We start from the raw sequence: 109,748 nt of genomic DNA, 5'->3' as shown, positions 1-109,748 counted from the left end.
TGTTATTCAATGTCCAATGAGCTGTTCACTTACTTACCATCGGGCATACGGTATCGAAGTATGAAGTCTGATACCTACAAGCCATCAGACTGCTGAACACTTGAACTGGACTGACCACCTGCTCTGATTCTCCTCACCTTAGCACAAGTACACCCACACAGACATACACGTTTGTGTACAAAACATTAAGAAAACACCTGCTCTTTCCATGGCATAGACTGACCAGGTCAATCCAGGTGAAAGCTATGATCCCTTATTGATGTCACTTGTTAAATCCACTTCAATCAGTTTCAATAAGGGGAGGAAACAGGTTCAAGAAAGATATTTTAGCCTTGAGACAATTGAGACCTGGATTGTGTGTGTGTGCCATTCAGAGGGTGAATGGGCAAGACAAAGTGCCTTTCAACAGGCTATGGTTGTAGGTGCCAAAAACTGCAACGCTGCTGGGGTTTTCATGCTCAACAGTTTCCCGTATGTATAAAGAATGGTCCACCACCCAAAGGACATCCAGCCAACTTGACACAACTGTGGGAAGCATTGGAGTCAACATGGATCAGCATCCCTGTCGAACACTTTTGAGACCTTGTGGGTTGGGGTGGAGGAGGGGTGGGGGGCAATTCAATATTACGAAGGTGTTCCTAATGTTTGGTACAGTATATTCAGTGTACATATATCCACACAGACACACACATATACATTCATGCTATACACACATCACAACCGCTGCTACCAGACTCTTACTATGACTGCTGAATACTGCACAATTTAAACACTTTCCCCCAATCCCCCCTTCTCCAAAACACGTGTAAATATTGGACTATACATTGTGCCTTCCTGTATTATACTTATTCAACAACAACAAAATTCTACTAAGCCATTTACTGTATGTATTCTTATATTTTATTATTTCTTGTTGTTGCGTTCGTATCCCGTACATACGACTAATGGCACTTGAAACAACGTCTCTGGTTGGTATAGAAGTGTATCAGAGCCACTAGAATCAGCAGTTGATCCCTGGTCCTCTGATGCTACTGTTTGTTCTGTTGTTGTTGTGTGAAAACACTGTGAATTATTCCGAAAACATACAGGATTGTAAACCGTCAGATGGCTTCTGTCTCACATATTCCCTCAGTACTGTTTGATATTGCCCTGTTGCTTTCCAAAATGGCAGTATTTTACACAGCATATGCCAAATAAGGTTAAATAAAAGATGTGTTCAACTCAGTCAGTAGTATTTATTTCAGGCTGTTTTGGTGTAGGAAAGGATATCACATTCACTGTTATTTGGAGATTCACAATTAATAGGCAAGCCTACTCCTTTTTACCTCCAAGGACTTTATTTGTTATGTACATTTTAGCCCTGTGTTTGGTTGATCATGTCACTTGACCTGGATTTTAACCTTCATTTTAAGCCTTTTCCAGAAATGAAAGTTACACAGAAAATGTAAGCAAATGTCATAGGATGGTGCTGGACCATCTGATCCAGGTCATGTGACATAATCAACCAAAACACAGGGCCCTTGACTTATGTTCAGAGGTAAACTGGCTCCGGCAGCCAAAACAGCCAAATACTACATCTAAATGTGAATTGATTCTCATTGAGATACGGTTATAGAAACATAAAGCCCTTTACTTTCATATCAAATCAAAATAATTTCACAAATGCAAAATATACAGTTACTGTACACGTTTAACACTGTTTTAACAGTATTTTTCAGTTACAAAACTTTTCTGACGTCCTTCCATTACACACAGGTGTTCAGAGATGCTAGATATCTCTTAAGAACAGCGTCTCTGCTTTCGTAAACAAGCGTTGTAACATGGACATATGGCCATGTGGGGACCTAACCATATTAAAGGTGTGCAATAATTTAACATTTTATGTTTTTGGAAATGATTTCTTGTCGATATGAAATTATCAACGTTTAAACGGAGCATTTGGGCAGTGTCAGACCCCTCCCCCTCCAGCATACAGGTACTTGAAACAGCCACATAGGCACGGATGGGCCCGAGCCCACCCACTGGGAGCCAGGCTCACCCAATCAGATTGAGCAAAAAAAAAAAAAAAACATTAAAATATTTTTTTATGCTCTACTTGTCAGTGTTCCAAAATGAGACATTATTTTTCGTTTTACCTAAACATGCAGGTCAGGGTAGGGGACGGGGTTAAGGATAGGGTTTAGGGTAAGGTCGGAAATGGCAGCGTGTCCATAAAACATTACAGAAAAATACCGAATACACACAAAACACAAAGTGTCACAAGTTAAAGATACAATTGAAGATTAGAAACAACTGCAGTTATCACAAACAGTGTTGTCGATCAGAGTCTTAAAAACAGGCAAAGACACTAACTCCTCTAACTTTAAACTTCTGAAGCATGTTCCAGTGCATTGCAGAGCTGGGGCTGGATATGGCTCGACAACGTACCTCAATCCAGGGATGGAAGATGTCGCTGTACTGCTACTTATCCCAGTTGACAAATTTAGATGATTTAAATACTGCTAGTTTTTAATTAAACTGCATTTTCGTCCTCATGCTAAATAGCAGAAGCCACAGCAGCCATTTTGGAATGGCATGTAGAACATTGGACTGACCATCCATGATATCAAAAGGATCGTTTTAAGGTTATATGGTGTTTTGTTTACATTTACAAACATTGGAGTAAAATAAGCTTATAGTTTGGGTTCTGATGGGGTACAATTATTGAACTAAACTCATGAAGCATTTCTAAGTTATATTCTTCAGGAATCAATTGGTACATATATTAATTTATGAGTCCAAAATTAGACGTAGTATAACCGGTGTCAGTGTGCTGGCTTAGCATGTAGCGCTTCCTCCCTGAACCTGAACCAGGGTCCTCTAACTCGCCAACACACATGACCGCCCGCTTGACAACGTACGAGTCGTTTGAGCTATACAAAAGCTAGCTGTGGAGTGATGTTACGATACGCTCTTAACTCTGTTGCAGTAGCGTAACCTTTAAATGAGTAGGGCACAAGCTCTGTGACACCGATCAATGTCTCTTTTAGATAGAAATGAAGCTACAACCATAGGCTTTAGAATCTCATGTGACAGGATTACTTCTCCAACTCACTCCACCTATCATCACTTCATGATTGAGACGGACCAACGCATGCCGTCTCATTTCTAAGAATTCCTCACCATTCGGAGGCTCTATTGAGAAATAAAAGCATACAAATGCCAGAGTCAATGTTTGAATAGAATGTGTCAAGCACAATGAGTCTAGAAGAAGTGTTGCAATTCGTTCTACGTTATGTACAGAGTGTGTAGGCTATATACGTTTGCGAGGCTGTTGGTTATACTGCTTCTAGATGTGTACTGATTGTCTTTAAATATCAATTAAGCCTGTTGTCTGTGTATCGGTCTATCATGTATATCTGAAATAGAATCCTAACTATGGGTAGTAGAATTGGGCTTGTTGCATCTCTACACGAAGCATTGTTAGTTATAAGGGTGTGGGAGAATTCTCCCCCTGGGTTGACCCTAATGAAAAAGGAAAGACAATCAATAAGAATAAGCTCTCACTGGGCACCCCCTTGTGCCAAAGGAAACACAATGCAATTAGGAACAGTCATTTCCCCTGACAAACATAATGACACCTCAATGAAACCTCTGTATATGTTTACCTCTACTTCCACTTGTTCTGTCTCCGACTTAATACTTCATTAGACGGACTGAACTAAATCGTAAATGAATGCGATGAGACTCAGACCGCATGACTATCCACTTTACTGCATGGCACACCATGTGCATCTGTTCCCTAGTCCAAGAATACTATGTATCAAGTAGTGACATCACACATTAAGGATGCCCATTGGTGTCAAACCTAGTACACGACACCACTATTTGTGAGATTTCCTGTATGAGATGTTATACAGTAATTGTATTGTACCTGGATTGTTTTGTTTTGCCCTCTTCAATAGCTGCAGTGAGAGACAGCATGTTATACCTGTAGCTGACACAACAGTGTTTTGTGTTACGACAGCGTCATTTTGTCAGTTGTCACACGTATATGATCGAAATTTACAAAAGCCTTTTCTCTGACTAAAGAAAACATTGTTTCCTCTCCATCACAGTCTAAAACGATCCAAACAGCTCCACGATAACATCCAACAAATGAAGGTCTTCCACAGGCCCCCGTTTATCACTCGCAGACAGAATTAGTGGGTGAGTAAAGCATCTCTGCATCTCCCGCGGGGAACACCAAGCCTTCAACACAAGATCTCAGCTGTGACCTGACCTGCGTCAGTAGCAAACAATATTCTGCTAAAGCCATTTTCTGACTCAGATACATTGTTCTAACCAGGGTAGCCTAGTGGTTAGAGCGTTGGACAAGTAACCAAAATGTTGCAAGATCGAATCCCCAAGCTGAAAAGGTAAAAATCTGTCGTTCTGCCCCCGAACAAGGCACTCTTCCTAGGCTGTCATTGAAAATATTAATTTGTTCTTAACTGACTTGACTAGTTAAATAAAGGAAAAATAAATAAAAAAAATGTGTTTTTCATCACCTTCTTGTGAATTTATAACAGGCAGACATCAATAAGAATGCATAGACACGAATGCTATTTACTGTCATAGTGTCTTCCAAGACTGAAAGCTTCTTCGTCGGAACGCTTGATTCAATCTCTGTTCTATTCTTGTCTTAAACGTCCCCCACTGAATAATACTCCAGGATGAATTCTGAGTAAACGCCTATAGTATGGACAAGAATGGCACAGTGTATTGTAATATACACTATATAAACAAAAATATGTGGACACCCCTTCAAATGAGTGGATCTGGCTATTTCAGGCACACCCATTGCTGACAGGTGTATAAAATCGAGCACACAGCCGTGTAATCTCCATAGACAAACATAGGCAGTAGAATGGCCCTTACTGAAGAGCTCAGTGACTTTTGACGTGGCACCATCATAGGATGCCACCTTTCCAACCAGTCAAATAACTGCCCTGCTAGAGCTGCCCCAGGCAACTGTAAGTGCCATTATTGTGAAGTGCAAATGTCTAGGAGCAACAACGGCTCAGCCGCGAAGTGGTAGGCCACACAAGCTCACAGAATGGGACCTCCGAGTGCTGAAGCGCGTAGCGTGTAAAAATCGTCTGTCCTCGGTTGCAACACTCACTACCGAGTTCCAAACTGCCATTGGAAGCAATGTCAGCACAATAACTGTTCGTCAGGATCTTCATGAAATTAGTTTCCATGGTTGAGCAGCTGCACTAAAGTCTAAGATCACCATGCCCAATGCCAAGCATCGGCTGGTGTGGTGTAAAGCACGCTGCCATTGGACTCTGGAGCAGTGGAAACGCATTCTCTGGAGTAATGAATCACGCTTCACCATCTGGTGAACCACCACTAAACTGGGTTTGGCGGATGCCAGGAGAATGCTACCTGCCTGATTGCATAGTGCCAACTGTAAGGTTTGGCGGAGGAAGATTAATGGTCTAGGGCTTTTTTTCATGTTTCGGGCTAGTCCCATTAGTTCCAGTGAATGGAAAGCTTAATGCTACAGCATACAACGACATTCTAGATGATTCTGTGCTTCCAACTTTGTGGCAACAGTTTGGGGAAAGCCCTTTCCTGTTTCAGCATTACAATGCCCCCGTGCACAAATCAAGGTCCATACAGAAATGGTTTGTCGAGATCAGTGTGGAAGAACTTGACTGGCCTGCACAGAGCCCTGACCTCAACCCCATTGAACACCTTTAGGATGAATTGGAACGCCAACTGTGTACTCCCAACATCAGTGCCCGACCTCACTAATGCTCGTGTGGCTGACTGGAAGCAAGTCCCTGTAACAATGTTCCAACATGAGGTGGAAAGCCTTCCCAGAAGACTGGGCTGTTATAGCAGCAAAGGGGGGACCAACTCCATATTAATGCCCTTGACTTTGGAATGAGATGTTCGACGAGCAGGTGTCCACAAACGTTTGGTCATGTAGTGTTCTGTAGCTTAATCTCCCCTCCATTGCTTCCCTGCTCTCAGCATTAGGAGATGAATTACAGACACTGCATTTTCTTCCTACATCACTGGCTCTGTATGAAGATAACGCTATGCCAGCGTGATATCATCAAAGCACTTGTGTGAGTCTAAGAGTGTTCCGCTCAGTCCACCACCACTAACTCACGTTAGCAGTCAGCTGAAACACACCGTGGCATTCCCCTGTGCAATGCATTTCAGTATCTCTCACCTCTGACATTTCAGTAATTGCAACCTGGACGTAAATACAAGAGGATATGCTGTCTGAAATAGCCGTAACACCTTTCCAGCATCGATAGACATATAGTAAGAAACTAAAACAACGTTTGGGGATATGATATAATTATGGATATCTAATAGATGTGTTCTTTTTCTGGGCTTTTCTTCTTCTACGGCACCAGCCAGCAGATGGACAGAGAAAATTTGATTTTTCTTCTCCCACTGCCATAAAATGTTCTAGTGACTCATGTTATGGTTATAGCCTTGTGCTACCAACTGTCAGCATGGCACTGGAAGGAGTAGTACACATACCACACACACACACACACACACACACACACACACACACACACACACACACACACACACACACACACACACACACACACACACACACACACACACACCCCGATCGGACACATCGATCAGACAACGCTCCACTACCCCATCCCATCCATCTTCAATCTTTCCAAACCATAACGCTGCCTTGTCTTGGCTCTTGTGCCCTGTCTTATACTATAGAATTGAGTGATGGATGGACAGATGGAGAAGTTGAGAGAACATAGAGGCCCATTTGGAACGAGTGATGACATGAGGACAGTGTGGAGGAGGTCTGTGGAGAACAACTGTCAATCCCTTCAAAGTTCATGCTCCCATGCACCTCTCTGTGGGCATATACACAATGAGAGGCCCAACTGTCCAATAGGTAACTATCAAAACAGACCGCCAGCCACTAGGGATTCATATTGTAGTTGCTGGAGTATACTGGGGATGGCACTTATGTAATATGCTATTATTATACACAGCCAGCCAGCCACACAGACTCCAACCACTATACTGTGGCTATATTTAGCACAGAGAGGGAAGAAGCTTTAGGTGGGGTAGTCATTATATGTGTTTGTTGAAATAACATACTTCCTTCCATATGTACTATTTGTGAGACAACAGGCTTTGCCATCCATCAGTGAGGCTAGGTCATAGGATTACTGTACAGATATTGTTAAAGTATCTGTTCAGTGAAAAAAGTTTCAAAGTTAATATTCTGTTAACTCACACCCAGATAATGTTGTTGACTCGTCCTGTACTCGCATTTGTGGCCATAAAACATGATGTCATGTTGGCTCATTGGCTGGGCTGGCCAATCAGCGGTCTACTTACATGAATAAGTCGCTCTGGATAAGAGCGTCTGCTAAATGACTTAAATGTAAAATGTAAATGTAATATGTTTAATGGCCGGTATATGCCCACACCATTCTGTTTGTTAGAGTACGCCTACACCATTACAACAGAGAAAAGCTTATTTTTAACATATTTAAATAAAAATTATTAGAAAGGAAAACTATTTCACTCATATTGCAATTAATTACAGGTCATATTTCATAGAAATCTGGAAACACGGAACAGTTACTTTATATATAACTTATATAATGTGTTTACAGTATACGGCTTATATACAGCTGAAGTCAAAAGTTCAAATACAGCTTAGCCAAATACATTTAAACTCAGTTTTTTCACAATTCCTGACATGTAATCCTAATAAAAATCCCATGGCTTAGGTCAGTTAGGATCACCCCTTTATTTTAAGAATGTGAAATGTCAGAATAATAGTAGCGAATGATGTATTTCAGATTTTATTTCTTTGATCACATTCCCAGTGGGTCAAAAGTTTACATACACTCAATTAGTATTTGGTAGCATTGCATTTAAATTGCCTTTCACAACCTTCCCACAATAAGTTGGGTGAATTTTGGCCCATTCCCCCTGACAGAGCTGGTGTAACTGAGTCAGGTTTGAGGCCTCCTTGCTCGCGCACACTTTTTCAGTTCTGCCCACAAAGTTTCTATAGGATTGATGTCAGGGCTTTGTGATGGCCACTCCATTACCTTGACTTTGTTGTCCTTAAGCCATTTTTCCACAAATTTGGAGGTATGCTTGGGATCATTGTCAATTTGGAAGACACATTTGCGACCAAGTTTTAACTTCCTGACTGATGTCATGAAATGTTGCTTCAATATATACAAATAATTTTCCTGCCTCATGATGCCATCTATTTTGTGAAGAGCAGCAGTCCCTTCTGCAGCAAAGCACCCCCACAACATGATGCTGCCACCCCCATGCTTCACGGTTGGGATAGTGTTCTTCAGCTTGCAAGCCTACCCCTTTTTCCTCCAAACATAACAATGATCATTATGGCCAAACAGTTCTATTATTGTTTCATCCGACCAGAGGACATTTCTCCAAAAAGTACGATCTTTGTCCGCATGTGCAGTTGCAAACTGTAGTCTGGCTTTTTTTATGGCGGTTTTGGAGCAGTGGCTTCTTCCTTGCTGAGCGGCCGTTCAGGTTACGTTGATATAGGAATTGTTTTACTGTGGATATAGATACTTTTGTACCTGTTTCCTCCAGCATCTTCACAAGGTCCTTTGCTGTTGTTCTGGGATTGATTTGCACTATTTGCACCAAAGTATGTTCATCTCTAGGAGACAGAACGCGTCTCCTTCCTGAGCAGTATGACAGCTGCGTGGTCCCATGGTGTTTATACTTGCGCACTATTGTTTGTACAGATGAACGTGGTACCTTCAGGCGTTTGGAAACTGCTCCCAAGGATGAACCAGACTTGTGGAAGTCTACCATTTTTTTTTCTGTAGTCTTGGCTGATTTCTTTTGATTTTCCCATGATGTCAAGCAAAGAGACACTGAGTTTGAAGGTAGGCCTTGAAATACATCCACCTCCAATTGACTCAAATGATGTCAATTAGCCTATCAGAAGCTCGGTTTTGAGCTGAGCCACACGGTCCCGTGTGGCTCAGTTGGTAGAGCATGGTGTTTGGTAGAGTTGGTAGAGCATGGTGTTTGCAACACCAGGGTTGTGGGTTCGTTTCCCACGGGGGACCAGTACGGGAAAGAAATGTATGCATTCACTACTGTAAGTCGCTCTGGATAAGAGCGTCTGCTAAATGACTAAAAAAAAAAAAAAAAAAAAAAAAAAAAAAGAAGCTTCTAAAGCCTTGACATCATTTTCTGGAATTTTCCAAGCTGTTTAAAGGCACAGACAACTTAGTGTATGTAAACTTCTGACCCACTGGAATTGTGATACAGAGAATTATAAGTAAAATAATCTGTCTGTAAACAATTGTTGAAAAAATTACTTGTGTCATGCACAAAGTAGATGTCCTAACCGACTTGCCAAAACTATAGTTTGTTAACAAGAAATGTGTGAAGTGGTTGAAAAACTAGTTTTAATGACTCCAACCTGAGTGTATGTAAACTTCCGACTTCAACTGTATAGTTTATAGCTTTATCATATTGCTCTATATTTGCTAAGTAATAATATTTGATTACTAAGCCCACAGGCTAAAGCCTCATCTGTGTGGTGGATGATCTACGGAAGACAAAAGTCAATTATAGTGATGCTAAGATCAATAACGATTGTGTCAGGAAGTGGAATGACGTAGGTCTAGTCTATGCCCTGGCTCATACTTTGCTTGAGTGACTATTCATCACCACGGCGACTGACTGTTTTCATTCATAGTAGGGATGACGTAAGCACGGCACAACAGGCAGACAATCTGACTTATCTAGCTACTGCATGTTGATCGTATGCATTTCTATTAGCATTTACGTAGTGGGGCTTTCATGTCGTTCAGCCGCCATTGTTTTGGTCTGCGTCACTGGATCCATCCATAGCATAGATGGGTGATGCGTGTGCGTGTATGCTCCCTCCAAAAAGAAGCCAGCCACTACCACCCTACTAAACTCAGCAAAAAAAGAAACATCCCTTTTTCAGGACCCTGTCTTTCAGAAAATAATTCATAAAAATCAAAATAACTTCACAGATCTTCATTGCAAATGGTTTCCCTTGCTTGTTCAATGAACCATAAACAATTAATGAACATGCACCTGTGGAATGGTCGTTAAGACACTAACAGCGTACAGATGGTAGGCAATTAAGGTCACAGTTATGAAAACTTAGGACACTCAATAGGCCTTTCTACTGACTTTGAAAAACACAAAAAAGAAAGATGCCCAGGGTCCCTGCTCATCTGCGTGAACGTGCCTTAGGCATGCTGCAAGGAGGCATGAGGACTGTAGATGTGGCCAGGGAAATAAATTGCAATGTCCGTACTGTGAGACACCTAAGACAGTGCTACAGGGAGACAGGACGGACAGCTGATCGTCCTCACAGTGGCAGGCCAGTGTAACAACACCTGCACCGGATCGGTACATCCGAACATCACACCTGCGGGACAGGTACAGGATGGCAACAACAACTACCCAAGTTACACCAGGAATGCACAATCCCTCCATCAGTGCTCAGACAGTCCGCAATAGGCTGAGAGAGGCTGGACTGAGCGCTTGTAGGCCTGTTGTAAGGCAGGTCCTCACCAGACATCACTGGCAACAACGTCGCCTATGGGCACAAACCCACCATCTGGACCAGACAGGACTGGCAAAAAGTGCTCTTCACTGACAAGTTGCGGTTTTGTCTCACCAGGGGTGATGGTCGGATTCATGTTTATTGTCGAAGGAGTGAGCATTACACCGAGGCCGTACTCTGGAGTGGGATCGATTTGGAGGTGGAGGGTCCGTCATGATCTGGGGTGGTGTGTCAAAGCATCATCGGACTGAGCTTGTTGTCATTGCAGGCAATCTCAACGCTGTGCGTTACAGGGAAGACATCCTCCTCCCTCATGTGGTACCCTTCCTCCAGGCTCATCCTGACATGACCCTCCTGCATGACAATGCCACCAGCCGTACTGCTCGTTCTGTGCGTGATTTCCTGCAAGACAGGAATGTCAGTGTTCTGCCATGGCCAGCGAAGAGCCCGGATCTCAATCCCATTGAGCACGTCTGTGACCTGTTGGATCGGAGGGTGAGGGCTAGGGCCATTCCCCCCAGAAATGTCTGGGAACTTGCAGGTGCCTTGGTGGAAGAGTGGGGTAACATCTCACAGCAAGAACTGGCAAATCTGGTGCAGTCCATGAGGAGGAGATGCACTGCAGTACTTAATGCGGCTGGTGGCCACACCAGATACTGACTGTGACTTTTGATTTTTACCCCCTCTTTGTTTCCTGGACACATTATTCCATTTCTGTTAGTCACATGTCTGTGGAACTTGTTCAGTTTATGTCTCAGTTGTTGAATCTTGTTATGTTCATACAAATATTTACACATGTTAAGTTTGCTGAAAATATATGCTGTTGACAGTGAGAGGACATTTCTTTTTTTGCTGAGTTTATATACACTAATTGCACAGTCATGGGTTAGCACTGACATACCCTGTATAGTAAATCCATATTCAATTTGAAACCTGGAGTGGAATATGACAAGTACATGTTCTTTATTGCTGATAAAATGTGATAAACAACTGCTAGGGAATGGTATGTTATCTACGTCAATGTGATGCGCATTCTCCCAACCCCCGACTGTCACATTGGAGAAAATGTCAATACCTAGATTGGAGCCAGGCCCACTGGCAAACAACACAAATACCCTTGGCCTCGGTCGGCTAAAGACTGAGAGAGAGCCTGTAGGTGTTTCTGAAAACATAAACGGTATTGGCAGATTTGGCACATTGGTCAATGACTTAGCCTCTATTTTCACTCATCGTTTCAGGGATCTGATATTCAATTCAATACACTGAGACCTTAGTGTCAAATGAGAAAGCCATTATTTGGAAGGTTGTGTGAAAGATGTGGGGGCGATAGATAGCTGACTATGCGTAATCCGGGACTGTTAAATGAATTGGTGGGTATTAGCTTTGGTCCAAATAGCAGAGTAGACTGCTGGGAGGCATAGTGTTTTGTCCGACATGTTCTCTCTTTTTGTAAGGCTGCTATATAACAGCAGCAAGTTGTTCATTCTGTATGAGTAGAAATAATGTTGCTACTTTTCAGCAATAGCTATTATTGTATTCATATGATGTGTGCTTCCTTGGTGAACATTTTTCGTCAAACTATAATATATTGTAGCCCTCCAGTCTTTTCCCTTTGCATTTCAGCTACAGCCATGGAATGTACTGTATTTTAAGTATCTAAAATGTCAAGGGCCCAGCCTATCCTTTTTCCTATTGATTCTGAATGTAATTGGCCTTGGGCTGCTGTTTAATAGCCCTCCACAGCTGCAGCACCACAGTGATGAGAGAATATTACTCCTGATTCAAGTCTGTTGAACACGACACCCCCTCCCCTAGACCCTCGGCCCCTGCCCCTTTCACATCCCATCAGTTCAATCAAGAGGTATTCCCACAGGTCGCCGCGGTTACCACCTGCCTGCTGAATGCTAATGGCGACACGCGCCACGGCAACGGGAGAGAGAGAGAGACCGGAAGAAAGAAAGTGAGGGAGAGGGAAAGCGTGAGAGAGCGAGAGAGATAGTGGGAGAGAGAGTGAGGAAGAGAGAGAGGGAGGGAGAGGGAGAGAGAGAGAGAGAGAGCGGGAGAGAGAGGGAGAGAGAGAGCGGGAGCTCAGGACATCAGCCTCACCAGGGAATAGAGGGGGAGCAGAAAGAGGAGGAGAGGAGGGATAAGGGTGACGTAAGCAGTGAGTATGGGAACTGATTATCATTGCAGACAAGCGGTAGATCGTTCTGTGCTTTTTATCACCCTCTCTCTCACACACACACACACACACTCACACACACACTCCCCCTTTTTCTATTGGAGTTTCTATCCTCTAGCACTGACTGCTTCTGAACAAGCACACACTTTCCCACACAAACACACACAAACACACACAGCCACACACGGATACTCTTACACACACAGCAGAGAGGGGGGGTCTAACACACACACACACACACACACACACACACACACACACACACACACACACACACACACACACACACACACACACACACACACACACACACACACACACACACACACACCATCTAATGACAAAGCCTCTAAGCTCTCCTCCAGTACATTCAGCGGGGACATGATGTGAGTGAGTGAGTGTGTGTATTTGTATGTGAGCGTGTGAGAAAGAGCAAGATGCGTGTGTGTGTGAGAGTGTGTAAGCGTCATCTGTAAACATCTGTCTGGAAGACTACTCCCTGCTCCCGGCAGTCTGCCCTGGCTATCCAGCAGGTGAGTATCATGTTGATACTGCATTCTATTGTTTGTTCGTTCATTGACTGTATGTGAGTGTGTATATAGTGTGTGCGTGTATGTAGTGGGTGTATTTGTTAATGTGTAGTGTCAGCTACTCTCTAGTTGTATCGCTGATGTCTCTTGCAGTAGAATCCTCTACCGGGGTTGATATTGTCGATGAATTCATTGATAGATACAGAGATTAAGAGAGAGGAGGACAGCAACAGTGTTTGATAACCTACTGTTGCACCACTGGAAATGAATCAAGCCTATCAGTATCCCAGTGCTGCTACTGTAGGTACTGAACACTGCTCGTGGAATTAGACTCGCAGCATTGAGAAATGTGCTAAAGGGTTGAAATACTGCTGTGCTAATGTCGTTGCAGTTCTATGGACATTTTGATGAGGATATGTGCATTATACTGTATGTACACCAGTGGAGGCTGGTGGGAGGAGCCATAGGAGGACGGGCTCATTGTAATGGAATGGAATGGACTAAATGGAAGGGAGTCAAACGTGGTTTCCATATGTTTTATATGTTTGATACCGTTCCATTCATTCCATTCCAGCCATTACGTTGAGCCCGTCCTCCTATAACTCCTCCCACCAGCCTCCACTGATGTAAACGGATTATAAACAATAGAGAAGGAGAATCATTTTGAGCATTTTTCTTTTCTGTGTATCTAACACTCATAGGGACATTTTTGCACATTTATAAAAAAAAATTAAAAATGAAATATCACATTTACATAAGTATTCAGACCCTTTACTCAGTACTTTGTTGACGCAAAGCTATCATTCGCTATCATCCAGAAGGCGAGGTCAGTACAGGTGCATCAAAGCTGGGACCGAGAGACTGAAAAACAGCTTCTATATCAAGGCCATCAGACTGTTAAACAGCCATCACTAGCACATTAGAGGCTGCTGCCTATAGGCATAGACTAGAAATCACTGGCCACTTTAAGGAATGGAACACTAGGCACTTTAATAATGTTTACCTATCTGGCATTACTCATCTCATATGTATATACGGTATTCTGTACTAGAGGTCGACCGATTATGATTTTTCAATGCCGATACCGATACCAATTATTGGAGGGCCAAAAAAAAGCTGATACCGATTAATCGGCAGATTTTTTCAAATGTATTTGTAATAATGACAATTACAACAATACTGAATGAACACTTTTCTTTTACCTTAATATAATACATCAATAAAATCAATTTAGCCTCAAATAAATAATGAAACATGTTCAATTTGGTTTAAATAAGGCAAAGACGAAGTGTTGGAGAAGAAAGTCAAAGTGCAATATGTGCCATGTAAAAAAGCTAACGTTTAAGTTCCTTGCTCAGAACATGAGAACATATGAAAGCTGGTGGTTCCTTTTAACATGAGTCTTCAATATTCCCAGGTAAGAAGTTTTAGGTTGTAGTTATTATAGGAATTATAGGACTATTTCTCTCTATACCATTTGTATTTCATATACCTTTGACTATTGGATGTTCTTATAGGCACTTTAGTATTGCCAGTGTAACAGTATAGCTTCCGTCCCTCTCCTCGCCCCTACCTGGGCTCGAACCAGGAACACATCGACAACAGCCAACCTCGAAGCATCGTTACCCATCGCTCCACAAAAGCCGCTGCCCTTGCAGAGCAAGGGGAACAACTACTCCAAGTCTCAGAGAGAGTGACATTTGAAACGCTATTAGCGCGCACCCTGCTAACTAGCTAGCCATTTCACATCGGTTACACCAGCCTAATCTTGGGAGTTGAGAGGCTTGAAGTCATAAACAGCTCAATGCTTGAAGCATTGCGAAGAGCTGCTGGCAAACGCACGAAAGTGCTGTTTGAATGAATACTTACGAGCCTGCTGCTGCCTACCATCACTCAGTCAGACTGCTCCATCAAATATCAAATCATAGACTTAATTATAACATAATAACACACAGAAATAAGAGCCTTTGGTCATTGATATGGTCGAATCCGGAAACTATCATTTAGAAAACAAAACGTTTATTCTTTCAGTGAAATACTGAACCGTTCCATATTTTATCTAACGGGTGGCATCCCTAAGTCTAAATATTGCTGTTACATTGCACAACCTTAAATGTTATGTAATAATTATGTACAAATCTGGCAAATTAATTACGGTCTTTGTTAGGAAGAAATGGACTTCACACAGTTCGCAACGAGCCAGGCGGCCCAAACTGCTGCATATACCCTGACTGCTTGCACGGAACGCAAGAGAAGTGACACAATTTCACTAATTATAAGAAATTCATATTAGCAGGCAATATTAACTAAATATGCAGGTTTAAAAATATATACTTGTGTATTGATTTTAAAGAAAGGCATTGATGTTTATGGTTAGGTTTGGTGCAATGACAGTACTAAATTATCACCTGTTTGGCGAAGTAGGCTGTGATTCGTTGAGAAATTAACAGGCACCGCATCAATTATATGCAACGCAGGACAAGCTAGATGAACTAGTAATATCAACCATGTGTAGTTAACTAGTGATTATGTTAAGATTGATTGTTTTTTATAAGATAAGTTTAATGCTAGCTAGCAACTTACCTTGGCTTCTTGCTGCCCTCGCGTAACAGGTAGTCAGCCTGCCATGCAGGCTCCTCGTGGAGTGCAATGTAAGGCAGGTGGTAAGAGCGTTGGACTAGTAACCGGAATGTTGCAAAACGAATCCCCAAGCTGACAAGGTAAAAATCTGTCGTTCTGCCCCTGAACAAGGCAGTTAACCCATCGTTCCTAGACCTTCATTGAAAATAAGAATGTGTTCTTAACTGACTTGCCTAGTTAAATAAAGGTGTACATTTTTTTTAAAATTTATTTTATTTTTATTATCGGCCAAATCGGTGTCCAAAAATACCGATTTCCGATTGTTATGAAAACTTGAAATCGGCCCTAATTAATCGGCCATTACGATTAATCGGTCAACCTCTATTCTGTACTATTCTACGGCATCTTAGTCACTTAATAATGTTTACATATCTTGCATTACTCATCTCATATATATATATATATATACTGTATTCTATTCTATTCACGGTATCTTAGTCACTTAATGTTTACATATCTGGCATCTCTCATCTCATATGTATATACTGTTTTCTATACTATTCTACGGTATCTCATTCACTTAATAATGTTGACATATCTTGCATTACTCATCTCATAAGTATGTACTGTTTTCTATACTATTCTACTGTATCTTAGTCCATTCCGCTCTGACTTCGCTCGTCCATATGTACATAGTCTTAATTCATTCCTACTTGGATTTGTGTGTATTGAGTATATGTTGTGAAATTGTTAGATATTACTTGTTAGATATTACTGCACTGTCGGAGATAGAAGCACAAGCATTTCGCTACACCCGCAATGACATCTGCTAATCGCGTGTATGTGACCAATTCAATTTGATTTGATTTGAAGCACCTAGCCTCAAGTCTTATTGGGTATGACACGACAAGCTTGGCACACCTGTATTTGGGGAGTTTCTCCCATTCTTCTCTGCAGATCCTCTCAAGCCTTGTCAGGTTGGATGGGAAAGCATCGTTGCACAGCTATTTTCAGGTCTCTCCAGAGATGTTAGATCTCGTTCAAATCCGGGCTCTGGCTGGGCCACTCAAGGATATTCAGAGACTTGTCCCGAAGCCACTCCTGCGTTGCCTTGGCTGTGTGCTTAGGGTCGTTGTCCTTTTGGAAGGTGAACCTTCGCCCCAGTCTGAGGTCCTGAGAGCTCTGGAGCAGGTTTTCATCAAGGATCTCTCTTCACTTTGCTCCGTCCATCTTTCCCTCAATGCTGACTAGTCACCCAGTCCCTACCGCTGAAAAACATCCCCACTGCATGATGCTGCCAACACCATGCTTCACTGTAGGGATGGTGCCAGGTTTCCTCCAGACGTGGCGCTTAACATTCAGGCCAAAGATTTCAATCTTGGTTTCATCAGACCAGAGAATCTTGTTTCTCATGGAATGAGAGTCCTTTAGGTGCCTTTTTGCAAACTCCAAGCTGGCTGTCATGTGCCTTTTACTGAGGAGTGGCTTCCGTCTGGCCACTCTACCATAAAGGCCTGATTGGTGGAATGCTGGAGAGATTATTGACCTTCTGGAAGGTACTCCCATCTCCACAGAGAAACTCTGGAGCTCTGTCAAAGTTACCATCGGGTTCTTGGTCACCTCCCTGACCCCTGATTGCTCAGTTTGGCCGGGCGGCCAGCTCTAGGAAGAGTCTTGGTTCCAAACTTCTTCCTTTTAAGAAGTTATGGAGGCCACTGTGTTCTTGGGGACCTTCAATACTGCAGACATGTTTTGGTACCCTTGCCCAGATCTGTGCCTCGACACAATCTTGTCTCTGAGCTCCACGGACAATTCCTTCAACCTCATGGCTTGGTTTTTGCTATGACACGCACTGTCAACTGTGGGACCTTTATATAGACAGGTGTGTGCCTTTCCAAGTCATGTCCAATCCATTGAATATACCACAGGTGGACTCCAATCAAGTTGTGGAAACATCTCAAGGATGATCAATGGAAACAGGATGCAGGATGAGTCTCATAGCAAAAGGTCTGAATACTTATGTAAATATGTTACAAAAAATATATGCCTTATTTATTATATAAACCTGTTTTAATTTTGTCATTATGGGGTATTGCGTATAGATTGATGAGAAAAAGAATAATTGAATCATTTCAGAATAAGGCTGTAACGTAACAAAATGTGGAAAAGGGGAAGGGTTCTGAATACTTTCCGAATGCACCGTATGTGTCCATGCATATTCAAGTGTCTCAGGGGTTCCTTAAGGTTAGAAATGTGCGTTTACTATGGGTATGTTCAAGACATCCACATACTAACTATGCCCGTACACAGATACACATATATGCGCAGACACACACATGCATTAGTACACACACGGATGATTCCATGCCAGCTCTTTCATTAGGAAATAGTTGTGAACTGAGGTGGTAAAATACTGTTACATGCACTTGTTGCTGTGAGGTTTTATAATTGGTCAGAGGGAATTGGGTCAAAAAGGAAGGAAGCTGGCTCTGAGACTAACACAGGTGCATTAAGAGAGCAGGGGGGAGTGGAACATTCAGCTTCAGTAGTCCACAGAACACAATACTCTAGGCTATATACTGTAGCAACCGACTACCCCAAAACACTCATGCACACACACACTCACACATTATTTATTTCTCTTTACATGAATGTGTAATGCTTCTTGAACCCTTCTCAGTAGTTACAGTAGTTACAATGTAGAACGGATTAAGTTTACAGTAAGCATATCTTGTATTTTGTCAACCCATTGAGTGTGTGTGTGTGTCTGTGTGTGTGTGTGTGTGTGTGTTTGTGTGTGTGTTAGACCCCCCCCCTCTGCTGTGTGTAAGAGTGTGTGCTTGTTCAGAAGGGGGGGGGGGGGGGGGGGGCATAAAAGTGGCATAACATCCCCTCTTTTCTGACACTGTCTAATCTTCTGTCACCATGGTATTGTCCATAATCAGTGATGCCAGCTGGCAGCCGGCCCATCATTCTGTTGTTGTCAAACAGCAGCAGCAGTCCTGGTCAATCATGACTTAAACTCTTACATGTCCCTTATACTGTCTGTCATAAATGTTTCTTTACACATAAACTAAATGTTGTCCTAGGTACAGCTGTAGGATCTTAATTTGAGCGAGTTTGCTAAAGCAGGCAACAGGAAATGTGAATTATTATGTGGATTATAATTAATGGACATTTTTGTAGGGGTTGATATATTTCTTGTAAGGGAAAACAAAGTCTGAAATTTCAGCATTTTTAAACCTCAAATACACTACATGTTTTAAATGTCCTGCATTGCAGGAAAGTTCTCCTGCAACAGGGTGATCAAATTAAGATCCTACATCTATAAGTAAGACATATGTAAAATAATGCAGTGAGTTGGTGAGTTCCTGTTGGACATTGACATGCCAGTTAGCAAATTGCTAGCTAGCTATAGCACATAGTCCTGGATAGGACAAGGTAGCATTAGCTTGACTGTCAGTCATACTAAGAGTAATGTACTTGTCTGATGTAATACTTATGATAGCACGAAAAATGCATTCATTAGGGGATTCAGTAAGTATTATGAATCAAACAAGTCCCTAGCCTCAGTCTCTAATTGACTGACAGACTGATATACTTTTTGGTTATAGATGGACATAAGCATTTCTTGGTGTCTCCTAAACTATACTATCCTATACTTTACTATACTGTACTGTAGCAATGTAATGATCAGAGGATCAATATACAATAATTTTATGCCATTTTATGACCAGTGATGATGAAATGAATGTCAGAACCCAAACCAAATCTCGTTCTGTTAACAGTCTGCCACAAGAGACTATAATGAGAGGCCTAACAACTTTTTCTAAGTTCTGTTCCAGAGAGTGGACTGTGGGCTGATAGTTTGGGGATGTGAGGGAGAAGAGGACTCATCACAATGACCAACCAGGACAAGTGGGTCACTCTGACCCCAGCTGAATTCTCCCTTCTGCAGGAGTACGCTCAATGTAAGTCTGTGTCTCTGACAGTGGGTGTGAATGTGTGAGCGTGTCTTTGTGTGTGTGTGTGTGTGTCTGTGTGTGCGCGCGTGTGTGCATGCGTACACCGTCACTTTACGCTCGCAATCAAGTTTAAACTTCATTGAAAATGGAATCTAGTCAGGTATGAAATGTGACACTGGATTAGTAAACTACTGTAGATCCCATCCCAGCAGTATGTCCTGATCCACCTCACACAGAGAGAGATTTTACCTACTGCTTGACTATGGCAGGATAACAGAGCCCAGTTACTGTAATGGTGACTGCCTAAGAGCAGAGCAGAGAATATCTCCATGCACTGCCACTGCATTATGAAACCCAGCCTAATCCAACTTCATTTGGTGTAAAGCTCAAACAGTACAAAACCCCCCCTCTTTCTCTGATGACTTGGAATCATCCATACGTCTGTAATCTGTTATTGGAGCCCCTTGCTGATTTTGCAGAAATACCAGCTCAAGCATTACATCTGTCTGGTGCTCTGGTGCTGTTTATGTTAAAACATGATCAATCATAACACAAAAGCATCCCCTGCAGGCCAAAGAGAGTTATGAACGTCTTTAAGTTATTTTCAAGAACGCTACTGCAAGTATTCAGGTTTTCGTAAATGAAAAATTTGACTGTGCATGTTTTGAGATGGATGAGTTTTCTTGCCTTTAGTGAGATATCCTGAAACCTTTCTTGCGTTGGTTGTTTCCAGGGTAACAATTAGGTTTAGTATTATTATTTATTTTCTATATTATTTTTTATTTTCTATATTTATTATATTTTGGTTTTAAAATGGTTTTCGGAAAAGGAAGGATTCTCAAAAGACTTCCCACATATCCACAACAATAAGAACTTAATCTCAGTGTGTTAGAGAAGACTAAAACAACAGAGCTAATGTGAGCAGCAATAAGGACCCTAAGTCTATATAGCGTCTTGACTGGAGGTTATTTTATTAGATATTCACAGACCTCAGTCCAAATCTAAATAATTAATGCTTTTTGCTTGAGATCTCTTCTGCATGCAAAGGGTTTCACTTGGCCATGACATCTCTCTTGTTAATTGCTCTACGCGTTTTGACAACATTGTTTCGCCGGCTGTAAGCAGCTCTCCAGCCTATCTTTACTGTCTCCGATTGGGATCGATTTTTCTTCTTCTGCAATGTTTACCAGGGGCGCAACTTTGGTTTTAGAAGTGGGGGGGACTTAAGATCAGATTTAATATTGCAGTTAGATTGTGGCTTCCATCAATGTAATTGCCTGCATCATTTCCAATCCTCCATGTATTTTTTGTAAATATTTTCCATAAATGTATATATATATTTACAAAAAAGATATATGGGGATTGGAAATGATGCAGACAATGACATTGATGGAAACTACAATCTATCTGCAATATTAAAACTGATCTACCACCTAAAAAAAATCCAGCTCCACTATAATGTCTGAAAGTCTGAGAAGAAACAGGGTATGGGACCGGGGGGGAAATGAGAAAGAGTGAGGGACAGTGTGTGACAGAGAGATTTGGATAATCGTGTTTCAAATTGGCTCACAGCTAGTCATTATGCTCCCTGTGCAGCGAAAGGTTATAAAATATCCCATTCTCCGAGGTGCAACAATGGACCTTCTGCTGTTTCCACCTCTCCCTCCCTCCTTTTCAGTCCCTCCAGCTCACTTTAGCCCCCTCTCTTCTCATTGAAGTGAAGTGAGCTCTATTGCACACTTTCCTCACTTCACATACTGCATGAGCACCAATACTCTACAGTCTACTTCACTGCAGTTATGATTTCGTAATCAGAGACGATTATTAGAATGGATTTTTTTGCTCAGTGACATTGCGGTGTGTATTTGTCCAGGTGCTGTGTAAAAGAACATTGATGTGACATGCATTTTGGCCTAAAGTAACCTACGCTAAGTAATTTCCTTTTAAGTGTTAGCATTAGGATGACAACGTGATAGTTTTTTGACCATGTAGAGGAGTGATAAAAAAACAATGCATGAGTTAATACTTTTTCATTTATTTTTGGTGGGTTTATCACACAGGCACCCAATCACACGCTTCATAGTTTCACATGGTCATCCTTCCAAATCTAGTGTTGTTGCTCCAGAAGCTACAATGAATGAAATGAATGAATTAATGACATTTTATTTTCGTGTCAAATCGCCAATTGGCAACCCGTCCCTTATGGGATTAATTGACACATAAACAAACATTACAATAATTCACTGTGGTAATTAAATGTTAATTCTTCTTCTGGCGTTCTCTGTATGCGCATCACATAAAGAATGAAAGAAAAATGAAAAAAAGTAAATTAATAAATAATAGTAAATAAGGTAATCCAAACAATAATTATATCCATAGAGCAGTAAAATAATATACAATAATATATACATACATACATACACACTGCATATATGCCTACATACATACATACATACATACATACATACATACATACATACATACATACAGTTGAAGTCGGAAGTTTACATACACCTTAGCCAAATACATTTAAACTCAGTTTTTCACAATTCCTGACATTTAATCCTAGTACAAATTCCCTGTCTTCGGTCAGTTAGGATCACCACTTTATTTTAAGAATGTGAAATGTCAGAATAATAGTAGAGAGAATGATTTATTTCAGCTTTTATTTCTTCCATCACATTCCCAGTGGGTCAGAAGTTTACGTACGCTCAATTAGTATTTGGTAGCATTGCCTTTAAATAGTTTAACTTGGGTCAACCGTTTCAGGTAGCCTTCCATAAGCTTCCCACAATAAGTTGGGTGAATTTTGGCCCATTCCTCCTGACAGAGCTGGTGTAACTGAATCAGGTTTGTAGGCCTCCTTGCTCGCGCACGCTTTTTCAGTTCTGCCCACAAAGTTTCTATGGGGTTGAGGTCAGGGCTTTGTGATGGCCACTCCAATACCTTGACTTTGTTGTCTTTAAGCCATTTTGCCACAACTTTGGAAGTATGCTTGGGGTCATTGTCAATTTGGAAGACCCATTTGCGACCAAGCTTTAACTTCCTGACTGATGTCTTGAGATGTTGCTGCAATATATCCAAATAATTTTTCTGCCTCATGATACCATCTATTTTGTGACGTGCACCAGTCCCTCCTGCAGCAAAGCACCCCCACAACATGATGCTGCGACCCCCGTGCTTCGGTTGGGATGGTGTTCTTCGGCTTGCAAGCCTCCCCCTTTTTCCTCCAAACATAACGATGGTCATTATGGCCAAACAGTTCTATTTTTGTTTCATCCGACCAGAGGACATTTCTCCAAAAAGTACAATCTTTGTCCCAATGTGCAGTTGCAAACCGTAGTCTGGCTTTTTTTATGGCGGTTTTGGAGCAGTGGCTTTTTCCTTGCTGGGCGACCTTTCAGGTTATGTTGATATAGGACTCGTTTTACTGTGGATATAGATACTTTTGTACCTGTTTCCTCCAGCATCTTCACAGGGTCCTTTGCTATTGTTCTGGGATTGATTTGCACTTTTTGCACCAAAGTACGTTCATCTCTAGGAGACAGAACGCGTCTCCTTCCTGAGGTCTTGGCTGATTTCTTTTGATTTTCCCATGATGTCAAGCAAAGAGGCACTGAGTTTGAAGGTAGACCTTGAAATACATCCACAGTTACACCTCCAATTGACTCAAATTATGTCAATTAGTCTATCAGAAACTTCTAAAGCCATGACATAATTTTCTGGAATTTCCCAAGCTGTTTAAAGGCACAGTCAACTTAGTGATGTAAACTTCTGACCCACTGGAATTGTGATACAGTGAGTTATAAGTGAAATAATCTGTCTGTAAACCATTTTTGGAAATATTACTTGTCCTAACCGACTTTCCAAAACTGTAGTTTGTTAACAAGAAATTTGTGGAGTGGTTGAAAAACGAGTTTAAATGATTCCAACCTAAGTGTATGTAAACTTCCGACTTCAACTGTACCATATTCAGACAAATAAATACAGAAAAAAGAAACAGAAGTCACTTGAACCCAGTCTGACACAAAGAGAAGATTCATATGGTAGACAAGCCTATACACAATCTATATACACACACCATTAACCACTACAAATACCATAATGGAAGAGCTAGAATAATATAATAAAACAATGTCTATACCAGGGGCCCAAATGGACCAGTCCTGCCAGGACACTCCTGGGGCTAAACTCCCATAGTTTGAAAATACAGGAAGAGACCTTGACAGGAACCAGACCAAACGGACCAGGCAGAGGAGTCTAAACTGTTACCCGTTCCAGAGTCTGGTGATTCCTCCAGTGGTTTCGATGCGGTCTGTTGGGTGTCAGATCTGATTCCTCCAGAGCTGTAGACTGAACCTTTTCAGAGACAATTAGATGAGATCCCGCAGTGGGATCTCCCTTCATGGACATGATGGTATCAATTGCTATTTAATGGGAAGCCTTTATGGTTAGAACATGTGCTGAATGTTTTTATTTTAGACTCAACCAAGAAGCTGAAAGATGTGCTGCAGGAGTTCCATGGAGATGGAGTGTTGGCGAAATATAACCCAGAGGAGGTAGTCATTCTTTCCATAAGACACTGTTCTGGTAGTGATGTGGCATCATTAGCATTGCATGAACCATTGCAGAACTACTTTGAGGCTTCTTTATAATGTAGAACACTACCATCACTTCAGACTTGCTACCAAGTCTTGGTCATTTTGATATCAACAACATTCATCAATGTTATCGGTCTATATTCACCTCAAACCAATATCTTTGTTAGTTTTGGCATTTCAAATTAAGAGGCACTACTTACTTTGGTTATAGAGGGGATGCTGAAAATGTCACACCAGCTTTTCAGGATATGAGTAACTTACTTTTTTCAAGTTTGATTTATTGAGATGCCCAATGTCTTTATTCAATGCTGCATAGAAGCAAGACATACTCAATCAGGTAATGTAATTCCTTGTTCTTCCAGGCATGATATGGTAATGATATGGTTATTAAATCTTCCCTCGTGGGAATTATACCAACCAGGATCATGTTCTGTGTGTTGTTTCAGGAGATTGACTTTGAAGGCTTCAAGGTCTTCATGCAGACGTTTCTGGAGAGCGAGCTGGCAGAGGAGTTCTGTCAACACCTCTTCTTATCATTCAGTAACAAGGGACCAAAACCCAGCCCCTCTTCCATAGACAAGCCCAGAGTTACTGGTAAGACCCTGCACTTCAGCCATAACCTTCAGATGATGTCCTTAAGGGGCAAAGTAGCTTTTATATTGTCTGTGTGCGCTGTTACTGAATTTTTAAAGCTACTTTGCCCTTAGGACCACCGCACCTTCACTTTAGACACAAACAAAGGAACATATCAAGAAGGCATAGAAACTATGACCTCAGCAGCAGACAAACAATCTCTCTAACATCAAATAAAAGCCTAAAGTTGTTTAGGTCTACTTTAGTGTTTACTCCTACCACAAAGAGCAGTGTCCCTGGGTGATACTGTTGTAATTGGTTCAGTGTTGTTAACTCTGTCGTCAGACCACCCCAGATTGCCTTGTTGTCGTGGACTGTAGCTTACAGGCAAGTCATTGAGTGCAGCGTTTGTAGCATCAGCTTGTACTTTTTCACAAAATGTCCAAAATGTACGTGTCCTGAGGCACTAACTACAATCTTCACAAACTAAAACTGTGCTGTCTAGTCAACATTTACTACCATAATATTGGCAAAAACTACACTTATATAACATCTGCAATCAATTTCACAACATGAATTTCGATTTATTGGTAGACAGTTTGAAAGACAGTTTGAGGTTGACATTAGAGGCATAAGCTCAGCAATGATCATAACCGGCCTACATTTTGACCTTCTTCTCTGGCCTTCTTCTCTCTGCAGGCCTCAAGTTGATCAAAGGGAACTCGACCCCTCTGAAGGTGCCCACTCTACCCAGGACTCTGCCCAGACCTCTAGGCATGGTTCAACTGAAGGACATCGTCTGCTACCTCTCACTGCTGGAGGGTGGCCGACCCGAGGACAAACTGGAGTGTGAGTACTAATGATTGTTGTTCCTCTGAAAGGGGAATATACTGGAGTTCCTTTGGCTATAATGCAGAATTGGGATTTCCAGAACAAGAATGTTATTTTGGGGTTTTACCCATGAGAATAATGACATTTGTGTACCGTAAATACAAACACTCATAGCCAAACAAGTTAGAGCTTCATCACAATACACTGCTATATATTTCCCATTACCTAAGCAGGAGCAGCAGGTTACCCTTTTCACTGTAGTCTACTTGAATCATTATGTTTACTGAAAGCCCTTATTAGCGGTGCCATGGTATCTCTTTATTCTACTTAAACTTTAGATGTGTACTTATTTATTTATGACATTATATTAGATAATTGAACATCAGACTTTTTATGTGCTCTTATAATTCTCATCCAACTGCTGAAGAGCAGAGCCGTTCATTAAAAATGAAGTGTGTTAATAATTTAGCAGGTCTGGCCCAGGGAGCACATCATTGGTTTAGCCTTGGATGCTACAGTATCTCTCCTCGTAGAGAGAATCCCACTCTGCCCACCCTACCCCTCCTTCCGTCTAGCCTCGCTGATGTCTTGGGGTGCTAAACAGGGCCCTCTGCTGGTTCTTCTAAGAATGACTGGTTTCAATATACACTTACAGTACAGTACGTTCACTGTAGTTGCTATATCTGTAGGTCTACATACATTGCGCAAAGTCAGGGAATGCATGGCAAAATGAGAAACATCTAAAAAGTGAGTATTGATCATCATCAGTAGCAAGCTAAATTCCCTTGGTTCTGTATGACTGAGGAAATATAACCTATGTCACTACAGTGGATTCAGTAAAAGTTACTGCAACTAGTACTAATCCAGCTTTGAAGAGCAGGTGAGGACAACGACAAATAACAGTCTTTATACTGTAGGTTCATATGGTTAGACAACTTAGCTCTATCCTTTTTTTGGAGTGACTCGACTGTATGCTATTCCTCCCATCTCTCTACACACCATCACCTTCCTGTGGCCACGTTGGATTGCCACCACAAACACCTTCCCAGCTCCAGCAGAGTTCCCAATCCTCCAGGCATCTACCTCACTTCCCCTTCCTCCTGACCGCACCACAGCAGGAAGCTGTCAATTAGCTCCTAATTAGTGTCTGACAAACAGCAGCTTGACGTCAACCCCATATGAAATTAACAACCCCCCTCTTCGAGTCCTTAGTGAACTCACCGGCTCACCCTCCTCAATCCAGCTGGGTTTGTCACGAGCCGCTCCGCTACTGATATTGGGGGAGGGGGTAGCGTCATGCTGAGACTGGGCTAAAAACACTTTTCCACGTATTGGGAATATCCATTAGTATGTAAATTACTTGGGGCAGAGGAGAGTGTTGTCACGATTATATTACTATAGAACTGGTGTGTGTGTGTATCTCTGTCTGTCTGTCAGTCACACTTGTATTGGATAGCCAATTACTGTTCTGGTGAGGGAGCTGTCTGTTTCCATGGTGATGGTGTTGAGTGGTGGCTGGGGGCTAGTGGAGGAACCAATCAGACTTCAACACTGAGATGCTAAGAAAGAACACTTTTATGTGGGGAAACATTGCTTTGAATTGATGGGAGTGCAATAGCTGATTGTACCCTTAAAAAAACGAAAGGAAGTTTTAGTTCCTCAACATAGTAAAGTGCATTCGTGAAACTAAATTGGTACTAAGAATGTGTCTCAATGACATCTATTGCATCTCAAACACCAATTGAAACGGATAAATGTTTGATCTCTTTCTCCACAGTTATGTTTCGTCTCTATGATACTGATGGGAATGGGTCTCTGGATGGTTCGGTAATCATTTTTCCCTCTTCATACGTATTCAAAATAATATGCCAAACAAATGATTTGAACACAGCCTTACATGAAACATCATCTTTGTTATTTGCTAAAGCCTATACCAGAGCCATGTTTGGTTCTGTCCTATACATGCCATGTTATTTACTGTAATGAAAAATTATTGGTGCTGCAACCTGAACTCAAGGGTAGATTTAACATAGTAAATGTAAATCTGTGACACTCCAATTAGAATGATATGTTACGTATGGTATGGTATGGTACGTATTCATTTGTGGATGTATGTCATCCATTTCGCATGATATGTTACACATTTGCAATACGTATGATATGTTACGAATTCCAATTTGTTGTGGCTAACATTAGCTAGGTGGCTAACGCTAACGTTAGCTAGGTGGCTACCATTAGCTAGGCTAGGGGTTAGGGTAAGGTGACCAGATTTCTGAAATAAAAACAGGGGACATTTCCAGTTCGACAGTCAATATATCATCAAAATATCCAATGTTATTATCTATGAAATTAAAAAGGGGGACAATTCCGGTTTCATGTATTTAGTCTAACAGGCACACTGTGATAGAGAAAACAACTATATTACAGAAACCCTACAGACAAGACAGAACTGTCCAATCTAAACAGCCATTCAGTTGTCCTGGTAGTCTGGGTAGAATAAGAGCAGAAGAGAACATAAGCAAAATTGAAAAAACAGAGATAATAGTATATGTGAAATACTTAACAAAATAACAAAGAGACAAGATGATGATGAGATTGGTAACTACATAATATACTTATACCAACCTAATCTGTATATTTCTCAGAAGAATGTATCTTCTTCAGGATTGCTCTGTCTTTGGCCAGCTTCTCCATGAACTCCTGGCAGGGGAGGTTGAAGTTTGTCTTCACAATAAGCATGGCCTTGACGGTCGGAACAGTGAACCTATTTGTTGCTGCTATCCATATATCATTCATTTGGGAGAACACTCTCTCGACTGGTGCATTACTTCCAGGTTAGCACATGACAACAGACGCTAATCTAGCCAGGTTAGTGTGTGGGATGTCGTTCTCTTTGAAGTGGGTAACCACCATGCTCCATCTCTGACTAAGCAGTGTCTCAGATGTTTTCCATTCTTCAAGCGATCTCCCCTTTATGAGCTTTTGCAGGCCAGTAACCTCATCGCACAATGTATCCTCATTGATGGTCACATTGGGGCATTTTTCCTGCAGTGTGGCTGCTGCCTTCTGGATCTTAAAAAAGCTGAGGTTGCCTTTTTAACAGGAGACAATGTAAATCTTTTAGATTATCTGTGTGCTTTCCCCATGCTTGCAAGTAGTTCACAGCCGTAGTGAAGAATGATTGGGATGTTTTGAGAAAGCTCTCTTTAGACATTGCTTAATTTTCCTCTAGCTCTCTCAGAAGTCCTCTGACCAAAACTGGCATGAAGATGTCATCACGTCTTGCAGTCAATTTTGCCTCAACGTTTCTCACAATTGCAGCTGACTCCACAGCACAGCGGTCCTGGCCTTCAAGCATCTTGATCGTGTCACTGAATATGGTCAGGTTTCCATGGGCAAAGGCCAGGCAAAGTTCAGTCAGTGGATCTTCGAACATTGTTCGCAGGACAACAGGGCATTTGTCTTCAGAAAGAAAAAAGGATTTCAATGGCACATACATTTTCAGCACTCTTTCTAGAGCAGGGAGCATGGACATCCAGCGAACATTGCTGTGTCTTAAAATGTTATGGTACTCCTGGCCAACAAACTCACAAAAGCCCTTCAGTTTTTCTATTCTGACGGTGAAAATATGAAAATATCCAAATATCTTTGTGAGCAGGTACTCAACATCAAGGGGAAACATATCCAAAGCTGTTCTGGCCGTGTTATGAATGATGTGGGCAGGACAACCTAAGCCAATCACCTCCCGCTGCAGAGCATTTTTAACTTTGGTATGGACATTGACCCTCCCCAGCCTATTCAGTCCTCCAAAGTTGGTATTTGTGTTGTCGGCAGAGAATGCCATGACTTTGTTTTCCAGGTCAAATTTTGGGATGACCACCAGGACCTCAGCTGCAATCTCCTCTGCTGTTTCTCCTTTCAATTCAACAAAATCGAGCAGTTTTGTTTCTACAGATGTGCTACCATCATATATCTTACAGTATCTGACTACTATTGGCAGCAGCTTTACATGTCCATGATTGGACGCATCAATGGACAGGGACACAAATTCAACCTGGTCTAGGTCCTGTGTTACCAAAGTAGTTGCCCATGGTGCTAACACGTTACTCACTATGGCATCACATTTTGTCCTAGCACATGGTGCTAACACGTTACTCACTATGGCGTCACATTTTGTCCTAGCACATGGTGCTAACACGTTACTCACTATGGCGTCACATTTTGTCCTAGCACATGGTGCTAACACGTTACTCACTATGGCATCACATTTTGTCCTAGCACATGTAAACTTTGGCTCATAAAGCTTCCGTGTCAGTTGTGCTGGGCAGTCCATAGATCTGTAACTATAATTGTGTCGCATAGTGTGGTATGCAAAGACACCCTCCTGCACAGCTAAACCATATTCTTCTTGGGAAGGTTCTACCTTCTTGAAGAATGTGGTGACAGAGGGCATACCAACACGGGCAATCAGATAGGCTCTATTCTTTTTGTCTGCTGATGTTCTACCACTGCCGTTCTTCCCCCGCTGCCAATTGAAAAAGAGGAATCACAAAGGGTGCAGTGAACCATTCTATCATCTTGACCTGAGCTTATAAATCGGTGATGTCATCTATAAAATAGCCTCCAACACTCTACTCAACAAACTGGATACAGTCTATCACAGTGCCATCCATTTTGTCACCAAAGCCCCATACACTACCCACCATTGCGACCTGTACGCCCTCGTTGGTTGGCCCTCGCTTCATACTCGTCGCCAAACCCACTGGCTACAGGTTATGTACAAGTCTCTGCTAGGTAAAGCCCCGCCTTATCTCAGCTCACTGGTCACCATAGCAGCACCCACTCGTAGCATGCGCTCCAGCAGGTATATCTCACTGGTCACCCCCAAAGCCAATTCCTCCTTTGGTCGTCTTTCCTTCCAGTTCTCTGCTGCCAATGACTGGAACGAACTGCAAAAATCTCTGAAGCTGGAGACTCATATCTCCCTCACTAGCTTTAAGCACCAGATGTCAGAGCAGCTCACAGATCACTGCACCTCTACATAGCCAATCTGTAAACAGCCCATCTATCTACCTACCTCATCCCCATACTGTATTTATTTATTTATCTTGCTCCTTTGCACCCCAGTATCTCTACTTGCACATTCATCTTCTGCACATCTACCATTCCAGTGTTTAATTGGTATATTGTAATTACTTCGCCACCATGGCCTATTTATTGCCTTAACTTACCTAATTTGCACTCACTGTATATAGACTTTTTGACTTGTTCTACTGTATGAACTTTTTCTCAACTAGCCTACCTGGTTAAATAAAGGTGAAATAAAAAAATAAAAATAAATTGAAATTCTCTCATCATGTTGTCATTAAAATGGAATTTCCGTTTCTTGGAAAGAGCCATTGTACCTCCTCTGTCTGCTCTTCTTCACTCTCCTTGTGTCACTCTTTTTACTCTCTTACATTTACATTTACGTCATTTAGCAGACGCTCTTATCCGGAGCGACTTACAAATTGGTGCATTCACCTTATAACTTTTTCTTCTCCTCCAATCTTTCTCCTCCTCTTTTCTTCACTCGTCTTCCTTATCTTTCTTCCTTTCCCTCTCTTTACCTTTCCACCTCACTCTTCTACACACTCCTCGCTTCACTCTTTTTACTCCCTTCATTTTTCATTCTCACTCTCTTCTCCTTCCTCTCCAATCTTTAATAATAAATAGTACACTATTAGATCAAATACTTTGGTTAACAGATTCCCATTGCTTGCCTCATTTTTGTATTTTATCTTAAAAACATGGTTTGGAATAATAAATTGGCAGGCTCTGTAATCATATCTTTACCTTTCCTCCTCTCTCTCTTTCTGTCACGGGCTGGCTCGAAAAAACAACAGGAGAGATAGAGTCAGGCGCAGGAGACAGAGAGTTCTTGACCACACTTCTTTATTCAAAGCAACTGGATGTGGTCGCCAAAAGTATAGGGGCGCAGCCCTTAAATTATTCTGCGGTGGTGTACACAATGAAAACAAACCACAGGCAGAGGGAAAAAACCAGTACACATTCCTATCGCACAAAACCCGGACAAGAAACACAATCACGCACAAACACATACATCCAACGCTAAACTAAATAACCCCCCCCTACTAATGACTAACCCAAAACAGGTGCGTGCCTACCTAGACCTAACCAACAGAAAGTGAAACAAAAAGGGATCGATGGTAGCTAGTAGGCTGGCGACGACGACCGCCGAGCTCCGCCCGGCCGAGGAGGGGCGCCACGGTCCGTCACTGTCGTGCCAGTACTCCCCCCTGACGCGCGGCTCCCGCAGCGCGCCGACGCCGGCCTCGAGGACGCCCCGGAGGGCGAGGCGCAGGGCAATCCGGATGGAGGCTGTGGAACTCCCGGATGAGCGCTGGGTCCAGTATGTCCTCCACCGGTACCCAGCACCTCTCCTCCGGGCCGTACCCCTCCCAGTCCACGAGGTACTGCAGGCCCCTCGCCCGGCGTCTGGAGTCCAAGATGGACCGGACTGTGTACGCCGGGGGCCCCCCGATGTCCAGGGGGGGGTGGAGGGACCTCCCGTACCTCATTTTCCTGCAGCGGACCAGCTACCACCGGCCTGAGGAGAGACACATGAAACGAGGGGTTAATACGATAATAAGAAGGAAGTTGTAATCTGTAACACACCTCGTTTATTCTCCTCAGGACTTTAAATGGCCCCACAAACCGCGGACCCAGCTTCCGGCAGGGCAGGCGGAGGGGCAGGTTCCGGGTCGAGAGCCAGACTCTCTCCCCTGGGGTGAACACGGGGGCCTCGCTGCGGTGCCGGTCAGCGCTCGCTTTTTGTCGCTCCCTGGCTCGTTCCAGGGATTCCTGCACAGCGTCCCAGGTCTCCCTTGAGCGCTGAACCCATTCCTCCACCGCAGGGGCCTCCGTCTGGCTCTGATGCCATGGCCCCAGGACCGGCTGATAACCCAACACACATTGGAATGGTGACATGTTGGTGGAGGAGTGGCGCAAAGAGTTCTGAGCCATTTCGGCCCATGGCACGAACCTTGCCCACTCCCCTGGCCGGTCCTGGCAGTAGGACCGCAGAAACCTGCCCACCTCCTGGTTTACCCTTTCTACCTGCCCATTACTTTTGGGGTGAAACCCCGAGGTCAAACTGACCGAAACCCCCAGTCGCTCCATAAACGCCCGCCACACTCGGGACGTGAACTGGGGGCCTCGATCTGAGACGATATCCTCGGGCACCCCGTAGTGCCGGAAGACGTGGGTGAATAAGGCTTCCGCGGTCTGCAGGGCCATAGGAAGACCGGGTAACGGAAGCAGACGGCAGGACTTAGAAAACCAGTCCACAACGACCAGGATCGTAGTGTTGCCCTGAGACGGCGGGAGATCGGTCAGGAAATCCACCGCCAGGTGGGACCATGGTCGTTGTGGAACCGGGAGGGGTTGTAATTTCCCTCTAGGCAGGTGCCTGGGAGCTTTACTCTGAGCGCACACCGAACAGGAGGAGACATAGTGCCTCACGTCCCTCACCAAGGTGGGCCACCAGTATCTCCCACTAAGACAACACACTGTCCGCTCAACCCCTGGGTGACCCGAGGAGGGAAGCGTGTGAGCCCACCGAATCAGACGATCGCGAACACCGAGCGGAACGTACTTACGACCCACTGGACACTGCGGAGGAGTAGGCTCTGTCCGTAACGCCCGCTCGATGTCCGCGTCCACCTCCCAGACCACCGGTGCCACCAGGCAGGAGGCTGGAAGTATGGGCGTGGGATCGGTGGACCGTTCCTCGGCGTCATGGAGACGAGACAGTGCGTCGGCCTTAGTGTTCCGGGAACCTGGGATATACGAGATGTTAAACCGAAATCTCGTAAAGAACATCGCCCACCTGGCTTGACGCGGGTTCAGTCTCCTCGCCGCCCGGATGTACTCCAGATTGCGGTGGTCAGTCCAGATGAGAAAAGGGTGACGCGCCCCCTCAAGCCAATGTCTCCACACCTTCAGGGCTCTGACCACAGCCAACAGCTCCCTGTCCCCCACATCATAGTTACGCTCCGCCGGACTCAACTTCCTAGAGAAGAAGGCGCAGGGGCGGAGCTTGGGGGGGGGCGCCCGAGCGCTGGGACAGCACGGCTCCTACCCCAGCCTCGGACGCGTCCACCTCCACTATGAAGGGCAAAGAGGGGTCCGGGTGCGCCAGCACCGGAGCGTCGGTGAACAAAACCTTCAGACGACTAAAGGCCCTGTCCGCCTCCGCGGACCACTGCAACCGCACCGGGCCCCCCTTCATCAGTGAGGTAATGGGAGCCGCCACCTGCCCAAAGCCCCGGATAAACCTCCGGTAGTAATTGGCAAATCCCAAAAACCGCTGCACCTCCTTCACCGTGGTGGGAGTCGGCCAATTACGCACGGCTGAGATGCGGTCACATTCCATCACTACCCCTGATGAGGAAATGCGATACCCCAAGAAAGAGACGGCTGGTTTGGAAAACTCACATTTCTCAGCCTTGACGTATAGGTCATGCTCCACCAGTCTCCCAAGCACTTTACGCACCAGAGACACATGCTCGGCGCGTGTAGCGGAGTAGACCAGAATGTCATCGATGTACACCACTACACCCTGACTGAGCAGGTCCCGGAGAATCTCGTCCACAAAGGATTGGAAGACTGCGGGAGCATTCTTTAACCCATACGGCATGACGAGGTACTCATAATGGCCAGATGTGGTACTAAATGCAGTTTTCCACTCGTCTCCTCCTCGGATACGCACCAGATTATATGCACTCCTGAGATCCAATTTCGTGAAGAAGCGCGCCCCGTGAAATGACTCCATCGCCGAGGCGATGAGAGGTAGTGGGTAACTGAAACCCACTGTGATGGCATTTAGACCTCTATAGTCAATGCACGGGCGCAGACCTCCCTCCTTCTTCTTCACGAAAAAGAAGCTCGAGGAGACGGGTGAGTTAGATGGCCGAATGTATCCCTGCCTCAAAGACTCAGTGACGTATGTTTCCATAGCCGCTGTTTCCTCCTGAGACAGGGGATAAACGTGACTACGAGGAAGTGCAGCGCCCACCTGGAGGTTTATCGCACAGTCTCCTCGTCGATGAGGTGGTAATTGGGTCGCCTTCGTTTTACTGTCTCCCCAGCACCGGTCCACAGTGTGCCCTCTGCGACCACATGAGGTGCAGGAGCGAACTCCCCCTCCAGTCTTCCTGGCTGCTGCCCCCCCTATCTCCATAGGCGTGGGAGCAGGAGGGCTGGAGGGTGGAATGAGCAGGGCCCGGGTTGGACGTCCGAGGGCGGCCAGCAGATTGTCCAGTCGGATGGACAGATCCACCAGTTGGTCCAGTGTGTTGGTCGTGTCCCGACAGGCTAATTCCCGGCGGACGTCCTCCCTCAAACTACAACGGTAGTGATCTATAAGGGCCCTCTCATTCCACCCTGCTCCCGCGGCCAGGGTGCGGAACTCGAGAGCAAAATCCTGCGCGCTCCTCGTCTCCTGCCTCAGGTGAAACAGCCGCTCACCCGCCGCTCTCCCCTCCGGGGGATGATCGAATACTGCCCGAAAGCGGCGGGTGAACTCTGGGTAGTTATCCCTGGCTGAGTCCGGACTGTCCCACACGGCGTTTGCCCATTCCAGGGCCTTACCCGTGAGACAGGAGACGAGGACGCTGACGCTCTCCTCCCCCGAGGGAGAGGGACGAACGGTCGCCAGGTATAACTCCAACTGGAGTAAGAAGCCCTTACACCCAGCGGCCGTCCCATCGTACTCCCTGGGGGGAGCGAGTTTCACCCCACTGGTACTGGGTGCTGTGGGTGCTGGTGGGGGCGCAGGCTGTTGACCTTCCGCGTTCAGGGGGCCGAGAGCGCGTTGGTCCCAGCTCTCCATGTGCGCCAACACCTGATCCATGGCGTTCCCCAGACGGTGGAGCAGGGTGGAGTGTTGGTCAACGGTTTCCTCCATGGACAGGGCTGGCGCTGAAGCTCCTGCTGACTCCATCAAGTTGAGGTGCGTGATTTCTGTCACGGGCTGGCTCGAAAAAACAACAGGAGAGGTAGAGTCAGGCGCAGGAGACAGAGAGTTCTTGACCACACTTCTTTATTCAAAGCAACTGGATGTGGTCGCCAAAAGTATAGGGGCGCAGCCCTTAAATTATTCTGCGGTGGTGTACACAATGAAAACAAACCACAGGCAGAGGGAAAAAACCAGTACACGTTCCTATCGCACAAAACCCGGACAAGAAACACAATCACGCACAAACACATACATCCTACGCTAAACTAAATAACCCCCCCTACTAATGACTAACCCAAAACAGGTGCATGCCTACCTAGACCTAACCAACAGAAAGTGAAACAAAAAGGGATCGATGGTAGCTAGTAGGCCGGCGACGACGACCGCCGAGCTCCGCCCGGCCGAGGAGGGGCGCCACCGTCCGTCACTGTCGTGACACTTTCACTCTTCTTCCTATCCAGTCTTCCTCCTCTCCTTCCTCTCCACTCTCTAACAGAAAACATTATGCTAATGTTGTCCATGAAAATGTATAAATATATTTTCACAATACTTATTATAATGCCAAACCATTAAAATTGTAATCTACAAATAAATATTATAATAATTAATTGTCCATTATCTTAATATAATCATATTTTCAAAATGGCCCGTCCACTGCATGCTTACATGTGAAAAATGTTTAACCTAGCTACCAGTAGCTACCTAAACTAACTAGCTAACTTAGTCTACATAGCTAACGTTAGCTAGCATAACCTATTTAAAACCTTATTGGTCAGATCATCTATCTATATAATAAATTGTGACATTATAACATCACTAGGTAGTATCTCAAACGATTGTAACTTACCTGGCTTGAAAAGACGTTTGTGGTGATGTTGTGGATTCATATGACACTTGCTAGTTTCTGGCTGAGTTTTCCACAGCAGTTTTCTCTAAAACTAGCGCTAGCAAGTAGAAGAAGAAGAGTGAATAAAGCTGCTATAGCGAGCAGGGGTTAAGGTTAGAGTTCAGGTTAGGGTTAAGAGTTAGGTTAAGGTTAGGGTTAGGGGAAGGGTTAGCTAACATGCTTGTAGTTGCAAAGTAGCTAAAAAGTAGCAAGTAGTTGTAAAGTTGCTGATTAGCTAAAATGCTAAAGTTGTCTGTGATGAGATTCTAACACGCAATCCTTTTGGGTTGCTAGACGTTCGTGTTATAAGTCTACCCATCCAACCTGACCAACCACCCTGCTTTTGTTTTTTACCTTAAGTAACCTTCTGTCTTATTTAACTACACCAAACATAACATATCATACTCATTTGAGTGTCCCAGATTTATTTTACTATGTTACGTCTAGTCTATGAGACCAGGCTGGGTACAATGGTACATGATAGCTACCTAATGCTACCTAGCAGGTGGATAAATGTCTCCTGTTCATTGCTCTGGTCTGCATGTGATGACTCTCCACTAGACGATAATTGCCCTCCCTTAGGGCAACCATTGTAATTAAGTCATCAAGCCTGTATCAGTTTTCAAGCTGCCTTTGTTGTGCATTGTACAACTCTCCTTTGGAGAGAGAAGATTGTACCAACTGACCATTACATACTGTTCATCAACTGAAGAATGGCTATTGTACCATAGATATATTTTGATGCAAGATTTGTTTTCCACTTCTAGGAACTGGAGCACATCATCTCTCAAATGATGCATGTTGCTGAGTACTTGGAATGGGATGTGACAGAACTGAAGCCGGTAAAATACATATTTTTTCATAAACATTTAATATACTGCAGATCCATAGACATAAAGCTCTAGGGCCCCCTAGTTTCAGTTATATGAATAACAAGAAAATACTGTAACTTTGTATATCTTGAATGAGGGTGTCATATATAATCTGTGCTGACAGATCCCACTGTACTGTCTCTGATTGGTTGTGAGTAGATTCTGCAGGAGATGATGCAGGAGATCGACTATGACCATGACGGCACAGTTTCTCTAGTGGAGTGGATCCAGGGAGGCAGCACGACCATCCCCCTGCTGGTACTACTGGGCCTAGAGACGGTGAGTAGTCACGAATGTGTTACCTAAACATCATCACTGTTTTTACTTTCAATGGCAGATTTTCTAGACCGGAGCCAAAGAGATTGTCTATGTATGGCTCTGAAGTATCCAGTTCTGGTCCTGGATGGCCAGAGTGTGTGCAGGATTTAGTTCAATCCCAGTTAAAGGCCCAATGCAGCCATTTTTATATCAATATCAAATCATATCTGGGTAACAATTAAGTACCTTACTGCAAAAGCTATTTCTCAAGCAAGAATTTTGCTAGGACTGTCTGGTAGTGGTCTGAAGGGAAACTGAAAACCAGCTGTTATTGGCAGGCAGGTTTGGAACTCTCTTTGTTATTGGTCTATTAACTTATTTACTGCCTGGTGATGTCACCAGGGAAGCCGGAACTCCATTCATGCAAAAACTGCTGATTAGAAGATCCTGTGTAGATTGCATTTTCAACCAGCAACTGGGTCATTACACAAAATGGGTGCCTTTTGCATCCACTTGATATCTTAAGTAGGAATTGTGCACCAATATTGAATTTTAAAAGCATGTCATATTAAATGAAGTGCCCTTTAATATAGACCACATGAGGAATTCAATAAATCGTATTTTTAATATGAATAAAGGCTTGCTAATCACTTCTAAGAAGATTTCAATCTACTTCATCCAAAAATCTATCAAAGTATAATTATTGTAAAGCCCTAGTTATTGTTGTTGCTTTGACAAAGGGATCTCTGAAGATGATGATTTTTTTCTTCATGTGATTAGTGATTCATTTACGTATGTCCCTCATTTTCAGGAGAAAGCTGTTGCGTGAACTGAACTCTTGTTTCAATATGGTGAAACTATTCCGTTGAAAATGTTTTTTTTTCTAAAGAAACATTGAACATCAAATAGTCAAATCATAGTGTACAAGCAGGTGAGCTGGTTCTACTCTTTTTGGCCATTTTGGTGTTTTGTGGTAGATAAAGGAGCTGGTCGGGCATAACACATCAACCCAGGCTAGAAATGTTTTAGATGTTACATTTTTTTGTGAAGCTTGCATTCAGTTGCAACTCCCCTGTTACATTCAACTCGGTTACTTTATTTGACACTTAATAGGCACTTACTTTAGTCGTTTTTGTTATTTTACCTCTTGAGATGGGAAAGCATGTGGTCTTTGTTTCAGAATGTTAACATGAGGTGAAAACAAACGTCTTTTTTGACCAAGTTACACTTTTTAAAAGGCACCGGATTGGTGGAACGACCCAACTATCAGGAAACAACACAGAAGAAAAAAAATCTGACCTTTACAGTGTTATTTTCATCAGCTGTTGTATAATATGATGCAAAACACAGAGAAGACAGAATTTTGACTACGCTGGGCCTTTAAACCCTCTATAGCCTGATTCACACTACCAGGCCAAACCAAGCCAAAGCCAGCTGTATTAGGCCAGCCTGCTTCCTCATCCACCGTAGTTGCTGGAACCGTGCTGGAAAGGACAATGTGGGAAAACAATATTTGAGCCAGCAGAGCATGGTTGTGGTGGGCCCTATTGTGTGAATCAGGTACAAGGTCTGGACATTCCCACCACTGCCTAACTAGTCAACAGCTTCGTCAGACGACACCACTGATGTCCCAGCTCTCTTTGTCCACTAGATGGAGTCATCTCTTCAGTTTTTTTGCTGCCTTTATCGTCAATGATCTTGAACAAGTAATCACTTATCAAAGGCTAATGAGACAGTCTCTTACAGTGACGTCAGACTGTCATTTTGCTGTGATTGACATAATAGATGACATGATTAATGACACAGGATTAAAGGGAAGAACCCAGGCAATCCTCCCCACTAAAGTTGATGGCTTTGGAGAACAGTAAAAAATTTGCAAAACCTTTTACATGGCCCACATTCAGTTGCCAAACGTTGTCAAACACTGCAGATCAAAATGCCACGATAGAGCCGATGTGATTCCTTATTGTACATGTCAGAGAGGCATGTTTGTTTTACATGGCCTATTTATATCTGCCATGTAACGAATTACCCAACTATCAACCAGTCAATAATTAACCAATCAATCAAACCAATCAATCATCTTTCCTTTAGAATGTGAAAGACGATGGGCAGCATGTGTGGAGACTGAAGCACTTCAACAAGCCGGCCTACTGTAACTTGTGCCTGAACATGCTTATAGGCCTGGGCAAGCAAGGGCTGTGCTGCTCATGTGAGTATGGTAACAGTAACAGTTGTTTCCTCATGTCTACTCTAATTTATACCATTCATAAAAGGTTTATTCCATGCACTTTTTCATCATTAAGAAGGCATTTTTGTGACCCAAATCCCCCCTTGAAAATGTGGATCTCCAACCTCAATTTAATGTTTGCTATTTTTACTTGTTTTTGTGATTTTTTTGTTGTTGTCAAAATGTGTTCCACCTCTCCCAGTCTGCAAGTACACTGTCCATGAGCGCTGTGTAGCCCGTGCTCCTCCGTCGTGCATCAAAACCTACGTGAAGAGCAAGAAAAACACAGAGGTGCATCCAATTGGAGTGTTTACTAATCGGCACGCTCGGATCAGCGATGCTCCATGGAGCTTAGATCCAGGGCTCCTTCCTCACTAATGGAATTAAACAAGCCATTCTGATATTAAGCATAGCTAATTACAATATTTAGTCTGGTTTAAATACATGCCCAACACACAAACAACATTGTTACATTTTTGTAAAAAAAAAAATCTTTCTTTCTTGATTTCTTTCTTTCTTACTGTTATGGATGTCTCACTTGTTTTCTGTTCTGCTTTTCTCCTCTGTTTCTCTGTTTCTCGCTCCACAGGTGATGCACCATTTCTGGGTGGAGGGAAACTGCCCGACCAAGTGTGACAAGTGTCACAAAACCATTAAGTGTTACCAGGGTTTGACTGGGCTTCACTGTGTGTGGTGCCAAATCACGGTACACCCCCCCCCCCAGGAGAGTCAGCCACCTCCTCATTATTTTCCACTGTTTCTTGCTGTTTATGATTTATTTTTTGCACCTTTTATCCGAGTCCTCTCACTTTACCAATTTACACCAAGTAACAGTTATTTCCAGTATTCTGCTAATGGAAAATAAACCACAGTTAAAATGTGTTTTGATATCAGTCTTTTTTAATTTTGTGTAATTTCCAAAAACACACCTCTTAACATTGGGTTTATATGCTCTTGCTTTTTACTCAACAGCACTTGGTGTTTCGCTAAAAACAATTCTACATAGCTGATACAAACTGAACGTTATATTTTATGGCCCCCATACATTTTAAAGGCACTGAACTCTAATATCAAATTACAAATGACAATCAAATGAAAGGTTACATTGAATAATATGTAATGATCTTGAATGTCACCCTGATACTAATATGGTTGTAATTGATTCCCCTCATCCAGCTTCATAATAAGTGTGCCTCCCATGTGAAACCTGAGTGTGACTGTGGACCACTGAAGGACCATGTCCTGCCCCCCAACACAATCTGTCCTGTCATACTGGTGAATTTAACTTTCAAAATGATACCATATTCTGCTTATATACACATTTACCACAGGATAGCTTTATCATACGTAGATCACAGTTTCCCATATTGTTGATAACGTGTATTAGATTGTTTTCAAGATGCCCATTTCTACTGTCTGTGCACTTTGACCCCCAGGAAAGACAGTCTACGGTGAGGAAAGATTCCAGATCCAGCCAATCAGGAGGCAGAGGGAAGATGCAGAGAGCCAACTCAGTCACAGTGGATGGCCAAGGACTACAGGTGACAATCCAAACCTTTTTCTTTTTCTTCTATAGAAGCATCAGGATAACATTTAGTAGAATTTAGTGAAAAATGTGTACTTTAAATTGATATTTCAAATCTAACCACAATTTAGACTTTGATGGGTGCAGGATAATATAAAATGACTCTGTTCGGATTAATATGAGATTAGTTTCTACTGGTGAACAAAACAAGAATCAGCTCCATCCAAATCCTCCTTAATATCTAACAGACAGACTACTGGTGACAATCAACCTGAATCATCCCCCCGCCACATCCATCTCAGCCCTCTCCGGCTAACCAGCATAATAATCAGGATTATTATTTATAATTAGAGGAAGTAATGGATCACTCCTGGCTGGACAGGGAGCTCATTAATCCACCGCTCGGCCTGCTGGGATAGCAGACAGGGAGAGTTAAGAGCTTCATCTGTGTCAGGGAGCTGCACGGGCGCACTGTCACCGCCGCCCGCCACTGAGTGGCAGGAAGGCCAACTCACAGGCTACAGCCTGCGATTAGGGCTTGTTTTGTTTATGCCTCGCCTCAGCCCTGGCTGCCTCCAGCGTGGTAGAGGCCTACTGCTTCTCTCTAGCCACTGCTCTACCAGATGTAGCGATAGAGAGGCTTGTCTCTAAGGACAGCCCCCGTGTCACTCAAGACTCAAACTGCTTCTCCCAATCAGGAGATGGTGATGGTTATAACTTGAATTAGGAGGGGTATTGTTCAGTTGATTTCCTGGGATTTTGTTGGGTATTGTCTGTTATTCTCGTGAGAAATGTTTAAACTTTTAATTGTCGATACCAGTAACAAGAGGGGCCAGGGTGAAGCAGCCAGGCAATTTTTTAAAATAAATATAAATATTTTTTATTCACAGTTTATAATAATGATTTTACGCTATACTTTAACGTAAGATCAGCCTACTACATTATAAGCATTTGGACTGAAATCGCTTTCTGTTTCGATATATTTTCCATAGATCACAACAATAGAGGGAACTCATCCTCTGCTGGTGTTTGTGAATCCAAAGAGTGGAGGGAAGCAGGGCGACAGGTAAGCACACTCTCTCCCCACACTCTACCTCTCTGTAAAAAAAGGGATTCTCAGAACTGCTCTTCAATCAAAGAGCTGCGTAGCCCGGCTGCACACAGAGTGCTCAAGGCTTAGTTAGTCAAATAGAAACACAATAACATTGACCTACGGACTCCTGCCTGATTCAGCAGAGGTTCTTAGATGGCGCTGTCGTTGACTGTCACATCCCTGGTTGTCAGTGTATAGATTAGACCTCCTTCTTTAACCCAGGGCCTAATTGGGTTATTACTGAACATATTCATTCTACTCCTTATTACTCCAGTCCTCATTTGTTTAAATGATGAGATCAAAATATGACTTGAGCCAGTTGATATAATGAAATGGAAATTAAAATGAATTAGTCTTTCTAATGACTTCTTCCTATAGCCCTCCCAGTTGCTGACAATGACACTGGGATAGGGCATTGGAGCTGTCAATCATACTGTAGCAAAACGGCATACAGACAATGTACAGGGGTTCAGTTAAGTGTTTGCATTTGGACTTTTCTTCACGATCCAGATGTTCTGTGGTAGCTGTAAGGGGGAGATGTTTCATTAGGTTTCTGTGGGTCAACTCAACACTGTATTGCTGGTTGTCACAATTTCATCCTCTTCTTTCTTCCTTTCCTTGTTTCTCCTCTTTTTCCTCTTTCCTCCTCTCCTCTCCTCTCCTTTCCTCTCCTCTCCTCTCCTCTCCTCCAGAATCTACAGAAAATTCCAGTACCTCTTAAACCCTCGGCAGGTATACAACCTGGCCAAGAACGGACCCATGCCTGGGTAAGTTCTGCTCTAATCATCTCACACAGACTCCGCAACATCACCTAAATTGCACAGAACACTCTACAGTCATGATTCAACTATCATTATTATCCTCAAGTTACATGTGGAATCAGAGTGGTGGATGAGCGACTGTTTACAAAGCCCTAATGTATTCCGCTGTTGCCCAGTCATAATATCCAACATCTCATGCAAGGGAGGTCTCTCAATTTGAGCCTCTCACTCAATCAGGATTCATATGCAGACGTGATTGAAAGGTGAGATCAGAGATCCCAAACAGTGAGACAACAACACTGTGCTTGAGTCTAGTATTGGTTACAGTGGGTGGGAATAGCGATATATTGTGAGTGACGCGAGGCATGCTGATGTGTGATCACGCATACCGCTGTAGGCTGCACAGGTATGGGTCTGGGGCCTGGGGTCTGGGGACTATCCGTGTCTATGGTTAAGAAGATGAGCAGATCATTTCAATGCACAAGGTTCCGCCCCTTTTGTTTTAGACACATCACTTTCGGAGCATTCTGAAATGCAGGAACACATCACTTTCGGAGCATTGTGAAATGCAGGAACACACACTCGGCGCACTGTGCGGCCCCTCGGAGCATTCTGAAATGCAGGAACACATCACTTTCGGCGCATTCTGAAATGCAGGAACACCACTTTCGGAGCATTCTGAAATGCAGGAACACATCACTTTCGGAGCATTCTGAAATGCAGGAACACATCACTTTCGGAGCATTCTGAAATGCAGGAACACATCACTGCCGTGCTCTAATGTCGCTGGATTTTGATTATGTTTTGAAAGCAGAATGTAAATGGTTTGCGAAGAGGAAGTCCAATATAAACTTTTGTAGACGGTTTAGTTTGTGCTCATAATTACAGTGGCCCAGAGGGGCAAAATAATGGCTTTACTCCATAGATCTATCTTACACAGTCGTAAGATTTGAAATTGACCTTGTCGGCCATATTGTGCCTTCGCTATTGATTCTCTGTGTTTGGAGCTTTGTTGGCTGGGAAGGCCATGTTTATTGACGAGGCTCTTAGAGACGTGTTGCACTCAGAAGAAGCCCCTCTCTGTCTTTAGCTGGGAACATTCCAGATGACCTTGTCCGGCTGTAACCTTGTTAATATTTGGTGAAGTGTATGTAATGCGGTTGGCATTAACAAGGTGACTGGTGACCGTGGCCACTAGCAGGCTGAGGCAGCCGCACACACTGCTGTCAATTAGCACTAGCACTAACGCAATTAGCCCAAATTAAGTGTTTGTTTCTTGGTATTTAAATATCCCCAAAGTTGCCTTTCATGTTCACGGCCGTCTGTTTTGCACCTAATACGGTTTGCAGTCCCAGTTGGAGAGTAATTGAGCGAATAATTTATCCGCCATATGAGGCTTGGAGGCTCCCTCATTCAGTTAGGGCTTTGTTATTGTGAAGGAACGGAAGAAGTTGGACTGAACATTGGCCATCTTGATCCGATTAGCCTCTGAACAGACTAGCTGGCTGAAGGAATAATTGTCAATGTGATCTGTGTTATTTTGTGAGATTATAGGGGCCTTTGCAAAGCCGCTCCAGTGCAGCAGAGTTACAATATAGATGTGAGATAAAACAGGGATAAGTATGGAGATCAAACACTTCCAGTACCTTTGAATAAGGTAGCCTTGAGTTCAATTTACTATTGGACAAAATAGTACATTTTTTCAGGGTAGAATGTCTAAAGGTTTTTAATGAATTTATAGTAGATAAAGAAAAGAATATGTTTCTCTCTAAAAGGGGATTATTTCATGCATTACTTGATTGGTATTGTATATATGATTTTTTGGTTGTGTTCAAGGTTGAATTTCTTCCGAGAGGTTCCAGATTTCAGAGTGTTAGCTTGTGGTGGGGATGGGACAGTCGGTTGGATTCTGGATTTCATAGGTGAGTGTGCACTTCCACTGCCACACCAGTGTCACACTGGTGAACAGACTGGTGAACACATCCTGGTATATACTAGTGAGTATACTAGTGGGATGAATGGAACTAGGCCTAAGTACGAATTTGGTCCTCACAATTTCATAATAAAAATTGTATTTATATTCTAAATATAACAACTTTTGCATTATAACAGTTTTCCCCTTTCCTTAACATTTCATTGTGCTCTCTTCAAAACCTTGTGCTGTACAGTGAAATCTTTTGTGCGTCTTGATTATTATAATGTTGTATTACTTTGGTGAAATAAACAGTGCTCTCGTTATTTTGCAAGAAATCATCAAATATACTTTTATGATTTGTATATAAATATTTTCATTACGTCCAAGCCTGCGTATTCAAGGGAGTTAAAATAGGATGATTATGTGAGTTGAAAATCGGCATATTAGTCGTCATTTGAGAAACAGCCTGCCTGAAGTCAATTTTTTCTTGAAGACTTATTCCTTGTTCTGCCTTTAAAAATTGCCTCAATTTTTTATCAATCAAAACAAAGAGAAGTAATAACATGGACAGAATGAATGCTACAGTACTCCAGAAATAGCCTGTGAGACTGGACATTCACGTCAAGGTCTATCTGTTGTTGCACAGATTTTAGATTTGAGTGATGGTCAGATAACCGTGCTGCACTGACTGAGATGTATTTATTTTTTTACTCAGAGACCTTGGCAAATCAAAGTTAAATCAAATAAAAAAAATACAGTATATTAAAGTGGATTCGTGTTCAGTTTTGTTGTTGTGGTCAGAATGTGGGTGTGTGGTCCTCTGTAGCTCAGTTGGTAGAGTATGGAGCTTGCAATGCCACGATAGTAGGTTTGATTCCCAGGACCACCCGTACGTAAAATGCTTTATTTAACTAGGCAAGTCAGTTAAGAACAAATTCTTATTTACAATGACGGCCTACACCGGCCAAACCCGGACGACGCTGGGCCAATTGTGCGCCGCCCAATCACGGCCGGTTGTGATACAGCCTGGAATCGAACCAGGGTCTGTAGTGATGACTTTAGCACTGAGATGCAGTGCCATACACTGCTGCGCCACTCAGGAGCCCTGCATGACTGTAAGTTTCTCTGGATAAAAGCGTCTGCTAAATGGCATAGTAGTAATAATAAAGTATGATGTTTTTGTTGTACCTCTTGTGTAGATAAGGCCAACCTGGACAGGAACCCCCCTGTGTGTGTACTTCCCCTTGGAACAGGAAATGACCTGGCAAGGTGTCTGCGATGGGGAGGAGGTATGTTTATTAGCAATTTAATGACCCAAAGTGTACAAAAAATGTTTAATGAATTATATTATTCCTCTTAAATGAAGGAAACATAAATGTGTGGCCTCTATTTTTTGTCCAATTACATGATGCATGATATTGAATTTAGATTTGACTATATTTTATTTTGCCTATGTTTTCATGTAGGAGTAAATCAGTATAAATAAATAGTTAGAATAGCTAACATTCCAGAGAATAATGTTATATTAAAATATTTATGGCCTGTACTATAAGGTGTGTTAGCTTATGTTCTGGGGTATTATCTACAACATGAGCTTTCCTATGTTGTTTGTGTATTAGGTTATGAGGGAGAGAGCATTCTGAACATCCTGAGAGACATAGAGAACAGCTCTGAGGTGATGTTGGACCGCTGGAAGATTGACGTCACACCCACGGACAAAGAAGAGAGGGGAGACCCTGTGCCTTACAGCATCGTCAACAACTACTTCTCTATTGGGGTGGTGAGTTACTTACACTAATATACAGAGCATATGTCACATTAAAGGCATAGTTCAGCGGTTTGAAAAATGTGTTTCCTAATACTAGCAAATCTTGGCAGTGGCTGTTTTAACAAAAACGAAAGTGTGGATTGCAGTCGCTCCATGTCCATAGACGGCTTTCAAGATAAGTAAACACATATTTAAATATCTCAAACTTATCCCTTTAAGCAAGAACAGTGGGTCAACAAACTGGACTAGTCAGTAGGAGAGGGCCATGTTTGATCTAAGGCTCTCACCTAAAACAACAAGACTGACAACGTCATGCTTATCGTGGATCATCCATTTCAATCGAATAATCTCTATAAAGTCCTCAATTGGATAACACTGTATACCGAATTTAAAGCAGCAACGTAATCATATGTTCTTCTGAGTAATCTTACTCATTTTGATCAAATGCTAGTTAATACGCCTTTATTGAGATGTGCTTAAGCTTAAACCACCTCTGATTGAAGTATATGTAGTATTTTGTGCATCTGCGTGATGTGACGCACCTTTAAACTCATCGACAGCAGAGTCAAGCCCATCTCTGTCCATCTTCAACATAATGACACTGATTACACCCAGCCCGTGTGGGTCATTACTGATAAATGTCAGGGGAAATATGGTAATTGACATTTGCAGGTTGGTGTTGTGACATTCGAATATGACGGGGAAATGAATGATGCATGTCCTTACAAATGTTAGTCAAATACATGCCTTGGCTTTGTCCTGTATTGACGAAGGTAGGTCCACTTAACAGACGAAGGGGCTGTAAGCATTGGAGTAAATAAAGATCATTTCTCAATATTCGTCATGGCTTGAGGCAAAACATGTTTTCGGAATGTATGTACAGATATTGCAATACCCTTCTACCAAACAACAGTAGTAGCCTTAGCAGAAGTATTACTTTAAGCCATTGCAACCAATCAACTTCATTGTTATAACACTATTTTCATGGCCTTCTAACAGTGGGATTAATATCTAACGAACGTGCTGAGAAATGAAGTTGTTTGCCCAGGATTAGGAAGATTCGGAGCTCTCGATGGAATTGAGTGTGATATATTTTGTGTCACATTTCACATCATATTTTGCTTTCCGTTGGGAAAAAAAACACTGAATACAATAAAGATTACAAAACAAGTCAAGCTAATAATTACCTCAGAGATTATGCAGATGAAGAAAGATTGTTTCTGTAATGACATTTCTGTAGAGTCAAACTCTGAGGATCAGTCGTGACCAAAAGGTTTCACTATGTCGAGCCACAGATAAGTGTAATCATAAGCATCTTATTCTTGGATTTCAAACATTTTATGTACAGAGTGCACATTTTTTTCATCGTAAAAATTCTAAGCATTGCATCACAGGTTGGCATTCACTGTATTGTCATTATTGCACTGGAGGCAGCTCTGCAGAATGGTTACTGGCTGGCACAGCCACAAAGTCATAAAATCAGATTTTTAAACCTAACCTTAAATTAAGACCAAAAATATCATTCTTGTTGTCCTGAATTTTTACAATGTAGCCAATTTTGACTTTGCAGCTGGCCCATCTAGTGGCAATCGCTAATTTCTGCCTCCAGGGCAAGATTCATGACAATAAGCATCAACCTGCCATTGCATCAGGCGTTGAAGGTGGCTAGGGCATTGCACAAACCGAAAGGCGTCTGTTTGAACTTGTACAAGCCCAGGGGTTGGTGAATGAATGGGTAACAGTGTTGGATGGGGAGAGTATATTTCAAAACGTACCATTCCTGTCAAACTTCACAAAGTACTAGGATCACCTACAACTTCCTCTTCCATTTTTACAAGATTTACACCAAACTCCAAGTCATAAAATCTTCCCAATGGCCCATCATCCGACCACATCGTCAACTATTTTAGCACACCTCCTGTTCCTATCCTTCCAATCTAGCCATTCCATCCAGTTGAATGGAATTAATGGCATCATCCCTTTATGAGGACGTTAAAGTGACGTGAAGTGTAATGATCTCAATCAGGGCTTAGTGTGCTGAGGGACAGACCTAATCACAGAGGAGGTCCTAAGATGATGCAGTCAGTTCGTCTAATGACCCAGGCTCGCATGTCAAAGTCATTACTCTCCCTGTGAAGGAGAGTCATCAGCTGCCTGAGCACCACTCATAATTGGACTAAACTTTGAGCTATGAGGGCATATTACATTACACATGTACTGTATTAATTTGGGTGCCAGAGTTTTACAATGGTAATTATTTGAAGGCGGCCCCAAGATGAGTGAAAGGGAGCGTGAGAGAGAGACTTCATTGTCCTACTGCTGTTTGGGGATTGAGGTTGAAGATGTTTGTATCATCAGTTCAGATGATCTACTGTTAATGGCCTCTTAATGTACATATGAACTTGCTCTACATTACATTGGCCCTAAGTGACAAAGTAGCTTTAGTGGAATGTAGTTGCAGTTGCAGTCCATCTAGTTACAGTTCGAGACTGACGGGAACTTCTACAGGAAGTATAGGAACTTCTACAGGCGCACCATTGAGAGCACTCTGTCGGGCTGTATCACCGGCCTGGAACTGCACCGTCCGGGACTGCAGGGCTTTCCAGAGGGTGCTGGCATCTAGAGCACCTGGTGTCACAGGAAGGCCAAGAAGATCATCGAGGACCCCAGCCACCCGAGCCACGGCCTGTTCACACCGCCACCATCTAGAAGATCATCGAGGACCCCAGCCACCCGAGCCACGGCCTGTTCACACCGCCACCATCTAGAAGATCATCGAGGACCCCAGCCACCCGAGCCACGGCCTGTTCACACCGCCACCATCTAGAAGATCATCGAGGACCCCAGCCACCCGAGCCACGGCCTGTTCACCCCACCACCATCTAGAAGATCATCGAGGACCCCAGCCACCCGAGCCACGGCCTGTTCACCCCGCCACCATCTAGAAGGTGGAGACAGTACAAGTGCATCAAAGCTCCAGCAGTGCAGAACAATACACGCTAACCCAAAAAATACAAATAAAGGAATTAAGAAATATAGAATTATTAGAATGAGCAATGTTAGAGTCCGGTGTGTATAGACATTGGTGTGTACAGACATTAAGGACAGTATATGAATGGAAAATGTGTGTACAGTAGTAGTTATATAGGACGAGCCTTGACTAGAATACAGTATATACATAAGAAGTAGATAAAACAGTATGTAAACATTATTAAAGTGACCAGTGTTCAATGACTATGTACATAGGGCAGTTGTCTTGAGTACCGGGTGTTAGCCAGGTAGTAACAGTGACTAAAGTTCAGGGCAGGGTACTGGGCAGAGGCCAGCTAGTAGTGACTATTTAATAATGTTTAATAATGTTTACATACTGTTTTATCTGATGAATCTCTTTTTATGTATATACTGTATTCTAGTCAAGGCTCGTCCTATATAACTACTACTGTACACACATTTTCCATTCATATACTGTCCATAATGTCTGTACACACCAATGTCTAAACACACCGGACTCAAAAATTGCTCATTCTAATAATTCTATATTTCTTAATTCCTTTATTTGTATTTTTTGGGTTAGCGTGTATTGTTCTGCACTGCTGGAGCTAGGAACATAAGTGTTTCCCTACACCCGCGATAACATCTGCAAAATATGTGTACGCGACCAATACAATTTGCTTTGATTTGATTTAACATGCTGTATACAGGGTTATAGTGTTCCTTCTTCAATTTGGAGGTTACTTGAAGTGGATGCTCCCTGGTTTCTGAGCTACAGTATATTTTCAAACAACTCCTCCTTCCTTTCACTCTCTCGTTTTCAGTTATTGTCCTGTTTGTAAGAAAATCAAGTTACAATCTTTCAGATATATCCATCATCTCACCTTTTCTGGCTCATGTTGAAGATAAATAGAGTCTGCGGGGATCTTGGAAATTCTTTGGTCTTTATTTAACAGCGTCTTGAAAAGACATCAAGAAAACTGCATCGATTTTTTGGGGGGTTTTCTCCTACATGTTGTACTGAGAGCTAGCAGGGGGTCCTCCCTGTGGCTGGCGTTTCAATAGAGCCACTCAACATGGAGCGGGTCAAAACAGATTGCTCGAGTGGGGGGATAGGAACAAACCCTAAAAGTTTCCTGAAGTTTTCCCCCTTTTTGTGGTTGAAGACTATTCGTCAGTTGTTGTTTTTACTTGGCAATCATCGTGACTCACAAAGACCACGGTAAATTCTAGTGAGGTTTCATCTTCAAACGGCCCAAGGCTAGTATACTTTTTTTGGTAGCATTTCATAGAAGACACAGATTTCTCAACAAACAGGCACAGATTTACTGTCCTTAGATTCTCTTGATTAATAGAGTAGCTGTCAATCTCACAGTCTGTCGTTCTCATCACGCATGCCTGCACGCAAACACACACACGCTCACACCCAACACTGCCAGTAAGTCTACCAATGTGGTGCACTTCTAGCCCCGGGTCAGAGAAAGCGAGAGAGAGAGAGAGAGAGAGAGAGCGAGAAAGAGAGAGCGAGAGAGAGAGAGAGAGAGAGAGAGAGAGAGAGAGAGAGGAGAGAGAGAGAGAGAGAGAGAGAGAGAGAACAAGTTGGTTGCCAGGGGAGCCGGCAGCATCCTGTACGTTGGGAGCTGTGATTACTAGCAATGTGTGTTTAATTAATTAGCCTGTGTGGAAAGACGGCGTGCTGTTCGTCAAGCTCTCTGTCAATACCCTCATCCCTGGCTCAAACCTCAACCACCGCCCGCCTTCCAGTTGGCCAGGAATTCAAAAACACCCTGGTTCTGTTTAGACATATCAATATGCATCAGGCATATGTGTCGTTTTTTGGGTGCAATAGAACGTTGGCTGAGATGCTTATCAGCAGAGGGGAAGAAGTTGACTTTAATTGGTGTTAAAAAGCCATTGTATTGATTTTAGTACCAACATCTTGCCTGTATTTTGCGACATCTTTATCTCATCAATTAATTAATTGAAATAACAATATCACACATAGAAATCTAAACAATTTTAGTTGTGTAGCTTATTTCAAAATGAAAATATTTATATAGGTTTATACCCCTAATATACAGTACCAGTCAAAAGTTTGAACACACCTCCTCATTCCAGGGTTTTTCTTTATTTTTACTATTTTCTACATTGTATAATAATAGTGAAGACATCAAACTATGAAACAACACATATGGAATCATGTAGCAACCAAAAAAGTGGAAAAATGGAATGAGTAGGTGTGTCCATTGGTTAATAGGCCTTTTCCACTGTATAAATGAGTATCAAAATAAAAGTCATTGCTGAATCCATGTTATTTTCTCTCCCTTATTTAGGATGCTTCCATTGCACATCGGTTCCACATGATGAGGGAGAGACATCCTGAACGCTTTAACAGCAGGTATGTGTTGTTGGGTTTTAACCAACACTTCACCAACACTGCATGTTAACTCCTCCCCCACTGTTGACTGTCAGCACCTGTGAAGCTGCCACTTCTAACTGGTATATGGTTAGCTCTGGTATTTCCTCCCTCTCTCTCTCCTCATACTTTAGCCCATATCTTACTGAATTTATTTTGTTTACTACAAATATATGTATGAGTCAAGAGGATTTTGCATTGGTACAAGGGGGACTTTTAGATTGTTTGATTGGTCAATGTATACAGTGGGTTCTGTCAAAGTATATAGTTCAAACATACTAGGAATGGTTCTGAAGTTGATCATTCATTTAGCAATATGGTAAAAAAGTGGCATTCAAAACCTCTGGTAGTGTGACATCTATGAACAGAAATACTCACCAAGTCAGAAAGCTCTAAAAACATGGCCGGAACCCTCATTGCAATAGACTCTTCTTCTTCTTTTTTCAGTAGTCACTTGATACAGTAAATGGACTTGCCTCATATTTAGCATCTGTGATTACCTTAAATAGATGTGTTCACCTTTGGAGATGAACAAATGTGGCATCTATGTTGCCATCAATATTTAACACGACCAATACGTCTCCACTAGCAGTAGGGAGTAATGGCGTGGGTAATTGAATTTGCTTGGGTAGTTTGACATCATGCGTCTGTCGGAGTGATGACACACAGTCTCCTAATAATCCCATTTGTACTCATTTATCATGTTTACTCTGACTTTAGTTCAACATTCAGCAAACTATTATCCAAAGGTTCGTTTAGGCTACGTGATCTGCAAGGGTTGCTGCAGTGCAAAGAGGTATATGTGAGAGAACTCACATTTTCCTTACATTGCAGTTTGTGTTTTTTAGGCATATTCCAATGCTACTGTTGCCATACAATTGAAGGTACAGGTTTAGCCACACTGTATATTTTTGAATCATTGGGTTAAATCTCAATTCCCAAACTGTTCAGTAGCACGATATGGCTGTACATATTAATACACAGGACAAAAAGAATGTATACAAAGACATCAAAGACATTGTTTTATACCATTTTAAGCTCATGTGAAAAATGATTGAGATATTTAAAGAAAATTATACCATCTGTTATTTGAATTCAATGAATAATTTACCGGAGGGAATGGGTTTAGTATCTCTATTACACACTATCCTTGCCAATTGAATAATGCATGATTATAGTTTTTCAAGGTAGCGTATATTTTGTTGGATTTGTCCAAGGGGCTCATGTCCATTGCAAGTAGAATGCAACTTATCATGGAGCCATTTCCTTCCGAGTGTATGAACAGTGTTCAATAGCGGGTATAAGGCAGAGAACGCTGTCTGTGCAGGATAGAACATTTGGGCCTGTGTAAAGCCAACACCAAGACACATTAAAAGTTCACAGCAGTCCCAACTCAAAAACACAGCCTGACACACAGTTGAACTACACATAAATGTATGACTCTTCCAAATCAGATATATTCACCATGTCTCAGTTACTGTATTAGAGTCTTTCAGCAGCCATCAAGCCTGGCACCGGAGGCTACTAAGTTACAATGAGTGGAAGAAGCATTCCCCACTCCCTTCCTCCCCCATCGAAATCACAACCGACTCTGCACTACTTTCCTCATTTCTTTCTCTCAGTCTTTCTCTCTTTCTTCAGAGCATATCAATTACATTTGTCATCGGGTTGACCTTAAAGAAGACATACATATTTGATCAGGTTTAATTAGCAACAAAATAATGGCATATTGTTTTTTAAATTATGGAATGAGGGGATTTGGTTGATGAATGTAATGAATGCTGGGGCCGGGGCCGGGTCCGGGGTGACTCCCTCTCTGTATTGGCACCTCTGGGTGATTATGAGGGAGAATGTGTGAAGATTTGACACGTCGGCAGATAGATTCATTTACTGACTGCAGCCTGACCAAGAGGTGATAATGAGGTCGAGGATTAAAAGTAAGACAATCAGTCGACCCGTGACGACGCCGCACACTACCTCCCTCTGCCTAGTTAAAACACACTGCTCCTTTTTCTCTCTCTTTGTTACTGATCTCCCATGTAATTACACGCTAATCTCTGCCTCAGAAAGAGAGAGAGAAAATAAGGGAGGGGGGGAGAAAGAGAGAGATGGAAAGAAAGAAAAATACGTGATTATAGCGAGAGAGATTTTCTCGTCGTCTTTTGCCTTTGTACCCTCAAAAGCAGTTACACTTTCAGCCAATTTCAATAACCTGTTAGCAACAGTTCAATGGCCACCGACACAGGTCTGTGTTCTAAGCCTGAGGTATTGTATATGATGTATGGCAGTCTATTACTATTACTACTACTGTCTTAAGCACTGGTTCTATTACCACTCTCCCTCATGTAGCCTGTGGCTGTTCTGTTGAACCACTCTGGCGTTAACCTTTCCTGGAGGCACAGGGAAGCCCAGGCATGGAGCGCTCTTTAGCATAATGAGTGTGTTCATCAAAGCCTGCCGTGTGCGGAGGGCCCACTGGATCCACTCGCACACTGCCACACACACTCCCAAACCGCTTCCCCGCAGGGCCCCTGTGGACCTGGGCAGGGGCCGCCCTCGGACCTCATTTGAGGATGAAATCGTTTGTCTGACCAGGATGTCATCTATAATTAATGGCCACTTGTGAGTGTAATTTAGAGAGATCTCACCTGTGGCCCTATCCCCAGCCCAGCGTGAATGTACACACAGTTACACACATGCGCATACGCAGGCAAGTGAGCGCATACATATACTGTACACACAAAGATGAACAAACGCACACACTCACTAATGCATGGACATACACACACACACACACACACACACAGCCGTATCCTATATAAACATAGTTTCACACTTGTCTGGACCTCAGAAGTGAGCCACCAGTCTTCTTGAGTAAATTCCATAAACTCTAATTCAAACTGGTTGGTATGTAATATTTCATATGATACTTCTATACAGGCTTAGAAAGATAAGGTGTAGAACACTTTTGGGTTCCAGATATCACCCTTTGGGGTTCCATGTCGAACCGTTTCCACAGAGGGTGATACATGGAACCAAAAAGGGTTCTACCTAGAACCATAAAGGGTTCTCCTATAGGGACAGCCGTAGAACCCTTTTGTTCTAAGATTGTAGATGAAAGCCCTATAGTAGTCTCAATGCCCTCTGATTTCTCACTTTGTAGCAGCAGCTCTTACTGTCCAAGACCCCAGCCACATACTGACTCCCCATCACTCCTCCAAAAGCCTCCTAGTCCCTGTTGTGTCCCCCATCCTCTGTCGAGCCCCCATAGCCCCTGCAGAGCCACCAGCTGGCTACACGGTTCCCTTCTCACACCTTCCCACCAGCAGTATGTTCACGTCTAGGGTGAGAGATAACAGACAGAAAATAATGTACATTAAATAAATAGATCGTTTTTAGATTTTACCTGTCTGATTATTGTAGTCCCTATATTATAACAATTGATAGGACCATATCCCTTACAAGCCATTTTGTTACTTCATTATATTTATTGTGATGAATCTAGGATTATTTGTATTTCAATATTGGACAACAAAAAAACAAGACCCCTCTTTATAAACTCAGCAAAAAAAGAAACATCCCTTTTTCAGGACTGTCTTTCAAAAATAATTTTGTAAAAATCCAAATAACTTCATAGATCATTGTAAAGGGTTTAAACACTGTTTTCCATGCTTGTTCAATGACCCATAAACAATTAATGAACATGCACCTGTGGAAGGGTCGTTAAGACACTAACAGCTTACAGACGGTAGGCAATTAAGGTCACAGTTATGAAAACTTAGGACACTAAAGAGGCCTTTCTACTGACTTGGAAAAACACCAAAAGAAAGATACCCAGGGTCCTGCTCATCTGCGTGAGCGTGCCTTAGGCATGCTGCAAGGAGGCATGAGGACTGCAGATGTGGCCAGGGCAATAAATTGCAATGTCCGTACTATTAGACGCCTAAGACAGCTGATCGTCCTTGCAGTGGCAGACCACATGTAACAACACCTGCACAGGATCGGTACATCCGAACATCACACCTGCGGGACAGGTACAGGAAGGCAACAACAACTGCCCGAGTTACACCAGGAATGCACAATCCCTCCATCAGTGCTCAGACAGTCCGCAATAGGCTGAGAGAGGCTGGACTGTGTGCTTGTAGGCCTGTTGTAAGGCAGGTCCTCACCAGACATCACCGGCAACAACGTCGCCTATGGGCACAAACCCACCGTCGCTGGACCAGACAGGACTGGCAAAAAGTGCTCTTCACTGACGAGTCGCGGTTTTGTCTCACCAGGGGTGATGGTCGGATTCGCGTTTATCGACGAAGGAATGAGCGTTACACCGAGGCCTGAATTCTGGAGCGGGATCGTTTTGGAGGTGGAGCGTCCGTCATGGTCTGGGGTGGTGTCACAGCATCATTGGACTGAGCTTGTTGTCATTGCAGGCAATCTCAACGCTGTGAGTTACAGGGAAGACATCCTCCTCCCTCATGTGGTACCCTTCTTGCAGACTCATCCTGACATGACCCTCCAGCATGACAATGCCACCAGCCATACTGCTCGTTCTGTGCGTGATTTCCTGCAAGACAGTAATGTCAGTGTTCTGTCATGGCCAGCGAAGAGCCCGGATCTCAATCCCATTGAGCACGTCTGGGACCTGTTGGATTGGAGGGTGAGTGCTAAGGCCATTCCCCCCAGAAATGTCCGGGAACTTGCAGGTGCCTTGGTGGAAGAGTGGGGTAACATCTCATAGCAAGTCACTGGCAAATCTGGTGCAGTCCATGATGAGAAGATGCACTGCAGTACTTAATGCAGCTGGTGGCCACACCAGATACTGACTGTTGCTTTTGATTTTGACCCCCCCTTTTGTTCAGGGACATGTTATTCAATTTCTGTGGAACTTGTTCAGTTTATGTCTCAGTTGTTGAATCTTGTTATGTCCATACAAATATTTACACATGTTAAGTTTGCTGAAAATAAACGCAGTTGACAGTGAGAGGACGTTTCTTTTTTTGCTGAGTTTAGTATGAGCTGAGCTTTGTAACAGAAAAGTTCCAATGACAAGGACAATTTTTTATAAACTCAGATAAAATGATTAGAGCTATCCCAGCAAACCGGGAACATTCCCAGAACATTAGTTAAGATTCCCATTAAGTTCTAGTTAGGGTTTTATTAACGTTATGATGATACCATCCCAAAAACATTAAAATAATATTTTTGATAACAACATTTAATTAAATGGATGAAATTAAATGCTGTGTGTCTATATCACTTTGTCGTTGGCCTACAGTACAATCTTCAAATGCAAATTGCCATTAAATCTGTAGGGAAACATAATTGGAATGTGTTCCAATCTGCCTTCTTATGCTTCAAGGAACTAGAAATATGTATGCTGAGAATGTTGTGATATTATTAGGTAAAACTTTAATATAACATTTTCTAAATGTTCTTGAGATGTTCTGAGGGCTTCCAAGACAATGTTAATCTGGAGGCGAAAGAAACTCACAGCTGTTTAGGCGAGGTGCTGGCTAGCGGAGTAGAACAGCTGTTTAGGCGAGGTGCTGGCTAGCGGAGTAGAACAGCTGTTTAGGCGAGGTGCTGGCTAGCGGAGTAGAACACTTGAAAAAGATGAGAGCCACACTCTAGGAGTTCAGATGCAAAAATGTAATAACCAATGTTTTGAAAGACAAGATGTCTTCATCAGGGTACCTCCAAGACAAGGTAAAATATATATTGTGTGAACATCAATGGAATAATATGCTAAACCTAAAACAAATAAAAGTAATAAAAACAGACTCATTTGGAAATTGTGGAACATTTGTCACGTCCTGACCAGCAGAGGGAGTAGTTGTTTAGTATTTTTGGTCAGGACGTGGCAGAAGTACTGTGTTGTATGTGTTTTTCTGGTATTTCTGTTTCTATGTTGGTCTGTGTGGCTCCCGATCAGGGACAGCTGGTTATCGTTGTTCCTGATTGGGAGTCATATATTAGGAGTGTGTTTGTCACCTGGGTTTTGTGGGTTGTTTTATTTCGCACTGCTGTATGTAAGAACATAGCCTGTGAAACTGTCTAGTCGTTCATGTTTATTGTTTTGTCCGTGTCCATCATAATTTAAATAAAATGATGTGGAGCACGCAAGCCGCTGCGTATTGGTCAGATGATGATTTCGAAATATCTTCAGATGAAGGTGAAGATTGTGACAGAACAACCCACCAAACCAAGACCAAGCAGCGGAGAAAGGAGCGGCAGGTTGAGGATATGGACTATCGTGAGAGAGGGAGTTGGGAACAGATTCTGGCCAGAGAGGGCCCGTGGAGGAAGGCTGGTGAGGACTGAGAACGCTACCGGGGTACACGACTGGCGAGGAAGCCGGAGAGGCACCCCCAATATTTTTTTTGGGGGGGGGCACACGGGTAGTTTGGCTAGGCCAAGGAAGAGCCATAAGCCAGCTACCCGTGAGTATGTGGAGGAGCGTATGGAGTGGAGGGCGCCGTGTTTTGCTGAGGTGCGCACAATCTCGCCCATACGCACGCACAGGCTGGTGCGTGCTATTCCAGCCCCTCGCAGATGCCGTGCTAGAGTGGGCATCCAGCCTGGTAGGAGGATGCCTGCGCAGCGCCTCTGGTCGCCGGTACGCCTCCTCGGACCAGGCTACCTTACGCCCGCTCTACGCATGGTAACCATCAAGCCCCTGCACAGCCCAGTTCGCCCTGTACCAGCACCCCGCTCGTGCAGGGCTGCTAGTTCCATCCAGCCAGGAAGGGTTGTGCAGGAGGTGCGGTCAAGGCCACCTGTGCGCCTCCATGGCCCAGTCTTTCCGGTTCCCGCCTCTCGTGCTGACCCGGAAGTGAGTACCTCCAGTCTGGCAAGACCAGTACCAGCACCACGGATCAAGCTTCCCATGGGTCAGCCTAGTCCTAGTCAGCCTGTTCTCGCTCCTCGCACTAGCCATGGGGTGCGTGGTTTAAAACTGGCAGTTCCAGTACCAGCACCACGCATTAGGCTTATAGTGCATAATAGTAGTTCCTCTCGGCCGGTTTCTGCTTCCCGCACTAGCCCTAGGGTGCGTGTCTTCAGCCTGGTACCTCCTCTACCAGCCCCACGCATCAGGCTTCCAGTGCGTCAGCCGAGCCTCGAGAGTTCGGCACCAGTGTGCAGTCCAGAGTATCCGGCACCAGTGTGCAGTCCAGAGTATCCGGCAATAGTGTCCAGTCCGGAACCGAGGGAGTCTGCCTGCGACCCGGAACCGAGGGAGTCTGCCTGCGACCCGGAGCCGGGGGAGTCTGCCTGCGACCCGGAGCCGGGGGAGTCTGCCTGCGACCCGGAGCCGGGGGAGTCTGCCTGCGACCCGGAGCCGGGGGAGTCTGCCTGCGACCCGGAACCGAGGGAGTCTGTCAGCGATCCGGAAGCAAGTGAGTCCGGAACTGAATAAGTGTTTGATTAACTGTGAACTAAATGAGTCTGCCTACAGCATTAAACGGAATGAGTCTGCCTACGATCCGGAACGGAATGTGTCTGCCTGGAACTGAGTGAGTCTGACTACGGTCCGGAGCCAAGCAAGTCTGTCTACAGTCTGGAGGGCAGTAGGCCCGAACCAGAGCCACCTCCAGGATAGGTGGGTTGGGGAGGGGGGGTGTAGCACAAGTGCCGTCGTTGACGGCAGCCACCCTCCCTTCCCTCCCTTTTTTTTGTTTAGGGGGTATTTGGTTTTGGGTTTTGTTGTGGTATTGGGGATTTTTGTGTTTTCTTTTTTTAGGTGCATTCGGGGTATGCACCTTTAGGGGGGGGGGGGGGGGGGTACTGTCACGTCATGACCAGCAGAGGGAGTAGTTGTTTAGTATTTTTGGTCAGGACGTGGCAGAAGTACTGTATGTGTTTTTCTGGTATTTCTGTTTCTATGTTGGTCTGTGTGGCTCCCGATCAGGGACAGCTGGTTATCGTTGTTCCTGATTGGGAGTCATATATTAGGAGTGTGTTTGTCACCTGGTTTTTGTGGGTTGTTTTATTTCGCACTGCTGTATGTGTGTACATAGCCTGTGAAACTGTCTAGTCGTTCATGTTTATTGTTTTGTCCGTGTCCATCATAATTTAAATAAAATGATGTGGAGCACGCAAGCCGCTGCGTATTGGTCAGATGATGATTTCGAAATATCTTCAGATGAAGGTGAAGATTGTGACAACATTGTGCAACATTGTGGCTATGTTTTGTGCAGCCTTATAAGTACAATATGTGAGAATCACAAGAATATTCTTGCAACATCCCAGACAACTCCCATAACTTAATTAAATGTTCTGGGAACCTTTAAAAAAAGTTGACCAGGTGTTTTGTCAACATTCTTAAAACGTGAAGGGAATGTCGTGTGCAACATAACTTAAACATTGTATGAACGTCATCACAACTGATCATATCTTGTACCCACACTGTTCCCATAAGCTAATTAAATGTTCTGGGTACCTTTAAAGAACTCAAACGGTGTTCTGTCAACATTCTTGCAACATCAAAGGAATGTTTTGTGCACCCTGATACAAACATTATCTGAATGTCAGCACAACTGGACAGTTTTAGTGTTTTGGGAACCTTGTGATATCCCCACAATGTTCCGACAATTTAATGAAACATTCTGGGAACCTTTAAAGAACAGACTAAATGTGTTCTGGGAACGATCTTGCAACATCAGGTGAATGTTTTATACAAACATTGTATAATCATCAGCAAGACTGAACAGTTTTTGTGTTATGAGAACAATTTTGGTTTGCTGGGATGATACTGATATTATGAATACACCCAGGGATCATTTTCTTGTAGTTCAAACAAACCCATTCATTGTACTGTTTTATTTGGCATATCTCTTTAAGAAAGGGGAGACAACACAACACAGGCCATTTTTCAAGCTGCCAGTCAGAGTTGTAGCACTCGGGGCGGTGTCATGTTAAACAAAACAGTGCATTGATGCAATGCACAAAGAGTTGGTTATGTCAATGTGATATTTATCACCTCTGATCAAAAATAAATTAGTGTGAAAATAAGGTCATAGATCACAGGGGCTTAGATTAAGTGTCAGAGGGAAAAATCAATGGCTCTGTGCCTCATGCTAACAGTGGACAGTAGAAAGAGCATTAAAGAGTATTAAAAGGTGCTGTGGCCTGGGGATAGCCTAGCCATGCTACACTGAAGCTTGTTTGCCTTTGACACGTTTTAATACAGTGACGAGACAGGGGTTTATAAAGTAGATGAGTTGACTGATGAGGAGAGAACAGGGGCATAATACCGTGTTAAGCCTGCGCAGGGAACTGCTTGGTTCAGTGGTTGGTGAAACCTGAGACACTGTTGTCTTTGACATTGCAGTTGTAGCTACAAATTGCCTCTCGTGCACTCAGTGGTGGAAAAAGTACCTTTCTTTTTTTATCTAATCTTCAAAATGAACTTACATTTGCGATATATTATAAGTTATGATATTATGGACACACTCTGGTTAATGAAATACTTTTATATTCACTTTTATTGCAAAGTCAAATCTCTTGACCCACATTAAACGTTGTTCAGACGATCATTTTCAGTTGATTCTCCATTGATCCTCAATGGCCATCTCATTGGAGCTTCTCCCTGTCCCAGCTGTGTTTCAGATCATGGTGCTGAGCGCCAGTCTATCAGCACATAAAGAATGGGAATCCGATGGGGCCAATGGGATGCTCCTAATTATCTAATGAGCAGGGAGATAAGGCTGTGATTTGTTGCCATGGCTCTCTTGTTAGGTTAAGTGGAGGGAATCGACAGGACAGTCAGATGTCGACTCTATCAATTCCATTTATTCCCGTGTTTAACTACTACACAAAGTTGTAGACGACAAAGTGCTGCGTTTTGGTTTTGGTTATATTGTACTGTAAAGAAGTCAATGCTGTAGTAGTATATGTTGATTTTGACTTTATCTATTCCCTTGTTTAACTACATTCAGTAGACTTGAGGACGACAAAGTGCTGCGTTTTGGTTTTGGTTACAGTAAAATATAACCTTGATATTGTACTATAAGAGTGAATTTGCTGCGTAAACTACTGTATATTTTACACGTGTTTTAGACATCCTACGTTAAGTGGAAGGAACAAACAGGTAGCCTAGTGGTTAGAGCGTTGGACTTTTAACCGAAAGGTTGCAAGATCGAATCCCCGAGCTGACAAGGTAAAAATCTGTTGTTCTGCACCTGAATAAGGCAGTTAACCCACTGTTCCTAGGCTGTCATTGAAAATAAGAATTTGTTCTTAACTGACTTGCCTAGTTAAATAAATGACAACAGGACATTCAGATGTCAGCTGTCTATTCCCATTTTGAACTACTACAAAGTCAACTTGAGACTCTCTAGAAAGTGCTGTGTTTGGTTTTGGTTATATTGTACTGTATGTGCTGTGTGTACTGTATGTTATGTGTTTAGACATGCTGTATTAAGCCTATTACTGTGATGATATGTGGTGCACTGTACAAAAAGGTAGTGTACGTCAGAGGAGAATAATAGCCTCTTGAGTTTGCCTCTCATGTGAACAGAGAGAAACTTTCCGCCTGGCAACCAAATAATACAGCTGCTTGGAGACCTGGGTAGTTCCCCTGTGTCTTAAAGGTCGCAGTGCTTCAGATGTGCGAGAGCCTCTTGAAAATAACAAAAACAAACAAACAAAAAAATTATTTGTCCAACAGCTCACTGCAGGTGTAAAGACTGCACATCGTTTAGTTTCAGTCACACCACAAGTTGCTTTGTTTTTGAATAGACTCGTGAATAGGCCACCGCATTTGTTTTCTTGCAAATTATGCTCACGTCTGTATTTGTGTTTTGTCTACAACAGGAGTGTGTTTTCGTTCTCGGCTGCCATAGACAAGTTTCTCATGAGAGGGAACCAGACCTGGGTTCAAATAGTATTTGAAGTAGCCTACATTGCGCATTTGCTTTAGCCTAGGTCGGGGGGGGGGGGGGGGGGGGGGGGGGCACTTTTGGGACTTTTCTATTAGTACATTGCAACAGGCAAGTTCAATCAAGCACAAATTGAGTATTTCAAATGATTTCAGAGAATATTTTAACCCAGATCTGCTAAGCACACAGATTTATGGTGAGGTTTGCACATGGAGCCCAGGGCAGCTGTTGGAAGTCCTGTTTGAGAGATACTAGATGTGTTATTGTGTAGTAGGCCCTCTCAGCATGCCCCATGTCTCCCCCCACTGTCTCTCTCTCTCTCTCTCTCTCTCTCTCGCTCTCTCTTTTGCTCTCCTTTTCTCTCCTTACTCCTCTCTTCCCGCACCTATTGACCATCTTGCACATTATAAATCAACATCGAGCCGGGCTATCCTGCAAGTGGCTAATGAAAGCTAATTTATAAAGCGGCTAAATGGTCCTGACAAAACTCCTAATGAGGAAATCAATAATTTAGTGATTGTTACTCTGCTTACACTAATACATCCCGCTAGTAAGGGTTTGATTCCAGCGAAAACAAGGCCATTTTTTATTGCATTCAGTTCTGCATGTCAGCACTGAAGTAAGGTTGTTTTTCTCTCTCTCGCGAAAGCCCCCATGATGATAAATCATCTGTTGGGGTCTCTGGCTAAATTAACCAATGGCTGTGAGTTGTGCTTCAAAGAAATCTCTAAAGAAAGTCAAGCGTTTAGCAGGAAAGAGACATTGGTGCTCATAAACCTTCTCTATATGGATGGGATGTGATGCTATGAATGTTAGAGCAGCATTCAGTCCACCATCAAATTAAATCAGATGTTATTGGTCACATACACATGGTTAGTAGATGTTATTGCGACTGTTGCGAAATGCTTGTGCTTCTAGTTCCGACAGTGAAGCAATATCTAACAAGCAATATCTAACAATTCCACAACAACTACCTAATGGAATAAGGAATGGAATGGAATAAGAATATATACAGTTGAAGTCGGAAAATTACATACACCTTAGCCAAATACATTTAAACTCAGTTTTTCACAATTCCTGACATTTAAACCTAGTAAAACTTCCCTGTCTCAGGTCTGTTAGGATCACCTCTTTATTTTAAGAATGTGAAATGTCAGAATAATAGTAGAGAGAATGATTTATTTCTGCTTTTATTTCTTTCATCACATTCCCAGTGGGTCAGACGTTTACGTACACTCAATTAGTATTTGGTAGCATTGCCTTTAAATTGGTTAACTTGGGTCAAACATTTCGGGTAGCCTTCCACATGCTTCCCACAATAAATTGGGTGAATTTTGGCCCATTCCTCCTGACAGAGCTGGTGTAACTGAGTCAGGTTTGTAGGCCTCCTTGCTTGCGCACACTTTTTCAGTTCTGCCCACAAATATTCTATAGGATTGAGGTCAGGGCTTTGTGACGGCCACTCCAATACCTTGACTTTGTTGTACTTAAGCCATTTTGACACAACTTTGGAAGTATGCTTGAGGTCATTGTCCATTTGGAAGACCCATTTGCGACCAAGCTTTAACTTCCTGACTGATGTCTTGAGATGTTGCTTCAATATATCCACATAATTTTCCTACCTCATGATGCCATCTATTTTGTGAAGTGCACCAGTCCCTCCTGCAGCAAAGCACCCCCACAACATGATGCTGCCACCACTCTGCTTCACGGTTGGGATGGTGTTCTTCGGCTTGCAAGCTTCCCCCTTTTTCCTCCAAACATAACGATGGTCATTATGGCCAAACAGTTCTATTTTTGTTTCATCAGACCAGAGGACATTTCTCCAAAAAGTACAACCTTTGTCGCCATGTGCAGTTGCAAACCGTAGTCTGGCTTTTTATGGAGGTTTTGGAGCAGTGGCTTCTTCCTTGCTGAGCGGCCTTTCAGGTTATGTTGACATAGGAATTATTTTACTGTGGATAAAGATACTTTTGTTCCTGTTTCCTCCAGCATCTTCACAAGGTCCTTTGCTGTTGTTCTAGGATTGATTTGCACTTTTCGCCATGACATAGTTTTCTGGAATTGTCCTAGGTGTTTAAAGGCACAGTCAACTTAGTGATGTAAACTTCTGACCCACTGGAATTGCGATACATTGAATTATAAGTGAAGTGATCTGTCTGTAAACAATTTTTGGAAATATTACTTGTGTCATGTGCAAAGTAGATGTCCTAACCGACTTGCCCCCCAAAAATTGTGAGGTTTTTAGATGACAAGCCAAATTCCTTCAGCCTCCTGAGGTTGATTAATGCCTCAATAAATTCACTTATTAAACTGAACTCCAATGTGTACTACATGTACAGTACAGAATCTACAAAGAGTAGCTAATATTCCTCATTCAAAGACTGCTCCATCTGTTTTTGCCAGGCTAAGGAGGTTTGAACATCTTTCTTAACACATGTTGATAGATATCTTCTTTCCCCACTTAATTCTTGCTCAAAGGGGGATGAGCTGTGAGTTATTATGAATCTTTCAAGGCTCACGAACTCTATGGGCAGAGTGCATAAGTTGAGACAAGTAATCTTTGCTGGCCAAACTGTGGTTACCAGAGCGTTTAGTAATATTGATTCACCTTGTAGGCCTTTTAAGCCTGGAGAGTCTATAAGAAATCCTTTCTTCATAGAGATTTTTGTTCTCTGTTCTGTATGATCATTTCCCTTTGGGTATTAGGCCTACAGTTATCCATTCTCACTCAGCGGTCCACGTGGAGTATTTCAGAGTTTCTATTTGCTTGGTTTTACAGCTTGCTCTGTCTTAAGGTGTAGCCTACATTCTGCATCAATCTTCAGATTAACGTCTGGGACAGTATTCATAAAGCATCTCAGAGTAGGAGTGTTGGTCTAGGATCAGTTTGACCTTTTAATTTGTAATGAATGGACAGTGGGGACCAGATCCTAGATCTGCACTCCTGCTCTGAGACGCTTATAATAAATACAAGCCGGGCTCAGTAAAGTAAAAGCATACAGGCTCTATACAGAGTATCACACTGTTATAAAGACAGATGGTGACTCTAACTGTCAGGGTCATTGATCATCAGGCTTAGCTCTGGGATGTGTCCCTATGAACCAGGGGAGCAGCACCCCAGTCCTCAGTTAATTGAAGGTCCAGTTAGATTACCCTCTCTCACCCCTTGCTGTGTTTTAATGCTAGGTACCCACCCCACATACTCTAGTGGTTAATCGGCTTTACGTTAGTCTTTGGGCTTCTACGTGTGTGAGACATTAGGATTAATGAATGACGTTGTATGTTTTTGGAGATTGGATTTTGTGAATATGTTTTAAATCCAATATTAAATGTATTTGAAATTCTCAAAATATAGTGGATGGTATTCGCGGTAGCGGGTTATAAGGCAGCAGGTAGCCTAGCGGTTAGAGTGCTGGGCCAGTAACCGAAAGGTTGTTGATTTGAATACCCAAGGCAACAAGGTGAAAAATCTGTCGATGTGCCCTTGAGCAAGGCACTTAACCCTAATTTGCTCCATGGGCGCCGTACTACTATGGCAGACCCTGTAAAACAACACATTTCACTGCACCTCTCCTGTGTATGTGACAATAAAACTTTTTTTATTATTAGATTTTTTTTTGGTTGATAAACAATGGTGGAGAATACTTCCAAGTCAATTCTGAAAAGTCTGAAATAAATACATTTCTGACAAACTGTACATGAATCAAAGCTATTATAGACAGAGAGCTATTCCATAAAACCCAGACTAACTAAAAGTGAGAAATTGCGAGGAGAGAGAGGGAAATCACTTCATCCACTTTTTGTATTACTGACTGTATGGCAGTAGATTTTGATGTGGGGAGAGATAGATTTTTGTTTCCTCCTAGTCCCCTTACACTTCTTGTTGTCTTGTTTTTCAGAACAAAGAATAAGCTGTGGTACTTTGAGTTTGGCACTTCTGAGACCTTCTCGGCCACATGTAAGAAGCTCCACGACTTTCTGGAGGTTGAGGTAAATACAACTGCCTGCTTTCAATTTTGGGAGATTGGGACTAAGTATTTTTATGCCATTTAATGCTATGACTTGTCACCTTTTAATTGCACTACTGTGTAATGAATAAGCAATAATTCAACATAAACTACTCTCACTTGTACTGTTCTCTGCAACAACAACACCTACTGTCAACATGCAAAATGAAGTCTTTTGAAAGCAGACACAATGCAGTGAGAACAAGAAGCAAAAAGTAAAACACCTAGGTCCAATCTCCCTGGGAGAAAGAATAATGCCTCTAATCTAGTGCACACCATTTTAAGACACTGAGCACCAGCCACCTCCTGATCCACAAATAGCCTTCCATTTGTACCAATTTCAGTCTGGAAGTGTTGAGGAGGGAGGGAGGCCTCCCCTCTCCCCCTCCCACTCCCCTAACGGATACTCAGCCCAACACACAGGTAATTATCCCGGCACGGCCCTGCTGTGTGTGATATTGAGGGATAATGAAGGTGGTGTCTATCTGATCCATCTCCCCCTCCTCAGAGCCATCAGCGGTGGCAGAGGTCTTCATTAATTAGCCGTGGATGGCTACTTAGTATGGTAGTGAAGGGGAGCAGGTTCGTTGTGGAATACAGGCCATGTATTTAAACTCCACTGAGAGAGAGGACAGAGAAGTGGCCTGTTATTATACAGCTGGCAACTGAGGGTATTCCTAATATGGATGCCGTACTTGTATAAGGTTGTTAGGAGTCATGGCTGGTGGCAGGTCCCCTTCTGGTGGACATTTCCAGCTTGTCAAAGATCAAATGGCTTCGACATAAACTGTTGATCATCACTCAGCAATGAACGCTGTCAGATGAGCGTGGTAAAGTTTTGATAACACCTCACTGAGAAGCATAATTAGCATGATCTACTTAACGTTATTTTATTGCTACACAAATGTTTCAAGAGGAACACTTTGATTATTGATATGATGTAATCCCTCTCTCTCTTGCTCCCTCCATTTTCCCTCTCTCTCTCTCTCGCTTTCTTTCCTGACCCTTGTCCTTTGTAAAGTGCGATGGCATCACTCTGGACCTAGACAGTATCTCTTTGGAAGGCATCGCCATTTTAAACATTCCCAGCATGCATGGCGGCTCCAACCTGTGGGGTGAGAGCAGGAAAAGGCGGAGCAACCGCCGGGGAGGGAAGAAGACCCAGGATAAGAGGACAACAGTGCTGGACCCCAAAGAGCTTCAATTTGCTGTCCAAGGTAGCTATCGTAATGATGGATGCTGGTGAATTTGAAATGTATTCATTGCAATTCCAACTTTGAGGAAACATTGTTCACATTGTCACATTTATTTTACTTGGGGGTATTTTACATAGGTCCTTTAAGGTCTTTTAAAATGTCAAAGGCTTGCTCATATTCAGGTATGCCTCTTACAGATCAGTAGTACAACCAAACATACACAGGATAACAGGCTTGAAATGCTACAACTCAATGTCTGATCGGCTGCCATTTTGTGTATAGATTGGTTAGCATAGAATAGCCTTTCTCCTAATAACCTGTGACACTAAGAGGCAAGACCTTGTCCAAGCTCACATTAGACAGATCAGAGACAAACTTTGGGACAAAGTTTCCCCTGGCGCTGGTATGAATATTTCACCAATGACAAGTTGAATCACAGTACTTAGATTTGGTTTGGGATGAAGGGGTGCGGTTTAATGTCACTGTTTCGCACTGTCACTTGACTGGTAATGGCTTGTGTAGGTAGAAGTGGACAACCAGGCCTAATAGGAGCAGACTGAGGGATCTCAGTGTGAATTCTGCTGCCTTTATGGGCACTGAATACATAAATATGTCAGATGGGAAGCCCATCAAGGAGAATCTTTGAATTAACACAGATTATTGTTTAGGAGGAGTTAAGGTCAGCCAGTAAACTGGTAAACTGTCTACTCATGTCCAGTTTGTGGATGATCACCTTAGTCACTGGTTAAGTTACTGTCAAAACATTTATCGCCTTCTTAGGCAATACAGTGTAGAGGGTTGTCCTCACATGGAGCAGCATAATGAGGGAAGTGCAAATCACAGTGGACTAGGGCTACTACTTACACCTTGATCACAGCGACAGCGTTATCGCGTTTTGGTACACCATAAGTACATTCATTTCCAAAGGAACGCTGCATTTGCTATGCAGCATTACATTGCAGAGACAGTTGCAGTGAGTTCTGTGAGGTGCGTGCTTTGGATTCATTAAACATATCATCAAATTGTATGTGTAGACCGCTTGACAGAAATGGTGAGTGTTAAACTTTTGTTACACACATGTCCAGATGATGCTGTAGCTGTGATCAAGGTGTTTGTATCAGGTGTACAGTATTTTACAGGATTTAAACGTTTAGTCCATAATGTTGCTTGATTGGTGGTTAGGCTATTAGCTGGACAAAAGTCGGCCACATGAAAAGTGCTATGCTGTCAATACAACCGTGTTTTAGTGCGGGTTTTCAGTGAATTTATGTAAATCACTAAACTAATCTGCCTTTGCTGCATCGCAGGAAGATTCTCAGCAACAAAAGAGTGATCAAATTAAGATTCTACATCTGTAGAATGTGGTAGTATTTTGCTGGTGTATTATGTCCAGGCTTGATTAGATCATAGATCAACCAAATCAGATTCATACAGTGCATAGTGAAAGTCAAATCACACAAGACTGGGTATGTGACCATTTTTCATTGTCAAATGTGCAATCATACCAAGGATGTTTTCATGAATTAGTACCACTGCGATGTACACTGCACTGTATAATAGGCAACCCATTGACTACATATTCTGGGATGTATCCTCCTCAGTTAAAATCAAAGTACCAAATCCATTATCTGCCTGTGTGCTTCGCCAACAGTGGAGTATCGAGGAGATTCCCCCTGCTCTTTAATTTCAGTCAATACGAGTCAAGCACTGATGAATGCACCCATTTGGATCATGCATGTTCTTTCTAATAACCTAGGACATCATCCATTTCACTGAGTTCTACTCTTATAGACTGGGAGAAAGGCAATGGACATAGCCTTAGAAATGACAGCTTTGGCAAGATGGGTTAAGATGGTAGTGGTGGTCGGAGATGATCAATTCCCACCCCATCAATACACTACAGTAGTCCCTCCCTTCCATTAATTCACCCAAAAATCATTTGATTTGGTGCAAAGGATTTTTTTTGTTTTATCCTAACCCTCAGCCTGAACCTGAAAAGGCACTTAGTGGCCAGTGAGTGAGTGCTGGTTGCTGGTTGCCCTTGCTGAAGGTGTGCTCAAGATGAGAGGCCCAACTTGTCAGATCAGAGAATGGAGTATTAGAGGGGCCCATAAACACCGAGTGCATTAGCCTGGGGGGCTGTGGTGGGGTTGGGGGTCGTGGGGACTGGGGGCTGTACACGTACCCAGAGCACAGAGTGCGAAGTGCGGATCAAACTGGGGGGAAAAAACGACTGACCTTTCTGGAGCTGTTAAGTCATCCCGCTGTTGACGCCAGGAGACAAGCCCCTCAGGTGGAAGGGAATGGCTATGGGTGAATTATTTAGAATGGGGACAGAGGGGAGTAGTAATGGGGGGGGGGGACTGATGCCCTGAGACATGTACCATGGAGATTCTAAAGGTGGTCTCAACGTCGTTCACCCACTCCCTCTCTGTCACTCTGCATGTTGTCAGTGGAGTAGAGACTGCCCTGGACAGGTATTTGACAATGACAAGGATGCTGGGACTAATCGTGCACTGTGACAACTCGATTATGAGGCGTGGGCTGCCTAATATAGTACTTGGCTGTGTGTGTAAGCCACTGTAACATCTGTAACATCAAGTGATGTTGATGTGCAATCAGGAACGATTTGGTCTTTATTCGGTCCCCTCTTTTAAAACAGATTGTTTTGAAACCACTATGAGTGTAAAACTAAATTTGTATTATTTGTATGACTGTATTTTCCATTTATCTACAAGGACTGGTTGTAGTGCTAAGCAATTAACCAAAATCATTTCCCCTCCAGTTATTAAACAACTAATTGACCGAACTTCAGTTCAATTACTTGAATTCCATTTAGTTCTGTTTTTTTGTGAGCCCATGTGAAGTTTTCTGAAAGCTAAATCAAATTATTCATGAGAGAAATCAAGTCAAGAACTATGTTGGACGCTGAAGGGAGTTGTAGTTTTCATTAAGCAAATATTTAACCTAGTTCAGTGCAGAAACATGGCAATTAACTACAATGACCATAATCTATTGCGCCTGTTCTTTCTGGCTCAGACAGAGATGGATACACTTTTATGCCTGCTACATTAGCTTAGATACACAGAGACCACATGAACCACATGAGAATGGAATGTACACAACACTACTACGAGTGATAGAGATAGAGACAGTTTGTGAAAGTATGCCTTATCTACTTTGAAGAACTAGTAAAATGATTTCTTCAGACAGCTCTGCAGCATACTTATGCAGGGTAGCCTAGCTAAATAGGATGACTACAGACAGTACATTATGGCTTCTACTGCCAGAGCAGAGATGAGATGATGATTTTAAGGAATGAAAAATAATAAAGCAATCAAGTAAAAATTAAGTAATATACACAACTGAAATATTGTATTATTTCATAGTACATTTCTATGTTTCTATTGATGTCTACCCAGTGTGGACCTGACAGAGACAATGGAATATTTTCAATGTTTTGGCGATTGAATGTTCACTATTTTTGGCTTTGGAATTTCCATTAAAAAGCTCTAAAATCATTTTAATGTCATTATTTCATAATCAAATCAAATTTCAAATCAAATTTATTTTTATATAGCCCTTCGTACATCAGCTGATATTCTCAAAGTGCTGTACAGAAACCCAGCCTAAAACCCCAAACAGCAAGCAAAGCATGTGAAAGAAGCACAGTGGCTAGGAAAAACTCCCTAGGAAAAACTCCCTAGAAAGGCCAAAAACCTAGGAAGAAACCTAGAGAGGAACCAGGCTATGAGGGGTGGCCAGTCCTCTTCTGGCTGTGCAGGGTGTATATTATAACAGAACATGGTCAAAATGTTAAAATGTTAAAATGTTCATAAATGACCAGCATGGTCAAATAATAATAATCATAGTAGTTGTCGAGGGTGCAACAAGCACGTCCGGTGAACAGGTCAGGGTTCCATAGCCGCAGGCAGAACAGTTGAAACTGGAGCAGCAGCACGGCCAGGTGGACTGGGGACAGCAAGGAGTCATCATACCAGGTAGTCCTGAGGCATGGTCCTAGGGCTCAGGTCCTCCGAGAGAAAGACAGAAAGAGAGAAAGAGAGAATTAGAGAGAGCATATTTAAATACACACAGGACACCGGATAAGACAAGAGAAATACTCCAGATGTAACAGACTGACCCTAGCCCCCCCGACACATAAACTACTGCAGCATAAATACTGGAGGCTGAGACAGGAGGGATCAGAAGACACTGTGGCCCCATCCGATGATACCCCCGGACAGGGCCAAACAGGCAGGATGCATTTAATGTGAGAAAAAAAACCATCTAAACCAATCATTTTTTTGTAATTGAACCGAAACTGAACCGACCTCAAAAATCACTAATCGCTCAACACTAACAAAGTTTTTATTTTTGCAAGATCTATGTTTCCACTTCACCCTCCACCTTTACCCCTTTAAACACTGCATGATGAGTGGATGACGGTCTTCTCTCAGAGTACAAAGCTTGATGATATGTTCCAAAACCTCTCCGCTATGACCAACTCTCAACCAATAACACTTGACCAGAATGTAGTAGACAGATAAGTGAGAGCAGAGCCATATATTTACATGGCTCTGAGTTAGAGAAACCTGTCCGGAAGTGCTGGTGTAACTAGTGTTGCCCTTTTTAAAAAAAATCACTTGAAAAGAAGAAAGAAAAATGAATCTTTAATCGGTCTCTCTCGTCTGACACGTGCAACCAATGCCTCTGAGCTCACCCTTTTCAAATCAGGGAAAACTGGAGTCTGTTCTTTCTTCCATGACTATAGACTACAGACCAGGCTATAGTTACGCATCCATCACTATTATTAAACGGGCACTGCACTGGTTGTAACAGTCAGATAGTATTATACAGGCATTCATTCATCCTTAAGTGTCTATTGACTCACCTTTGCCTCAATCTAAGTAACATAATCATAAAATCCCCATCAAAATCCGTCAGTTTAAGCTAAAGCTATCACTTTTTTTGCATGGTTGTGTCTCAATCCACCTCATCCGCCTATGTCAGCCTTGGAAGGTGGCAGAGCTACAGCAGTGTTTGTCAGACCATGGGACATCCCGAAAATCGGTCTTCTCAAGAAAACATATGTAGTGTCCCGAACAGTTTGGCCTACAAAACTAATATGACCCCACTATGGAAAAGTGAGAGTCTCATCAACGCGATGTTCTCCATTTTGCTCTACGACCTCCACAAGTGTCACGGGACTCATCTGAAGTACAAACTAATGGAAATATGGAGGTAGTTTTGTGCCACAAAAAAATAGAATTTAGCAAGTTCATGAATGTGTTATTCAATGCATTTCTATGGACTATAGTAGTAAAGGCAATATTCAATATTTTCTCAAATTATTTTATTTTATTTTGGGGGGATTAAATTCTAAATCAAATAGCTACATGATCCATGGTATGGCCATCTAAAAATAATTCCAAATGTTAGTTTAGTCCCGCACCCCTCCCCCAACGGCTTATACTTAAACAACTGAAGTAGCCTCATGAAAATACTAATACAACCACCACTGTTTAGACTAATCATATACCAATCATTTGCTATTTTCAAACATAGGCAAAATCATGAAGCCTTATGTCCATTGACGATCTCCCTGCCCTGACCTTGGTTGCTGAGAGCAGAGCACGCTCCTGGCCTTGCCCACAGTAAGCACTCTGGGGTATACTATATGACCTGTGTGTAGCTCCGGGCAACTAGGAATCACTACACGTTTATCCATCGCCGTGGTGACGCTGTCCATCATACGTGTCAGCCAGGGGCTGTGTGAGCCAGCAGCGCTAACGTGAGAAGGCATGCTGGGAGGGAGGGCCCAGTGACAGGGGGCTAGCACGTTGTGTACACACACACACATAGGCATGGAGTCATACACACACACACACACACACACACACACACACACACACACACACACACACACACACACACACACACACACACACACAGGTATGCAGGCATAAACACACACACACACACACACACAGGTATGCAGGCATAAACACACACATACACACATGTATTCTCACACAAGCATGCACGTGCGAACGCACACAAACTCTCTTTTTAGCTCTCATGGCAGGGCAAGCTCTCCATTCACAATTTAACACAGAGGGTGCCCACCCAGCCTGTTGTTATAGTGACAGCTGGACACTACCCCTCAACAGTAACATCAATAGAAATGCAAATATGGTTGATTTATATACTGTATCTAAGGCATCACTCAAACATCTTAGAAGCCCTGAACATCAGCCTGGCCTTAGCAGCAGCAACCTAGCATTAGCAACAGCACCATACAGTAGCACGATCAATGACAGCATGCTAGTTTGTTCTACCATACCCACCAAGTCCCTAAAATGGGTCTTAGTTTCAATTAGTGTCTCTCTGCACTCCCAACAGGGTTTAATTTGCGGAGGGGTGAGTAGTCTGAGAGTAGGAGGAGTAACAGGCCCGCTGAAACAGATGGGCTCAGCGCGACACTGGGCTTCCAGCAGGGGCAAAATCAATGCTCATAACTTCAAAACAGAAAATAAATTAATAATTATAGGAAGACAAGATTGCTTTGCATTGCCGGCGCAATCTAATTAATAGGTGTTTTGTTTATGGCTGCTGGTTGTTGTTCTTGTTGCTTTTTTCCCCTTTCAACAGTGAATATTCAGGCTTCAGAGAGCGGAAGACAAACTGTGCACCTTGAAAATGAAGCACGCTTCCTTTTTGCCTCTTTTATCCCTCCTGTTCTCACCATCTTTCTTCTCCTCCTTCTCCTTCTCCTTCTCCTTCTTCTTCTTCTTACTCAAGATGCACGGATTCCAGAGTTACCCAATGGCTTGATTTAGGATCAATTCAAACTGCTCAGCTCGACAGGATGGTGGAGAGATGGTCTGAGTTCTATGTGTAATTGCGTCTCTGTGTCTGTAGACCCGTCAGACCAGCTGTTGGAGGTGGTGGGTCTGGAGGGAGCCATGGCGATGGGACAGATCCACATCGGCCTGAGGAGCGCAGGAAGACGCCTGGCCCAGTGCTCCTCGGTCACCATCAGGTCAGTACCCCTTGACCACAACCACTGATCACTGTCTGACCACAGTCACCTTCTTTAATCCCATCCAGTCAACATTCTGCCTTTTTGAACACTGTTAACAACATCGAAACAATCTAGATGGAAGACATAACAGAAGTCAAGAATAATGTTTTAAGATGGATTTTTGTTTGTCGTTGTCAGGACCACCAAAGCCCTCCCCATGCAGATTGATGGAGAGCCCTGGATGCAGACTCCCTGTACTGTAAGTCATGTCAATGTTCTGGTATTAATGCATTTCTAATGCAGTTCTAATTGTCTCTATGTTCCCACATAAGATATTAATGCTTTAAAGTACCCCGGCAGAAGTTCTTGAGAGTGAAGTTGCATTGTTTTAAATATTTGTAATTTATCCTAACTGATATGTAATAACACAGACCTTTGTTTGAATGTATTCACCTGGTCCCTCAAACTACTCCCCTGCACAAGTAGGAGTGTTTGTTTTGTTAGACATTTTGTTCACTTTTCAAAATGAAATGGCTCAATTTGTGCTGATTAAACCAGTGTTTGCTTTTAATTACAATGTGACTCCTCTGACAGCATCACAGATGAAGTGGAGCCAGAATTTACATACAGATCTTTCAGTCATTATGGGAGAATCTAGTGCATGACAAAACAAGTAGTTTAGAAGTGCACTTGTGTCTGTTGGCAAAACTCCACAAATCAAAGTCAGGCTCTGACAACACATAATTGTGTGTTGGGTGATTTCCATGGTGAGTTACAGATGTCTCGATGCTGAATTTTGAATCGGTCAACCTGTTAAAAGTTCATTCAAATGGGATGTTATCCAACTAATTATTAGCAACAACAGTTATGCAAATCATGTCTTGCATACATAAGATAATTAACCCCATTCATTTGCACTTATAACTTGTATTACTACATCGCTATTGTACACTGGCATCACCTTTAAAGGGCCATACATTTTTTTTAAAGTATATATAACCATTGATTATTGACGACTATAACTTATAAATTCCTTAATTATCTTAGTTTAACTGTTGTACACCATCAGAACCCAAAATATACGTTTGTTTTACTCCATTGTTTGTAAACCATTCAATTGGGAACAAACACTGACTGTGTAGCTTTAAAACATGGTTAAAACTATCATTTTGATCTAATGGATGGTCAGTCCCAGTATTGACAGCTTTGTTTGGTTACATTCTCCAGACCCATCCCTCAGCTATTTACCAAAACAGTGGTAGGGTCGCCCCTTTGTTGTGCTTTGCAGATTGCCCCTTTAATTAATCTATTTGAAAATTAGTATCAATTTCTTTACCATAAAATACAAACTCTTATAGTCCTTTAAGCTTTCAAACACGGCCAGCTTCTCTTTCAAGTCCTTATTTTGTGCTGAACCTTTTTTTTGACCTCAATTCTCATGGAAAGGTTAATGTGTCAATTAAATGATACTCCAGTAACATTCAGTTCAGTCATGTTGAATATGATTTGCACATCAAGCCCACGCACAATAGCGACCACTACAGTGTTAGAGTTCATGAACGATGAATGGCATGCTTCTCTTTGAAGTAGAAGGGTTTCTTTTATGCTGGTGATACTGTTCACCTTGCTCATTATTCTTGTTTGTACTGCGAGGGCTATAGTATAATGAGCTACGTCCAGGTCAGGGCATACCTTGATGGTTGATATTTACCATTTCATTGATCTGTGGTAGTTTCACTTTTTCTTCTTCTGAAATATTAATAGCGTCCAATACTCATAGAATTCAAGCATCAAGCTTTTCTCTGTGGTCGCTTATTGGAATGGCATGATTACATTATTACACAGGCCATGACCTCCCTCGCTGTTCAGTGTACAGGGATGTTCAGTGGGTCCATGTGCTCCATGTTATGAAAGCATTCACCCAACCATAGCATACCACCATGTAACTCTGTCCTGTTTCCCTCCCTCTCTGTCCACACCAGATTGAAATAGTGCATAAGAACCAGGCCCCGATGTTGATGGGTCCCCCACAAGGCAACAGCTTCTTCTCCTCTGTGATCCGACGAACATGCAGCGAGAGCAAAGACTGAGAGAGAGAGACTTAGCCTTCGGCCTCTTCTCCAGAGAATCAAGCCGTCTTACCCATGGAGGTCGCTAGGTTTGATGCCAGAATGCTAATTTGTTAGCCTAGCTCCATTTGGGTTTCTAGGTTATGATGCTAGGATTCCAATTTGTTAGCCTAGCTCCATTCATTAGCCTACTGTAGCTGTGCATGCTACTTCTGCCATGGAAATGTCAGTGCCCCCCTTACTTATTTAGAGTGAGAAACTACAAGGACAGAGGGTTTGGTTCGTGATGCGGTGCCACTCCACAATGCCAACACAGTGGTATTGTCCCTCTGGAACAGTTGTTTACCTTTCCAGATTTCAACTTTATACTGTTACAATGGCATGTTTTTTTTCTAAATGTCATTTTTAAAGTGGTCTTGTGCAACGTGCCATGCGGATCAAGTCCTTTGAAGGAAGCGACACATTTCGGTCAATCATTGAAAATCATTTGTATGATAAGGTATTGATTTATGCTGCATCAATGTTTTGAATGTGTTTGCATTTGAACACCCCAATGCATGATGGACATTGGATTACTGTTTATGAGGTGAACATATCTTTCAGGGTGCATAAGGACAGTGATGACATTGAGTTAACATATACTATAAGCATTTGGTCTAAGGTAAAGTTTCAGGTTATTTGCTTCGCATTTCTTCGGGCACTGACTATCTCTTCAATGTTGACTTTATCAGAGAAGGAATTTAAGAATCTCAAAGGCTCTGTTAGGTTTCCCGCAAAACATGTTTGACGGGTTATTGCTCAAATGTCTTGCAGCTGGATCATAGAAACTATTTCCATTAAGGCTCATAGACCAATTAAGGAATATTCATTGGTAACAAATGCATGCACATGTCACATGACATACACACTTTTATATTCTATATTGCACGGGATATCCAGACAATTTCTTCTAATTGTGCTGTGCACATCTTGAGTCGCATGGATAACCAAGATCAATTTTTGAATGTGGAATTGTACCCCGTTGGTCCTTTTGGAAGTAAAACACTTTGTCAGGGTTTAAGTACTGCCTTTCTGTCACGCTATATGAAATCATATCAACCTGAAATCAACCTTTTGTGGTCAGGGAGTCCTGTTTTTCAAGGGCAGGTACTCAGGTATTTTTAAGATATAATATTGCTCAAAGGTTTATACACTTAACTATTATTATAGGAAAACCTTTCAAAGAATAGAATTGAGTACACCACGTAGTACAATTATCACAGTCAAGACTCCACAGCAGGTTTTGACCTCCTTGGGTTATTGATTTGTTCAGTCTTTTTCAGCTGTTTGCCATTGAGCATGTTTACAATACATCACTCATACATGCATACATTAACCAATTAGAACTCAAGTCCAAATGTGAAATGACTATTGACGTACCTGAGCTGGAATTGAAGAATCAATCATGAGAATCAGTCTAATCAATTTGCATGACTGGGTTATTCCGAGACAAGAAGAAGCTCTGCATTCTCCCTCTAGATATCTGCAGAGGCTATTTGGTCTTGCACATGATGTGCATATAAGTAAGACTAACCATAAGAAGGGCCTAATATTGTTAACCTGAACAGTATTTTGTATTCTTAATTTCAGAAATCTATAGTGACTTTTTATTATATTGACATCATTCCTCCAGTTTACACCAAAACCACTGACCCATACCGCAATATAATATACTACCAAAGATAAACAGAACGAAAGGCCATACTCAGATCAGATCCATACACTATCTGAAATTCTTCAAATCTGTTACACATGAATGACACCCAAACAGTACATGAATAGATACAAGTTTTCAACTGAAATGCATTCCTGCATGTTTTCTAAGTACAATTCAACGATAGAAGATTACTGTATTGGATTTCTGTCTCTGTTCAAAGTGCCATCCTGCCTATGGAAGATTTGGTTCCGCCAACTTTTCCATTACTTTGCTTTGTAAGTGCAGTGTTTGCTTTGTACAGTGAAGTTGTATTTTTGTACACAATGTTATTTTTCTGCATTAAGCATTGCTCTTCTCTGTAAATCACGCCAATGTGTTGTTCTGTTCAAAAACTGAACAGAACATGAAAACAATTAAATGTTGTTGTCGTTTGACATGCTCACCTACATGTGTTTTTACCTTTGACCCTGTTGACACCTAATGGCACTCAATGGGACAGTGTCACCTGAGACGGGTTGACTGTCACCGACAGGACATGTTATAAGTGCTATCCTGTTAGTGTTCTTACACCTGCTCTAAAGCTATTCATACAGTGGATACACTCAAGTCATGAGAGATGCCTGTCAAACTTTCTTATGGCTCATGGTATGTCACACTTGACAGTGCTGTGTACAGTTTGCACCCTGACCCTGCGATGACCCTTCAATGACCCTGTAACATGCTTTTTTTTCATGTTGCTTGAGTCAACTAAATCAATATATGATCAGTCTCAAAATAAATGTCCCTTACCAAATCTAATCATTTCCTTTAGCCTATATTACTTTAAAAAGAATGAAAATAATTTTGATTATATTACATAATTTCATTCATAACTCCTCATTCATTATGATCTCATGTATATCTTTACTGTAGGCTTATGTTATACATAACAAAATGAATGTCTTCTGCACAAAGTAACTACATGGTGTTGCTACTAATTCAATCCAATGTAAAATATCAACTGGAACACATAGCTAATGCTTGTTTTCCTAACTCTCTAGGGGTGAGGTAAATGAGTGTTGCACTAGTGTTTACCTCTTCGCTTGGTGTCAGATGGACAGGACACCTACGCTTGACCTGTGTTTCTCAGGCCTCCGGGGGGGGTTCCACAGGAGTGACAGGATAATTCACTTCCTATCCCCATCAATGTCTTAGGCATCAGGTAGCTTAGCAGTCAGAGCTTTATGCCAGTAACCGAATGGTCGCTGGTTTGAATACTCGACCCGACAAGGTGAAAAACATGTCGATGTGCCCTTGAGCAAAGCTCTTAGCCCTGATTTGCTCCAGGGGTGACGTACTACTATGGCTGACCCTGTAAAACAATACATTTCACTGCACCTTTCCATTGTGTGTATCAATACAACATATATTTTTAAATGTAATAATGGCCATAGGACGGCTTCAAGATTTCTACTGACAAATAACACCCTTTCAACTGAACATTACATGTGTTTATGTGATATTTTCATCAGCCATGCAAGTGTTTTGATTAATGTAATAACCAATTTGTATAATATTAGGAATAACTGTTTCGAATTTCCCCCAAATCATTAGCTTTTTATATTTGACATTAACATTTTAGTATTTAGCAGACAGCTTATCCAGAGCAACTTAGAGTTAGTGCATTCATTTAGTGCATTTATAGCTAGCTAGGACAACCCAATTTAAAAAAAATAATAATAATTTAATCTTTTTATAAAAAATGTATCTTTTTTTAAATTATATTTATTATTTATTATCATTATTATTATTTTATTTTTTTGCTAGGACAACCACATGTCATAGTAAGTACATGTTTCCTCAATAAAGTAGCTATCAGCAAAGTCAGAGCTAGTAAAGGGGGAGTCAGGTGTGAGTGTTAGTGATATCTTTCTGTCGTAAAGCACCAGACTGCTCTCATTGTGTGTTACTGTACTATTGACTGTGATACAAACCTGTCCTCAGTTGCCCAGTGACCTGTGATTTACTTACAGGTCAGTGCCTTCTGCAGGTCTGAGGCACACAACAATGCATCCCTTACATTAGGGGAGAGCTGCAGCTTTAGCAAGTCCCTCTGGAAACACTTCAAAATGCTGTTTCCATGGTCACAAAGTGTGTGTGCTCACATCTGTGTGTGTTGCCTCTGAATGAGAAAGAAGGACAGAGGGAGCGTGTGTTTGTGTGAGAGATTGTGTGTGTGTGTGTGTGTGTGTGTGTGTGTGTGTGTGTGTGTGGGTTGGTTGGTTATTTATCCTTGTGGGGACCTAAAATCACAAGGATAGCAAAACAAGGGAAAAAAATCCTCGTGGGGACATTTCCCATGTCCCCATGAGGACAAAGGCTATTTTAAGGGGTCAGGTTTAGGGTTAGGGTTACAATTAGGGTTAGGGTAAGGGGTTAGTGGTTAGGTTTAGGGTTAGGAGTAAGGTTTAGGGTTAGGGGTTAGGGAAAATAGAAGAACATAAGGTGTATGTGTGTATGTGACTGTGTGTGTATGTGACTGTGTGTGTATGTGACTGTGTGTGTATGCGACTGTGTGTGTATGCGACTGTGTGTGTATGCGACTGTGTGTGTATGCGACTGTGTGTGAATGCGACTGTGTGTGTATGTGACTGTGTGTGTATGTGACTGTGTGTGTATGTGACTGTGTGTGTATGTGACTGTGTGTGTATGTGACTGTGTGTGTATGTGACTGTGTGTGTATGCGACTGTGTGTGTATGCGACTGTGTATGTATGTGACTGTGTATGTATGTGACTGTGTGTGAATGTGACTGTGTGTGTATGTGACTGTGTGTGTATGTGACTGTGTGTGTATGTGACTGTGTGTGTATGCGACTGTGTGTGAATGCGACTGTGTGTGTATGTGACTGTGTGTGTATGTGACTGTGTGTGTATGTGACTGTGTGTGTATGTGACTGTGTGTGTATGCGACTGTGTGTGTATGCGACTGTGTGTGTATGCGACTGTGTGTGTATGCGACTGTGTGTGTATGCGACTGTGTGTATGTGACTGTGTGTGCATGCGACTGTGTGTATGTGACTGTGTATGTATGTGACTGTGTGTGAATGCGACTGTGTGGGTATGTGACTGTGTGTATGTGTGTGTGTTTGATCAAGAACGTGCTTTGAGAAGCATGTTCTCAAACAAAACAAAACAGCTTCTGTACACAGGTAACCTATTTCCTTCTTCAAATGTAGCATAAAGTAATAGTATAATAAGTTACTTTTTAAAAGCCCAATTTTTGAGAAACATTGTGCAAAGTGATAAAAGTTTAAAACAGACATGCGCATGCAAGCACATAAACACACACACACACACACACACACACACACACACACAGAGACACACACACACAGTCAGACAGACACACACACACAGAGTTGTGACACTGTTCTTCACAAGTTGTTATCTTTAGAAGTTAAACACACATGATTAAAAATGTGCCTGATTGAAGGGTGGAAATCGGATCCAGTGAAAGACTGACAACCAATAGGAAACGGAGCGCCTTCTTTTTCCATGGGAGGCCCCAGGAGGCGAAGCCAAGCGGCGCGAAAGCAACACCAGAGCTGAGTGTGCGCTAGCTTCATCCGGCAGAATCAGCAGTGGGCTTCACATCGCTGACTTTTGTTTCTTACTAATTACAGACAGAAACCCGCGAATGAATGCGGCGCATATTAATTAGGTGAGTGTCCCTATTCTTTTATTTTCTATTTTGTGTTTACGACATGCGTTAGAGTATTATTTAGCACAGCTTTTGGTCACGTTAGGTGGTTGTTCTCAGTATTTATCGCCATCCTTGCGCACAGCCTATAGCTAGAAGTGGACCGTTTGTAAACAAGCTTATGCATAGCCTACCTCTTTACACAGGTGAGTAAACACAACTCATTGAGAGCTATGCAGGTAATATGTCAATTATTTACTTTTGTAGTGGGATAATCGTAGTACAAGTTCACTGCGAAGGTGTTTGTACCTTTATGAATTAAACTGTTTCAGGTCGACTACCTCGGCAAGTTTAGACGGTCCATTCATTTTATTCTTCCCCCAATCCATCTTGATATAGGGTGGTCGGACGGCACACTCCGCGGACAATTCTGGCTAATTGCTTATCAATTAAAGTAGAGCATTAGCGTTGGAGAATGGATGGGATTCAAGACCAACAAGTGCCTTATATTAAATCCAATGTGAGTGAGAGACACGTTTTTTTTTACGTATAACTCGAGACCAAATAACAAATAAACAGCACTTAGATATCAGGAAATTGTTATTCATTACTGTGTTATTAAGTTGATGTAAAACCTGCACGCTGGTCACTCAGTTGGTCGCTCAGTCACCTCCATGTGCAGATGTATGAACGGATAGCTTAATATTTAAACTATTACTGTGTAATACATGAGGTTATATATTCTAAGAAATATTGTAATTACGTTATTACTAGTAATCACTGAAGTGTTGCATTCCCTCTGTAGTTATAGGTAAAGAAAAAGGCTGGGCAAATTTAAAAGTGTGTGAGCTGTGTGATTGATGGCCATCTATTGCTCTCTCAGCTGTCATCTGTGCTAGTACACAACAGAATCACTCCAGTGGGAAACATTGATTTGTTTTCTCCCTTTTAGAGGCCACAAGGGAAGACGTCTTGCAGCGAGAGACCAGCAAATGACAGAAAAATAAAATTAATTAACTCTGACCTGGCCCTGGACACTGAAGGTAGGTAGAGCAGAGGGGAGGGAAAAGTTCATTTCACGGCTTCTTAACATTTAGCAAAATTCAATTGGTTTGTGGCCACCTGCACTCGTAAGCAAAATCTCAATTACAAGACATTCACCTGTGAAGATTGCAAGGAGCATCTGTCAGTGGCTACAGACCCAAATTGAGTTGTTATTAGTTACACACGTGCCTCTGAATCATCTGGCCAAGCCTCCAGTGGCATTCTAAGCCTATTAGCATGTCATAGTGGAGGGAATTGTTTCTGAAGCTTTTTTGTCCTGTTTTTTCTTCCCCTCCATGATTGTCCTCCATTGTTTTATTCTCCTAGAACTCTTCCAGGACCTCAGTCAACTGCAAGAGACCTGGCTGGCGGAAGGTAAGTGTTTACACATTTACTCTAGTGTCAAAGCTCAACAAGCTCACTTGGTTTAAAAGACATAGTAAGAGAATTGGAGAAAGGGAAAGGGAAAAGTAGAAATGTAGAAAAAATCGGCCCCAAGTTCCATTCCTACTAACGTGCAGTCCAATTAAAGCTTGTGTGGAAGAGGCACCTTGTGTGTCATGCATACATTAGAGACTGTGTTAGCGTGGTCTTGAGGGAGACTGAGGAGGCTCTACCCAGAGTGTCATCACAAATTACCACGAGAAAGCTCTCCGCTGCTCACTGTCTCTTCTGCTTTTGGCAAGAGCTAACGCACGCAAGCCGCCACCACCGTACCACCTCCACCGGTCCTCTACCATCTCCTCTCTCTCACTCACTCTCTATCGCTCTCTCTCTCTCACACTCCCTTACTCAATCTCTTTCTTTTCCTCTCAGCGCATCGCTCTAAAGATCATCCTCCATAGCTGTAGTATCAGCTGTCTTCTCCATTTCTTTATTTTTCTTTTGGAAGAAAAATAACGGATTTACTTGTTTTTTGTTGAGAGTTAAATTTTTGTTTTTGTTTATTTAAGAATTTTTTTCTAATGGCAAGACTTGCTCTGTGTGGTATAACTCAGACGTGATGCTTCAGGACTTAAGCGCGGGTGTCTTCTTTCCGCCCTGTTTGCAGCACAGAAGTTTTGGTTAGTAAAGAATATTGATCATATTGTGCCTGTGCCATTTTTGTAAGATGCATGTTTCCTGTGTTTGTGCATGTCTAAGTTTGTAAACGTATTAGTCTGTTGTTTGTATCTGCATTTGATCTTCTTCTCTTGAATATCATTTACATATTGAAAATGCTTTTCTTTGCATGGGACATTTGCATTAGTTTGCAATGTTTCTTCCTTACAATTGATTGCTAATAAGCTGCAATATGCATTAACAGAAAAAACATGGCTTTTTATTCTTTAAAACTTTTGTTACTACATTTCTGGATGTTATTATTGCTTTGATTACATTTAGAGTGACCTATAAATTATAATATGCAGTATGTCCAATCTATGTTATTGGCATTAGGTTTTAAAACATGAAATCACAAAGTTTCTGACTCTGAGTCAATAGTGGTGTAAATTTGATGTAGGATGTGGCTTCAACGTGTGAGTTCTTTGTAGCTTCTATAAAAGTCATCTACATGACTTTTTAATCATTTTAATTTCCCATGTCAATATGATTGTATGCATGCATGACAAATCTTGAAGTTTGTACTTGCCGCTTGCTTAGGGACCAAAACAAGCCCACAACATTATGTGCTGTATGATTTGGTCCCATCACCTTAACTCGTATTGTGTATGCACCATGAGTTCCCTTTCTACACATAGTATAACTAAGTTTATCTCTGTAGGTGGGACATCTTTCTCTCAAAAAAAATAAATATTATCCTTTATTTATCTAGGCAGGTCAGTTAAGAACAAATTCTTATTTACAATGACGGCCTACCAGGGAACAGTGGGTTAACTGCCTTGTTCAGGGGCAGAACGACAGATTTTTACCTTGTCAGCTCGAGGATTCGATCCAGCAACCTTTCGGTTACTGGCCCAATGCTCTAACCAGTAGGCTACCTGCCGCCCCAATGCACTGCATATTTACTTTTCTCCTTGTATGCACTACACATCATTGATTTATGTGGACTGCATTATGGATGACAAAAGCATGCCCACATCTTGTGTCAGCTAACTATTTAAAACAAATATAGTTTGGATTAGAATTAGGCTACATTTGGTATCAATAATGACATCATTCTTTTGTTGTTCAATCTATGTCAGTGTCAGGGCTTTTGTTCATTGTTGGTCTCTCAAGCTTTGAGGGGAATCGAGGTTTGATGACAGATTGAACTTTTGATGATTTATATTCAGACCACATATTTGAAATTCATCTAGAAAAATGTGTACTTATGGTAAATTGTTTAGATATTTTCTTCAGCTCTACTGTTGCACTATATTAGTATTGAACAAGACAACCTGTTTCTTTATCCAGTAGGCCTTAGTCTCTACTGGCAGATGACTCTAGTCGTAATGTTAAGGTCTAAAGTGTAGATCCTTAACCAATAATATACTTTTTTATTATACTCTATCAACTGTGATGTTTTTCTGGTAAGTTTTTTGAGGTTATTACATTTTCCAAAGAGGTAGAAAAATATTTCTCCCTGCTTTGCACAGGTGGATAGGCAACTTAATCATTGATGAGATTCATCTATTCTTTAATACGTTTAAAAATGCTTGCAGTGTAATTTAGGAGTTTTAAAAATGAAAAGTATGCTTTGAAATAGATATTGGAATACTTTACCAGCTACTCTCCGCCAGTTAGATTATGAAGTATATACCGCAGGGCTTGTAAAAGAATAAGATGTCGTTTTAATATTTTAGTATTTAAGTGGGGGAAAAAGGACTTGGTTCCTGATATAGATATTACTGTAAGGAGTACAGTTCTGCATGTCGTGGATCATTGTGATGTACGTTTCAAGATTGAAGTAGATTTAATAAATGACTTCCTGTCCATTAAGATGAAAAGGAATACCTAGCTATCTATTTCAAAGATTTATTCATTCAGGTAATTGGAAATAAGAGGAGGAATTATGGGAGACAGACTGAATTTCTGACATCACAAACCGAGAGGTTGAAGGGTTCTTAACCTGGCCATTTTGGCCAAGGCTTTTTTTCTCTTTCTTTTTGGGAGTTCTTCAAGTATCAATTTCATTTTGAAATCTATTCGGTGAGGTTGCCACAATTTTAGAATACTGGAATTTTTTAAGTAAAATGTTGACGCAAATGTGAAAATGATAATTGATGCAGTCTGGTCTATTGAATTGACAGTTTGAAAAGGAGACAGTAAATCTTTTCCTCAACCCGTTCTTTTCATCCCGGCCCTGTTGCTGGCGCGCTAGCTAGATTTGTTTGAAACCCAACACCATCAGACACACAGCACTTGTAGGTACAGGAGCCTGATGGTGTTGGGCTGGGATGAAAAGAACGGGCTGAGGAAAAGACAAAGGATGTGCCACTACTACTCAGGGCCTGTGTATGGGGCTTGGCTGTTTTTCTTTTCTCTCTTCTTTTCTCTCTCTCTCGCCCTCTCTCTCTTTCTTTCTCTCTCTCTCTTTTTGTGAATGGAGTTGTAATTTTGGTGCTCTCCCCGGGAATTGTTGCAGGGATCAGCTGGCCCATTCACAGACTGGGTCCAGTGACTCATACGTCCGGCTGCAGCATCACTTTCTCCCCCTCTCCTTTCGTTTCCGCCTGTCCGTCTCCATCACTTTCTCCCCCTCTCCTTTCGTTTCCGCCTGTCCGTCTCCATCCTTCTTCCCCTCTCGCTTTGAACCTTGCGACTGTGTGATGCCTGCGGTGCGCGTGTTACACAGTGCTAGCGAACCTGAAGTAGAAAGAAGTTGTGGCGGAGACATTGTTTTCTTTTCTTTGAGTGGTCAGGCTGGCACTGGGTGAACGTTTTCCAGTCATGGTTTTGTGGTGGAGCCAGTATTTTGAATTGAGAGAAAGTTCTGGTCTGTAAATATTTGTAGTGGCAAGGTAGGACATTATTTTGCACGAAAAGGTGCTTTGTAGTTCTTACAATGGCCATATTGAGGCAGAAATGCACACCACAATCCCACTGCAAGAGGGGGCTTGGCTGGCACAAAGAATTGAAGTCAGCAGGTGCACAGGGTTTTACAATTATACTTCAGTTGCTGTTATGTTGATCTTTATCACTATACAGTATTGCACCATACAATATTATTCATCTTTCCTAGTGTGTATCAGAACAGTCTCGTATTGGCACTTGTTTTACAGTGAACATTAGTTCACACAAGGCTTGACCTAATAGTTTTTCACTTGTTTTTACACCACATATATTGTGAGAAAATAGGAGTTTTTATTTTTCTATTTTGTTGGATCGTTCCTTTTCTCTCATTTTTAAAAGTGAAAATACAAAAGTTGATCATGTGATACAGACCTGCCTCGACATGATACTGATTCAGTGATAATGAGAATCCACCTCTTTGGGCGTAAAAATAGACGTGCTAATGACACAATTAAATCTCTCATATTGCCGTTTGCCACAATTCTCCAAACTCGTCAAACTTCAGGGACCTAAAAAGTGCAAATATGTGTGATATAAATATGTACGTGCCTAATTGGACCCTGTGCAGAGCCTTCATTGTCTTAGCATTAGCCGAAAGCACAGGAGTGTGAATGATAGGTGAAACAGTCTGGATTGGAGCAGAGCTAACTCGGCAGGTACAGGTGGATTCAGCAGTGGGGAAGAACCCAATTAGCTGCTGTTAACAATGGGTGTTATTGCTATCGGCGTGGAGATAGCAAACTCCTGAAGCTACAGCATCATCAAAAAACGGACTAGACGACCTCAGGACATATGCAATCAAGAGAAAGAGGGGAAGAACAATACATTGGTTCTCCCTAGAGACTGTTATTTTAGCTTTTAGCTGCTCCATTTGCATTCTATTTGTCTGTTGGTGCATTATAACTTGGATAAACATTGGGAGGATTCTGCATTTACATTGCTTTGTTCATGAATAGATACATGTCCATAAAGTGATTTTTTTTAATGTCTTTAGAGGCTTTTTGCCAAAAGAAAGGATTGAGACGACTAGACTGGATATCATGAGTCTGGTGTTGTCCATCGGCATGAAAATCACTTTTTCCTCTCCTCTCTGCTTCTTTCTCTAGCTCAAGTTCCCGACAATGACGAGCAGTTTGTCCCAGACTACCAGACTGAAAACTGTGAGTATATGATGCCACAATGTTATTGTATTTGTGTATGCATGTGTGAGTCTATGTGTTTGTGTGTGAGTGTGTGTGTGTTTTTCCATGTCTCTCAGTACCCCCACCTTCACTCTCACATGTGGTCTCCGGAGAGCTAGTCTTGCAGGTTGGCAGACAGGTGCAGAAGAGAGGGGGTGGAAGAGGGAGCTGTGATATTATAGCACTGGGGTTTATTTATTGATCAAATATTTTGAGTCATTTGCAATGAGTGATAATAATCAGATAGTGTTTTTCATATATATATAATAATAATCTCAAACTCAATATTTTCCAACAGTATTTTATCCTCTGTAACTGTCAGTATTTGTTGTGGTGGTTATACTGGAAGAAATCCAATATATCTTGACATGAATGCGCTATACATTATAATGCACTTGGTGGCCCAGTACAATGAGCATTTAAAGTGAGTGGAGACGAGGCTGTTGTTGGCACAGTGTGGTTATGAAGGAAGTCAGCCAGCGTGGAGACAGAGATGGAGTGAGTGGAGCTCAGTGGGATCCAGTGCTATAGCACATGTCTTTTAGATGAGCCAAATGGCCTGTGCAACAGTGAGAAAGCAGGAAACGGTGTCTGTAATGACCGTTACCCCCCTTTATCACTCACATGTTTGATATTCACCTCAGAATATTTTATTCATTTCAATACTTTTATTTCTACATTTGTCTCAAGAAACTGTTTGCCTTTGAGGAACCTCCTACCATTTTCTCTGAGCTCCATAGACGTACAGTATGGTACATAGCCACTATAGGATCCAAAATGGTTGCACAGTAACATCTATAAGGTCTTGAGGTCCCCATGTCCTTCAAAGCCATCCAGGGCTCATCGTGTCCATTGTAGTAGGAGACTGCTGACCATAGGAAACGTCCTGTTGGCATGCCGGAGCAGACTGGAGAGGCACAAACAGATGGTGGGAGGGAGGGCGAGGGCACTGTGGTTGGGCTCTCGAGCAGGCGTCCCAGCCTGCAGGACTCCAATATGGGTTTCACCAAGGAGAGAGAGAGAGAGAGAGAGGATGGTGGGATTGTTTAGAGGTCAATAGAGGTAAAACGAGGTGTATGACTTGTACAGTCAATTCATCCTTACAGTCTGAGGAAATAGACATAGAGAACAGGTGGAAACATGGAAATAGACTTTGAGATCACTGTTGATATAAGCTGATATTTTTGACATATTTTTTGCGCTTCATAGAGAAGCATTCATGTCCTCTTTTTATCACCTCACTTGTGGACAATTTTTCCATGTACATCAACCATACTTAACATCACAATTGAAGGGGAAACTTCCAGACATTGAATCTTAAGGCTTTGCTCATGGAGGAAACTTTGTCTAATACCTTCAAAGTTAGTGGTTTCCAAGCTCTCATTAGCATAACTTAGCAGGGTATGAAGAAGTACTGTAGATGGTGTAAAATGAGACCACATGCAATCAGCGGATAAGAGCTACTAACATTAACAGTAATGGCAAGCACTTACACTGTGTGAAAATTGAAGTTTTTCCCCCCTGTTGCCAAAAGACTGATATTTTATGAATGGACTGGAGAAATATCTGCCAAAAGTAGACTTCACTGTAAATGCCAAAATAGACAGTTTGTAACCCAATACACACAACTGTTGCCCTCAAGGGGGTTTTGTGGTAATTAGGAATGATTGGCACCAAAATGACATTTCTTAGATTGCAGCCAATATAGTGGATGTATTGAGAAAATTCACTGTGAACGGCATAGCTGGTTGGGGGGTATTTCACATATGATTTAAATAAGGGAACCAAAATAATCAATGAAAGAGATTGTGTGCACTTACTTTGTGCACTGCAAAGCGTAAAGTCAGAGACAAAATGCAAATACACTAAAATCTGTATTTATAAAAATCAATGATCAAAATGTTGTTTTGAACCAAATGTATGGTTTGGTTTCTAAATAAGGAATAGGGCCAAACAAACAATAGTAGTTTGTTATCAAAATATTAAAATGCAATTAATGTGGGCAAGCATAAGACATTTTCATTTTGTACAGAAAACCAGCCAAAGAAGTTGATAGAATATTTGAGAAATTCAAAATGATGTAATTAATTGTCTGAAATGTTTGTTCTTAAAAAACACAGTCATTTAAATACATCAATCTGTAGATATTCACAGCAATTTCACATTGATGGACTTGACATTCTAAAAAGGTTTATCTGTTCTCGTTACAGGTGATGTCTTCCATATTGATTGGTGTACCTTGGCACCCCACTGATAAATCTATTGTGACATTTCCATCTCTATTTTAGGTGCCTCTCTTATAGCACATGAGCTGTTCTTAACATTGTAGCTCATTCAGTTCATGTGCATATTAACTTACTGTGTTGTAGGACAAATACATCATTTCATAAACCATAATTATACTGAACAAAAATATAAATGCAACATGCAGCAATTTAAAAGATTTTACTGAGTTACAGTTCATATAAGGAAATCAGTCACCTGAAATAAATAAATAAATGAGGGCCTAATCTATGGATTTCACATGACTGGGCAGGGATGCAGCCATGGGTCGGCCTTGGAGGGCATACCAGGCCCACCCACTGGGGAGCCAGGCCCAGCCAATAAGAATGAGTTTTTCACCATAAAAGGGCTTTATTAAAGAAAGAAATACTCCTCAGCACCCCCACCCGCCCCCCTCAGACGATCCCACAGCCGGATTTGGAGGTCCTGGGCTGGCGTGGTTACACGTGGTCTGCGGTTGTGAGGCCAGTTGGACGTCAAATTCTCTAAAACGACGTTGGAGGCAGCTTATGGTAGAGAAATGAACATTAAATTCTCTGGCAACAGCTCTGGTGGACATTCCTGCAGTCAGCATGCCAATTGCACACTCCCTCAAAACTTGAGATATCTGAGGCATTGTGTTGCGTGACAAAACTGCACATTTTAAAGTGGCCTTTTATTGACCCCAGCACAAGGTGGACTTGTGTAATGATCATGCTGTTTAATTAGCCTCTTGATATGCCACACCTGTCAGGTGGATGGATTATCTTGGCAAAGGGGAAATGGTCACTAACAGGGATGTAAACAACATTGGAGAGAAATAAGCTTTTTGTGCTGCCTGGGATGTCTGCGATTTTTTATTTCAGCTCATGAAACATGGGACCAACACTTTACATGTTGCATTTCTATTTTTATTCAGTGTATGTCCATTAATAAATACATGTACATCACAAAACAGTAAACAATACGTCTCTGTTACTTATTGTCCCTCTTGCCATAAGCCTTTAATTAGCCAGATAAGGCTGCAGCCTCTGTGTCTGCGACGCCTATGATGCCATTCGACCTCATTAAAGGTCTCCCCTCAGGAGGTATCACTTTGACCACCGATCGATGACCTGTAAAGGTCGCGCCCCACCGAGGCCAGCGAGACCTGTGAACATCCCCTGTGCTCTGCCCCAACGTGCCCCGTGCATCAGTCCCCTGGGACACAGGCGTCAGATGGGGTGTTGACAGATCGACTCCTCCACACAGAGAGACTGTGACACTGTCACACAGGCCAAGCTGTCAGTCAGCAGTGAGAAACTCAAAACATCCACTTCTCTCAGCTCCTCAACCCCTAAACTACTTCATCAGTCATCAGCCCTGGAAAGGACTTGTTTTCTAAGGCACATTCTAGAAAAACATACAGTGGCCCGACAATCCCCCAGGTAGACAGTTGAGCATGGTTCTAGCCCTAAATAACCAGAGAAAAGACAAGCAATTTTAGTTTTTTGTTTAGTTTGATTGATTTTCACTTCCCTTCATGATCGGTATCTACTTTGTTTTGACATCACAGTGTGTCTGATGCGGATTTTAATATGAAGATTGACAAACCTCTTCTTGTCAACGGTAATGAGGAAATGATTGTGCCCTATTCTCTGCATAAGTAAAGCACTTTGGGTTTATACTCTCCTCAGTAGTTGTGCATGTGCCTGGTGCAACCGCGTGTGCATGTCCGTGCACGTACGTAGCCTACGTGTGTTTATTAGCGGTGACACGCTAGCTCTCCAGGTACCCGGGACTGACTTGATCCTGACTGACTTGGTTTTCATCACCGTGGCCAATTGAATTAGTGTTGATCATGACTCAAGATGATGGGATGTTAATCAGGACTGATTTGGCACTTAACAGCTTCTTAAATGCACAGGCCACTGTTGGAAACTGGGCATAGGTACAGAGACTGGGCTCAGATCAATGGGCCTTGTTAGTGTTGTCTGGACAGTATTGGCAGTTAGCTGAAACGTGATAGGGATTTAGTGGAGTCTAGCCCTGCTTTGAGATTGTCATATTTCAGGAAGGAAGAGACTCCCCTTGTGTAACTGCGAGAAGTGAGTTACAGTGAGTGATAAAGACTGTGATTCTGGACTTAGAAATATAAATAGTCTGCATAGATATTCCCGGCCCTGTCCTTAGGGAGTACTGGACATGTATACCTATTACCCAAGTGTTGAATAAGGATTTTGTATGTGGTGGAAAGGCCTTTAAATTAGGTTTACTTTTCATGGGGACTATATGACTATTGTACATTTGGACATATAGAGTACTGATAAATAATGAATTAGTTACTGAAGAAATGTTTCAACGTCACCAATCTAATGTCTCCTCTCCATCCACCCTCCCTCCCTCCCTCTCACACGTACATGTCATAGTGGCATTCCACGGACTGCAGCTGAAGATCAAGAAGGAGCCTCACAGCCCCTGCTCCGAGCTGGGCTCCGCCTGTAGCCAGGAGCGGCCCTTCAAACTCCACTATGGGGAGAAGTGCCTGTACAACATCAGGTAGGTAAGCCACAGCACCAGCCTCAGCTTGATAAAACAAGTATTAACAGGTTGAAAACATCCCAGCTATCTGCATCAGCCAGTATGATATCACACGAGGTTCCACTTTCCCATATCTGGAACCAACAGAGCCAGATTGCACACAAAGAAGTAGACTAACACCCAAAAATGAACATCATAGGTTTTGGTGGTTTGGAAAATATCCTGTGGGATATTGAAGTAGTATTTATTTTACCTGTAGCGAAATCTCACAAGGATTCTGCAGGTAAATGTGGTTTGATGAAAATAAAAATGAGTCCCATTTTGTACAGTCTTTTTTCATCTCTACAGGCTGTTCAACATATATCCACGCTGTTAGATGGATAATGCCTGCTTCATTATGATTGCTTGATAAACTACAGTACTTCTGGCTTCCCACCCTGTTTTCAAACTTGTATTACTTCCTTCCATTTTGAGAATTCAAGACATTGGAATTGCAGCCATTCCCTATGAAACAAAAGGCCAGGTGCTGTGCTAAATGTTTCAAGTGGTATGCGCTTGACTTGGGGAATAGATCTAGGATAATATACTGTCTACCTAAGGTGCTTTTTCAAATGAACCAAAATGCCTATGGCACAAGAATTGCCTAGTTACATCAAATTTTGAATTGATTTGACTTGTGATATATGGCATTGTGATATATGCTTGTGATATTACAGTGCCGTGTACGTCAAGGATCATCTTGAAGATGTATTCTAGAAGAGGAAACACGAAAGTATTTTAAACCCTAAACATACTCTAAAATATATATATTTTCTTAAAGAAGGAAATGTGTCAAAATTCAAATTCAAAATTTTGTCACGAAAAGTTTTTAAACTGTCATTTTGACAATAACTATAACATAAAAGACGATTGGATATGGAAAAGGATAGCGTTGAAATACAAGGCCACACTACAATGGCTTTTCTCAAACGGCATGCGTCGACATAATGTAAAAACAACAACAGACTGATCCCTCCACCCCATGTGTCTCTCAGTGCCTACCAGCAGCACAAACACCCAACAGGCATGAAGCCCTCCAGCCCAGCGACACCCCCCTGCAGCAACCCCGTGTCCCCCCTTCATAATGGCTCCCCCACGGCCGTCCCCACCCCCAAACCAGACAGGACGTACCCCCACCTCCAGCCCTCCCAGCCCCTCCCGGACAGCACCTACTCCATGGACCACAGGTACTGTACTACACAGCTACTGTATACTGTAGGCTACCACTACATCATCTTTAAACTGGCACTAACAAAACATTATCGACATAGTTTCAAGTGCACATTTTAAGTTGATTTGATCATTTTAGTACATTCAGTACAGCTTACCAGAATCTAGATCTACCATTCTAATTAGACACAACGGGTTGTATAAATTGTCACGCTTTAGATATAAAAATGTGTATTTATGTCAGTCCATCTGTCTCAATCGGTTATCATGAAAATTTGTGAAAATGTAATATTTTTGCCTTTGTCAGATTTCGACGTCAGCTGTCGGAGCCCTGCCACTCGTTCCCCTCCCCACCGTCGATGTCTCGGGATGGAAGACCCATGTACCACAGACAGATGTCTGAGCCCAACATCCTATTCCCCCCACAAGGCTTCAAGCAGGAGTACCCCGACCCCTTGTTTGAGCACCCTGCCATGGTGGGGGCACCCATTCCCCCCACGTACCCCCCCTCCATGATGATCAAACAGGAGCCCAGGGATTTCACCTATGACTCTGGTGAGTGGGTGTATTAGTTGTCCTCTTCTGTCTTGGGGAGGAGGTGGTGGTAATAGAGACAGTAAAATATGTTGTATTTAATATTGTGGTGTCATTATCTTATTTGGTATTTGATGTTTTATTAGGATTCCCATTAGCTGTTGCGAAAGCAGCAGCTACTCTTCCTGGGGTCCACACAGAACATGAAACATGAGATAATACAGAACATTAATAGACAAGAACAGCTCAAGGACAGAACTACATACATTTAAAAACGGCATACATAGCCTACGTATCTATACATACAGCCTGCAGGACTTGCTTTGTGAAGTGTGGTGTCATAAAAGCAGAACATCTCTTTATTACGGACAGACCTCTCCCCATCTTTACAACCATTGAATCTATAACTAGGGTAAGAGCTGTAGAAAAATGTAGCATACTGTATATTTATATTTTACTGTCCATCATTAGAGAAATATGACAAATTCGACCAAAGAACACTCTTTTCACTCAATAATATAACCAAATACTTGAGCATTTGGACCCACCACAGCATCAAGTCACCCTCTTTTTAATCAGACCAGAGAGTTGTCATTTGGACCTACCACAGTATCAAGTCACCCTCTTTTTAATCAGACCAGAGAGTTGTCATTTGGACCCACCACAGCATCAAGTCACCCTCTTTTTAATCAGACCAGAGAGTTGTCATTTGGACCCACCACAGTATCAAGTCACCCTCTTTTTAATCAGACCAGAGAGTTGTCATTTGGACCCACCACAGTATCAAGTCACCCTCTTTTTAATCAGACCAGATAGTTGTCATTTGAGGAATGGGCCTGTTGATTGGATTAACCCATTATTAGCGCAGGGGGTTCTGGTTTGGGTGTCTGTGCCGGGCTCCATTTCCTGTGGTGCTCTAATGTCTGTGCCTGGTCGCAGAAGGGGTGGTGGGGTGTTCTAATCCTGTTGGCTTCATTCATAAGGAGAGATTACTGTGGAGTGGTGTAATAGTGTGCCGAGTCAGGGTGGAATGTGGCGTCCACTCTGCTGCCTCATGCAGAGAAAGATTTCAATATAAACAGCACTGAGCTCCCTTTGAGTTGGCCTTCTCTCTGTAACATGAGCCCTTTTCAACAGGGACATGTTCATAAGAGAGCGCTACAGAAAACATTTGCAACAGAAAACAAATGTTTCTACATCCAGGGAGTCCTTAATATTTACATTTTAGTTATTCAGCAGACTCTCTTATCCAGAATGACTTACAGTAGTGAGTGCATACATTTTCATACTGTTCCCCCATGGAGTGGAACCCACAACCATGCTTTACCAACTGAGCCACACTGGATGGTTTATTTCAGTCTGTTGCCTTCAGTTTGGTGCCTAATGAACACTACCCTGCAAACATTTACACAGGTTTCCAAGTATCTCGATGGTGTGGATGAACAGAGGGAGCCCTTTTCCAGCATGTTTTATATCCCAGATTGACCATTTAGGGGAATTTATTAGCAGTCATTCTGCAGCTTGTTTACTAGACCAGGCCTGTTGAGAGGATGGGAGGGGAGCCTGGTAATTTCATTAGCAGTAATTTCCTCTACAAGCCCATTACTTTGATGAAGTTCAGAGAAATGTTGATGGCCCTAAATTAACGGGGTTAGTCATTTTATTGACCATTCACTTTGTAACTGTTTCGGCCCTTTGATTGTAACCAGCAGCTGTAATGTTATAGGAGGGCCAGACATATACAGTGTAATATTATACCGTTGTAAATAGTACCAGTGAAGTTGTAGGCAGTGAAACAAAGCCATCACAGCCATCATGCTTCACTGCTGAAGAAACAGAACAAGCAGAAAACATGCCCAACATTTTATGCTACATTTACTCCAATGCTGCTAATGGGTTATCTTGAGCTTAGCCTAGACTACGACACTGCACTGCTCAGTACTAGTGTCATATTGTGCGCTTTATTGTGCGCTTAGTGTTGGCTGAGATCCAGTGTCATCCTAGAAGACATGTTCTTTAATCAGGGGTAGTGGTGCAGTGAGTGAGCAGTAACTGACTGCTCTCAGTTGGCTGATACTGTCCTAATGCTCCCTTAAGGGCTTCTAACACCCATTCTTCCCTGTCTCCAGCAGAAGTGCCTAGCTGCCATTCTGTCTACCTGAGGCAAGACGGCTATCTGGCTCACAGCGGCAGGACTGAAGGTGAGGGATGACGCTCGGAGACATGCATGTTGGTTGGGTTATTCATCCCGTCCAAGTTGCCGTTTTCCTAACGTGATTTCTCAACACTGTCTCGTCTCTCAGGCTGCATGTTCGATAAAGTCGCAAGACATTTCTACGACGACACCTGCGTGGTCCCCGAAAAGGTCGAAGGTGAGATGTCCAAGAGTCGACACATAAACTGCTGCTTTCACTTGTAATTTCAATCAAAGATATTCATTGAAACGTGAAATGACAACCTCGTCCTTCCATCCCCCCTCTAGGTGACATAAAGCAGGAGTCAGGTCTGTACCGTGAAGGTCCAACCTACCAGCGCCGAGGCTCACTGCAGCTCTGGCAGTTCCTGGTGGCTCTCCTGGACGACCCGTCCAACTCTCACTTTATCGCCTGGACCGGCCGGGGCATGGAGTTCAAACTCATCGAGCCAGAGGAGGTGAGAGCATGTCTGTCTCATCATATTCCACATGGAGTATCTTAGTCCCTTCAAGCAACAGTAACCAGATTATTCTGATCATTGAAGTGAGTTTGAGGTGAAATCTGCTCTTCAAACGGTCAGGATAACGTGTTAGGAAACGTTTGAACGAGGCAATGTACTGACGTTCCTTTTTATTGCCTCACCCCGTGCTAAAAGTATGAAATCTGATCAAATCAAACACACTGTCAACCGGAGAGTGGCCTACTAAATATTTCAATGAACCTGTTCCTAAAAATATAAACGGTGTTGACGGTTCTGCCCTTTGAAATGGAACAGGTCTGGGTTTGTGCGCTCACATCGCAGACAGAGAGGCATAGTCAGTGTCCGGTGTTGGTAGGGTAATGGTTAGAGGAGTGTGTGTGTATGTGTGTGTGTGTTGGGGGGGTAACTTGGCATCGGTCCGCATGGCCCAACTCAGTGGAACCAGCCAGCTGCAGCGAACAGGGGGGCCATTCATACCATCAGGTGACCAAACGCGCTAACTTTGGGCTTTGGGTGGCCGTAAATTCTGCCTTTGGCCCGGGCAGGTGTAACACATGAATGAGCATGAGGACATGAAAGGGGGTGCAACGTTTTTAGTGTTGGGTCCAGGCAGAGAGGGAGAGAGAGATACAGGGTTAGAGAGAGAGAGAGTGGTATACAGAGAGAGTAGGAGTAGGGCTTTAGAATGGAGGATGGGGAGGTTGTGTGGTCTGGTAGACAGGTGCTGTAACATCTGCTGCCTGCTCCACTGGGTGGGTGACAAGTTCCTAATGAACACATCCCTGTCAAGGGGTGTGGAGTCTGGTTCCACTCTAATTGCTGTTATTAGGAAATATGGATTAGTAAGCTTTGACATTTAGACAACGTCATTGCATTCTTACCGGGAAGTTGTGCAACGGGGTGTGTTATGTTCTCACCTCTTATTATGCATAAGGAATATGTTACAAGACTGAAGCCACTAATCTGTACAATGTGATCTTTCTGTGACATTCTGGTTCTATTCATTTCACCATAACCATTTCCCCTTTGTTTATGTGTCTGTCTGTTCATGGATATGTGTAACAAAGGTTGCACGTCGATGGGGAATCCAGAAGAATCGACCTGCTATGAACTACGACAAACTCAGCCGATCATTACGCTATTACTACGAAAAAGGCATTATGCAGAAGGTAAAAGAGGCCTAGGGCTGCACCCTGACAAGAGACATATGACTATGGTTCCGCGTTTGATTAGCTGTAATACCTTCTTCTCCATAGTCAACCATGGGCTCTGACAACTGTCCCTTTGGGGACAATAAAGTTAATCTCATTTTATCTTATCTAATCTTATCTTATCTCCAGGTGGCAGGGGAGAGATACGTGTACAAATTTGTGTGCGACCCCGAGGCTCTGTTCTCCATGGCCTTCCCTGACAATCAGCGGCCCGTGCTGAAGACGGACATGGAGCGGCAGATCAACGAGGAGGACACCGTGCCGCTGTCACACTTTGACGAGAACATGGCCTACGTGCAGGAGGCGGGGCCCTACTGCAACCCGCCACACCCGTACAGCGAGGGCTACGTTTATTAACGTAAAGCCCCAAGACGCCGAACTGGTGTACTTCACAGTCGCTACGAACGGAGGGGGGAAAGACTTTGTCATTCAGAGGACCCCGAGTCACCCTCTCTCACAAACTTTTTTCTTCAATATTTTTTTTTTTTTACGTCCAAGCTGCGCTGCAGGATGGAGAGTGCACTTTATGGAGTGACTGACAGTGTGTGAACCTGTGGGGGCTAGCTATGTAACTGGGTCATTTCAGATGTTTATGTTGATATTAAAGGAGGGATTCCCCCCCCCCCCCGAGCATGCCGTATTCGTATGAGACAGGACTCAAAGGCCAAAGGTCACATATGGACATATTCCTGCAGTCTAGGCAGGTGAATCCTCAGAGCTTGAAGGAAAAAAAAAATCCTCCTGATCTTTTCGACAGCTACAGGAAGCATCCTCAATTATTTCTCTCAGTCCTCTTTTTGTTCAATTGCCCTTTCATCTTCATCATGTGTACTTTCTTACTCATTTAAGTGAATAATGCTATGTATTGTAATGACATGCTTTTAAGATACTTTTATGGTGAAGTGACATAATTCTAGACTTGAAACAGTAATGTAATTATAACAATCTTAGTTGACATCTACATGCTGCCTTGCTACCAGTTTCTAACGTGCCCCTTTGCCAGTACTGACTGACCCACAGCGCATCATGATATGATGGAATGTTGGGTTCCTTTTCAAAACTGCATTGACTGTGTAGACCTGTAGGAATTCGACACAAACGGTCAGATGCAATCAAATTCACCCTAAACATACTTTATTATATGTAATGCAAATGACCTGTATTTAAAAGACAAATGAAGCAGCGACTGTACCTTATTTAGTCTTTGCATTGTTGTGTATATCACACCAGCGGTCAACTTAATGAATTACATATTTATAACAAACATTTCATTCTGATTTGTCCTACATTATATGACACAAATGTTTTTTATGTTAATGATGTGTATTCATTTAGCCACAACACTAGTTATCCGATATTTCAAGGCCACAATGTGGGAATTGTACAAAACAAACATTCCTTTTATATCCTATCACACGATGTTGCTGTCCCCTTTTAAAATCACATGTAATGTGAGGAATGCATACAAAAAAGAGAAAAACATGCTAACTGAAATCAAATCATATCTGACTTTTTCCTTTTTGTTTGTAGACAAATTATGTACGTGTTGCATACGACGGTTGCATTTTAATAAAACGGTATCAGAAATATTTTGAATTTTATAGTATTATAAAGGTCCATGTTATATCTGAAATAGGGTTTCCATGTATAATCAGGTAAATGCACATTGGTTGCTGCTTCTCATTGTAACTGTCATTTTATAGTCTAAAAATAATGGCAACTGCAATCTGTTGTGTTTTGTTTAGTCATATGTTTTGTTTTATATTCTTCAAAAAGGAAAAAAATTAAGTCACCACGATGAAGTTCTGTAAAAAGATACAGGTTGGGATGGAATTAGCAATAGCCAAAATTCTGTAATAAAATAGTGCTGAAAAACTGGTATATGCGTGATTGTCAGCCATGAAAATATATACATATTTTGTTTTACCATGAATACAATATTTTCAGATTTATTAGCAAGTAAACATTTTTAAAGAGAATTGAAGTATGGGATCTCGGTGAGCTATCTATGGCAACTACTGAAATAGAACATATCATTTTTGTTGTCATTTCCACAGCCAATCTTACCACAAAACCTCTTGTTACTTAAAACACAAATATTGTGTAAGGTTTCAAAACCACATTAGTCAGTAAGGATAAGAAGATGTAGTTCATAGATTTACTGACAGGCATAGACACATTTAGAGCAGTTCAACCAAGCATGAGTGGGTTGGTGTAGAGAAGTGCAATGGACAAAAGTAACTCGTCAATTTCCAGGTTGGTGGGGATACTCTCTACCGCAAAGCATTTAGCCAAAAGTGACACCCAAAGAAAAATCAATGTCTAATTTAAGGCAGTATTTTTTTCATGTTGGACAATTGTTGGTGTCTTTTGTTCCTACTCTTAAAAGCTGGAGTGTCAGTAATGAAAAAGTAACACTGCCTTAAAGTTATTATTGCCTCTTGTAAAGTGTCACTCGCAAAAAAAAATCAATGGCTAATTTAAGGAAGCATTGTTTAATTGGTTTCACTGGGGGAAAAATGAAAACGGATGTGTAGGTAATGAAAAAGCACAGTTTGGCTTAATTTGTCAGGCCAGGTTACAGGCAAACCCTATTATAGGTCCTAGTCTTAGATGTTTTTATTGATTGCCTATAGTGCAATGTATTGCCCCTTTAACTTTATCCATCTGATTGCTTTTTTGAAGCATTTACTAACACCTAACTTTTAATATGATGAATTACATATTATTTGATTACATGGTCGTTCCACCAATTCAGTTCTTTGAGAAGTGTAACTTGGTAAAAAAAAACAGTTGATTTGACCAAATTTTTACATTCTGTCATAAAGAACAGATGTTCAACTATACTGAACAAAAACATAACAATTATACAGAGTTACAGTTCATATAAGGAAATCAGTCAACTGAAATAAATTCATTAGGCCCTAATCTATGGATTTCACATGGGCGCAGCCAATCAGAATGAGTTTTTCCCCACAAAGGGCTTTATTACAAACAGAAATACTCCTTTTTGTTCAGTATACATAAAAAACTAGGTTGACCGTAACAGGGTTGGAGATTTCATCTTAAATCAGCCATAAATCCCCTCATGACAGGAGGAATGGAAGCATGTTGAGTGCAACAGGGGGTGGCAATTTAATTGCTAAAATATTTCCAGCCTGTCTATCTATGGGTAACAGGTTAACATGGTATGCTCAACCCGGCTCAGTTTTCCACCACAAAACATCACAAAGTGGCCAAAAAATAGTCGACCCAGCTCTTTTGATTTGACACTATGATTTTACTATTGGATGTTCAATGTTTCTTTGGGATTTTTTTTTTAAAGGAATAGTTTCACCATATTATAATGAGTGTTCAGTACATGTAACTGGATTGACCTTAAAATAAGGGACAGAGTCACTAATCACATGAAATAAATAATAAAAAGGAAATGACTTCATCAAAGCAACAAAATAACTAGGGCTTTACAATGATGGCGAAACGTTGACTTTTTTCACATTAGCAAGCCTCTGTTCATATTACAATGGTGATTATATGGTCTATATTAAAGGTCATTTTATTTAATATAACCAGGCTTTTAAAATGAAATATTGATTCACAATTTCTACTTGAAATATCAAAAGAACGTAAAAGGCACTTTTTTCGTGGACCGACCGTATAGTCAAACTTGTGCTTCCGGAGAAAATACTTTTAGTTTTGGTGCCTCATCTCAGTTGTGTCCATGGCTGTGGTTGACTCTGGCTGTTGAAATGAACTTCACGGTTCCAGAGCGGACACAAATGACTGTGGTTTATTCAAAGTTCCATATTGAAATCCCATGCAAACCTCTGTGTTTTAAATACGTGGTGAGCGTTCATGTCATCGGGGAAATTGAATGCCCTTCAAAAGAGCACTAAGCAAGAGAGCTTATAGAGATCCTATAACATGTTATTTCACCAAGAAATAAGTAGGTTTCAGAGAAAGGAGTTAATTTTGTGAAGTCCTCTAGGCTTCATGTATAAGAGCTGAAAATCACCATGCTAATCCTGTTATCTGGTTACAATACATAGAACATGGCTTAAAGGGATAGTTCAGCTAATTTATCATATTTCTGTCATTGTCCATATACTGCTTTTCAAAGAAAACGCGTATCTTAATATGTCAAATCACTAAACTATCACTTTAAGATTTCCATTTTTTTAAACCTTATGCATTGTGTGACAGTAGCTACATTTTTCCCTTTACTACTAGTCATGCTAATATGGGATGATTCGTGTGTCTCTGAACTGTGATTCTGTTCATTCTGTCCTCCCCCACTGGAGCAAGCAGATGGCCCTTGGTTCTTGAGTCATCACAAACCCATTACGGGAGTGACTCGTGTTCACCGTGGCTGCCTTGATTCGTGCCCAATGGTCCTCGCTATACCTCGCCGGTGTTTGCAGAGGCTCTAAGTTCTCTTTGGGCTTCATGACACGCCGTGTTTGCTCAGGTTAAATGGCTTGTGTTGCCAGCTGAGTCGCCTGATTGGCTCTGACACTGTGGTATTTGACAAGTGAAATGACATTGGGCCACCCCCATGTAGCAAATGTGTTTGGGCTTTCGAAAACAAGTGTGCTTTTAATATGGTGTGTTTACCCATGAGAAAGCCCCTAAGTGTGTTTCTATCTTTCCTGCCATGGTCTATCAGTGGCCAGACCAGTGAGCATAAATCATTCAGGGGTAAATCAGAGGAACAACAGTGGTTTTAAAAGGAAAAGCAGGGAGATAATAAAGCCTCTGTAATAGCAGGCCCATTACAGCTGTTGGTACAGTTAAAGACGCTGCCCGCTGATTTAAAAAAAATATATAATAATAGCGTGGGAGGGTTGAGGAGGAGGCTTGAATCGCTGGGCATCTTGCTATGACATGCATTATATGAACTAGGTCTACAGAATTATACCTAGGAGAAGCCACTTCTATAGAGGAACTCTGAATGTCCTTTGAGTCAGCTAGCTAACAAGGTTGAGCTAGCTAGCTAGAAAGCTTGTGTGTTCAGAGCGCCACCAGAATTATAAACACATCTTACCTTTTGTAGTTAAAAATCCAACGTAAAAAGTGGTAACTTGGCCTATAGTATCCTTAACTAACATTGAAAAAGTTAATCCATTCTTCTCTAGTTTATAAAAAATCTCTCTCCATAATCTTTGAATCATGCTTGCAACGTCAGTAGCTACATTAGCCTATGCTTCGGAGGGGGGAGGGGCAGGTAGCCTAAACACGCACAGGCAAAGATTTACAGCTTGCAGGCAGACACTAGAATAAGTTTCTGATTGACAGAGTGAGGGCTTTACATAGGTGCTTTGTTGTGTTTTGTTGTGGGAATAGAAAAAAATGCCTGGAACATAAAATAACATTATTATCTGATTCCTATGCTTTTAAAATAATGATTCTGTTCCGAAACAATATGGATCACTTTCGTTCCAGGTTCCATTTCTGTTCCTTGAAAAATGTCATTCTTTGCCAGTTTTTTATTGTGTTCCCTGAACGGGTTCCATATACAGTACCAGTCAAAAGTTTGGACACACCTACTCATTCAAGGGTTTTTCTTTATTTTAACTATTTTCTACATTGTAGTGAAGACATCAAAACTATGAAATAACACATATGGAATCATGTAGTAACCAAAAAAGTGCTAAACAAATCAAAATATATTTTATATTTGAGATTCTTCAAAGTAGCCACCCTTTGCCTTGATGACAGCTTTGCACACTCTTTGCATTCTCTCAACCAGCTTCATGATGTAGTCACCTGGAATGCATTTCAATTAACAGGTGTGCCTTGTTAAAAGTTAATTTGACAAATTTATTTCCTTCTTAATGCATTTGAACCTATCAGTGTTGAGCCTATCAGTGTTGTGACAAGGTAGGGGTGGTATACAGAAGATAGCCCTATTTGGTGAAAGACCAAGTCCTTATTATGGCAAGAACAGCTTAAAAAAGAAAAGAGAAACAACAGTCCATCATTAATCAATACAGAAAATGTCAAGAACTTTGAAATTTTCTTCAAGTGCAGTCGCAAAAACCATCAAGCGCTATGATGAAACTAGCTCTCATGAGGACCGCCACAGGAAAGGAAGACCCAGAGTTACCTCTGCAGCAGAGGGTAAGTTCATTAGATTTACCAGCCTCAGAAACTGCAGCCCAAATAAATGCTTCACAGAGTTCAAGTAACAGACACATCTCAACATCAACTGTTGATTGGAGACTATGTGAATCAGGCCTTCATGGCCAAATTGCTGTAAAGAAACCTCTACTAAAGGACACCAATAAGAAGAAAAGACTTGCTTGGGCCAAGAAACACGAGCAATGGACATTAGACTGGTGGAAATCTGTCCTTTGGTCTGATGAGTCCAAATTGGAGATTTTTTGTTTCCAACCACCGTGCCTTTAGGAGATGCAAGAGTAGGTGAACGGATGATCTCCGCATGTGTGGTTCCCACTGTGAAGCATGGGATGAGGAGGTGTGATGGTGTGGGGGTGCTTTTGCTGGTGACACTGTCAGTGACTTATTTAGACTTCAAGGCACACTTAACCAGCATGGCTACCACAGCATTCTGCAGCGATACGCCATCCCATCTGGTTTGCACTTAGTGGGACTATAATTTAACAGGACAATGACCCAACACACCTCCAAGCTGTGTAAGGCCTATTTGACCAAGAAGGAGAGTGATGAAGTCCTGCATAAAATGACTTGGCTTCCACAATCACCCGACCTCAACCCAATTGAGATGGTTTGGGGTGAGTTGGACTGCAGAGTGAAGGAAAAGCAGCCAACAAGTGCTCAGCATATGTGGGAACTCCTTGAAGACTGTTGGAAAAGAATTCCAGGTGAAACTGGTTGAGAGAATGCCAAGAGTGTGCAAAGCTGTCATCAAGGCAAAGGGTGGCTACTTTGAAGAATCTAAAATCTAAAACATATTTTGATTTGTTTAACACTTTTTTGGTTACTACAGGATTCCATATGTGTTATTTCATAGTTTTGATGTTTTCACTATTATTCTAATATATAGAAAATAGTCAAATAAAGAAAAACCCTTGAATGAGTAGGTGTGTCCAAACTTTTGACTGGTACTGTATATATATATATATATATATATATATTACACATTTCATCCACTGATCATGGGGAATAGAATGAAAGTAAAACATGAAAACACAAATTTTCATACATACACATTGGCCCTTTAATGTCCAATGTAGGTGGGCCTACATCTACAACAGTTTCATCAATTGCACCGAGCCCATCCAGGTTGTGTACTGTATAGGCTGACGTAATTGTTTTCTCCAGTAGCCACTCACTCACAGCGAATGGATCAAAGGTCTCAGAGAAGCTGCTGACTCCTGAGACGAACAGCGTCGTCTGTAATTTACGAGGAGCCCTCTCAGATCTAGGCATCGCCGGTGGTTCCAGCCACACTCATTACACTGTTCCCCCTGTTGATCTGGTTGCCATCTTCCTGTTCTGGAGCAGATGAAACACAAAGAGCAGACTGACTGACAGAAACTGACACCAAGATCATGGCAGTAATAAATAGGGGTGTGATCCATGTTTAGAAAGCTGTGAAATTGGATATTGAGATGCTTTTAGGTGGGAGCGTCAGGTCGAAGTAGTTTCTGACTAGACTGTGGGCAGAAGATGATCTGATCATTGGGAATGTAAGACGGGGTAGTAATCGCTTAACAACCCTATACTTTATCCAGAGGATGGATCTGTTGCAGAATGGATGCCCTGCTTATTTTCAATGGGGATTTCTCACATTCATCTAATTTTGTCTACTACCATTAAACGAAAACAAATGTACTTTGCCATTCAAAGTCTATTCTCAATTTGTAGGCCTATCTTTGTTACCGTTTACACAATATCCTTTGTCAAAATGGGTGATGTATTTAAACAACCCCTTACTGACACTGTGTTTGTGTCTTGATGATGATCTGTGGTTGTATGGCAGCATGGCATCTATTGTTCACATAGCTTTGAAGTCATGATTACTGCCTGCATCTGCAAATTGTTTTTGCGTTTTGTGATGAGGATGAGGATGATGATGATGATGATGATGGTGAGGGCGATAATTTGTTGTTGTACTTATTGTTAGTGTGGCTACTTTTTTTCGTCTCCTGCCTGCACTACGAGGGGTGAGGGTTAACACTCTCACACGACAGCCCCAACACACCATGTGGCGTGCCACATTCACCGCCAGCCAACGCTCGACTCCGGAGACGTTTTGTACACACAAACGGGAGGCTGTCAAAACCAACAGTCGAGGCAGGGTTGCCACGACGGCGCCTCGTCTCGCATCTCCTTCTCCGGGTGTCACACTGTTGCCCTGGCGCTCGACCCGTCTCTTCACCTTCCACAATGTCGTTTGATCTCTGCCACGCCAACACCACAGATCAGTCTCACGACAGACCCTACTACACACAGCCACCCAGTGTCAGTGTGGTGGCCAACCATCTGTCGCCGGCATTAGCAGCATAGGGCCCAACCTACTCACGCACAGTTTCCCCTCCCCTGGACCATTAGCTCTGCTACATACAGCAAGTGTACCTCAGAGGGGCTCTTAATAGGCACAAAATGGAGTCCTAGCTACATAATTCCCATAAGGCTGCTTTTCAGTGTATACATACCATAATTCATTTTTCAACCATTTACATGCCTTTCCTCAGCCGTTTAACAAATATTTTCTGCCATATAGACAGTAGCGTAAATAATAATAATGACAACACTAAGAAAAATGTATCTGGGAGAAGTAAAAATGTTTTAAATAAAAATAAGTCTTATATAAGAGTCCCACTCGTTTAATTCCTAGAGAGAGTTTAGTCAGTGCAGAGCCTGGAAAGTACACTAATGTAGTCAGATGATGATAGATGTTGCATGGCTAAATGTAGACCACCTCACATTTATAACGACCTAATGCTCTTAAAATAGGCTTAAGAGGAGAACTAGAAATAGGTTCAGAGAAAATGATCAGTTTCTTTCTCTGTGGAGTTTTTACAGACGCAGTCGCTGTGCTAATACATGGCAGCCATGTCAAATCTACTAAATAATGCACCTATTAAAATACACCTTCATTTCTTTATGATGAGAATTTATGGGACATTCACATGTGAGATTGAGTACAGGTCATAGTATTCTAGTCATAACTCTCTTAAAGTTATTTTATTCTTTTGTAGCTCAATGTTAAAGTTTCCCTAATGTTAAATAAGGTAGCCAGAGAAAAGTTTGCTTTGGATTGTTAGCTAAATCCAGGACCTGGCGAGATTCTAAGAATGTGCATATATTGAAACCTAACAGAGTGAATAAAGTTTTCGAAAACAAAACTAGAAACACTGTGATTTTAAGCTTAACAAAATGCTCCAAATAGTGTACATATGAAATGGCACAAGCGAACAATTGTCTGTCGGAGGCCTACACAGACCCTGGCCAATGATATCTAAAGATGAAAAATAAACCCCAGTGTGGCGGCTGTGAGATTTAGAACACCATCTCAAAATACATGTCATAAACAAGGGAGACAAATATATTTCTGAATGTGTTTCTTTCAAGGCGTAAACAGAAGACAGAAGGACAAGAACACCCCCCCCCCCCCCCCACCCCCCCCCCCCCCTCGTCTCGTCAACCATATTGGGAACAACAAAGGTGCTGTGTGATATTGTAAATGGCACACCCAGGCTCCTCCACAAGCTTACAGGATGTAACGCCATGTATATGACACTGTAATATATGCCTATATATGGCATATACAGTATATGATATATACACAAAACCTGAACAAAGCCTGAGAGACAGCCATGGCAGTGAGTTTGAGTTGACCATTACAAACCCACTCATGTGAGGATCAATTCTGCTGTAGACCCCCATCGTCTTGTTTTGGCAACAGAGGGCCGAGGGATTGGACGCCGAGCCAGGACAATATGTTTTTTCAAACGCCCCTCGGCCAATATTTATTTAGC

General features: G+C 42.3%; 2 protein-coding genes across 9 annotated transcripts; both read left to right on the top strand.

The window, feature by feature from the left end:
- Positions 1 to 12,491: 12,491 nt before the first annotated feature.
- Positions 12,492 to 79,916, top strand: LOC106582257 (diacylglycerol kinase beta). Of its 3 annotated transcripts, XM_014165150.3 has the most exons (25): positions 12,492 to 13,309; positions 19,721 to 19,857; positions 24,334 to 24,410; positions 24,769 to 24,789; positions 24,899 to 25,046; positions 25,725 to 25,874; positions 27,634 to 27,683; positions 37,531 to 37,605; positions 37,795 to 37,914; positions 39,988 to 40,105; positions 40,326 to 40,414; positions 40,713 to 40,829; positions 41,300 to 41,398; positions 41,560 to 41,664; positions 42,641 to 42,714; positions 43,434 to 43,508; positions 45,339 to 45,424; positions 46,617 to 46,706; positions 47,037 to 47,197; positions 52,510 to 52,574; positions 67,375 to 67,465; positions 68,504 to 68,699; positions 75,603 to 75,723; positions 75,904 to 75,964; positions 77,688 to 79,916. In XM_014165150.3, the coding sequence occupies exons 2-25, from the start codon at positions 19,788 to 19,790 to the stop codon at positions 77,793 to 77,795; spliced, it is 2,367 nt and encodes a 788-aa protein (XP_014020625.1). In that variant the 5' UTR covers positions 12,492 to 13,309; positions 19,721 to 19,787; the 3' UTR covers positions 77,796 to 79,916. The 3 variants fall into 3 exon arrangements, with proteins under 3 accessions (XP_014020625.1, XP_014020649.1, XP_014020633.1); XM_014165174.3 differs by lacking the exon at positions 24,769 to 24,789; XM_014165158.3 differs by lacking the exon at positions 12,492 to 13,309 and having other exon boundaries at positions 18,743 to 19,857.
- A 3,104-nt stretch (positions 79,917 to 83,020) lies between these two features.
- On the top strand, positions 83,021 to 101,659 carry LOC106582231 (ETS translocation variant 1). Of its 6 annotated transcripts, none has more exons than XM_045703416.2 (14): positions 83,021 to 83,171; positions 83,550 to 83,670; positions 84,103 to 84,193; positions 84,522 to 84,569; positions 85,193 to 85,258; positions 89,294 to 89,347; positions 94,039 to 94,168; positions 95,185 to 95,376; positions 95,667 to 95,914; positions 98,026 to 98,094; positions 98,197 to 98,265; positions 98,376 to 98,545; positions 99,637 to 99,738; positions 99,910 to 101,659. In XM_045703416.2, the coding sequence occupies exons 2-14, from the start codon at positions 83,626 to 83,628 to the stop codon at positions 100,135 to 100,137; spliced, it is 1,512 nt and encodes a 503-aa protein (XP_045559372.1). In that variant the 5' UTR covers positions 83,021 to 83,171; positions 83,550 to 83,625; the 3' UTR covers positions 100,138 to 101,659. The 6 variants fall into 6 exon arrangements, with proteins under 6 accessions (XP_045559372.1, XP_045559356.1, XP_045559390.1 ...); XM_045703400.2 differs by having other exon boundaries at positions 98,023 to 98,094; XM_045703404.2 differs by having other exon boundaries at positions 83,036 to 83,356; positions 98,023 to 98,094.
- Positions 101,660 to 109,748: the final 8,089 nt, after the last annotated feature.

This window comes from Salmo salar, chromosome 02, assembly GCF_965601325.2.
Source record: "Salmo salar chromosome 02, fSalSal1, whole genome shotgun sequence".
In the NCBI taxonomy this organism is placed as follows: Eukaryota; Metazoa; Chordata; class Actinopteri; order Salmoniformes; family Salmonidae; genus Salmo; species Salmo salar.
This window is presented reverse-complemented; position numbering and strand designations above follow the sequence as displayed.

What these genes read in the sequence shown, in the direction of transcription:
- LOC106582231 (XM_045703400.2), top strand. Translation starts at nt 83,626, where the DNA reads ATGGATGGGATTCAAGACCAACAAGTGCCTTATATTAAATCCAAT. An exon ending in TTTGCAGCACAGAAGTTTTG is followed by an intron (nt 85,259 to 89,293) that starts GTTAGTAAAGAA and finishes TTCTTTCTCTAG; the next exon opens with CTCAAGTTCCCGACAATGAC. An exon ending in AAGTGCCTGTACAACATCAG is followed by an intron (nt 94,169 to 95,184) that starts GTAGGTAAGCCA and finishes TGTGTCTCTCAG; the next exon opens with TGCCTACCAGCAGCACAAAC.
- LOC106582257 (XM_014165150.3), top strand. Translation starts at nt 19,788, where the DNA reads ATGACCAACCAGGACAAGTGGGTCACTCTGACCCCAGCTGAATTCTCC. An exon ending in TCTGCAGGAGTACGCTCAAT is followed by an intron (nt 19,858 to 24,333) that starts GTAAGTCTGTGT and finishes TTTTTATTTTAG; the next exon opens with ACTCAACCAAGAAGCTGAAA. An exon ending in AAGAACGGACCCATGCCTGG is followed by an intron (nt 43,509 to 45,338) that starts GTAAGTTCTGCT and finishes GTTGTGTTCAAG; the next exon opens with GTTGAATTTCTTCCGAGAGG.